Source organism: Microtus oregoni, unplaced genomic scaffold (genome assembly GCF_018167655.1).
Source record: "Microtus oregoni isolate MIOR12 unplaced genomic scaffold, Mior012 000025F_ref0000491, whole genome shotgun sequence".
Taxonomy (NCBI): domain Eukaryota; kingdom Metazoa; phylum Chordata; class Mammalia; order Rodentia; family Cricetidae; genus Microtus; species Microtus oregoni.
The window spans coordinates 20875388-21019566 of NW_024543084.1; the positions used below are offsets into that span (position 1 = coordinate 20875388).

At 38.8% G+C, this 144179-nt stretch overlaps 4 protein-coding genes and 1 pseudogene across 4 annotated transcripts in view; 4 read left to right on the top strand and 1 right to left on the bottom strand.

Moving 5' to 3' along the window:
* Nucleotides 1–2408: 2408 nt before the first annotated feature.
* Nucleotides 2409–3350, top strand: LOC121462755 (olfactory receptor 50-like). Its single transcript, XM_041674635.1, has one exon. The coding sequence runs from the start codon at nt 2409–2411 to the stop codon at nt 3348–3350; it is 942 nt and encodes a 313-aa protein (XP_041530569.1).
* Nucleotides 3351–31779: 28429 nt separating this feature from the next.
* On the top strand, nt 31780–75457 carry LOC121462746 (olfactory receptor 50-like). Its single transcript, XM_041674626.1, has 2 exons — nt 31780–32276; nt 74518–75457. The coding sequence occupies exons 1-2, from the start codon at nt 31780–31782 to the stop codon at nt 75455–75457; spliced, it is 1437 nt and encodes a 478-aa protein (XP_041530560.1).
* A 4444-nt stretch (nt 75458–79901) lies between these two features.
* LOC121462639 (olfactory receptor 1N1-like) lies at nt 79902–117339 on the top strand. Its single transcript, XM_041674369.1, has 3 exons — nt 79902–80394; nt 99081–99087; nt 116400–117339. The coding sequence occupies exons 1-3, from the start codon at nt 79902–79904 to the stop codon at nt 117337–117339; spliced, it is 1440 nt and encodes a 479-aa protein (XP_041530303.1).
* A 19628-nt stretch (nt 117340–136967) lies between these two features.
* On the bottom strand, nt 136968–141608 carry LOC121462972 (annotated as a pseudogene).
* Nucleotides 141609–143582: 1974 nt separating this feature from the next.
* Nucleotides 143583–144179, top strand: part of LOC121462640 (olfactory receptor 1N2) — a 954-nt gene continuing 357 nt past the window's right edge. Inside the window, exon 1 of the mRNA XM_041674370.1 lies at nt 143583–144179. This exon is cut by the window's right edge and continues 357 nt beyond it. Coding sequence (XP_041530304.1) covers nt 143583–144179 — 597 coding nt within the window.

Below are 144179 nucleotides of genomic sequence, written 5' to 3' on the forward strand. Positions count from 1 at the left end.
CTGTGTCCTTTTATAGGTGAATTGAGACCATTGATATTAAGCAATATTAATGATCAGTGGTTGTTAACTCTGGTTATGTTTTGGTAGTATTGTTTGTGTGTTTTCCTTTTTTGGGTTATGCTGGTGGGGGGTTATCAGATGTCTGTGTTATTGTGGGTGTTGTTGGCTTCTTGGATCAAGGTTTTCCTTGTACTTTCTGTAAGGCTGGGTTTGTGGATACATATTTTTAAAATCTGGTTTTGTCATGGAATATCTTGTTTCTCCATCTATGGTGAATGAAAGGTTTGCTTGCTATAGTAGTCTGGGCTTGTATTCATGGCCTATTAGTATCTGCACCACATCTATCCTAGACCTTCTGGCTTTCATGGTTTCCATTGAGAAGTCAGGTTTACCTTTATATGTTACTTAACCATTTTCCTTTGCAACTCTCAATATTCATTCTTTATTCTCTGTTTTGTGTTTTGATTATTATATGGCAAAGGGATTTTTTTGATCCAGTCTATTTGGTATTCTTTAAGTTTCTTGTTCCTTTATAGGGATATCCTTCTTTATGTTGGGAAAGTTTTCTTCTATAATTTTGTTGAATATATTTTCTGTGCATTTGAGCTGGAGTTTTTCTCCTTCTACCTATGTTTTAAGAATTTGTTGGATTTAATGTTTTATTTTACCAATGAGTCTATTTCCTCTATAGTATCACCAGCATCTGAAATTCTTTCTTCTATCTCTTGTATTCTGTTGGTTATACTTGTCTCTGTAGTTTATTTACCCAGATTTTTCCCTTTTCAAAATTCACTTGGTTTGTGTTTTCTTTATTTCTTCTATTTCAGTATTCAAGTCTTGAAATGTTTCCTTTACCTATTTGATTACTTTTTCTTGGTTTTCTTAGGTTTCTTTGAGGAATTTATTAATTTCTTCCAGCTATTTGTTTGTCTTCTCTTTCATTTCTTTAAGGGTTTTTTTTCACTTCTTCTTTAAAGGTGTCCATCATTTTCTTAAAGTTATGCTTAAAGTTATTTTCTTCTACTTCTTCTGGGATAGGATGATCAAGTCTGCCTGTTGTACATCCACTGGGTTCTGGTGTTACCATGCTGCTTTTTAGGATGTTGGAATTCTTGCATTGGTACCTACCACCTCTTCTTTCAACAGTGGTGAGCAGTGTCTTGGCGTCTTGGTCCAATCTTTGCTGTGGCTGTCTCTTAGGTCCCCTCAGTATTGGAGCATGCTATGTAGCAAGGTTCCTTGGAGCTCTCAGGGAACAAATGGGGTTGGGGGCATGGTGGGTTGAGGTATAGCAAGAAAACTCCCTGCTGGCTGGCTAGAATAGCTGAGGGAGTTGGGGAGGGGCCCCTAGTTTTTCTCCCACAGAGAGGTCCCAGAGAGTGGGGCATCCAGCTATCTGGCCTTTGGCTGCTGCTGACTCACATCTTAGGGTCCATTAAGTATTGGAGACTTTCTCAACCTTCACACACAAAGGTATTCAGATTGATTTTCTTTATGGAACAGGGATATGTGCTTTAATAAATAACTTAGTATGTATTGTTTACTATATTTTGATTGTTCACTTAAGTATTTCCAATTTCAACTGATAAAGAAGAGAACAATAATAAATGAAATGATAGAAATTCAATAAAAGAAAATGTCATTCAAGAGTTATTAGCAAAAGAAATCTGTATTAAGACCAATGACAATGGAGAATGATATTGAATTGCAATAGACAGGGATAAGTGCTTCCTTGACAGATTCCAGAGAAGTTAGATATTTCCTGTGACCATATTAAACATGAAAATGAAAAATTAGGTTTGATTGAACACACAAGAAAACTTGAAAGACAGAATTTTTATAGATATTCCATGAAAACTTCTTTAGAAAGAGAGACAGACAACTGGAGATGTTGGAATGGGGATGATGTTAAGGGCATATAGATGTTATCTGATATTTCATATTATTGACATAGATCTGTGCCCTTAAGTTTCACAGTCATATATTATAGCTGTTTAGCTGCTCCTGGGTTCTTCCAATTTCAATACAGCCCCAGATATAGAACATTAGCCAATATGCTACTAGAGCTGTAAAGAGAGTCAAGAACCTAGAAAACTATTATACATCATTGACTAGCTTTGTTATTAATTGATGAGTGATTAGATTTTTCTCTTCATTCCTTAACTCAGAATTCCATTATGGATTCCTAGACATCCCAATGCTTATCTTTTCTTTTATGACAATTGTTATGGTATTTCCAAGTTCTTCAAAATATGTTGAACTGGTTTCTAAGTGACAAACCTCCCACCAGTGTTCAAAAGTTTGAGATTCTCAGATAAAGCATATACACTAATTAAAAACATTGCTTTCATTATGCATTGATGACCATGTTCCCAGTTCTCACATCTGTGTCTTGTCTCCATCAGAAAATGAAGAGCACAAGGAATCAGAGCAGCACATCTCAGTTCATCCTCCTGGGGCTGCCCATCCAGTCAGAAGATCAGGGCATGTACTCTGCCCTGTTCCTGGCCATGTACCTGACCACAGTGCTGGGGAACCTGCTCATCATCCTGCTCATCAGGCTGGACTCTCACCTCCACACCCCCATGTACTTCTTCCTCAGCCACTTGGCCTTCACAGACATCTCTTTCTCGTCAGTCACAGTTCCAAAGATGCTCATGAATATGCTGACACACAGTCAGTCCATCTCATATGCTGGGTGCATTTCCCAGGCATATTTTTTCTTAATGTTTGGGGCTATTGACAACTTCCTTCTGACCTCCATGGCCTATGACAGGTATGTGGCCATCTGCCACCCCCTCTACTATAACAGAATCATGAGTCAGAGTGTCTGTATCTTACTGGTCATTGCATCCTGGTTCTTGTCCTTTTCTGGTGCCCTTGTTCACACCATCCTTCTAGTTCGTCTCTCTTTCTTTAGAGGTAACACTCTCCACCACTTCTTCTGTGATCTCTCTGCTTTGATTAAACTCTCTAGCTCAGACACCTCTATCAATGAGCTGGTCATCCTCATTGTGGGATCACTATTCATTACTGTGCCATTCATATGCATCCTGGTCTCTTATGGCCACATTGGAGCCACCATCCTGAGAAGACCCTCACTCAAGGGAATCTACAAAGCCTTGTCCACGTGTGGCTCTCACCTCTCTGTGGTTTCTCTCTATTATGGAGCCATTATTGGGCTATATTTTGTCCCCTCATCTAACAACACTAATAACAAGGATGTCATTGTAGCTGTGATGTACACTGTAGTCACACCCATGCTAAATCCCTTTATCTACAGTCTGAGGAATCAGGACATGAAAGGAGCACTGAGAAATATCCTAAGCAGGAGAGTCTGTTCACAGTGAAAAGCTTGGTCTTCCCTCTTTTTGGATCTGAGAACTTCTCAGTCCCACACATGACTTGGTGCTTTCTGGTGAGTCTTCAAGTTGCACCTTTTCAGCCTGTGTTTCACTTCAGCCACACCTTTTGTTTCTCTCTGTTTTGTTCATTTTGGGGGAAATTATTTTGTTTTTTTATTTTTGTTTTTGCAGACACTCCTGGGCTATTTTCCTTTTCACATTGTGTCCTAACTTTAGGAACACAAAATTTTTATATCATGCCAGTCATTCACCTTTTATCATTATCTAATTTAATGGCCCTCTTTATGAAATATTTTTCCTTTCTCAAGAAAACAGAAATATTTCTCCTGCCTATGCATTATTTCATTTTATTTTAAATATTTGTTTGTTTGTTTGGCTTTGTTTTTCTGAGACAGGGTTTCTATGTAGCTTTGGAGCCTGTCCTGGAACTAGCTCTTGTATACCAGGCTGGCCTCAAACTTACAGAGATCCGCCTGTCTCTGCCTGCCAAGTGCTGGGATTAAAGGCATGCACCAACACCACCAGTTCATTTTCTTTTAAAATTTAAAATACATTTTGAAAATATTTTTATGCATAACAATAATTAGAAATCTAGATTTTCTTAAGTATTTTATTTTTAGAAAGATGTAAGGATGGCATTTTGTAAATAGAGACTACTCATTCATTTCCTGGCCACCCTGACCCTAATAATCACACAGAAGCTATATTAATTATAACACTGCTTGGTCTATTAGCTCAGGCTTTTTATTAACTAGCTCTTACACTCTAAATTAAGCCATTTCTATTAATCTGTGTATCATCATGAGGCTGTGGCCTACCAGTAAGGTTCTGGTGTCTGTCTCCTTTAGCAGCTTCATGGCATCTACATGATTCTGCCTTCTCTCTCTATTTCTGTTCATATGTCACACTTGGCTTTCCTCTGCTAAACCATTGACCAAAACAACTTAATTCATCAACCAAAAAAAGCAACACATATACAGAAGGGCATCCTATATAAAAAAGATTGGTAGAAAAATTAATACATAATATTGTTTCTCTTGAAACAGTGTGTGAGTTTCTTAAAGACTAGAAATAGATCTTCCATATTTCCTATTATGCAATTCCTGGGAATATACACAAAGTATTTGAAATATTATTTCACAAACACTTGCACATCATGTTCACTGCTGCTATATTCACAGAACCAAGAAAATGGAATCAACTTAGAAGTCTATCAAGTGACCAGTGGAAATCAAAAAATGTGGTATATATGCACAATGAAATATTACTGAGTTGCAAAAAACCAAAACCATGATAATTATAGGTAAATTATGAAAATTAATATATGAAAAATTACATTGGTGAAGTTACCCAGGTCCCAAAAAACAAATGCCTCATGTTCTCTTTTACATGAGGGTCCATATCCTAGTTCCACATATTTTGTTTTGTGTATTTAACATAGAATATGCATGAAAACAAGAAACACAATTTGCCTATTAGCTGCAGATGCATTTGGGTAGAGATATTAGGGCATAAGTGAAATGGAAGTAAAGAGGTTGAGTTCTGGGGTAAGAAGTGTTCAGGCATGTAGTGGAGTGGTAGGTATGGGAAAATGGGGGCTGTGGGTAGATTTAACCAAAATGAAGTGTGCATAAGGAAGCTCCTTGGGAAACTATGATCTCAAAATCCAAGTTAAATCTAGTAAGAGGGGTTAGAAGAATATATGTGATATGAAAGAACAGGGGAGAATCCTGGGAGATAAAGGATTAAGGGAGGATGGGAAGGGTAGGGGGAAGGAGAGGTAGGAGTGTGTTAATTACAACTAAAGATGTATGATGAAGAAAGAATATAAGAACTGTAAATTGGGGAGGAAGGGCTGTAAAATGCTGTTCTCTATACACGATGTGGCTGTTGCACACATGAACTCACAGCAGGTATGGTTGTCCATACAAAGCCTTCACTAGACAGTTAAAAATTCCAGCATACAGGGGAGAGGCTCAAAATGCCCCCCCCCAGATTAAGAGCTATAGGCAGTTGATGGCTGGGTAAGGTAGTGACTTTTCTTCAGGAGTATGGCCACTTGTGGGTTCCCATTTTCAGGTAAACGACTCATGCCTACATACAAAAGGGAACACTAGTTGGTCTCACTGGGTTAAGAAATAAAAAAGTTAAAAACTAGAAAATAATGGCTTAAATTTGGGAAGAAGACATGATAAGGGATCCTAGAGAAAGTTGGAGGGGAAAGGTGAGGGTTAAATATTATCAAATACATTGCTTACATTTATGAAACTTTCAAAGAATAAATAAAAGGTAAAATTAAAACTTCTCTTTCATTATCCATCTTGCTCTGTAGTAAACACTAATAATACTTCTATCTTTTGCTCTTTTTGAAGTATGAAGCTCATAATTATTATGTCTTTTTAGTGTGTAGTTTTTTGCCAGCTTGACAGAAATTTATACACAGCAGGAAAGAGAAATTTAATTGAGAAAATTAACCATGAAACTGACCTGTAGGCAAGTTTGTAGAGTACTGCCTTGATTAGTGATCATTGTGGAAGAGCCTACCTCACTGTTGGTAGTGACATTGCTGGGCTGGTAGCTCTGGGTTCTATAAGAAAGCAAGTTGAGCAAGCCATGTAAGCAGCACCCTCAAAGTCTCTGCATTTCTTTCTGCCTCCAGGTTCCTGTTTCCCTGTTTGAGATCAGTGAGGGACTGTTACCTGGATGTGTACGATGAATTAAGCCCCTTTCTTTAGTTTTTCTCAGACATGGTTTTATCACAGCGATGGAAACCCTAACCAGAACAGTTGCCTACTGTCTAATAGACTTGATTGCTATTGAGCAACTTCTTTTCACCTTTCCTTCTCACAAGTTCTCCTAAATGTTTGCTGTTTCTTAGCATGCATTTTTACTTGTTTTTTAAAATTATTTTTACATGTATTTATTCAATGTATGTGCTCATATCTTGAGTTCAAACATTTTGGAATTGCTACTGTCTTTTCATTGTGTGGTTCCTGTGTTTCAAACTTGGTGGCAAGTGTCTTCAAGGAACCATCTCACTGCTCACAATTTTTAGATGCTCCCTGAGACATATTAACTAAACACATGACTTTTTTCTCCCCTAAAACCATTGACTTTGTCATAAATTGAAGTGGATTTTCTGTAAAGTATTGTACTGTAGTTGAGATAGAATGACCACAGTTCTAAAATGGGTCCTGAAACTTGATGGAAACCATGTAGGTGCTCATCAGGTCTATATATACATATATAGAGTAGTCTTGAAGGGGTGATTCTGTAAGGTCAGAAATGGTAGTGCTGTGACTATGATTATCCATTGACTCTAGTTTATTTCTCATAGTTTATTTTTACATGTATTAACCTAAGATACATAAATGTGTTCATGTACACACAATACTTATTTGCTTGAAGATGCTGTAACAATATGTCAGAGACTGAAACAGCAGAAATTCAATTATGTATTTTCCTGGATCTAGAAGTCTATGATGATATGATTTCTTTAAAACTTGCAGATGTTAATAACTACCTTCTTTCTATATGCTCATGTAACAGAAAGAAGGGTACAAAGGTGGAGAGAGAGAGCAAGCAAACCAATTATCTTTTTTATTAACATATTTTAGTGATTTTGGGGAATTTCACATCACAAGCCCCAATCCTGCTCATTTCCTCATTCTTCCATGTCTACCCTCCACCCTTGTAGTCTAACCACACACAAAAAAATAAAAAAATAGTAAAAAACCCAAACTTTGCTCCCCAGTCTTTCCCACTTCTCCATCACATACTCATTTGCTATAGTGGCAATGAGCCCCCAAATGCTCATTGCAATGAATTGTTGGTCTTGTTCAAGGCCTCTGTCTTCTGGCACACCATTATCACTGAATCCTCATGGAAACTTCTCTCAGATATCCTGTTGTTGCCCAAGTCACTGAGATCCCATGGTTATGATCCTGTCGTATCAGTCCCTTCACATGCTCTAGCAGGTTATAGATGGGTTAGATGTATAGGTGGATCAGCTCAAAGACCTGGATGTAGATAGCTGAGTTGGTCAGTCTGGGCCTTTACCAGGACTGTTCTCCTCAGGAAAGGGTCGAGGCCAGGTCTTCCACACCCATCTGGGCTATTTCTCTCTCAAGCTCTTCTGTATACAGGGCCAGTTTTCCCATTGCAGGCTGGTATGAGGTAGGGTGAGGTGGATGGTAGTTCTCTCTGGGCCATCAAGGTTTGGGGGCAGTATTCTCATTGCCACACCACTGGGACCACTCCTGCTGGCAGGGGACACCTAACCTGCTGAGGCAGTCAACGAGGTGTGGGACCAGCTCTCTGGTACCCAGGCCATCAGGACTAGCTCTGCCCTCATCCCCAGTGGTAACTAGGGCCACAGACACAGAATCTGGATGCAGTAGGGTCATGAACCAAACATGACCCTCAGTTGCAGCTGATGGATATCAGCTGGCCTTGGGTGGCAGCACAGGGCACTCATGTTAGTATGACTTGGTGTCAGCTTGACACTCAGACATCAAATGCTCCCAAGTGGTAGCATAAACCACCAGTATCATCCTGTTTCCCACCACTGTGATCATCTCTTCAGTTCTGCCTCTCTCCACAGCGCAAAAAAAAATGCTCTGCTTCTCCATCTTTCCCATTTCTGAACCACACACCTGTTCAATGTAGAAGTGCCCACAAGATGCCTGGGCCATGGGGGTGCATATGAGAGACGATGGAGAAGTGCAGACCATCTTTCTTTAAAGACCTCATTTTTTTGGATCAGTGTGCCATCATTATGGCATCATTAACATCTAGTGAATGACATATGACTTCACTGAACATTAATTCATTCTTTATTCTTTTTCTGAAAACATTCATATTAGACATGGATAGGTACAATATACAGCTTTGAGATTTCACACATATCATAGTCAGCAAGAGTTGCTGACTAGTTTTTCAATACCTTGACACAAATTGACAAGGTTTTATCTTCAATTTGAACCCACAAACACACCACACACACACACACACACACACACTATTATAAATAGTGAGACATTTCAATAGTGAAAGCCATAGGTAGAAAAGGCAAGCTTTCTACCAAATTAGACAGACTTTTTTTTTTTTAAAAGAGCTAACACTTACAAAGGAAAAATAAGTTGTCTCTAATGGAGTATCACTGGGTTTGTAGACTCCTCTTAAAGGTAGGTCCCTTGCACAGCAGGAGATGCCAACACAAAATGAACTCAATGGTGTTTTTGTAGAGTTTTTCTTGTTTTCTTTTTAAAAACTTATTGGCCTGTTTCTTACATAGTATGGTTTCAACTCTTGTAGTTTCATGGGTTTTGTTGTTGTGTGTGTTTCTTTGTTTTTTTTTTCATTTTGGTTTACTCTTTTTACTTACCTATTTTTTTCTTTAAAACTTGAGGAAGAAGGCATAGAGTTGGATGGGTGGTGAGTTGGATCTGGGAGGAGATGGAGGACACTGTGATCCAAATATATAGAAAAAAGAAACTGATTTAAAAAATGATCATAAAACTAATTATTTTTTTAGTTCTGTACAATGACTTATTAAGGGTTTCAGTTTGTCAACAATTTTTTATAGTAGTTCTTTTGTATTTTGGGGGACTTTCATATAGGTATACAATGTACTAAGAGTACATCTATCCAAATTCCCCTCTGCAGTACCACTGCAGACCTGACCCAACATGTGTTTCTGCAAGTGATACAGCTCTGGAGGGAAAGGTGTCCTGACTTGTCAGGAACTCAGGCTATTCCTGAAGCTGGGGTGCAGTGGGGGGCTACTGCTCCTCTCCTAGAGAGAGCTTTTACAGCTGAGCTCTACTCAGATCCCCTAAGGGAACATTCTAACAGAATTAATCTTTTCTTCTTCTGCTTTACTCAGGCATAAGATGTTGCTTTCTCTGCTTCACTCTGTTAAAAGGGAAGCCCCTACAGAAATGAAACAATCTCCTCCAGCTCTGGCAAAAAGTTACTTTTTCTGCTCAACTCCTAAGGGAGTTTCCCAGGGGATTTAACTGTTTCTTCTGATATTTTCTTTTTTTTATCAGCCCCCCTCAAGGGAATGTCTCAGTGAAGCTTCTTCTCCACACCAATGAAAGAAGACCTTCACCCAAAACTCTTTTTAAGAAAGATTTATTTGGGAAGGAAGAGTCCAGGAGAATGGCAACCTTTGCCAGGGTGGGAAAGAACAGTCCACAACTGTAGTAATTGGGGCGGTGGGGCTGCATCCCCAGCACCCAGGCAGCCTGGCTAGCTTATGCTCCGAAATAACAACACACAAACTGTATTCATTTAATCACTGCTTGGCCCATTTCTATCTAGCCTCTTCTAGGCTAATTCTCACATATTAATTTAGCCCATTTCTAATCATCTGTGTTGCACCCCTAGGTGCGCTTACCGGGAAGATTCTAGCCTATGTCCATCCTGGGTTGGAGCTTCATCGCGTGAGTCTGCCCAGGAGCCAGGATCATGGTGTCTCTCTGAGGTGTCTGCTCCCGAGAGGAGAGCTGTGGAGTCTGAGCTCACTTCCTCTTCCTCCCAGTGTTCTGTTCTGTTTACTCCTCCCACCTATCTTCTAACCAATAAAATGGGCCAAGGCAGTTCCTTTATTAGCCAATGACCTTCCTCCATCACACAACTGAACAGGCATAGGGGCTTATACAGAGCTTCTTAGGAGTGGAGTTTTCCCAGGGAGATTTCCTGCTGAGGGATTGGTTAGTTTTCTTGCTCAGGGATTGATTGGTTTAGTTGTTCAGGGGCAGAGTTGGCTCTGGCTTTAGGAGCTCACTGTGATTCTTTCACTGTCCCTTTTTAGCCTTTTGGCTCCATTTTCATGGTTAGGATGTATTTCTTTCACTGGATCTGGTTCTAGGACCAGGTAAGCTTCTTTGATTCTGGGTAAGGGCTAAACTGTTTCTTTCACTGGTTTGGGTTTCAGATCCGAGGTGTGTTTCTTTCACTGGCTCCTGGTTCAAGGTTAGGATGCTAAATTTTGTGCTCGGGGATTGGCTGGTCTTCTGTTCAGGGATTTGTTTCATATTGAGTTGATTAGCAGCAGAATTGGCTCTGGTTTCAGGGTCAAATTGTTTTTTCCACTGGTTTTTTTTTTTTTTTTTGGCTTTAGTTTAAGGGACAGGGTATATTTATTTGCTAGCTGATTCCAGGACCAAAGTGGTTTTTGGTTTTTTTTTTTTTGTTGTTGTTGTTGTTTTTTGCCTCTGCTTTCAGAGCCAGGGTGTGTTTCTTTCACTAGCTCTGGTTTCAGGGACAGTATGGGTTTCGTTGGCTGACCCTTTAACCCTTCATAACTCTATGTCTTCTTTTTAAAATTCTTGAAATAGAATGAGCTTCAGAAACAGGTTTTTTGTCATCATAGACAGCCTCCAGCTTGGTTCATTACTGACTTGTGAACCACGGTTCCTCCAGTGGAACTAGGAAAGTAAAGACCTTCATGAGTCCCCGTGTGGTAGCTGGAATGTAATTGGCCCCCATAATCTCAATAGGAGATGGCACTAGTGGGATGTGTGACTTTGTTGGAGAGGGTATGGCCTTGTTAGAGGAAGTGTGTCACTGTGGGGGTAGGCTTTGAGGTTCCCTATGCTCCTTTCTATTGCCTGAAAGATGTAGGACTCTCAGTTACTTCCCCAGCACCATGTCTGCCTGCACACCACCATACTACCTTCCATGATGATAATGGACTGTATCTCTGAAACTGTCAACAAACTCCAGTTAAATGTATTACTTTGGAAGAGTTGTTGTGGTCATGGTGTCTCTTCATAGCAATAGAAAGCCTAACTAATCACCTAATCACTGTTTTGTGGTTATGTAATTTGTCCAAGAATGAACTCTCCCATGTCTGTGCCAACACATGGGTCTTCTCCTGGGGAAGCCAGAGAAAACCTAACAATTATATCCAGGTTTCTCAAATTTGGAACAGTTTATTAGTAAATTATCCCCCTGGGTCCTCTCAAAGTTTTGAGAAACTTGAACTCACTCCATTTGGGAGTTGTTATCCAAAGTTTATTGATATATTGAGCTAGAGTGGCTTGGTTGTGAGCTTACAGGTCTTTTGCTTGTCACAATGCAGTATGGTGGTCTGTAGAGACACCATCTATTCTACCACATTCCATGCATCCTATACAGAAACAGAAGTCTTTTCATGGTGTGTTTTTCAAGGTGTCCCTCCTCATAGCAACCATGTGAATGAAGGTATAAAATGTACAGTCAAGGGTATGGTTGTATGTTTTTGTGTGTTTCTTTGTTTTCAGTGTTATGTATTCTCAACTTCTCTCCTTTTTACAATATGACAATGGCTGTGTAATTTATTTTCCCCCACTTTTTGTTGAAAATATATTCTTTTCACACACAATATAATCTGATTACTATTTCTTCTCTCTCTACTCCTCCCAGATCCCCCCCCCCACATCTACCCTCCATTCAGGATCCACTTCCTTTCTGTCTCTCATTGGAAAATAACAGACTTCTAAGAGATGACAACAAAATATAACAAAGTAAAATACATTAAGAAAATGAAAGCCATCCAATTAAAGTTGTACAAGGAAAATCAACAGAAAGAAAAAGAGCCTAATAGAAGGCACAAGAATCAGAGACCCACTCATTCTCATACTCAGAAGTTCCATAAAAACACTAAATTGGAAGCTGTAATGTATATCCACAGGAACTGGTGATGACCCGTGGAGCCCTGGGCGTGCAGTTTTAGTTTCTGCAAGTTCATATGATCTTTGTTCATGTTAATTTAGTGGGCCATGTTTTCTTTGTATCCTCTATTCTGCCTGACTCTTTTATTGTTTCCTATTCCTTTTCTGCTGACATTCCTCTGAGGGGAGGAATTTGATGTCAATATTCCATTTATAGTTATGTGTTACATACTTTCTCTGTCAGTATGATGTCTGGCTGTAGGCCTCTGTATTTGTTCTCATCTTCTATGGGAGGAAGATTCTCTGATGATGACTGAATAAGAAACTTATCTGAGTATTGTATAATATCATTAGGAGTCATTTTATCACTACTTATTTTTCTTAGAACAGTGGTATTTGGTTTTATACTAAGTTCCTTGGCTATCTATTCTTTAGTTCTTGGTCACCCAAACAGGGTTGACTACATCTCAATCTCACAGAATAGTCATTAAGTCAAATTAGTTATTCATTGTTTTCTCCACAGGGTTTGTGCCTCCACTGTGGTAGCATGTCTTGCAGGCAGCACACTACTGTAGATGGAAGGGTTTTGGCTGAGTTGGTGTTTATGTCTCTCTTTTGGTAGCATGCAAAGTGCTTTCTTGCATCAAACACATTAGAATGTAGGGTGTGGATTCTATGTAGGCATCAGTTCAACCTCTCTATGTTCACTTAGTTGTGTGGGTTATTTGGAGACTTCATTAGGATGCCACCTTTATATATTTTAGTAAGTTTCTACCACACTAGGTTTCCATACCACCCCTCAGAGATCCTCTCTCTAGCCAATCTCCCTTCCATATCCCCATTGATCCTCATGTTCCAGTCCCTCATATCCCCAGTTTATCCTTATAATATATTCTATTTTCCCCTTCCAGGGAAAATAGTGTCCTCCATGTATCCACCATAGTTCCTTCCTCTATACCTAACCTGTTTAGGTCTATGGATTATAGGTTGATTATCATTTACTTAATTGCTATTATCCACATGCAAGCAAATACATATCATATTTATATTTTTGGGTCTGGGACAACAGCATGACTTTTCTCATTCTATCAATTTATCTGTAAATTTTATGAGGTCTTTTTGTCTTAATGACAGTGTCCATTCCTTTACAGAAACTTCTGTTTAAGGAGGTCCCATTTATTCAATGTTGCCCTTATTGTCTGTGCTACAGGGGTTATACGTAGGAAGTGGTCTCCTGTGCCCATATGTTGTAGACTATTTCTCACTTTCTCTTCTATCAAATTCAGTGTGTTCAGATTGATATTAAGATCTTTAATCCATTTGGACTTGAGTTTTGTGCATGGTGATAGATAAGGATCTATTTTCATTCTTCTACAGGTTGACAACCAGTTCTTCCAGCACCATTACTCTGATGAATATCTTGCATATCACCATAGAACCTTCATCTGGCAATGGATGGAGATAGAGACAGAGACCCACATTGGAGCACTGGACTGAGCTCCCAAGGTCCAAATGAGGAGCAGAAGGAGAGAGAACATGAGCAAGGAAGTCAGTGCCGTGAGGGGTGTGCCCATCCACTGTGACGGTGGGGCCGATCTAATGGGAACTCACCAAGGCCAGCTGGACTGGGACTGATGGAGCATGTGATTAAACTGGACTCTTTGAATGTGGCTGACATGGAGGGCTGACTGAGAAGCCAAGGACAATGGCACTAGGTTTTCATTCTACTCCATGTACTGGCTTTGTGGGAACCTATTCTGTTCGGATCCTCACCTTCCTAGACCTGGATGGAGGCGGGAGGACACTGGACTTCTCACAGGGCAGGAAACCCTGACTGCTCTTTGGACTGGAGAAGAAGGGGGAGGGGGAGGAGGAAGGGGGAGGGAAATGGGAGGAGGGGAGGAGGTGAAAATTTGTAATAATAATAATAATAATAAAACAAAAAAATTTATGATGCCATTTTTAACAGATGCAAATGAACCACCTTTTCTTTATCTGTTCTTCCATTGAGGGACATCTAGGTTGTTTTCAGTTTCAGTTGTTATTGTTGTTGGTGTATGTGCATGTATTGTTTTCCTTCTTTTGAGCTTTCTTGTCTGAGATTATTTATTTCCTGTGTATTTATGGTTGTAGTTAACCTCTTTAGGTGAAGTTTTCCTTCTATTATTTAGAAATCAACAGAATTATAGCTGAAGTTCAGAAGTGTGTTAGAGTGACTATTAGGTGGGTGTGAGGGAATATGAAGGTGAACATGACTTATGACATACTTAAATAAAAATATCGTTATGAAATCCATCACTGCTAAAATGAATATTTGTCAACAAACATTTAAAAAATAAACCATGAATAAATTTGTTTCAAAACAAGCAAAAATTTCCCAAAATATAAATCTGAATGAGGTAACAAGCACCCATGATATGCTGTGTAGCATGCGAATGCTGGTATTATTATTATTATAGGCCAAATTAAGTGGCAATCAATATCAATTGGGTACTTCCTGAAGAAGTCACTTTTATTAATGAAAAATGAATGAATTAATTTCCCCAATCCCAACAGCAGTTTCCCTACCCTCCTCTTTTAGTTCCTGCCAGCAAATCTCATGATTTCATTGTTTTTAACAGATGAAATGCTCAACTGTGTAAATATACCACATTTTCCTTATTCGTTCTTTGGTTGATCGTAACCTAGGTTGTTTCCAGTTTCTGGCTATTACGAATAAAGCTGCTGTGAACATAGCTGAGGAAGAGTCCTTGTGGTATGATAAAACATACTTTGGGTATATGCCCAGGAATGGTATAGCAGGATCTTGAGATAGGTTGATTCCCAATTTTCTGAGAAACCACCATACTAATTTCCAGAGTGCTTGTACAAGTTCGCAGTCTTACCACCAATAGAGGAGTATTCCCCTTATTCCACATACTCTCCAGCATAAGCTAGCATTGATAGATATTTTTGACCTTAGCCATTTCTGACTGGTAGAAGATGGTATTTCAGAGTTGTTTTGATTTGCATTTCCCTGATGACTAAGGATGTTGAATATTTCCTTAAGTGTTTTTTGGCCATGTGAGATTCTTCTGTTGAGAATTCTCTGTTTAGTTCAGTATCCCATTTGTTAATTGGCTTATTTGGAATTTCAGATGAAGAAGGACACTATATACTCATAACAGGAATAATTTATCAAGATGAAGTCTCAATCCTGAACATCTGTGGCCCACATACATGAGCACCCACATATGTTAAAGAAACATTACTAAGCTTAAATCACACATAAAATCCCACACACAAGTAGGAGACTTCAACACACCACTCTTCCCATTGGACAAGTCAAGCAGACAGAAACCTAACAGAATCATAGGAGAACTAACAGATGTCATGACTCAAATGGACTTAACAGACACCTACAGAACATCCGCTCAAATATAAAAGAATATGTCTTCTTTTCAGCACCTCATGGAACATTTTACAAAATTGACCACATACTGGGTAACAAAGCAAACCTCAACAGATAAAAAAAAAATGGAGTAAGCCCCTGTATCTTATTGGATCACCATGGTCTAAAGTTAGAATTTAGCAACAACACTAATTGCAGAAAGCCTACTAACTCATGGAAATTGAACAGAGTTCTATTGAAGCACTCCTGGGTTAAAGAAGAAATAAAGACAGAAATTAAAGACTTTCTGGAATTCAATGAAAATGAAGGTACAACTTATCCAAACTTCAATAGGACACTATGAAAGCAGTGCTAAAAGGAAAGTTTATAGAAACTAAATGCCCACATAAAGAAAGTGGAGAAAGCTTACATCAGTGACTTAACAGCACACCTGAAAGCTCTAGAACAAAAGAGCAGACTCACCCAGGAGGAGCAGACAACAGGAAAGAATCAAATTGAAGTATAAAATCAATAAAATAAAAACAAAGAAAACAATACAAAAAATCAACGAAAAAAAGAGATTCTTTAAAACCTTTTTTGATAGCCAAAATCCTCTTGGTTAAGGGAAGTAGACAAAATTGCCGGGGAGAAAATTGGGATCTTGGGGTGGGGTGGGTTGGGGGTAAGGGGAGATGGGGAGAGAAAAGTTAGAAGGAAGGAGGTCGGGCCTTGGGAAAGCAGGAGGATTGGGATAAAGGAAGGTTGGACAGGAGAGCACGGAACCACAATTCTTAGTTAAGGGAACCACTTTAGGGTTGGCAAGAGACCTGACCCTAGAGGGGCTCCCAGGTGCCCAAGTCGAGGTCCCCAGTTAGTTCCTTGGGCAGTTGAGAATAGGGAACCTGAAATGACCCTATCCTTGAGCAATACTGACGAATATCATATTGCATATCATCATAGAACCTTCATCTGGTGATGGATGGAGATAGAGACAGAGACCCACACTGGAGCACTGGACTGAGCTCCCAAAGTCCCAATGAGGAGCAGAAGGAGGGAGAACATGAGCAAAGAAGTCGGGACCACGAGGGATGCACCCACCCACTGAGACAGTGGAGCTGATCTATTGAGAGCTCACCAAGACCAGCTGGACTGTGACTGAAAAAGCATGGGATAAAACTGGACTCTCTGAACATGGCGAACAATGAGGGCTGATGAGACGCAAAGGACAATGGCACGGGGGTTTGATCCTACGTAATGTGATGGCTTTGTGGAAGCCCAGCCAGTTTGGATGTTCACCTTCCTAGATATGGATGGAGGTGGGAGGTCCTAGGTCTTATCACAGGGCAGAAAACCCTGACTGCTCTTTGGACTGGAGAGGGAGGGGGAAAGGAATGGGGGGAGGGGGAGAAGGGGGGAGGAGGGGGAGAAGGGGGGAGGAGGGGGAGAAGGGGGGAGGAGGGGGAGGGAAATGGGAGGCTGGGAGGAGGTGGAAACTTGTTTTTTTTTCTCCTTTTCTCAATAAAAAAAGAAAAAAAAGTTAAAAAAAACAATCTTATACAATAAAGGAACTTCTAGAGGCATTACCATTCCTGACTTCAAACTCTATTACAGAGCTACAGTAATGAAAACAGCATGGTATTAAAATAAAAAGAGAGAAGTCGACTAATGGAATCATATAGAAGACCTGGATTTTAACCCTCAAACCTATGAACACCTCATTTTCAAAAAGGAGCTAAAAGTATATAATAGAAGAAAGAAAGCATCTTCAACAAATGGTCCTTGCACAACTATGTCAACCTGTAGAAGAATGAAAATAGACCCATATCTATCACCATGCACAAAACTCAAGTCCAAATGGATTAAAGACCTCAATATCAATCTGAACACACTGAACCTGATAGAAGAGAAAGTGGGAAGTACCCTATAACATATGGGCACAGGAGATCGCTTCCTATGTATAACCCCAGCAGCACAAACATTAAGGGCAACATTGAATAAATGGGACCTACTAAAACTGAGAAGTTTCTGTAAAGCAAAGGACACTGTCACCAAGACAAAAAGGCAACCTACTGACTGGGAGAAGATCTTCACCAACCCCGCAACAGACAAATGTCTGATCTCCAAAATATATAGAGAACTCAAGAAACTAGACTTTAAAATGCTAATTAACCCAATTTAAAAATGGAGCACTGAACTGAACAGAGAATTCTCAACAGAAGAAGTTCAAAGGGCCAAAATACACTTAAGGCCATGCTCAACCTCCTTAGCGATCAGGGATATGCAAATCAAAACAACTTTGAGATATCATCTTACACCTGTCAGAATGGCTAAAATCAAAAACACAATAATAGCCTTTGCTGGAGAGGTTGTGGAGGAAGGGGTACCCTCATCCATTGCTGATGGGAATGCAAACTTGTGCAACCACTTTGGAAAGAAGTGTGGTGGTTTCTCAGTAAATTCGGGATCAACCTACCCCTGGACCCAGCAATACCACTCTGGGGAATATACCCAAAAGATTCCCTATCATATGACAAAAGCATTTGTTCATCTATGTTCATAGCAGTATTATTTGTAATAGCCAGAGCCTGGAAACAACCTAGATGCCCTTCAATGGAAGAATGGATGAAGAAAGTGTGGAATATATACACATTAGAGTACTACTCAGCGGTAAAAAACAATGACATCATGAATTTTGCATGCAAATGGATGGAAATAGATAACACTATCCTGAGTGAGATAACCCAGACCCAAAAAGATGAACATGGGATGTACTCACTCATAACTGGTTTCTAACCATAAATAAAGGACATTGAGTCTATAATTTGTGATCCTAAAGAAGCTCAATAAGAAGGAGAACCCAAAGAAAAACATATAGTTATCCTCCTGGATATGGGAAGTAGACAAGATTGCCAGGCAAAAAATTGGGATCTTGGGGGTGGGGTGGGATGGGGGTAAGGGGAGATACGGAGAGAAAAGTGAGAAGGGGAGGATGGTGGGAACTTGGGGAAATGGGATGGTTGGGATAAAGGACGGGTGAATATGGGAGCAGGGAAGCATATATCTTAATGAAGGGAGCCATCTTAGGGTTGGCAAGAGACTTGAACCTAAAGGGGCTCCCTGGTGCCCAGGGCGATGTCCCCAGTTAGTTCCTCGGGCAGCTGAGGATAGGGAACCTGAAATGGCTCTATTCTATAGCCATAGTGATGAAAAAGCGTGGGATAAAACCAGACTCTCTGAACATGGCGGACAATGAGGGCTGCTGAGAAGCCAAGGACAATGGCACTGGGTTTTGATCCTACTTCAGGTTCTGGCTTTGTGTGAGCCTAGCCAGTTTGGATGCTCATTTTCCTAGATCTGGATGGAGGAGGGAGGACCTTGGACTTTCCACAGGACAGGGAACACTGACTGCTCTTCAGACTGGAGAGGGATGGGGAGAGGAGTGGGGGGAGGGGGAGAGGAGTGGGAGAAGGGGGAGAGAAATGGGAGGCTGGGAGGAGGCAGAATTTTTTTTCAATAAAAAATAAATAAAATCAGCGAAACAAAGAGATTCTTTAAAACATTTTATACCTCAATTTGATTCCATTAATGGTTAAAAAAATGTATATTAACACAAGGGATTTGGTCCAGCCCCAACTTAATATTCCAGGATTTGTTTACTCCCTATGGTAGTCCTTACCCATTAGGAGCAGTGGACGGGTGTGGGCTGGAGGGAAGCAAGGTAGGGAGGAGGAGTGGGAGGGAGAATGGTTGTTGGAATGTAAATAAAAAAAAGTAAAATCAAATATGTTATAACATCAAAAAGATTAAATTTCCAATTTCTTGATGTTCAATGGAAGAACACAAATATTTCCAAATATCTTTCCCTATTATTTTGACAGTTGGCTGTCACTGTATATAGTAATATGCCCATTTAGAACTATTGTCCCTAAAATTATGTTGGAGTTTGTTTTCACCTTTTTTTGTGTCTGTGTATGTGAGTGTATTTTTAAAAATTAAATGTCAAATAATCATAGGAGTCATGATTTTTTGATTTTTTTATTGATTTTATTTTTTTTACTTTTTTTTATTGAGAAAAGGAGAAAAAAAAACAAGTTTCCACCTCCCATTTCCCTCCCCCTACAATTGGTGATCCCAAAGAAGCTAAGTAAGAAGGTGAACCGAAGGAAAAACATATAGCTGTCCTCCTGTCTATGGGAAGTAGACAAAATTGCCAGGGAGAAAAATTGAGATCTTGGGGGTGGGGTGGGATGGGGGTAAGGGGAGATGGGGAGAGAAAAGGGAGAAGGGGAGAATGGGGGGAACTTGGGGAAAAAGGAGGATTGGGATAAAGGAAGGTTGGACAGGGGAGCACGGAAGCACAATTCTTAGTTAAGGGAGCCACCTTAGGGTTGGCAAGAGACTTGAACCTAGAGTGGCTCCCAGGTGCCCAAGTCGAGGTCCCCAGTTAGTTCCTTGGGCAGCTGAGGATAGGGAACCTGAAATGACCCTATCCTATAGCAATACTGACGAATATCTTGCATATCATCATAGAACCTTCATCTGGTGATGGATGGAGATAGAGACAGAGACCCACACTGGAGCACTGGACTGAGCTCCCAAGGTCCCAATGAGGAGCAGAAGGAGGGAGAAATTGAGCAAAGAAGTCGGGACCACAAGGGGTGCACCCGCCCACTGAGACAGTGGAGCTGATCTATTGGTAGCTCACCAAGGCCAGCTGGACTGTGACTGAAAAAGCATGGGATAAAACTGGACTCTCTGAGCATGGTGAACAATGAGGGCTGATGAGAAGCCAAGGACAATGGCACGGGGTTTTGAACCTACGTGATGTGCTGGCTTTGTGTGAGCCTATCCAGTTTGGATGTTCACCTTCCTAGACATGGACGGAGGAGGGAGGACCTAGGACTTACCACAGGGCAGGGAACCCTGACTGCTCTTTGGACTGGAAAGGGAGGGAGCGGAGTGGGGGGAGTGGGAGAAGGGTGGGAGGAGGGGGAGAAGCGTGGGAGGTGGGGGAGAAGCGTGGGAGGAGGGGGAGAAGGGTGGGAGGAGGGGGAGGGAAATGGGAGGTTGGGAGGAGGTGGAAACTTGTTTGTTTTTTTTTTCTCCTTTTGTCAATTAAAAAAAATGGGGAAAAATTTGAGTGAATTAGATTTCTTGTAATATCATTCCTGTCATTAAAATCGCTCATAGTTTGGAAAACAGGTTCTGAAGAACAGCAAGTAATTTTGAAAACATCAAAAGATTCCTAAAAGCCAGAGATTTTGTAGAACTTTAGATAAAATATGCCCAATATTCTGCAATGCTCTGTGGTCAAAATAGTTAAAACAACTGGACTATTAGAACATGAAACCTCCCCACAACTCCAACAGCCACTTTAAGAGACTTGGAGAGGTTCCCATAGCCTGCCCGCAGCGAGCGGGGTGGGCCCTTTGTTCGCGAGCTAACCAAGCAGCGCAGAGTTTCGATCTGGGCACCGAGTGAAACATCATTGTGGTGAGTGAGTGCTGCGGCAGCTGGGATCATATCTCAGCCCGCCCACACTTCCTGGCCATCCTACAGGGGCTATACTGCCCAAACCCCCTCTCTCTTCCTATCCCACTCAGCTTACATCCAGATCCCCACACCCCCTGTCTCCCTCCCTCCTTTGGGGCATAGCGCCTCCCTGCCCAGCCTGCTAGGGCGCTGGGACCGAATCTGAACCGGGAGGACATAGGGGTGGCCAGTAGCGCCTTTGTTCCCATAGCCTGCCCGCAGCGAGCAGGGTGGGCCCTTTGTTCGCGAGCTAACCAAGCAGCGTGGAGTTTCGATCTGGGCACCGAGTGAAACATCATTGTGGAGAAACATCTCTGGGGAGTGACATCACTGGGAAGGTACATCAGTGGGCAAGAAGACCTGATCCTATAAAAGAAGATCCAAAGGGGGAGTATTGGGAGGAAGAGATGGGCAGACGCCAATGCAGGAATTCTCCCAACAATCTGAAAAACAACACGAAACCACCAGAAGGCAGTGACCCCACAACAGGAGGACATGAACACCTTAATCAAGAAGAAGTAGAAAAAACTGACTTCATGAAAGTGATTGACACCCTTAAACAGCATATAAAAAACGCCCTTATAGAAATGGATGAGAAGTATAATAGAAAGTTCGAGGAATTGAGTAAATCAGTGAATGATACCCTAGGAAACCAAGGAAAAACAATCAAGCAGATAAAGGAAACAGTTCATGACTTGAAAACTGAAATGGAGGCAAAGAAGAGAACACAAACAGAGGGCCGGTTGGACATGGAAAATCTAGGTAAACGAATAGAGACTACAGAATCAAGTATAACCAGCAGAATACAAGAGATAGAAGAAAGAATCTCAGATTCTGAGGATAACATAGAGAAAATAAACACTCTGATCAAAGAAAACAGCAAGTCCAACAAACTCTCATCACAAAACATTCAGGAAATATGGGACACAATAAAAAGACCAAACCTAAGAATAATTGGAGTAGAAGAAGGAGAAGAAGTGCAGCTCAACGGTACAGAAAATATACTTAATAAAATTATAGAAGAAAACTTTCCCAACCTGAAGACAGATGTACCTATGAAGGTTCAAGAAGCATACAGAACACCAAATAGGCTGGATCAAAAGAAAACATCCCCTCACCATATAATAATCAAAACACAAAATATACAGAATAAAGAAAGAATATTAAGAGCCGCAAAGGAAAAAGGCCAAGTTACTTATAAAGGTAAACCTATCAGACTTACACCTGACTTCTCTATGGAAACCATGAAAGCCAGAAGGTCCTGGATAGATGTTCTCCAAAAACTAAGAGACCACGGATGCAAGCCCAGACTACTATATCCAGCCAAACTTTCATTCACTATAAATGGAGAAAACAAAATTTTCCAGGATAAAAACAAATTTAAACAATACGTAGCCACAAATCCAGCCTTACAGAAAATAATAGAAGGAAAATCACTAACCAAGGAGTCCAACAATGACCACAATAACTCAGACATCTAGAGACTCTTCACCAGCGCAAATCAAAGAAGGAAAACACACAAACCCTACTACTTAAAAAGTGACCGGAGTTAACAACCACTGGTCATTAATATCACTTAATATCAATGGGCTGAACTCACCTATAAAAAGGCACAGGCTAAGAGATTGGATAAGAAAACAGGATCCAACATTCTGCTGTCTACAAGAAACACACCTCAACCACAAAGACAGGCACCTACTCAGAGTAAAGGGCTGGGAAAAGGCTTATCAAGCAAATGGACCTAAGAAACAAGCAGGTGTGGCCATACTAATTTCTAACAAAGTTGACTTCAAACTTAAATCAATCAGAAGAGATGGAGAGGGACATTTTATACTAATAACAGGAACAGTTCATCAGGAAGAAGTCTCAATCCTGAATATCTATGCCCCTAATATAAAAGCACCCACGTACGTAAAAGAAACATTACTAAAACTCAAGGCAGCCATCAAACCGCACACCCTAATAGTAGGAGACTTCAACACTCCTCTCTCACCAATGGGCAGGTCAATCAGACAGAAACCTAACAGAGAAATTAGAGAATTAATGGAGGTAATGAAGCAAATGGACTTAACAGACATCTATAGATTATTCCACCCAAAGAGGAAAGAATATACCTTCTTCTCTGCAGCTCATGGAACCTTCTCGAAAATTGACCACATACTTGGTAACAAAGCGAACTTACACAGTTACAAAAAAATATTAGTAACCACCTGTGTCTTATCAGATCACCATGTATTAAAGTTAGAATTCAACAACAATGCTACCCCCAGAAAGCCTACAAACTCATGGAAACTGAACAGTCATCTACTGAACCATACCTGAATTAAGGAAGAAATAAGGAAAGAAATTAAAGTCTTCCTTGAATTCAATGAAAATAAAGAAACAACATACTCAAACTTATGGGACACTATGAAAGCAGTCCTGAGAGGAAAGTTCATAGCACTAAGTGCCCACCTAAAGAAAACAGAGAAAGCACATATTGGAGACTTAACAGCCCACTTGAAAGCTCTAGAAAAAAAAGAAGCAGACTCACCTAGGAGGAGTAGAAGACTGGAAATGATCAAATTGAGGGCTGAAATCAACAAAATAGAAACACAGAAAACAATCCAAAGAATCAATGAAACAAAAAGCTGGTTCCTGGAGAAAATCAACAAGATAGATAAACCCCTATCCAAACTAATCAAACGAAAGAGAGAGAACACGCAAATTAATAAGATCAGAAATGAAAAGGGGGACATAACCACAGACACAGAGGAAACTCAGAGAGTCATTAGATCTTACTACAAAAGCCTATATGCCACAAAACTGGAAAATGTAAAAGAAATGGACGCTTTTTTAGATAAATACCATTTACCAAAACTAAACCAGGACCAGGTGAACAATCTAAACAGACCTGTTGGTCGCGAAGAATTAGAAGCTGTTATCAAAAACCTCCCTACCAAAAAAAGCCCAGGACCAGATGGTTTCAATGCAGAATTCTACCAGAACTTCCAAGAAGACCTAATACCTATACTCCTTAATGTATTCCACAATATAGAATCAGAAGGGTCATTACCTAATTCCTTTTATGAAGCCACAATTACTCTGATACCAAAACCACTCAAAGACTCAACCAGGAAAGAGAACTACAGGCCAATCTCACTCATGAATATCGACACAAAAATCCTCAACAAAATACTGGCAAATCGAATCCAAGAACACATCCGAAAAATTATCCATTATGATCAAGTAGGCTTCATTCCTCAGATGCAGGGCTGGTTCAACATACGAAAATCTATCAATGTAATCCAGCATATAAATAAACTGAAAGAAAAAAACCATATGATCATTTCATTAGATGCTGAAAAAGCATTTGACAAAATTCAACATCCATTTATGTTAAAAGTCTTGGAGAGATTAGGGATACAAGGGTCATACCTAAATATAATAAAAGCTATATACAGCAAGCCGACAGCTAACATCAAATTAAACGGAGAGAAACTCAAAGCCATCCCGCTTAACTCAGGAACACGGCAAGGCTGTCCACTCTCACCATACCTCTTCAATATAGTGCTTGAAGTTCTAGCAATAGCAATAAGACAACATAAGGGGATCAAGGGGATTCGAATTGGAAAGGAAGAAGTTAAACTTTCGTTATTTGCAGATGATATGATAGTGTACATAAGCGACCCCCAAAACTCCACCAAAGAAGTTATACAGCTGATAAACAGCTTTATTAATGTGGCAGGATACAAGATCAACTCCAAAAAATCAGTTGCCCTCTTATACACAAAGGATAGGGAAGCAGAGAGGGAAATCAGAGAAGCTTCACCATTCACGATAGCCACAAACAGCATAAAATATCTGGGGGTATATCTAACCAAGGAAGTGAAAGATCTATTTGACAAGAACTTTAAGGCATTGAAGAAAGAAATTGAAGAGGATACCAAAAAATGGATGGACCTCCCTTGCTCTTGGATTGGGAGGATCAACATAGTAAAAATGGCAATTCTACCAAAAGCAATTTATAGATTCAATGCAATCCCCATCAAGATCCCATCAAAATTCTTCACAGATCTGGAGAAGACAATAATCAACTTTATATGGAAAAACAAAAAACCCAGGATAGCCAAAACAATCCTATACAATAAAGGATCTTCTGGAGTCATTACCATCCCTGACTTCAAACTCTATTACAGAGCTACAGTAATGAAAACAGTGTGGTACTGGCATAAAAACAGAGAAGTCGACCAATGCAATCGTATAGAAGACCCGGATTTTATCCCACAAACCTATGAACACCTCATTTTTGATAAAGGAGCTAAAAGTATGCAATGGAAGAAAGAAAGCATCTTCAACAAATGGTGCTGGCACAACTGGATGTCAACCTGTAGAAGAATGAAAATGGACCCATATCTCTCACCGTGCACAAAACTCAAGTCCAAATGGATTAAAGACCTCAATATCAGTCCGAACACACTGAACCTGATAGAAGAGAAAGTGGGAAATACCCTACAACAGATGGGCACAGGAGATCGCTTCCTATGTATAACCCCAGAAGCACAGACATTAAGGGCAACATTGAATAAATGGGACCTACTTAAACTGAGAAGCTTCTGTAAAGCAAAGGACACTGTCACTAAGACACAAAGGCAACCTACTGACTGGGAGAAGATCTTCATCAACCCCACAACAGACAAAGGTCTGATCTCCAAAATATATAGAGAACTCAAGAAACTAGACTTTAAAATGCTAATTAACCCAATTAAAAAATGGGGCACTGAACTGAACAGAGAATTCTCAACAGAAGAAGTTCAAATGGCCAAAAGACACTTAAGGTCGTGCTCAACTTCCTTAGCAATCAGGGAAATGCAAATCAAAACAACTTTGAGATATCATCTTACACCTGTCAGAATGGCTAAACTCAAAAGCACCAAGGATAACCTTTGCTGGAGAGGCTGTGGAAGAACGGGTACCCTCATCCATTGCTGGTGGGAATGCAATCTTGTGCAACCACTGTGGAAGTCAGTGTTTCGGTTTCTCAGGAAATTCGGGATCAATTTACCCCTGGACCCAGCAATACCACTCTTGGGAATATACCCAAGAGATGCTCTATCAAATGACAAAAGCATTTGTTCAACTATGTTCATAGCAGTATTATTTGTAATAGCCAGAACCTGGAAACAACCTAGATGCCCTTCAATGGAAGAATGGATGAAGAAAGTATGGAATATATACACGCTAGAGTACTATGCTGCGGTAAAAAACAATGACTTCTCGAATTTTGCATGCAAATGGATGGAAATAGAAAACACTATCCTGAGTGAGGTGTCCCAGACCCAAAAAGATGAATATGGGATGTACTCACTCATAATTGGTTTCTAGCCATAAATAAGGACCACGGAGTCTACAATAGGTGAACCTAAAGAAGCTAAGGAAGAAGGTGAACCGAAGGAAAAACATAGTTGTCCTCTTTGCTAAGGGAAGTAGACCAAATTTCTGGGGAGAAAATGGGATCTTGGGGGGGGGTGGGATGGGGGTAAGGGGAGATGGGGAGAGAAAAGGTGGAAGGGAAGGAGGGGGGACCTGGGAAACGGGAGAATTGGGATAAAGGAAAGGTGGATAGGGGAGCACGGAAGCACAATTCTTAGTTAAGGGAGCCACTTTAGGGTGGGCAAGCTACTTGACCCTAGAGGGGCTCCCTAGTGCCCAAGATGAGGTTCCCAGTTAGTTCCTTGGGCAGCTGAGGATTGGGAACCTGAAATGACCCTATCCTAGAGCAATACTGACGAATATCTTGCATATCATCATAGAATCTTCATCTGGTGATGGATAGAGATCGAGACAGTGACCCACACAGGAGCACTGGACTGAGCTCCCAAGGTCCCAAGGAGGAGCAGAAGGAGGGAGAACATGAGCAAAGAATTCGGGACCACGAGGCGTGCATCCACCCACTGAGACAGAGGAGCTGATCTACGGGGAGCTCATCAAGGCCAGCTGGACTGTGACCGAAAAAGCATGGGATAAAACCGGACTCTCTGAACATGGCGAACAATGAGGGCTGATGAGACACCAAGGACAATGGCACGGGGTTTTGATCCTACTTAATGTGCTGGCTTTGTGGGAGCCTAGCCAGTTTGGATGTTCACCTTCCTAGATATGGACGGAGAGGACCTAGGACTTAACACAGGGCAGGGAACCCGGACTGCTCTGTGGACTGGAGAGGGAGGGGGAGAGGAGTGGGGGGAGGGGGAGAAGGGTGGGAGGAGGGGGAGAAGGGTGGGAGGAGGGGGAGAAGGGTGGGAGGAGGGGAAGGGAAATGGGAGGCTGGGAGGAGGTGGAAACTTGTTTTTTGTTTATGTTTTTTTTTCTTCTTTTCGCAATAAAAAAAAATAAAAAAAAAAGAGACTTGGAGACATTTCCTTCCCATGTAGTTCAGAGAATTCATCCCCTGAGATGTAATATATCCTTTCTTTAGGTGACAGCTCTTAACATTATTATTCTAAGTAGACTTCCATAAAGCTGGAGCTGAAGTGTAAGAATTAGTTCACATAATCTGGAGGAAGAAGATAGGACATCTGAGAACACCAGTCCATCCTAAGGATCAAAGTGGGTATTAGCATACCTTTTCAGCAGAGTCTGGAAGGGAGAGCCTTTCAATGGACTTGAAATTCTCCTTTTCTTTCTCCTTGGCACTAAATACCACAGATAGCTACAGCAGCTGGCAGACCAGCTACTGAAGTCTGAAGAGTCTGCAGTAGTCAAGGTGACTGACCACTGTGATGTCACAGTTCTGAGGCTCATGACGTAACTGACAAATGGCATGTGCCTAGCCCTCATCTGCTTTTATCGAGATATAATTTTAGGTTGAAAATTATTTTTAGGAAAGAACAGAAATTTTATGACTGCTTATACTTGTGCAATAGAATTATTACTGCATCCCCAAACCCCAGTTTGCTATGATAACTGCTTATGCTAGATTATTTTCTGTTGCTCACCATTTTGAAGTTTGGAAGGATAAAAGTAGTCTATCAATTTGGTCTCTGATCGTTTTAACCTTGATTATATTGCATCACATAAAATGGTGTCATGTCGGGGACATGGATGAGACTGTGTGGGGTGAAACAAGAGCCAGACAATGAAGACAGGCCTAACCTTGTTCTCAGTCAATTATGTTCATGTATCCATAGAATGGTCCCACTAAAACAGCTTTAATCCCTTTTGAGGTCAGCACCTGCAATCAGAGGGTGGCCTTCTAGGGGTGTCTATCTCTTAAAAAAATACCATCGTCTCTCATCCTTGCCACACTAGGGAGTAAGCTTAAACATATAAACCCATGGAATGAAATGACTCCAATCATAGAACCAGAAAATCTATACTTATACGGTTCATATTGGGACATCCCCACTACAGCAATGATTCTTTATTCTTTTTCTTGTTTATGAAAGTTTATTATATTTTAATTGAAATAGAATTACATCTCTTTCTCTCCTTTTCCTACATAGATTCCTTCCCAACTGCCCTCCTTTAAAATCCTCCAATCCCTGTCTGCTCTGAAGTTGAGCCTCCTTTTTATTTTATTATTTCTCTGTCTGTCTGTCTATCTGTCTGTCTGTCTGTCTCTCTGTCTGTCTCTCTGTCTCTCTCTCTCTTTCTCTCTCTCTCTCTCTCTCTCTAACACATACACACAAATACATATTTTTTTGCTGACCCTAATTTTGGTATTAGTGTGTTTATCATTTTAAGTCTGACCACACTGCATTGGGAAGCCAATAAATGATTAGTTCCTGGGAGATGCTATTTGTCCTTTTGCCAACAGTCATTAGTTTTCTGTAGTTCTTTTTCTAGACATAGGGCCCTGTGAAATTTTTTCCCTTTATTGGTAATATGTCTATTGGTATTGCCAGTTTTCTGGTCTTGTTTATGAAGCTATTTCTAGGAGAGACTGTTTTACAGCAGACTTCCTGGTGTTTGGCTCCTCCATTCTTTCCAATCCCTTTTCTTTGATGTTCCCTGAGTCAAAGATGTGGGGGCTGCATATAGATCTATTCAGTGGGATGGTCACCCCTCCTTTGGTGATACCTCTAGTGTATATATTTGTGATGGTCTCTGTTTGCTGTAACAAGTAGCTTCTTGGGATGGGGGTGGTAACCACACTTACATGTGGGTATGTAGGTTGTCCATCTTTGGATGTGGTAATGTGTCCATTTAGAAATATTATCCCTAAAATTATATTAGATTCTGTTTTACCCTTTACTGTGTCTGTCTATGTGTGTGTATTTGTTATTAAATGGGAAGTAAACACAGGAGTGATATTTTAAACAGGACAAAATGATGGGAAATCTTCCTTTGGTTACTGTTTTTATTTCTCAGGTGTAAAGAGATTCTCATGTCTGTTTCAAACAGTTCTTTTCCTAAGGGAGTCAATGACAATGAAGCAATCTTATCCTATGTTCCTCTAATTGGGATCTGGGGAAAGAGATTGCATTCCATGTCCCCTACATGCTTTCTAAAATGTGAGCTCACATGCATTTCTCAGGAGATATGGACAATTTATATAATTATGTATCTATCATGTCTCATTCTGGAATGATTACTCTTCTGTTTGTTGCAATGGATAAGTGAATGCTTCAGATGATTCCACTTTTTCCCTGTATAGTGTACTTTCTAGAAGAAATGGAAAAGCCTCCTCATAACTTTTAGCGAAAGGTATCTGTTCATCATCTAAGTGGGCCTGTCAGATCGGTACGTTCATCTGCTTCACTGCATAGATTTTGTTCTCTCTCACACTCTTTCTCTCTGTGTCTGTCTCTCTGACTAGTATGTATTCCAAATCTCATTGATCACACCATCAAATCACAAACACCACCCTAGAGAGTAATTTACTCTGTAGTGAGAACCTACCCAAACATTGAGAAAAAAGGACAAAACAAAACTCTACAGTGAATATTTTTTCTTAATCTTATCTTGACTTCTGAAAAGAAAGCAAGAAAAACATCTTATATGCTCACATTTACCTTCAACACACAGTTTATAATGTGTTTTTTTTCAGATTTCTCCCCAAATCTCTGCGATTTTGCTGCGATAGTTGATGTTCCCACACCAGTTAGTATTCTTGGTTTGTTCCAATCTGCATTTTACCTGGCAGGCGGCAAGCCATTTCAGATTTTCTACCCCTTCACTTTCTCAGATGTTACTGTTCTTGGACAGGTGGAAACTTTCTATCATAGCATATTAGACATCCTATCTTCCTGCTCCTTAAATGTCCTCTAAACAATATATTTCTGTAATTGGCATTACTTAGAGTTTTCCTTCTTTCTCAGAGTCCCTAGCATTGTTCTTCTATTAAACGATCTTCAGAGAATGTATATAAGCTTCTTCATCACCTTGTCCTCCTGTGACTTGACATATTCTCAAAACCATGGATGCATTTCTCTAAACCCACTTATAATACAACATATATAGTATATAAAATGGCATAAGAATACTATTGCTTATTGCAATATTGCACAAAAGAGCAAATAATTAGAAACAATCTACATAGGTACAGATAGATAACTAACATTTTTGTTATGATAATGTAATTGTTACTAACACAGAAATGAGTAAGAAATAAATTATAATCAACTTAAGACAATAATGCATCAACTGCATATTTTAACAGAGTGAGAAGGACAATATAGGCATTTCAAAGACTGTTTTGACCAAGTTGGGAGAACTGAAATATTGACTGTATTTAAAGCCTGGAAAGAGTGAAGAGGCAAATGGTTAGAACCCAACCCCTCACAGAGAAAAACTTGGTCATTGATCATGTCTTCCCTTAGAATACAACCAACAGCTCTCTCAGCCACTAAGAGATTGACTCTAATTCTATTGTTTTCATTTTCCTATTGTTTAGTGATTGCTCCCATGGATAGAAAATAACTATAAAGGGGGGCAGAAAAATTCCAGCTTAGCAATGGAGAAAACATACAGGAAATGCATAAAAAGTGTTTTTTTTTTACTTCAAACCCAGCTTAAGAATAAAGCAGGTAACATGTCTTTTGCTAGAAAAACAGGAGGAATTTACTTTGCTCAGCTGAGAAGTGGTGCTCCCAGGTGTTCAGTGGACTTGCTTGAGATGCTTTGGTTTGAGTTGAAGATGTTAATATGAAGTCAGGGTCATTTTATGCAGTCTAGGAAGAGTGAAGGCAAAGTGAGCTCGTGGATGGAGAAACAGCTCTGCTATGGGAAGAATGCATAGCTGCTTGTGAGCTGTTCTTGGTGCTTATACTACTGGCACAGACTCATGCACCTCAGGTTTTGACCCTCCGTATATGCCACTTCCACTAAAATCCCCAGAAACCTCCCTGGGTTCCTCTATCTGGATTTAATTCAAGGAAATAAAGCATTAGGCTTGTGCATTCAAGAGACATTGAAAAATTAAGAGAGATCAAAAGCCATCAAAATCATGTTGATTTTTCTATTTGCTGGTCCCAATTTTTACATTATTTCTTTCATTGAAATCATGTTGTTTTTTTGATTTGCTGGTACCAATTTACACTGCGACTAATTCCTTATCTAAAAATGTCCTAATGAAAAGCATAACCTTGAACTGGATGTGGAACTGATTTGATAATTTTTTGATGTTTCACTGTTCCCTCTAAAAGGCATTCAGTTGTTTTCTAGTTGGGGAAATAATATATCTTTCCAAACCATAACTAGCTCATTACCGTGACAAAAATCTATGTATTAAGATTAAAACAGGCAGACTAAGTGGCTCAAACTATGTTATTTTTCTGACAAGGTCATTAATATAATGCTTTTATAGTGTACAAGTCAAATAATTCTTTCCTATTTCATCTTCCATTTACATCAGAAGATGAAGATCATGAGGAGAGATAATGAGAGCACAGTGTTTGAGTTCATCCTCCTGGGACTCTCCATCCAGCCAGAGGACCAAGACATGTACTCTGCCCTGTTCCTAGTCATCTACCTGACCACAGTGCTGGGGAACCTGCTCATCATCCTGCTCATCAGGCTGGACTCTCACCTCCACACCCCCATGTACTTCTTCCTCAGCCACTTGGCCTTCACAGACATCTCTTTCTCATCAGTCACAGCTCCAAAGATGCTCATGAATATGCTGACACACAGTCAGTCCATCTCATATGCTGGGTGCATTTCCCAGATGTATTTTTTCCTATCCCTTGCAAATGTTGACAGCTTCCTTCTGACCTCCATGGCCTACGACAGGTATGTGGCCATCTGCCACCCTCTGCACTACACCACCATCATGAATCAGAGCCTCTGTGTCCTGCTAGTAGTTTTGTCCTGGGCTTTGTCCTTTGCCAATTCCCTTGTTCACACCCTCCTCTTGGCTCATTTATCTCATTTCAGAGACAATATCATCCCCCACTACTTCTGTGATCTCTCTGCCTTACTTAAACTGTCCAGCTCAGACACCACCGTCAATGAGCTGGTCATCCTTCTTTTAGGTACACTGGCCATTACTCTACCATTCATATGCATCCTGGTCTCTTATGGCCGCATTGGAGCCACCATCCTGAGAAGTCCCTCCATCAAGGGAATCTGCAAAGCCTTGTCCACATGTGGTTCTCACCTCTCTGTGGTTTGTCTGTACTATGGAGCCATTATTGGGCTATACCTGGTCCCTTCATCTAATAAAACTAATGACAAGGATGTCATTGTGGCTGTGATGTACAATGTAGTCACACCCATGTTGAATCCCTTTATCTACAGTCTGAGGAATCGTGACATGAAAGGAGCCATGAGAAATATCCTTATCAGTAGAGTGTGTCCACAGTGATGTGGTCTTCTCTGGTAGAAACCCTACTCCCTTCTCTTCTCTTATCCATCCTCTGTTCTCTGTCTTAGTGAAACTTCATGTGACCACCTTTTCTTCACTCATTTCTCCTTGTACAGTTTCCTCTCTATTTAATTACCTTGCTGACATTGATTATCTTGGGAAGGTCTCAAAAATCTCCCTATATTTTTCCTTGCTTTGCAAACATTTTATTTTTTATATAGTCATTACCAAGTCTTTTAAAGCTAGGTTTGTAGCTTTCATTGCAAAGATCTTTTTCTTTCTGAAGATGACAGAAATATTTCTTCTGTTAAATTAATGATTGTATTTTTATATTTTATTTTATAATATACTCTGATGTTTTGGTCAGTAACTCTAATTAGAGACCTCACTTAATGTTCATTTATTTATTTTTATTATCGTGTATAGGTGTTTTGCCTGCATGTATGTTTGTGCATCATGCTTGTGTCTAGTGTCTGAGGCCAGAAGAGGGTGTCAGACTGTCTGGGACTGACCTTATGGAAGGTTGTGAGCTACGACATGGGTAATTGAAAACAAACCTGGGTCCTCTGGAAGAACAGTCAGTACTCTTAATCACTGAGCCATATGTTCTGCCCCTTATATTTAGTTTTTAGCTTTTGTAGTTAATACTCAAATATGGCAGATATTTATGGGGTTTATGTGATATTTCCCTGCATGTAATTAATGTATAGTATTCAAATTAAGGGAAGTATAGTAATTTGCTCAATTATTTACCATGTTAGTATGAAATTATCCCAGGTTCTCTATTCTAGCCTTGTGCTAATACATAGTATTTATTTTTATATATTTTAATTAATTTATTGTCATGTTTTCTGTATCTATTTTAGTATATGTGCTGCCGAAGCGAGCACTGTTTTCTGTATCTATGTTTTGCCTGCAAGCATTTCAATGCAGCACATACATGCAGTATATACAGATGCCTGAGGAGGACATTGAATACCCTGGAACTGAAGTTAGAGACACTTTTATTAACTGTGTGGGATCTGGGACCTGAACCAGTGTCAACTGGTAGAGCAGGTCGTGCTTGCTTTTAGTTTTTAAAAATAATCTTTTTATTTTACATACCAGTTATAGTTCCCCCTCCTTCCCCTCATGTTCCCCCTCTTTACTCCCTTTCTATCCTCCCTGTCCACTTCCTCCATGATAAGTATAAATCTTTTGGTCAGTAACTCTAATTAGGAATCTCATTTAACATTTATTTATTTATCCATTTTATTCCTTGTGTATTGGTGTTGCATGATTAATAAAAATCCAGAGACAGATATTATGGTTCAAGCTGAAGGTGAGAAAAGCAAAACAGTCAGCCACTGGCTGTTTTGACTCTATCTCAGTCCAAAATGGTTATCTTGCCTCCAGGAATCCTCAGAATGAGACTGTGTCTGAAACCTGGATCTTCCCATTTTATATTCCTCCCTAGATCTGGGATTAAAGGCATGTACCACTATTGCCTGGTTTCTATGGCAAACTAGTATGACTACTTGGATTAAAGGTGTATGTCACCAGTGTCTGTTATAATGAATATAATAAAAATATATACAATAAGCACAATGACTATGTAAAATATATACAGATAATAAATACATCAGCAATGTCTAGCCCATTTGCATTTGACAAATTCAGAGAAAATACTCCATATCTGCCCTATCTTGACAAGTACAAAGGCTTGTACCTAATTTACTTTCTATAATAACTTGCTTTCTGTGTCAGTTAAACAAGGAAACTATAACTATAACTATTCAGGGTTCAACTCCCTTAGAGACAAAAGAAGGAAATAATACTAACTTAGTAAACAGGAAGTACAAGCAAGCAGCTTTCAGAAAAAAAATGGGAGAAATGACTGAAACAGATGAATGCTTGGATAGTCACCCAAAGTTCCTCTGCAATGTTGGGGAATTTATCTTTGGCCTACAGGCCTAGCATTTCTGACAGACTTCCTGTGATGTAGGATATTCTGAAGAGCTGTACCTCCTTGTCTTGACAATGTTTGGCAGTCACCTTCTTTTCTGTCCTGCTTGTCTCATTAGGACAGCATACTGTCAGTAGTCGAGGCAATGGCATTTTCTTGCTCAGTGGCTCACTTTTGCCACAAAGAAAGTAAACCTTTTTTTTTTATTTCCATTATCTTCTCTGAAGTAGAATGGTGCTGCCAGGAGCAGACATTTCTCATTGTCATAAAAAAGAGTTTATGCTATTGAAACATCTTAAATGCCATATTCTACAGATCTCTGAAGTGTTTGAAGATTACATGTCAATCTAAAATATATTTTTGTTTGTCCTTGAAAACATACCTAATGTGACTACAAGTTCAACTGTAATTGGTGACTAATTACTAACATGAATTTCCTTATTCTCCTAAGTAGTAATAATAATAGTAACTTTCAAAGGCTAGAAACTTGCATTATATTGTTAAATGATCTGTATAGGAACAATATCTTGAATAAGATTAGAAATGTATGTCACCTAAGTTTTAATAAAATTAATCTCAAATTTGAATCAACATACGAAATTTATATATAGTTTACGAAAGTCCAATCTAATGTAAAACATTTAAAATAGTAGTTGCTTTCTAAAAGTAAATTCAATAATACACTTTTTGATCTTTATTCTCTTTTTCTTTTTTCAGAGTAGATTTTATCCTATCATATCTATATCCCCCCTTTTTCTTTTCAAAACTAGATCCTTGAATCTAATTTCCTTTGTTTAGCTTTTTCCTGACCATTACCAATAATAACTTCTAACCAACCCCCCTAAACAATGACAAATATTCATAATTCTCTGAATGACCAAAAACTACCCACCTACCTCCAGGGAAAATGGGCATCATATTCTTAAATTTACTTCTTGCTGCCTGGGGCAATTGTATCTTCAGATAATCCTGAAAATAAAAATTTGGGTTAATTATGAAATACTGGGAGAGGTATCTATATCTTTTTTTTTGTCTAGTCTATTTGTAATGGGAAAGTGCCTGGCTTGTCTCAAGTCCCAGTTAGAGTAATCTGTTAGACTGGATCATCTCAGATAGTCAATTTGAATAATTCTCAGCAGTTTTTAGCTGAAAACTAATCTTTAACAGGTGCTATCAGATGAATAGCATCAGATGGATCAGGTGGATTCATTGTTGTGGGGTTCCATCTTCTTCCTGGAGACTTCAGAGATTACTGTAGGAAAATTTATTGTTCACTGTGGAAAACAAACATTATTCATATCTAAATGGAAAGTTTTAATTTTGATAGACATATATTCAAAGAAAGGTGCCATAGAGAAGTAGAATTTTTGAAAACAGAGTTTTGATAACCTAAGTCCCTATATTTTTATTTTCCTTTTGTCCTACACCAGGTAAATCTCAGGATGTGAGATAGAAACTCTGAGTTTTTCTTTTAACAACATGATTGTATTTAGAAAAGGAGAGAGCCACAGTCCAACTCCAAAGCAAAATTTGATTTTTCGGTGGGTTGTGACTACCATTATATTGAGAATAAGGGGATATGTATGTTTAGGTGCCCTAAAGAGGATATTGCTATCATAAGTCAGATTTTTCTTTGCTCTGTGATTCTTTCTGGATAGCTATCTTTTCTTCTTTAGGTATCTAGATGTCCAAAGTCTCTTGACTTCTCAAAGATTGGTGTTTTAAATTTTTCTGCAAAGACAAAAACAGAACCCTGCCCCAAACCGTGTGAGGTTTCCTTACTACTTGTAGGATTATCACCTCTGTGGATGAGCTGTCATTTCTCTTTATCAAGAAGTTTTGCCTTTTCAAATTGAATCTTGATTAATTTTGATGGTATTCATAGATTTCTTCTCCTTTAGAAACAAGATCAAAACCCCTTCCACAACATAGCACATCTCCTGGTTTCCTTTATGAGGTGAACACATGCTTGAAGTACACTTGTTTATTTAATTCAGAAGTTTTTCCTATTGTTCAATGTCTCTCAGAAATTGTTATTCCTTTTATATTAGCATTAAGAAAATTCAAAGTTAAGAAAGCAATATGCAGTCTGTTTTGGGGGTATTTATCATTTCTTTCTGTTTAGTTAACAAATCCTTTATAGTTATATTTGATCTTTCTATAACTGCTTGACATGCAGGATTGTTTGATATACCTGTTATATGCTTTATATTATAATAAGCAAAAACCTTCTATTTTCTTTTTTTTTCCACTCTTTTTTTTATTGAGAAAAGGAGAAAAAAAACAAGTTTCCACCTCCTCCCAGCCTCCCATTTCCCTCCCCCTCCTTCCCCCCTACACCCCCTCCTCCCACCCTTCTCCCTCTCCCCCCACTCCTTTCCCCCTCCCTCTCCAGTCCAAAGAGCAGTCAGGGTTTTCTCCCCTGTGGTAAGACCTAGGACCTCCCACCTCCGTCCATATCTAGGAAGGTGAACATCCAAACTGGCTGGGCTCCCACAAAGCCAGCACATTACGTAGGATCAAACCCCCGTGCCATTGTCCTTTGCATCTCATCAGCCCTCATAGTTCGCCATGTTCAGAGAGTCCAGTTTTATCCCATGCTTTTTCAGTCACAGTCCAGCTGGTCTTGGTGAGCTCCCAATAGATCAGCCCTGCTGTCTCAGTGGGCGGGTGCACCCCTTCTGGTCCCGACTTCTTTGCTCATGTTCTCCCTCCTTCTGCTCCTCATTGGGACTTTGGGAGCTCAGTCCAGTGCTCCAGTGTGGGTCTCTGTCTCTATCTCCATCCATCACCAGATGAAGGTTCTATGATGATATGCAAGATATTCGTCAGTATTGCTCAAGGATAGGGTCATTTCAGGTTCCCTATTCTCAACTGCCCAAGGAACTAACTGGGGACCTCAGCTTGGGCACCTGGGAGCCCTTCTAGGGTCAGGTCTCTTGCCAACCCTAAACTGGTTCCCTTAACTAAGAATTGTGGTTCCGTGCTCCCCTGTGCAACCTTCCTTTATGCCAATCCTCCTGCTTTCCCAAGGCCCGACCTCCATCCCTTCTAACTTTTCTCTCCCCATCTCCCCTTACCCCCAACCCACCCCACCCCAAGATCCTAATTTTCTCCCCGGCATTTTGTCTACTTCCCTTAGCTAAGAGGATAACTATATGTTTTTCCTTGGGTTCACCTTCTTACTTAGCTTCTTTAGATTCACCTATTGTAGACTCCGTGACCCTTATTTATGGCTAGAAACCAATTATGAGTGAGTACATCTCATGTTCATCTCTTTGGGGCTGGGATACCTCACTCAGGATAGTGTTTTCTATTTCCATCCATTTGCATGCAAAATTCGAGAAGTCGTTGTTTTTTACCGCTGAGTAGTACTCTAATGTGTAGATATTCCATACTTTCTTCATCCATTCTTCCATTGAAGGGCATCTAGGTTGTTTCCAGGTTCTGGCTATTACAAATAATACTGCTATGAACATAGTTGAACAAATGCTTTTGTCATATGATAGGGCATTTCTTGGGTATATTCCCAAGAGTGGTATTGCTGGGTCCAGGGGTAGGTTGATCCCGAATTTCCTAAGAAACCGAAACACTGACTTCCATAGTGGTTGCACAAGATTGCATCCCCACCAGCAATGGATGAGGGTACCCCTTCCTCCACAGCATCTCCAGCAAAGGTTATCGTTGGTGTTTTTGACTTTAGCCATTCTCACAGGTGTAAGATGATATCTCAAAGTTGTTTTGATTTGCATTTCCCTGATTGCTAAGGAAGTTGAGCATGGCCTTAAGTGTCTTTTGGAAATTTGAATTTCTTCTGTTGAGAATTCTCTTTTCAGATCAGTGCCCCATTTTTTAATTGGGTTAATTAGCATTTTAAAGTCTAGTTTCTTGATTTCTCTATATATTTTGGAGGTCAGACCTTTGTCAGTTGCGGGGTTGGTGAATATCTTCTCCCAGTCAGTAGGTTGCCTTTGTGTCTTAGTGACAGTGTCCTTTGCTTTGCAGAAGCTTCTCAGTTTTAGTAGGTACCATTTATTCAATGTTGCCCTTAATGTCAGTGCTTCTGGGGTTATACATAGGAAGCGATCTCCTGTGCCCATCTGTTGTAGGGTATTTCCCACTTTCTCTTCTATCCTTTTCAGTGTGTTCGGGCTGATATTGAGGTCTTTAATCCATTTGGACTTGAGTTTTGTGCACGGTGAAAGATGTGGGTCTATTTTCATTCTTTTACAGGTTGACATCCAGTTGTGCCAGCACCATTTGTTGAAGATGCTTTCTTTCTTCCATTGTATACTTTTAGCTCCTTTATCAAAAATGAGGTGTTCATAGGTTTGTGGGTTAAAATCCGGGTCTTCTATATGATTCCATTGGTCGACTTCTCTGTTTTTATGCCAGTACCACACTGTTTTCATTACTGTAGCTCTGCAAAAGAGTTTGAAGTCAGGGATGGTAATGCCTCCAGAAGATCCTTTATTGTATAGGATTATTTTGGCTATCCTGGGTTTTTTGTTTTTCCATATAAAGTTGATTATGGTCCTCTCCAGATCTGTGAAGAATTTTGATGGGATCTTGATGGGGATTGCATTGAATCTATAAATTGCCTTAGGTAGAATTGCCATTTTTACTATGTTGATCCTCCCAATCCAAGAGCAAGGTAGATCCATCCATTTTTTGGTATCCTCTTCAATTTCTTTCTTCAATGCCTTAAAGTTCTTGTCAAATAGATCTTTCACTTCCTTGGTTAGAGTTACCCCAAGATATTTAATGCTGTTTGTGGCTATCGTGAATGGTGAAGCTACTCTGATTTCCCTCTCTGCTTCCCTATCCTTTGTGTATAAGAGGGCGACTGATTTTTTGGAGTTGATCTTGTATCCTGCCACATTACTAAAGCTGTTTGTCAGCTGTAAAAGTTCTTTGGTGGAGTTTTGGGGGTCGCTTAAGTACACTATCATATCATCTGCGAATAACGAAAGTTTAACTTCTTCCTTTCCAATTCGAATCCCCTTGATCCCATTATGTTGTCTTATTGCTATTGCTAGAACTTCAAGTACTATATTGAAGAGGTATGGAGAGAGTGGACATCCTTGTCGTGTTCCTGAGTTAAGCGGGATGGCTTTGAGTTTCTCTCCATTTAATTTGATGTTAGCTGTCGGCTTGCTGTATATAGCTTTTATTATATTTAGGTATGACCCTTGTATCCCTAATCTCTCCAAGACTTTTAACATAAGTGGATGTTGAATTTTGTCGAATGCTTTTTCAGCATCTAATCAGATGATCATATGGTTATTTTCCTTCAGTTTATTTATATGCTGGATTACATTGATAGATTTTCGTATGTTGAACCAGCCCTGCATCTGAGGAATGAAGCCTACTTGATCATAATGGATAATTTTCCTAATGTGTTCTTGGATTCGGTTTGCCAGTATTTTGTTGAGGATTTTTGCGTCGATGTTCATGAGTGAGATTGGCCTGTAATTCTCTTTCCTGGTTGAGTCTTTGTGTGGTTTTGGTATCAGAGTAACTGTAGCTTCATAAAAGGAATTAGGTAATGACCCTTCTGTTTCTATATTGTGGAATACATTAAGGAGTATGGGTATTAGCTCTTCTTGGAAGTTCTGGTAGAATTCCGCATTGAAACCATCTGGTCCTGGGCTTTTTTTGGTAGGGAGGTTTTTGATAACAGCTTCTAATTCTTCGCGACCAACAGGTCTGTTTAGATTGTTCACCTGGTCCTGGTGTAACTTTGGTATATGGTATTTATCTAAAAAAGTGTCCATTTCTTTTACATTTTCCAGTTTTGTGGCATTCAGGCTTTTGTAATATGATCTGATGATTCTCTGAATTTCCTCTGTGTCTGTGGTTATGTCCCCCTTTTCATTTCTGATCTTATTAATTTGCGTATTCTCTCTCTGCCGTTTGATTAGTTTGGATAGGCGTTTATCAATCTTGTTGATTTTCTCCAGGAACCAGCTTTTTGTTTCATTGATTCTCTGGATTGTTTTCTGTGTTTCTATTTTGTTGATTTCAGCCCTCAGTTTGATTATTTCCAATCTTCTACTCCTCCTAGGTGAGTCTGCTTCTTTTTTTTCTAGAGCTTTCAGGTGGGCTGTTAAGTCTTCAATATGTGCTTTCTCTGTTTTCTTTAAGTGGGCACTTAGTGCTATGAACTTTCCTCTTAGGACTGCTTTCATAGTGTCCCATAAGTTCGAGTATGTTGTTTCTTTATTTTCATTGAATTCAAGGAAGACTTTAATTTCTTTCTTTATTTCTTCCTTAATCCAGGTATGGTTCAGAAGTTGACTGTTCAGTTTCCATGAGTTTGTAGGCTTTCTGGGGGTAGCATTGTTGTTGAATTCTAACATTAATCCATGGTGATCTGATAAGACACAGGTGGTTACTAATATTTTTTTGTAACTGTGTAAGTTCGCTTTGTTACCGAGTATGTGGTCAATTTTCGAGAAGGTTCCATGAGCTGCAGAGAAGAAGGTATATTCTTTCCTCTTTGGGTGGAATAATCTATAGATGTCTGTTAAGTCCATTTGATTCATTACCTCCATTAATTCTCTGATTTCTCTGTTAGGTTTCTGTTTGATTGACCTGTCCATTGGTGAGAGAGGAGTTGAAGTCTCCTACTATTAGTGTGTGTGGTTTGATGGCTGCCTTGAGTTTTAGTAATGTTTCTTTTACATACGTGGGCGCCTTTATATTCAGGGCATAGATATTCAGGATTGAGACTTCATCCTGATGAATTGTTCCTGTTATGAGTATAAAGTGTCCCTCTCCATCTCTTCTGATTGATTTAAGTTTGAAGTCAACTTTGTTAGAAATTAGTATGGCCACACCTGCTTGTTTCTTAGGACCATTTGCTTGATAAGCCTTTTCCCAGCCCTTTACTCTGAGTAGATGCCTGTCTTTGTGGTTGAGGTGTGTTTCTTGTAGACAGCAGAACGTTGGATCCTGTTTTCGTATCCAATCCCTTAGCCTGTGCCTTTTTATAGGTGAGTTGAGCCCATTGACATTAAGTGATATTAATGACCAGTGGTTGTTAACTCCGGTCACTTTTTTAGTAGTAGGGTTTGTGTGTTTCCCTTCTTTGAGTTGCGCTGGTGAAAGGTCTCTAGATGACTGAGTTATTGTGGGCATTGTTGGACTCCTTAGTGATTTTCCTTCTATAATTTTCTGTAAGGCTGGATTTGTGGCTACGTATTGTTTGAATTTGTTTTTATCCTGGAAAATTTTGTTTTCTCCATTTATAGTGAACGAAAGCCTGGCTGGATATAGTAGTCCTGGCTTGCATCCATAATCTCTTAGTTTTTGCAGTACATCTATCCAGGACCTTCTGGCTTTCATGGTTTCCATAGAGAAGTCAGGTGTAAGTCTGATAGGTTTACCTTTATAAGTAACTTGGCCTTTTTCCTTTGCGGCTCTAATATTCTTTCTTTATTCTGTGTATTTTGCGTTTTGATTATTATATGGCGAGGGGATGTTTTTTTTTTTTTTGATCCAGCCTATTTGGTGTTCTGTATGCTTCTTGAACCTTCATAGGTACCTCTTTCTTCAGGTTGGGAAAGTTTTCTTCTATAATTTTATTAAGTATATTTTCTGGACCGTTGAGCTGCACTTCTTCTCCTTCTTCTACTCCAATTATTCTTAGGTTTGGTCTTTTTATTGTGTCCCAAATTTCCTGAATGTTTTGTGATGAGAATTTGTTGGTTTTGCTGTTTTCTTTGATCAGTGTGTTTATTTTCTCTATGGTATCTTCAGTGTCTGATATTCTCTCTTCTATCTCTTGTAATCTGTTGTTAGTACTTGTTTCTGTCATTCCTTTCGTTTACCCAGATTTTCCATCTCCATTCTTCCCTCGGTTTGTGCTTTCTTCATTGCTTCCATTTCATTCTTCATGTCTTGAACCGCTTCCCTAACCTGTTTGATTGCTTTTTCTTGTTTCTCTTGGTTTTCTTGCGTGTCTTTGAGCGATTTATTCATTTCCTCTACCTTTTTGTTTGTAATCTCTAATTGTTTATGGCAGTTTTTCACCTCCTGTTTAAGGTCCTCTATTATTTTCATATAGTTCACTTTTGAGTCGATTTCTTCTATTTCTTCAGGAGTAGGGTGTACAATTCTTCTTATTTCGGGATCCCTGGTTTCTGGTGGTGTCATGTTGCCTTTCAGATTGTTGGAGGAATTCTTGTATTGGCGCCTTCCCATCTCTTCCTTCAAATGGAGCCAGGAGAGGCCTGGTCTCTTGGTCCAGACTTTGCTGTGATTGACTCTCAGGGTATATCTCTTCAGTGTAGAAGCAGGAACCGTTCCTGTCCAGATGGGATTCCTCCGGAACCGTCCTGTCCTGATGGGATTCCTCAGCAACTAAACAGAGCCGCAGGTAGCCCAATGATCCAGGGCCAACAGGATGAATGGAGCAGGGGGGGGGAGGGGTGGTATCCAGGAGCGCGCAGGAAGCCTGGTGCTGGAGCTGAAGGTGCAAGGCCCCCTTGCAGGGGACCCTGAGGCCTGCCCGGCTGGCAGGCACTCACCCCTCTGGGTGGGTCGCCTTAGTTTAGGAGCTTAAGACTGTAGTTGAGCACTTGTCCTAGCATACAGCAGGGCAGGGTTGGGGAGGGGTGCTCTCTTCTATTTTCTTAGAGCCGTGTGCTGAAGCATTGTCTGTCTTTATTTGTGAAAGTATAACCATGATGACTATATCTTCTAGTAAATGTGTGATTACTGAATCAGCATTTTACAAACTCAAAACAGTTGCCCATTGAAAACTGAATAAGTATCAATGACGTGGTGTACATATTTTAATTTTCCATATTCTACAAAAAGGAACACAGCTATCTGACAGAGTTAATTCCCAAGAGTACCCTCTGGGTTACGTCCTGCATGTAGTCATGTTTGGTTGTATAAAGAACAAGTAGGACATCTCTTTACAGTTTCCTTGGCCCATTGCCATGTGATCAAAAAGTTCTATTTTAAACTTTTGCTATTGACATAATTTTTTATGAAATTCCGAGGCCTTCAGCACATTTCCTATCAATAATTGATCAATTTCTGCATTACCTTTTGCTAGAGGACCTGGAAGACTTATAGGGACAAGACATGTGCTATGTATATAGGATGATGCCTATTTCTAACTATATCTTGGACCTGAATAAATAATAAAGTCAATTGTGTATCATCTGATATAAATTCAGAGGATTCAAAATACAAACCAACCCTTTCTACATATTGCAAATTAGTAACTATGTTGAGAAATTCCTTAATAATATTATATTTAGCATATAATTCTGACATTTGGACAGAATCTTAAGTGCTTTGTTCTACTTTACTTAAATCTTCTGACTTATAACCAGCCTTTCTGATTTTTTTGTACCAGTATAGAATGTAGGGGCTCCGGTTATTGGTGTGTCACACACTATGAAAAGAAGGATCCAATTAGTTCTCTTTATAAGTCAAATTCTCTCACTTGTGGGACAGTTGTCAATCTCTCGAAAAATTACTACAAGCTCTTTCCTGGTGTTCAGTTTCTTCCCATAATTTGTCAATTCCATCAGTACTAAAAGAAGCTGTAATTTCTACTGGATTTATTCTGGCTAATTGGTAAAGTCTCAATTTTCCTTTTAGAATTAGCTCAGACCTTTTTCACATAAGTTTTTAATTTTTGCTCATTTTATGTAGAAAAAAAGATCCATTTAAGATATTATTTTCCCTCTGCATTAAAATTCCTGTAGGAGGATTTTTGGATGGTAATATGATCAAAATGCTGTTAAGATTTGGATCCACACAATTCTCATGTGCTTCTTGTAGTTTCTCTTCAATCAAAATCAATTATCTTTCAGTTTAAGATGTTAATTCCCTAGAAATATTTAAGTCCTTGTCATCATCTAAGGTTTTGTTTAAATTAATCAATTCATCCTGATTTATCCCAATAGTGGGCTGTAGCTGGGAAATTTCTTCTAGTCAGTAAGATTCTGCAATTTCTTCTAACTTGCACCTTTTGATGTCTAATTTCTTGTAAACCTATCTTATAACCTAAATAATAAATAGAATCTCCTCTTTGCATTTTTTCAGGAGTAATTTGCAATCTCCAACAAGGCAAAACTTTCTAAAGTATCTACATTTGAATCAGATAGTAAAATGTCATTCATGTAATGGCAAACCATAGATTTATGGAACTGCTTATCTATCATTTCAGATGACTGACATACAATATTGCCACCAGGTGGGGCTATTCAACACTTTCTGTGGGAAAATCTTCTATTGATACCTTTTAGCACGCTAAGAATTATTATAAGTAGGCACTGTGAAGGCAAATTTTTCTTTGTCTTTTTCTTGTAAAAGAATAGTGAATAATTAATATTTTAAATCAATAATTCTAAGAGACCATCCTTTAGGCAATAGAGAAGGCAAAGGAATGCCAGACTGTAGAAAGCCCATTGGCTGATTCACCTTATTAACAGCTTTTAGCATACTGAAGAAAAAAATCAGCCCTTGGAATTCTCCTGTATTTGTTGTTTAAAGGAAATCTGAAAAATGGAAAATGGTAACTGATCTAAATGGACAGAAAAGCAAAGAAAAACTGCCATGGAATACAGGATTAAACTTTAATCAAGTTTTAGTGATTATAAATCTATATTAGTTGAAATAGAACAGATGTACTACACCAGTACAAGCTGTAAAAAGTGATGTGTTAGCACTGTTGTGTTGATTTGAAGAGACACCATGACCAAGGCAACTCTTATAAAAGAAAGCATTAAACTGGGCCTTGTGTACAGTTTTAGAGAGTTAGTTCATGTTCATAATGGTGGGAAGCAAAGAGACATAGCATTGGAATAGTAGCTGAGAGCTTTACATCCTGATCCACAGGCAGAAAGACAGACACTAGGCCTGGCATGGACTCTAGAAATCTCAAAACCCAACCATAATGATATACTGTTCTCCAATAAGGCCAAGCCTTCTAATCCTTCCTAAATTGTTCCACTAAATGGTGATTAAGCATTCAAATATATAAGCTTGTGGGTACCATTTATATCAAATCCCACAATGGAGAATGACATTTTGGTCAAAGGGTTTTAAGAACATTATATAATTTTTCAGAAATCTGAAACTTTTCTAAAGTAATTATTATTTTTTGAGAGTTGTGCCATGAAGGCGTAAATCACAAACAATGCCACACCAGTTTGGAATTATGATTAATAGGGTGGTATTTATTTAAAGGGGAAAAAACTTACAGATCACCATCCCAGACAACAGCCCTCTGCGCAACCAGGAAGGGAGTCTAGTCGCCTGCGGAGCAGGAAGTGAAGAGAGAGAGGAGAGGGAAGTGGCCGCTTTTTTAAAGGGAGAGAGACCACGCCCCAATGGGCTGGTATCTCAGTGGCTATAGGCTGGAGGAGCGGGAGGATCTCCCGCAACAGTGCCACTCAAAAAAAATTTCTGTCTCCACATTCCTATTATGTTATGTCTTGGGCAATACCTGGTAAATGACAAGTTTCTTTTTCTTTTTTTTAAACAAAAATAATGAATGGAAAATTAGTGCTTGCTTTTCCTTAATATATAATATATTATGTTCTTGTTCATTAATAAGGTAAGGCACCTATTGACTCTTTGTAGGAGAGGCAGCTGTCTCTCCATCCATTTTTCTTGTACTACTAATACAGATGTGGGCAGGGGTCAAGTTGTTTCAGATAAAAAGACAGAAGAAAGTATATTTCCTACTGCTGTCATAGAGAACTAAGTATGGTTCCTGTACACAGCAAAATACTATCTTCTCACAAGGATGTCTTGGGCTTTTACAACACCCATAATTATCATCGATATTTTATAGAGTCTGTGTGTGCATGAAATCCATATCATATCTTTACCTCACTTTTTTTTGATGTTTGTCTGTTACACATTGCTTTGTAGACCATCTTCATGCAGTGTGGGAATCCTTCCTTTTTCATCATTTATATTGAAAATGTCTTCCATGATTGAAAAAAAAGTTAAGGGTCAGAGGATTGGGATGAACACTGTGAAATAATGTCTTCTCTACATGATATAGTTGTTAAATTCACAAATGCACAACAGCTGTTTATATCTGAATAAGACCTGCACAAGATCAGAATTCTAGCATTGGGGAGGGGCTACTGAGGTCATACCTGAGATGAGGTGCTAATCGAAGATTGTGGCAACCATGAGAATGAGACTCCTTCTTTTGGACACTGTTAAATTGCTTAAGATCCAGTGAATAGCCCCACACCCATACACATATGTACAGCACTAATTGGATTCACTATGTTATTAAAAATAATAGGACAAAAAGTTGAAGGAAATGTGTTTTGGAGGATCTGGAAAGAGTATGAGAGGAAGGAGATATATATGACTCATTTTATTTCACTATATACATGTATGAAATTCTCAAAAAATAAATTTAAAAACTTAAAAAATAAAAACCATTTATTGATATCTTAAATAATAATTTTATTTTTATGTATATTACTGTCTTGTATTTTGTACATGTGATGCCTGTGAAGGCCAGAAGTGAGGATTGGGTCCCTGTAACTGTAGTTACAAGTGGTTTTGAGCCACAAATATATAAAACTAGCCTACCAAGTGCATAAGTCATGACATTGAAATTCAAAAATAGAGACTCTTCCAAATATTTATGTCTACAAGGAAAAATTTGAAGATTACATAAATGTTTAATTGCCAGATAAAGAATTAAAAACTCTGTAATGGCTTGAACAAAATTAACCCTAACAAAGGTCAATTATAGGCCAAGGAGAGGCTTATCTAGGGCCTCTACTACTTGTTGAACTATTGGGTACTGGTGGACCCTGGGGAGGGCCAGTCATTCTTAGTGTGACTTATCAAGGAACTTACCAGGTTCCAGGAAATAGTGACACATTGACACAATTGATCTCTATGACACTCCATGGGTCTTATCAAAAACAAAACAAAAAGACTAAAGGCTACAAAAATAATTATACAAATGGAGTATAAGATTTACTGATGTGGAATGTCCTCCATGCTGTAAATATACATTGCTTTTATTGGTTGATAAATAAAGTTGTTTCAGCCAATGCTCAGGCAAAATATAGCTAGATGGGAAATCTAAACAAAGATGCAGAGAAGAAAGGGCAGAGTCAGAGAGATGCCACATAGCAGCTGAAGGAGTAACATGCCTGAGAATTACCAGAAAGCCACAGCCTTGAAGCATAGATTAATATAAATGGGTTAATTCAATTGTGAGAGCTAGTTAGTAATATGTCTGAGTCATTAGCCTAACAATTGTAATTGATATTGAACTTCTGAGTGGTTATTTTATAAGCTGCTCCAGAGACTCATGAGCTGGATAGAAATCAGCCCAGGAGTACTAGTAAGACAGAGAAAAACAGTTATCTAGATTTGGCACCCAAATGTTCGGCAAGAATTTTCACAGAAAACCTGTGGCTGTTTATTGATGATATGATAGTTTAAATAAGCGATCCCAAAAATTCTACCAAGGAACTTCTACAACTCATAAACACTTTTAGTAATATAGCAGGATACAAGATTAACTTAAAAAAATCAGTAGCCCTTCAATACTCCAATATTGAATGGGCTGGGGAAGAAATCAGAGAAACAACACCGTTCACAATAGCCACAAATAGCATAAAATATCTCAGAGTAACTTTATCCAAACAAGTGGAAGACTTCTATGACATGAACTTTAAATCTTTGAAGGAAGAAATTGAAGAGGACACCAGAAAGTGTCTCCCATGCTCTTGGGTAGGCAGAATTAATATAGTAAAAGTGGCAATCTTACCAAAAGCAATCTACAGATTCAGTGCAATGCCCATCAAAATTCCAATAAAATTCTTCACAGACTTCAAAAGAACGATACTCAACTTCATATGGAAAGCAAAAAACCCAGGATAGACAAAACAATCCTGTACCATAAAAGAACTTCTAGAGGCATCACAATCCAGACTTCAAACTCTATTACAGAGCTACAGCACTGAAAACAGCCTGGTATTGGCATAAGAATGGACAAGTGAACCAATAGAACCAATAGAAGACCTAAATATTAATCCACTTCCTAAATATAACCCCAGCAGCACAGACACTGAGAGAAACAATTAATAAATGGGACCTACTAAAACTGAAAAGCTTCTGTAAAACATAGGACACAGTCAACAAGACAAAATGACAATCTATAGAATGGGAAAATGATGGAGGAAGGTCATTGGTTAAATAAAAAGAAACTGCTTGGCCCTCATTGGTTAGAAGATAGGTGGGAGGAGTAAACAGAACAGAACGCTGGGAGGAAGAGGAAGTGAGCTCAGACTCCACAGCTCTCCTCTCGGGAGCAGACGCCTCAGAGAGATGCCATGCTCCCCACTCCCGGGAAGATGCACACGATGAAGCTCCAACCCAGGATGGACATAGGCTAGAATCTTCCTGGTAAGCGCACCTAGCTGTGCTACATAGAATATTAGAAATGGGCTAGTCCAGGTGCAAGAGTTAGCCTAGAAGAGGCTAGATAGAAATGGGCCAAGCAGTGATTTAAAGAATACAGTGTCCGTGTAATTATTTCGGGGTATAAGCTAGCCGAGCAGGCGGCCGGGGTGCTGGGAACGCAGCTCTGCCGCCCTTATTACTACAAATGGTGCCCAACATGATGGACTAAACCCACTTAAAAAACCTGAGAAGGCTTAAGAAAAAGGGAGAGAGATTTTAACACAGATTTTTGCTGTTTGTTGGTGGCGTGCTGTAGAGAGATTTCCTGATTCGGCAACAGTAGCAGAAAAAACGCTGTGTCATTTTAAAGCGTGACTTCCTGGGGCTGTGCCGCCATTGTGATCTCTGTCTGGCTCCTGCGGGAGACAGAGCTTTTGAATAGAGCATTTGGAGTAAAGTGCTATGATTAGTTTGATGGCAACTAGACTCGCTGTGTTCTCGGGTCTGCTCTGCTTGCCAGAGGCAAGCAAGCGACCCATCTAAGAGAGGCTTCCTGACTCAGCTTCAGCTGCAAAATCCTGCAGCTCATTAAGAGGTCCTGCCACGAAACACTTAAATGGTGTTGATGAAAAGCTGAACGCATGCTTTTCGGTTTTCAGCCATAGCAGGAAAAAAGCTGCGACGTTTAAAAATGCTGGCTTTCTGGGCTGTCCTGCCAGGGCAAACTCTGACTCTTTTACACAGGCAGTTCGTGCGGTTTGCAAGCACAGGCTGCTGAAGCTCGCTTGCTGGCAGGGACCTTGAAATGCCATAGAGTTGTGGCAGTAAACATGGCTACAGCCAGTACCTCAGCCATGAGGCTGGAAAGCTAAGGAATGGGCTGGATCCAGCCGTCAAAGCCATGGCTTTAGTCCTACTGAGATTGCTTGTTAAATTAAAGACTCATGTGGTCAGAAAAATAGAGAGAGATACAGTAAAGAGAGCATCAAAGACAAAGAAAATTTTTAAATGATTTACAGCGTGTTAAAAATATATGCAGACTAAAAGTTAAAATTCTTAAAGTAAAAAACAAAAAAAAAGGAAGAGAGTTGTTGTGTGTGGTACACACCTGTAATCCCAACATTTGAAAGGCAGAGGGAGATTGACCTCTGTGAAGTCAAGGTATGGTAGCACACGCCTTTAATCCCAGTGCCTAGAAGGCAGAGACAAACAGTTCTCTGTGAGTTCAAGGTATCATAGTGTACACCTTTAATCCCGAATGCCTGGGAGGCAGAGACAGGCGGATCTCTGAGAGTTCAAGGACAGCTTGGTCTACAGAGTTACTTCAGGTCAAAGATACAGAGAACCTATCTCAAAAAGCAAAGAAGTAAAAGTAAAAATAAACAAAATAGAGGTTAAAACAAAGCTGCACAAAGATGGAAAATACCCAGAGAATTTTGATACTGTATGCTATTATGCTTTCTTTAAATTATTTAAATGCTGAGGAAGGAGCAACAGATGCTAAAAGATATTTATTTATAAATGCTGCTGAACTAATCCAACATAGATATTTTGATGCCTTGACTTTGAAATTTGGATCTAAGGACATGATGCTTTGGAAAGGAGTTTCTTATTTTGTTTTCACAGAGGATGAGACCCTGTTTATTTCTTCTATTCCGATTTGGTATGATGGACCATGCCCTCCTGAAGGGTTGGTGTGAACACCGTCAGAAAATTGCTTCACTCAACTGCCAACTGAGATGAAACTAGCACACAGGTTATACCATGAAAGACCTAATTAACAACGCCCCCATTCAGCAGGAAGCAGTTTGGAGAGAAATAACTACGCCCATATTCCCAAAAAATGTTTATAAATGTTCTTTTACATTTAAAGAGGGATATGATATAGGTATGAATAATTTGCATTAGTATAGATTTTGCTTTATTGATAGGGATTTATGGTCAATTTTGTTATATGTATATGTATTTCTGATATTGATTAAGGTATTGTGATTGTGTAGTTCATTATTAAAATGTAATGTATAATTAGGAAATATAGGTTTTTGATGGATAATCAAATAATAGTCTGTAGTGAGCCGGACAGGATCGCCATTACAAGATGGCGCCAACATCCTGTCTTGTTGGAAATAAACAACTCCATATTTGGCTATGGCTTTAAGAGCTGTGCGTCCCTGCTTCCCGCATGCGCGGTGGATGAGGATCCTTGAGCCTATCCCGATGTGGTCTGGTGTCAGCTGTTGGTGGCAGCCAATCACAGGGCGACCCGTGTGCCAATTCCCTATTTAAGCGGCTGCCTAAGTGCCCCCGGCCCCTTCGCTTCCTGCTGCCTCTCCCCTTCACTCCCTGCCCCTCCGATCCCAGTCCCTCGTTTTCCCGCCCTCTCGTTCCCTGCTCCCCATCAATCAAGGGCACTCCAGTAAAAGCGTGATCTGAGTGGAATCCTGGTGTGGTGGTCATTCTTCGTCGCCGGTCGAGAAGTCCGCCACAATAGTCAAGTTTGTAGTCATGTTAGTTAATATTTTCTAGATGTGCGTAGATATATTTTAGATGAGCATTCTTCATGTTTTCCAAAGATTATAGAATATGGCATTTTAAATGTTTTAATAACTTAGAATTTTTCATGACAATGAGACATTCTGCTCCTGGCAGCACCAATCTACTTCAAGAGGAAGATGGGCATCAAAGAGGCTCCTTATGGAGTTTGATATCCATTTGGGCAAGAAACTGCTCTTGCCTGGACTATTGCATAAACTGGACACAGAGGACCCACAGAGAGAGGACTACTGAACTTGCCTAAGGTGAGATGATCTTTTGGGGTTCCTGATTCATGAAAGAGTCTGCGAGACATTCTGCAGGACACAACAGATAGTGACTGAACTGACTTTGAATTTTCCTGCTTTATGGAAATGTCTGCTGGATACCACGGGCCTGAAGGCTGAAGATGAATGCCCCAATGGTACAGAGGAACTTTGGGTGACTATCCAGGCAGTGAGATGTCTCTGTCATTTCTAGAGTTTTAAAAGTTGCTTTTTTCTTGTTTGCTTAGGTAGTATTGTATCTTTCTGGAGTCTTTGATGGAGTTAAGAATAGTTAGTTATAGTTATAGTTTTCCTTAGTTATGATAAAGATTATTGTAACTTTTACTTGATAACTGTTTTTTGTTATATGTAATTTTGCTATGTTAAAGTTAAAGCCTTTTTTTTTGTTTAAACCAAAAAAGGGGAAATGATGGAGGAAGGTCATTGGTTAAATAAAAAGAAACTGCTTGGCCCTCATTGGTTAGAAGATAGGTGGGAGGAGTAAACAGAACAGAACGCTGGGAGGAAGAGGAAGTGAGCTCAGACTCCACAGCTCTCCTCTCGGGAGCAGACACCTCAGAGAGACGCCATGCTCCCCGCTCCCGGGAAGATGCACACGATGAAGCTCCGACCCAGGATGGACATAGGCTAGAATCTTCCTGGTAAGCGCACCTAGCTGTGCTACATAGAATATTAGAAATGGGCTAGTCCAGGTGCGAGAGTTAGCCTAGAAGAGGCTAGATAGAAATGGGCCAAGCAGTGATTAAAAGAATACAGTGTCCGTGTAACTATTTCGGGGTATAAGCTAGCCGAGCAGGCGGCTGGGGTGCTGGGAACGCAGCCCTGCCGCCCTTATTACTACAGGAAAAGATTTTCACTAACCCTACATCAAACAGAGGTCTTATCTCCAAAATATACAAAGAACTCAAGAAAGTGGTCATCAAAAGGACATATAATCTAATAAAAAAAATGGAGTGCAGACCTAAACAGAGGAATCTAAAATGGCTGAAAGACACTTAAGGAAATGTTCAACATCCTTAGTCATCAGAGAAATGCAAATCAAAACAACTCTGAGATTCCATTTTACACCTGTAAGAATGGCCAAGATCAAAAACACTGATGACAATTTATGCTGGAGAGATTGTGGGGAAAGGGGAACACTTCTGCATTGCTGGTGGGAATGCAAGCTGGTACAGCCCCTTTGGATGTCAGTGTGGTGATTCCTCAGAAAATTAGGAAACAACCTTCCTTAAGACCCAGTAATATCACTTTTGGGTATATATCCAAAAGATGCTCAGTTGTGCCACAAGGACATGTGCTCAACTATGTTCATAGCAGCTTTGTTTGTCATAGCCAGAACCTAGAAATAGCCTAAATTCCCCTCAACCATAGAATGGATAAGGAAAATGTGGTACATTTACACAATGAGTACTACACAGCAGAAAAAATTAATGACATCTTAAATTTTGCAGGAAAATGGATGGAGCTAGAAAACATTATTTTGAGTGAGGTAACCCAGTCACGGATTGACAATTATCACATTTACTTACTCATATGTGGTTTTTAAACATAAAGCAAAGAAAACCAGCCTACACATCACAACCCCAAAGAACTTAGACATCATTTTGGACACTAAGAGAGACTTAAATAGATCTAATCTACATGGGAAGTAGAAAAAGACATGATCTCCTGAGTAAATTGGGACCATGTGGATCTTGGGGGAGGATTGAAGGAGGTAGGAGAGAGGCAGGGAGGGGGAAAGAGAAAAATGTAGAGCTCAATAAAAATCAATTTTAAAAGGTTCTAAAATAGAGCCAAGAACAGTTTCCTAGTTCATGTCTCTCATTGAACATCATAAAAGAAAAAAGTGTCTCAGCTGAACATGGTGGACTCCTGCATTGTCTCATGAGTTGGGGTACAAAGAGGCTTCTCCTAGCTGCTGTGTGCAGGCTTGGGAGCACAGCCTCAATCGGCATGGCGGTATCCCTCAGCCTCTCATGTGGGTCACTGTTAAGAGACTGCAGATTTCAGCCACAGTACACAGAGATGTTTCCAGGCCATGCAACACTACAGACTTAGCTTTTACTCATACAAAAATAAATGTTATAGGCAATGTATTGCATGCTGCTTCCTAGAGTTGATGACCACAACTCCCACCTGGTGGTTTTAGAGCTAGCAATGAAGGTACCTCTGCCATGTTGGAAGACTGAGCCAGGCAAAATCACCATTCGGGGATGCTACTCTCATCCTAGCCATTCCCACCTACGATAAAAAAAATACAGATACACAGTAAGGACAGATTCAGACAAAAAAAAAACCTAGATGCGTCACTTTGTATTTTAAAAAGTTTATGTGGGCCAGGGTGTGTTGGTGCACACCTTTAATCCTAGTATTCGGGAAGCAGAGGCAAGCAGATCCTTATAAGTTTGAGGCCAGCCTGGTCTACAGAGTGAGTTCCAGGACAGACTCTAAAGGTACACAGAGAAACCTCGTTTTGAAAAATACAAAACAAATGTATATCAGCTTAGAAGAAAGAGTACAGACAGCCACAGATTAAAGAAGTAAAAATAAATATTAAAATGTAGTGGAATAAAAAAGTTATTTAAATTGTAGGCATTGCTAAGCTAAACCATTATATATATTATCTTGACTTTAAAATTTAAGTCTGAGGACATGTTACTTTGGAAAAGAGAGCAAATTTTCAAAATATTGTTTATAAATGTTTGTTTTCATTTAAAAGGAGTTGGTTATAAATATTGGTGGTCATAGTTAACCTCTTTATAAAGGAAAAAGGGAGATGTGATATAGAAATTAATATTTTACAATGGCATAGATTTTGGTATAATGATACAACTTTAAAGTTAGTTTTTTTACACTGTGTATATGTTTCTATTTTTGTATATTGATACGAATTTAAGATTAATTTTGTTATACTATATGTATGCTTCTACTCTTGTTTATGGCATTATGTTTATGTAGCTCATTTATAAATGCAATAGTCACCTATAGATTTTTAAATTTTTTTAAATTTTTTTTTTTTTTTTTGGTTTTTGGTTTTTTGAGACAGGGTTTCTCTGTGGTTTTGGAGCCTGTCCTGGAACTAGCTCTTGTAGACCAGGCTGGTCTGGAACTCACAGAGATCCGCCTGCCTCTGCCTCCCAAGTGCTGGGATTAAAGGCGTGCGCCACCACCGCCCGGCTAATAGTCACCTATAATAGTCAAACTTATATACATGTTAGTTAGATTTTCTGGATATACAAAGATATATTTCAGTTGGATAGGTAATCTTCAAAAACTTGAAAGACCTACAAAATATGGCATTTAAATGTTTTAAGAACTTAAAATTCTTTGGACATAAAATGTCTGCTCCTGGCAGCACCTATTCCTTTAAGGAGGATGTTGGATATTGAAGATGCTCCTTATGGAGTTTGCCTTCGATGTGGCAAGGCTAGCCTTTTGGGCAAGAAACTGCTCTTGCTTGGACTGTTTGATTGTATGCGATATAAACTATACATGCAGGTCCCACAGGAAAGTGATTGCTTAACTAAAGTTGGGACAGTCCTTCATGATTCCTGCTTCATGGAAGACTCTGCTAGACCTTCTGAAAGACACCGAGGAAAGTGACTGACAAACTTCCAATATAGGTGGGACAGTTTCAAATTTCCTGAGATGTATGCCAGACACTCTAGGCCTATTGGCTGAAGACAGAAGCCCCAAGGTTAAGGAGGCACCTTGGGTAACAGGCAGCCAGATATCTCTGTCATTTCTAGAATTTTGCAAGTTGTTTGTGATGCACTTACTGTTTACTTAGCTAATATTATATTATTCTGTGGTCTTTGATGGATTTAAAGACAGATACTTATAAGTATAGTTCTTGTTAGTTATGATAAAAGATAAATTTGATATAAAATTTTAGACTCACAAAGATAGGATAGATAATACCATATTTTCTTTAATTTGTCAAATACAAATTGACTAAATAGTGTAACTAAAGTTCTTGTTTGATGATTGTTTGTTGTAAGTAATTCTACTATGTTGTAGCATGAATAATAAAAACCCAGAGACAGAAGTTGGGGTTCAACCTGAAAACGAGAAATTGTGAGAGAATTGTTAACTCTGTCAAGGCTGGGAAACCACAAACCAAGCAAGTAGGTAACTAACTACTAATCTGTATTTCCTTAATATCTTAAACAGTTGATAATAATATTTTTTTGTAGTACTGGGAATGAGCCCCACAGGCCTGGCTAGTGATAATGATAATTTTTAAAATTTAGAAATTTTCATTACTTTGTTAAATGAGTTATATAGGTACAATACCTTGAACAAGAATATACATATATGCACAGTATGTTCTAACAAAATTAATCTCAAATTTGTATCTATATACTAAATTTGCATACAATATACCATAGTACAATCCAACATTTATAGCTAATAGTTTCTTTTTAAAAGTAGATTCAATAACCTGCCATTTTATCTTATCATATCTATATCCTTCCTTTTTCCTTTTCAAAGTAGATTCAATAATCTACCGTTTTATCCTATTATATATATTCCCCTTTTTTCTTTTTAAAACTATAAGCTTGAATCTATTTTCCTTTGTTTTGCTTTTTCTCCGACCATTACCAATAATAACTTGTAACTAACCCTCTAAACAATGACAAACATCCATAATCCAATGAATGACAAAGCATCACTCATCCCACTTCTTGGGATGTGGGCATGGTATTCTTAAATTTATTTCCTACTGTGTGTAGGTGATCGTGTCTTTAGGAGATCGTGAAAAGAAAATTTTTTGGTTAATTGTCAACTGATTAGAGAGGTAGCTTTATCATTTGTTGTCCAGTCTCTGCATAATGGGAAAGCGCAGGACTTGTTTCAAGTACTGGCTAGAGTAGTCTGTTAGGCTATATCATCTCAGCTAACCACTTCAAAATTATTCTGAGCAGTTTGTTGTGCAAAACAGATCCTCAGGTGGTTTTTTGTTTTTCAACTTAGTGGTGTTATCTTAGTATTGGAGAAGTAGCTGTTGTGGGGCCCCAGCCTCATTATAGAGACTTCAAAGATCGCTGTTAGGTTGTGCTCATGGTTCACTGCAGAAAACTGATAGAGATTCAAACCTGAAATCATATACAGGAAGGTAGATGAAACCTTCTTCTAGAATTAGTTAGTATTTTATATGACAATATCATGTCAAAAGTTTAAAAATATTTATATATCAATCTTATAAAATTTATACCTTGCCCCAACCCCCTTCACTCCCCGGTCATTTGGCAGGGGCTGTTCCCCTCTGCTGGGGCCTCTCCATAACCCATCCCAGTTTGCACCCAGGAACCTCCTCCCTTCTTCCTTCCTTCTGCAGAGTCATAGGATCTGTCAGCTCAGCCTGTTTTGGGTGCTGGGAAGGGGTGCTGAGTGCAACAGGGCCGACGGGAACTGCTTTGCTTCAATAGCCTGCCTGCAACAAGGTAGGCCCTTTGTTAGCGAGGTCCCTGACCAGCAAGGAAATCTGATCCTGTTCCATAAGATCCAAGATGGGCAGACTCTAAAGCAAGAATTCCTCCACCAATCTGAAAAACAACATGAAAACACCAGAATCCAGTGATCTGACAACAGAAGGTCTTGAACACCGTAATCCAGAAGAAGGGGAAAAATGACATTATGAAAGCGATAGAGTCCCTTAAACAGCATGTAAAAAAATGCCCTTGTAGAAATGGATGAGAAGTATAACAAAAAGTTTGAAGAAATGAATAAATATGTAAATGATACCCTGGGAAACCAAGAAAAAACAATCAAACAGGTAATGGAAACAGTTCAAGGATTGAAAACTGAAATGGAAGCAAGGAAGAAAACACAAACTGAGGACCAGCTGGATATGGAAAATCTAGGGTAACGAACAGAGACTACAGAAACAGGCATAACTAATAGAATACAAGAGATAGAAAGAACATCAGATGCTGAAGACACCATTGAGAAAATAAATGCACTGATCAAAGAAAACAGCAAATCCGACAAATTCTCATCACAAAACATTCAGGAAATATGGGACACAATAAAAAGACCAAACCTAAGAATAATAGGAATAGAAGAAGGAGAAAAAATTACAGCTCAAAGGCACAGAAAATTTATTTAACAAAATTATGGAAGAAAACTTTCGAAACATAAAGAAAGATATTCCTATGAATATTCAAGAAGCATACAGAACACCAAATAGACTGGATCAAAAAAAATCCCCTCGCCATATAATAATAAAACACAAAATATACAGAATAAAGAAAGAATATTAAGAGCTGCAAAGGAAAAATTCAAGTAACTTATAAAGGTAAACCTATCAGAATTACACCGGACTTCTCTATGGAAACCATGAAAGCCCAAAGGTCCTGGATAGGTGGATAGAGGTACTTCAGAAACTAAGAGACCATGGATGCAAGCCCAGACTACTATACCCAGCCAAGCTATCATTCACTATCAATGGAGAAAAAAAATATTTCAGGATAAGAACAAATTTAAACAATACATAGCCACAAACCCAGCCATACAGAAAGTAATAGAAGGAAAATCACAACCCAAGGAATCCAACATTGCCAACACTGCCTATAATAACTCAGACAACTAGCGACCCTTCACCAGCACAACTCAACCAAGGGAAATACACAAACTCTACTACCAAAAAATAAAAACAACCAGAGTCAACAACAACTGGTCATTAATATCACTTAATATCAATTGACTCAATTCACCTATAAAAAGGCAAAGGCTAAGAGATTTGATACGAAAACAGGATCCAACATTCTGCTGTTTACAAGACACACACCTCAAGCACAAAGATAGACATCTACTCAGAGTAAAGGGTTGGGAAAAGGTTTTTCAAGCAAATGGACCTAAGAAACAAGTGGGTGTGACCATACTAATTTCTAACAAATCTGACTTCAAAATTTAATCAATCAGAAGAGATGGAGATGGTCATTTTATAATCATTACAGGAATGATTCATCAAGATGAAGTCTCAATCCTGAATATCTATGCCCCTAATATAAAAGCCACACTTATGTAAAAGAAACATTACTAGAACTCAAGGTAGACATCAAACCACACACACTAATATTAGGAGACTTCAAAACACCTCTCTCACCAATGGACAGGTCAATCAGACAGAAACTTAATAGAGAAATAAGAGAATTAATGGAGGTAATGAAGCAAATGGACTTAACAGACATCTATAGGACATTCCACCCAAATAGGAAAGAATATACCTTCTTCTCTGCAGCTCATGGAACCTTCTCGAAAATTGACCACATACTTGGTAACAAAGCAAACCTAAACAGATACAAAAAAATTTTAGTGACCACCTGTGTTTTATTGGATCACCATGGACTAAAGTTAGAATTCAACAATGAAATTACCCCCAGAAAGTTGACAAACTCATGGAAACTGAACAGCCAACTACTGAACCACACCTGGATCAAGGAAGAAATAAAGAAAGAAATTAAAGTCTTCCTTGAATTTAATGAAAATAGAGACAACATACTCAAACCTATGGGACACTATGAAAGCAATGCTAAGAGGAAAGTTCATAGCACTAAGTGCCCACATTAAAAAAAAAAAAAGGAGAAAGCACACATTGGAGAATTATCAGCACACCTGAAAGCTCTAGGGGAAAAAAAGAAGCTGACTCACACAGAAGGAATAGAAGACTGAAAATAATCAAACGGAGAGCTGAAATCAACAAAATAGAAACATAGAAAACAATCCAAAGAATCAATGAAAAAAAAAGTTGGTTCTTGAAGAAAATCAACAAGATCGACAAACCCCTCTCCAAACTAATCAAACTGCAGAGACAGAACACACAAATTAATAAGATCAGAAATGAAAAGCAGGACATAACCACAGACACAGAGGAAATTCAGAGAATCATTAGATCTTATTACAAAAGCCTGTATGCCACAAAACTGGAAAATGCGAAAGAAATGGACATTTTTTTAGATAAGTACCATATATGAAAGTTAAACCAAGACAAGGTGAACAATCTAAATAGACCTGTTAGTTGTGAAGAATTAGAAACTGTTATCAAAAACCTCCCTTCCAAAAAAAGCCCAGGACAGATGGTTTCAATGCAGAATTCTACCAGAACTTCCAAGAAGAGCTAATACCTATACTCCTTAATGTATTTCACAATATAGAAACAGAAGAGTCATTGCCAAATTCCTTTTATGAAGCTACAGTTACTCTGATACCAAAACCACACAAAGACCCAACCAAGAAAGAGAATTACAAGCCTATCTCACTCATGAACATCGACACAAAAATTCTCGATAAAATACTGGCAACCGAATCCAAAAACGCATTAGAAAAATTATCCATTATGATCAAGTAGGCTTCATCCCAGAGATGCAGGGCTGGTTCAACATACACAAATCTATCGATGTAATCCATCATATAAATAAACTAAAAGAAAAAAACCATATGATCATTTCATTAGATGCTGAAAAAGCATTTGACAAAATTCAACATCCCTTTATGATAAAGGTCTTGGAGAGATTAGGGATACAAGGGTCATATCTAAATATAATAAAAGCTATTTACAGCAAGCCGACAGCTAACATCAATATATTAGGGTAACTTTGACCAAGGAAATGAAAGATCTATTTGACAAGAACTACACCCAAATTCCCAAATATTATTTATAAATATTTGTCTACATTTAAAGAGGGATATGCTATAGAGATTTACATTGGTATGGATCTTGGTTTATTGATATGAATTTAAGATCAATTTTGTTATATGTATATTTCTGCTCTTAAGGTATTGTGTTCGTGAAGCTCATTTAAAAGTCTAATGTATCATTAAGAAATATAGGTTAATAGATAATCATATTACCCAAAGAAGCACACTGAAATCCCAAGGAATTTGCTCATCTGTGTTCATAGCAACATTATGTGTAATAGCCAGAACCTAGAAACAACCTAGGTGCCCCTCAACTGAAGAATGAATAAAGAAAAATATGATACATTTATGTAACGAAGTACTACTCAATAGTAAAAAAATATATCTTGAAATTTGCAACAAAATGGTGGAACTATAAAAAACATCCTGAGTGAGAAAACTCAGAACCAGATAGACAAGCATGGTATGTACTCACTTGTAAGTGGATATTAGATGTAAAGCAAAGGATAACCAGTATATAGTCCATGATCCCAGAAAAGCTAGGTTACAAGGAGAACCTTAAGAGAAGCATATATGAGTTTACCTAGGAAGCAGAAAGAGATAAGACCTCCTGGGAAAATTAGTAGTGGGGAAGGGAAGGTTTTAGGGGAGGGGAAAGGGAGAATGGGAGGAAGAGAATATGAGTGAATGAGATGCCCAAGAAGGGGGAAGAACAATGAGGGAGAAAAAGGAAAGAGATATCTTGATTGAGGGAGCACATTACAGAGCTAGTGAGAAACATGGCACTAGGGAAATTCCCATGAATCCACAAGGATGACCCCAGCTAAGACGCTAAGCAACAGTGGAGAGGACACCTAAACTGGCCTTCCCCTGTAATCAGATTGATTACTTCCTTCATTGTCATCATAGAACCTTCAACCAGCTACTGATGGAAGCAGATACAGAGATCCATTGTAAAGTAGTGGGTCGAGCTACCAGAACCAGCCCAAGGGAGAAAGGAGAGATAATATGAGCAAAGGGGTCAAGACGGTGATGGTGATACCCACAGAAACAACTGACCTGAGCTAATAAGAATTCATTAACTCTTAACTGATAGTGGGGGAACCTGCTTAGGACAAAACTAGGCCCACTGAATGTGAGGGACAGTTATGAGGCTTGGGATGTTTGTGGTGCCATGGGCAGTGGGATCAGGATTTATCCTGAGTGCTTGAACAGGCATCGAGTAGCACATTCTCCTTGAAAGGATATCTTGTTCAGCCTAGATATGGGGGGGGGGGCTTTGTCCTGCCTCGAAGTGAAGTGTTAGACTCCTTCCTTTCTGAGGGGTTGGTGGTGGAACAGGGATAGCTAAGTAAAATTAGCAAAGGTTATATTTTAAAAGTTCTTATTAAAAAGGAACAGATTAGAAGAAATTAAACAGAAATGTTTAAAATACCAGATAAAGAATTAAAAACTCTGTAGTGGCCTAAACAAGATTGGCCCTAGTAATAGCCAGTTGTGGACCAGAATAAGGCTTATTATATCGTAACCCTACTTCTTACTGAAATATTGACTGCTGGTAGACTCTAGAGATGGGCTGTCATTGTCCTCAGTGAAACCTACCAAGGCAGATAGTTAAAATTACCAGGCAGATAGTTAAAAACCCATGGACACAGATGATCCCTGTGTACCCCAGTGTGTCTCATCAAAAAGAGAAATTAAAAAAGGCCTAAGGCTACAAAGAGAATTAAAATAATCAAACAAAGGAAGTACAAGAGTTAAGTCTACACTGAGAGGAGGAACTAACTCAACAAAAAGAAGATTCTGAAAGAAATACAAGTATGAATTTCATAAATTGTTCAATAAATCTAATTGAACACCCAATGGAAATTACTAGTAGACTAGACTAGATAAAAGAATGAAAAACAAAACAATAACAGAAATTAATGACACTTTGAGGAACTGTTCCATTTACTTAACAATAAGAAAAAGATTGATGACTGTAACATGTGATCCCTCTGGGACAGGAATAAATGTGAGTTTGTGGTTTAGAAATATGAGCCAAAAGCTAGTCAATGGTGGAGCATGCCTTTAATTTTAGCACTTGGGAGGCAGAGGCAGGTGAATTTCTGTGAGTTTGACGCCAGCCTGGTTTACAAGAGCTAGTTCCATGACAAGCTCCAAAGCTACAGAGAAACCATGTAAGAAATTTTTAAAAAGACCAGAAGATCCATCAGAGAGGTGAGTGTGTACCTGACTGGCCAGCGGATACCGCAGAAAGGAAGCACAGGCACCCTTCAACCCCCTAAACTTTCTGGTCATTCAGCAGAGGCTTCTCTCCCCAGCTACTGCCTTTCTCTTCTTATCCTGTCCCAGCTTGCTCCCAGGGACCCCTTCCCTTATACAGGGTCATAGGATCCCCCAACTCAGCCTGCTTTGGGGATGAGGGTCTGGGGAAAAAGTGGTGAGTGCAACTGCACATGAGTTCCTTTGATTCACTGGGCTTGCACATAGCAAGCCCACCCTTATGTCTGCGAGGTCCCTGGCCAGCAAGTGGCCCTGATCCTGTAGCAGAAGATCGATCAGAGAGCATTTGAAGGAAGAGATGGGCAGAATTCCAATGCAAGAATTCCTCTAACAATCTGAAAAACAACATGACAACACCAGAATCCAGCAAACATAAAAAAGGAAGACTTGAACACACTAATCCAGAAGAAGAAGAAGAAATAGACTTTAAACATAACATTATGAAAGTGATAGAGTCCCTTAAACAGGATGTGAAAAACTCGCTTAAAGAAATGGATGAAAAGAATAACAAAAAGTTTGAAGAAATGAATAAATCCATAAAAGATAACTTAGGAAACCAGGAAAAAACAATCAAACAGGTGAAGGAAATAGTTCAAGACTTGAAAACAGAAATGGAGGCAATGAAGAAAACACAAAATGAGGGATGGCTGGATATGGAAAATCTGGGTAAACAAACAGGAACTACAGAGACAAGTATAACCAACAGAATACAAGAGTTAGAAGAAAGAATCTCAGATGCTGAAGACACTATAGAGAAAATAAATGCACTGATCAAAGAAAACAGCAAATCCAACAAATACTCATCACAAAGCATTCAGGAAATCTGGGACACCATAAAAAGACCAAACCTAAGAATAATAGGGGTAGAAGAAGGAGAAGAAGTACAGCTCAAAGGCACAGAAAACTATATTCAACCAAATTATAAAAGAAAACTTTCCCAACCTAGTGATGGATATTCCTATGAAGGTACAAGAAACATACAAAACACTGAATAGACAATATCAAAAAAAATCCCCCTGCCATATAATAATATATACACAAAATATAGAGAATATAGAAAGAATATTAAGAGCTGCAAAGGAAAAAGGTCAAGTAACTTATAAAGGTAAACCTATAAGAATTACACTTGACTTCTCTATGGAAACCATGAAAGGTCTTGGATAATTGTGCTGCAGAAACTAAGAGACTATGGATGCAAGCCCAGACTAACTATACCCAGCCAAGCTTTCATTCACCATCAATGGAGGAAAAAAAAGATATTCCAGGATAAAAACAAATTTAAGCAATACATAGCCACAAATCCAGCCTTACAGAAAGTAATAGAAGGAAAATCACAACCCAAGGAACATAACAATGCCCACAATAACTAAGATATCTAGCAACCCTTCAACAGCACAACTCAAAGAAGGGAAATACACAAACTCTACCACAAAAAAAAATAACCAGAGTTAACAACCATTGGTCATTAATAACATTTAATATCATTGGACTCAATTCACCAATAAGAAGGCACAGGCTAAGAGATTGGATGCAAAAACAGAATCCAACATTCTGTTGTTTACAAGAAACACACCTCAATCACAAAGACAGACATTTAGTCAGTGTAAGGGTTGGGAAAAGGTTTTTCAAGCAAATGGACTTAAGAAACAAGCAGGTGTGGCTGTACTAATTTCTAACAAAATTGACATCAAACTAAAATCAATCAGAAGAGATGGGGATGGACACATAACAGGAAGTATCAATCCTGAATAGCTATGCCCCTAATATAAAAGCACCCACTTAAGTAAAAGAAACATTACTAAAACTCAAGGCACACATCAAACCCCACACACTAACAGTAGGAGACTTCAACACTCCTCTGTCACCAATGGACAGGTTATTCAGACAGAAACCTAACAGAGAAATAAGAGAATTAATGGAGGTAATGAATCAAATGGTAACAGACATCTATAAACACTCCACCCAAATAGGAAAGAATATACCTTCTTCTCTGCAGCTCATGGAACCTTCTCGAAAATTGCCCACATACTTGGTAACAAAGCACTCTTCCACAGTTACAAAAAAAATATGCGTAACCTCCTGTGTCTTATCAGATCACCATGGATTAAAGTTAGAATTCAACAACAATGCTACCACCGGAAAGCCTACAAACTCATGGAAACTGAACAGTCAACTACTGAACCACACCTGGATCAAGGAAGAAATAAAGAAAGAAATTAAAGTCTTCCTTGAATTCAATGAAAATAAAGAAACAACCTACTCAAAATTATGGGACACTATGAAGCAGTCCTAAGAGGAAAGCTCATAGCACTAAGTGCCCACTTGAAGAAAACAGAAAAAGCACACATTGGACACTTAACAGCCTACCTGAAAGCTCTAGAAAAAAAAGAAGCAGACTCACCTAGGAGGAGTAGAAGACTGGAAATAACCAAACTGAGGGCAGAAATCAACAAAATAGAAACACAGAAAACAATCCAAAGAATCAATGAAACAAAAACCTGGTTCCTGGAGAAAATCAACAAGATTGATAAACCCCTATCCAAACTAATCAAACAGCAGAGAGAGGATATGCAAATCAATAGGATCAGAAATGAAGAGGGGGACATAACCACAGACACAGAGGAAATTCAGAGAATCGTTAGATTTACTACAAAAGCCTATATGCAACAAAACTGGAAAATGTAAAAGAAATGGACACTTTTTTAGATAAATACCATATACCAAAGTTAAACCAGGACCAGGTGAATAATCTAAATAGACCGGTTAGTCGTAAAGAATTAGAAGTGGTTATCAAAAACCTCCCTACCAAAAAAAAAGGCCAGGACCAGATGGTTTCAATGCGAAATTCTACCAGAACTTCCAAGAAGAGCTAAAACCTATATTCCTTAATGTATTTCACAATATAGAAACAGAAGAGTCATTGCCAAATTCCTTTTATGAAGCTACAGTTACTCTGATACCAAAACCGCAAAAAGACTAAACCAAGAAAGAAAATTATAGAACAATCTCACTCATGAACATTGATGCAAAAATCCTCAACAAAATACTGGCAAACTGAATCCAAGAACACATTAGAAAAATTATCCATTATGATCAAGTAGGCTTCATCCCAGAGATGCAGGGCTGGTTCAAAACATGAAAATCTATCAATGTAATCCATCATATAAATAAACTAGAAGAAAAAAAACATATAATTATTTCATTAGACGTTGAAAAAGCATTTGACAAAATTCAACACCCCTTTATGATAAAAGTCTTGGAGAGATTAGGGATGCAAGGATCATACCTAAATATAATAAAAGCCATATACAGCAAGCCGACAGCTAACATCAAATTAAACGGAGAGAAACTCAAAGCCATCCCACTAAACTCAGGAACACGGCAATGCTGTCCACTTTCGCCATATCTCTTCAATATAGTGCTTGAAGTTCTAGCAATAGCAATAAGACAACGTAATGGGATCAAGGGGATTCGAATTGGCAAGGAAGAAGTCTAACTTTCGTTATTTGCCGATGATATGATAGTGTACATAGGCGACCCCCAAAACTCCACCAAAGAACTTTTACAGCTGATAAACACCTTTAGTAATGTGGCAGGATACAAGATCAACTCCAAAAAATCAGTCACCCTCTTATACACAGAAAATATAGAAGAAGAGAGGGAAATCAGAGAAGCTTCACCTTTCACGATAGCCACAAACAGCATAAAATATCTTGGGGTAACTCTAACCAAGGAAGTGAAAGATCTTTTTGACAAGAACTTTAAGGCATTGAGGAAAGAAATTGAAGAGGATACCAGAAAATGGAAGGACCTCCCTTGCTCTTGGATTGGGAGGATCAATATAGTAAAAATGACAATTCTACCAAAGGCGATTTATAGATTCAATGCAATCCCCATCAATGTCCCATCAAAATTCTTCACAGATCTTGAGAGGACAATAATCAACTTTATATGGAAAAACAAAAAACCCATGATAGCTAAAACAATCCTATACAATAAAGGATCTGCTGGAGGCATTGCCATCCCTGACTTCAAACTCTATTACAGAGCCACAGTGATGAAAACAGTGTGGTACTGGCATCAAAACAGAGAAGTCGACCAATGGAATTGCATAAAAAACCAGGATTTTAACCCACAAACCTATGAACACCTCATTTTCGATAAAGGAGCTAAAAGTATACAATGGAAGAAAGAAAGCATCTTCAACAAATGGTGCTGGCACAACTGGATGTCAACCTGTAGAAGAATGAAAATAGACCCACCATGCACAAAACTCAAGTCCAAATGGATTAAAGACCTCAATATTAGTCCGAACACACTGAACCTGATAGAAGAGAAAGTGAGAAGTACCCTACAACAGATGGGCACAGGAGATTGCTTCCTAGGTATAACCCCAGCAGCACAGACATTAAGGGCAACATTGAATAAATGGGACCTACTAAAACTGAGAAGCTTCTGTAAAGCAAAGGACTCTGTCACTAAGACAAAAAGACAACCTACTGACTGGAAGAAGATCTTCACCAACCCCGCAAAAGACAAAGGTCTGATCTCCAAAATACATAGAGAACTCAAGAAACTAGACTTTAAAATGCTAATTAACCCAATTAAAAAATGGGGCACTGAACTGAACAGAGAATTCTCAACAGAAGAAGTTCAAATGACCAAAAAACACTTAAGGTCATGCTCAACCTCCTTAGCGATCAGAGAAATGCAAATCAAAACAACTTTGAGATATCATCTTACACCTGTGAAAATGGCTAAAATCAAAAACACCAATGATAGCCTTTGCTGGAGAGGTTGTGGAGGAAGGGGTACCCTCATCCATTGCTGGTGGGAATGCAATCTTGTGCAACCACCTTGGAAGTCAATGTTTCGGTTTCTCAGGAAATTTGGGATCAACCTACCCCTGGACCCAGCAATACCACTCCTGGGAATATACCCAAGAGATGCCCTATCATACGACAAAAGCATTTGTTCAACTATGTTCATAGCAGCATTTTTTGTAATAGCCAGAACCTGGAAACAACCGAGATGTCCTTCAATGGAAGAATGGATGAAGAAAGTGTGGAATATATACACAGTAGAGTACTACGCTGCGGTAAAAAAACAATGACTTCTCGAATTTTGCATGCAAATGGATGGAAATAGAAAACACTATCCTAAGTGAGGTAATCCTGACCCAAAAAGATGAACATGGGATGTACTCACTCATAATTGGTTTCTAGCCATAAATAAAGGTCACAGAGTGTACAATTGGTGAACCTAAAGAAGCTAAATAAAAAGGTGAACCCACGAAAAAAACAAATAATTATCCTCTTGGCTCTGGGAAGTAGACAAAATTGCCAGGGAGAAAAGTGGGATCTTGGGGTGGGGAGCGATGGGGGTATGGGGAGATGGGGAGAAAAAAGTGAGAAGCGGAGGATAGGGGAACTTGGGGAAACAGGATGAGTGGGATAAAGGAAGTTTGGATAGGGGAGCACTGAAGCACAATTCTTAGTTAAGGGTGCCACCTTAGGGTTGGCAAGAGACTTGAACCCAGAGTGGCTCCCAGGAGCCCAATACGATGTCCCCAGTTAGTTCCTTGGGCAGCTGAGGATAGGGAACCTGAAATGACCCTATCCTATAGCAATACTGACGAATATCTTGCATATCGCCATAGAACCTTCATCTGGTGATGGATGGAGATAGAGTCAGAGACCCACACTGGAGCACTGGACTGAGCTCCCAAGGTCCCAATGAGGAGCGGAAGGAGGGAGAAATTGAGCAAAGAAGTTGGGACCACAAGGGGTGCACCCGCCCACTGAGACAGCAGGGCTGATCTATTGGGAGCTCCCCAAGGCCAGCTGTACTATGAATGAAAATGCATGGGATAAAACTGGACTCTCTAAACATGGCGAACAATGAGGACTGATGAGAAGTCAAGGACAATGGCATGGGGTTCTGATCCTACCTCATGTTCTGGCTTTGTGGGAACCTAGCCAGTTTAGATGTTCACCTTCGTAGACATGGTCGGAGGGGGGAGGACCTTGGACTTTCCACAGGGCAGGGAACCCTGACTGCTCTTCAGACTGGAGAGGGAGGGGGAAAGGAGTGGGGGGAGAGGGAGGAGGTTCGGAGGAGAGGGAGGGAAATGGGAGGCTGGGAGGAGGCTGAAACTTTTTTTTCCTTTTCTCAATAAAAATAAAAAAAAATAAGACCCAATCAACTGAGATACTTTGGAAAAGGTACAGTCTGATAATAATTTATTTAAAAAGAGATTCAACACACTGGATAAAGAAAAAGCTGATTTGGCACATAATATTAATTTATTTAAAGAGAGATTTAGCACTCTGAAGAAGGAAACAGCTGATTTGGCACATAATTATTTAGAGAGAGATTCAGCACTCTGGAGAAAGAAAAAGCTGATTTGGCACATAATAGCAATTCATTTAAAGAGAAAATCAATACTCTAGAGAAGAAAACAGTTCATTTGACACATAAAACCCAGTCCATGACTGTGGGTACTGAAACATTATTTGAAAGAATTTGTACTGTTGAGTGTAGTAATCGAACTCTGTCAAAGGTTTATGACGGATTGACTGATAGAATGTTTCTCCAAGAAGGTAATATGCATGCCAAGAAGATTATGTCCAAGGATGAGATATTATCTCTACTGGACAGACTTTATACGTTGGAATTCTCAATGAGGGCATTAGAGCAGAATACTGGACAGGAGGTCCAGACATTACAAAAGGCAGTGGTAAACATATTTGAAAAGATTGTACCATAATACAAAAGCATTTGTTCAACTATGTTCATAGCAGCATTATTTGTAATAGCCAGAACCTGGAAACAACCTAGATGCCCTTCAATGGAAGAATGGATGAAGAAAGTGTGGAATATATACACATTAGAGTACTACTCAGTGCTAAAAAAAAATGACATCTTGAATTTTGCATAGAAATGGATGGAAATAGAAAACACTATCCTGAGTGAGGTAACCCAGACTCAAAAAGTTGAACATGGGATGTACTCACTCATAATTGGTTTCTAGCCATAAATAAAAGACATTGAGCCTATAATTTTGATTCTAGAGAAGCTAAATAAGAAGGTGAACCCAAAGAAAAACATATAGTTATCCTCCTGGATATTGGAAGTAGACAAGATTGCCAGGCAAAAATTGGGAACTTGAGGGTGGGTTGGGATGGGGGTAAGGGGAAATGGGGAGAGAAAAGTGAGAAGGGTCAGACAGGGAAAGCCTGGGAGAATGGGATGGTTGGGATAAAGGAAGGGTAGATATGGGAGTAAGGAAGTATATATCTTAATTAAGGGAGCCATTTTAGGTTTGGCAAAAGACTTGACTCTAGAGAGGCTCCCAGATGTCCAGGGAGATGTCCCCAGCTAGTTCCTTGGGCAGCTGAGGAGAGGGAACCTGAAATGGCCCTATCCTATAACCATACTGATGAATATCTTGCATATCATCATAGAACCTTCATCTGGCGATGGATGGAGATAGAGGCCATGGTCTAGCCACAAACTTGGGCAGACATCGAAGCTCATGTATGGACCACATCAGCCAGAAGAAGAGGTAGACGGGTCATTACCACATGAAATTTCCCATTCCTTCAGTTTCCACAAATGCAATACCCCACCAACTCTCCAGCCATCTCCCCTATAGCCATGTTCCCACCCCCAATATATTCTCTCTGAAGATGATACCTGTCAGGGTGTTGTCAGAAAGCCTTTAATCAAAGAAGGTAAGAAGCCTAGGACTAAAAATGCTATATTTCCCTGAAAAAAACCACTCACTAAGAAAAGTGAAGAGGAAGCTGAGACCTTCCATTCTGTGGAAGGATAAGTTAGGAAAGAGGTTCTCACCATGACAGCCAGGATGTAAACAGAGGGAGGATGGAAGGGAGAGAGAGAATGTGAATCCAGGGAATGAGATATATCCTTCAAAGACATTCCTCCAATGTCTTATTCTTCCAATTTTGTCCCACCTATACTTTTCTCCACTTCCTATAGTTTATTTGAGTTATGATTTCTTTTTCTAATTGTCTCAGAGTCATTATGTTGCAATTATCTCTTAATCATTGGATCAACAAGCTAAACTTAACCTTAAATATGAGTCTTTCGGAGGACATTTCATATCCAAACAAATACAAGAACAATGAAGTTTATGACTACAACATACACATTTCAGTACCAGACACAATTCCATTAAAAAAGTTATACATGAATTTTTTACTTTTTGGTTTATTGTTGCAGCTTGTTTTTTATAGCCTGTAATTGCTTCCCCAAATTTGTTATGTCATGAGTCACATGAGGAGCTATAGACAATTGATGTCTTCTGAGGCAGGGTGAGAAACTTTTCTTTAAGGATGTGGCTTCTGCTGTTTCACTAAACTCCAGTGAATGGTGCCACACCCTGGCGTATGTGGGCAACACAATCTCACCTGGATTACAAAAACAAAAGCAGATGGTACCAATCTGGGGGATTAGGGCAGAGGAGCCAAAGTGGGGAGAAGGAGACACTAATATAACCAAAATATAGTATGAATTATTACATTCTCAAAAAAGATTGAAATAGTGTGTTTTAACAAAAATACCATACCTTCTGAACTTAGATTTCTATGCTTCTTCTCTTATTATCTGGGTATTTAAGAATTGATTTGGAATTAATTTTCTATGGAGCTAAGTGGATAGTTACACTGATGGCTATCTTCTGGGTATATGAGAACTGTATCCATGCAACACCAACTCCACTGATTTTGAAGACAAGAAGACAAGACTGAGCTCTATAGAAACCATGCTTTGTTCCCCGTGTTCTGAGTGGTGGTGAGATATGTACAGCTCACCCTTCTATTCAGAGTGACTGTATCAGTGTACTTCTGTCATTTTGCAGTGTTATGGGGTTCTGAACTTTGGCTGTCACACTCAGTCACTAGCTTAGTTCATTTATCCCAAGATAAGTAATATTCCAATAAGTTTTAGGGCCAAAAAGTTGCTACAGGTTTCCTTGTAGCTGTTGTTATTTCTTTCTCCAAGGATGAGTAAACTCTTCCAGAAGTAGTTGTGTTCCCTAAGGAGGCAGTGGCAATGTAGCAATTATATCCTGGCTTTAATTTAGAATCAAGATGGCAGTGTTTTCCTTTGGGATCTTTTCTGTTTTTCTTTTTGTAAATTAATGTTCATACTGAATTCTCAAGAGCCGCAGGCAAATATTTATTGATATGTCTACTTTTGTTTTGTTCTGAGCTGATGAGGCTACTCTCCACCACTATCAAACTTTCTGTCCATTAAGGACCCTATTTATTGCAGTGTCTCCCATGACTTCTAGAGAGAATTGGAGGAACTTTCTCAAGTCTGAAAGATGAAGGTATCTGTGTTTATCATCTAGGGGTGAATCTAAGGCGGGGAAGAATTTGCCCTCAGTAATACAAGTGTGTATACACAATGCACAATGAATGTGTGCATTGTATATTTTTGTCTTTAGGCTTTTCTCCACACCACAGTGCTATTACAGTTATTTCTCAAAATTGAGTATCTGTCTAAAGTTTGAGGAGAGTATAAATAGAGCAGCTCCATAGAGCAATTTATCTCACATTTATACAGTACCTAATCCAGGAGAAGAAAATGCAGGGTTTTTTTTTTGTCGGTAACCTCCCTCAAGTCTTGCTAGGTTTCTTTCAAATTTTATGCCAAAACTCTCTAATTGTATCCATCTCCACTGACACACTCAGATGTATGCAGTGAGTATATTTAAATCTGAACTATAACAATAGCCCCCGTTCAGCTCCCTCTGATACCTGGTTTTGCTATAACCCTACTTTACTCACTACACAGTAAATGTTTAAAGCTTTCAGCCATGTCTTTCCTCACATCTTTCCTTGTAGGTACTAATGTTCTGAGTTTGAGAACTGAGACTTTCTCCTGTAATATAAATGACCTTATATACCCCTGTTTGTCAGTGATATTCCAACTTCATACATTTTTATCAGACTGACCCATAGTCTTGACCTTTCCCTATTCCCCCAATGCCTAAGACCCTCTCTCTTCAAACACTCAACTATCATGACTCCACAGAACATGTAAGAATAGCCTTCCTCACCAGCTGCAAACCCTTATGCTTGGCTGTCAAAATCGTGGATATATACATACTCTTAATTCTACTTCTGGGAATTTATCATACATACTTAAGTAAAAGTGTATTGAATAATAATGCTTGTTGTAATACTGGAAATGGCAAAAATAATGAGACTCAATGTTCAAAAATTGCTAATTATTATTATATTATGGAAAAGTGATTATTATAAACAGTGATGAGTGATATGACTAATGAATAGTTTCTGGTAGGAAAATTATATTAGAATATTTATAGAGTAGATGTATAGTGTAGAGATTTTAACAGCAATCTCAACAAAGATAGGAAAATCAGAGTAGTAACAAAAATTTTAGCTGCCCCTCTTCCCATGAGTGATTAACTTGTTTCTCAGCTTTCAAACATGAAGACATTCAGATTGTTTTTATTTATAAAACAGGGATCTGTGTTTTAATAGACAGATAACCATGTTTTATTTACTATTGTTTTCTGATTGTTCTCATGAATAATTCCATTTTCAACAGATAAAGAAGGGGACAATGATAAATGGAATTTTAGAAATAAAATAAAACAAAAGATCATTTAAGAGTCATTAGTAAAGGATATCTGGATTAAGATCAATGACAGTGGAGAGCATTATTTGATCGCATTAAACAGAAGCCAACTGCTTCCTTGGTAGAGTCCAGATGTGGCTAGAGATGTTAAATATTTCACGTCATCCTACAAACCTAAAAAATCAAAATTCGGTTTTGGTTGAGAAAACACAAAATAGAACTTATTCTGGGTGGTGGTGGTGCACGCCTTTAATCCCAGCACTCAGGAGGCAGAGACAGGCAGATCACTGTGAGTTTATAGCCAGACTGGTCTACAAGAGCTAGTTCCAGGACAGGCCCCAAAACTACAGAGAGAGAGAGAGAGAGAGAGAGAGAGAGAGAGAGAGAGAGAGAGAGAGAGAACTTGTAAGAGTCACAGGAAAGAGTCACAGACATATATATATATATATATATATATATATATATATATATATATATATATATTCCTTGAAAACTGCTTTAGAAAGAGAGACAATTGGAGATGTCAAGGTGGGAAAGATGTGAAGAGGTGAGTAGAAGACATGTCATCTGATATTTCATGTTATTGGCATAGTTCTGTCCTCTTAAGCCTCTAAATCAAAATTACAGCTTCATAGCTGCCTCCTGGATTCTATCTGTCAATACACCTCCAGATATAAAACATTAGCCAATATGTTTCAGACTCTGAAGAGGATCAAGAGGCTAGTAAACTATCAAACATCAATGACTACCTTTAATATTAGTTGATAGCTGGTATAACCTTTTACTTCATTCCCCATCTCAGAATTCCCTTAGGGATTTCTACATGTCTCAAAGCTGATCTTTATTTATATGTTAATTGTTTGGGAATTTGTAAGTTCCACAAAAATATGCTAAGCTGGTTTCTAAGTCACCAACCTCCCATTAGTGTTCAGAAGCTTGAGAAGTTCAAAAAAGTAAATACACTAATTAATAATATTTCTTTCATTGTGCCCTGGTCATCACATTTCCCATTCTTACACTTTCATGTCTTTCTGATCTTTAGCAGACAAGGAACACAAGAAATCAGAGCAGTGCATCTGAGTTCATCCTCCTGGGACTCCCCATAAATTCAGAGGACCAAGACTTGTATTCTGCACTGTTCCTAGTCATCTACCTGACCACAGTAGTGGGGAACCTGCTCATCATCCTGCTCATCAGGCTGGACTCTCACCTCCACACCCCCATGTACTTCTTCCTCAGCCACTTGGCATTCACAGACATCTCTTTCTCATCAGTCACAGCTCCAAAGATGCTCATGAATATGCTGACACAAAGTCAGTCCATCTCATATGCTGAGTGCATTTCCCAGGTGTACTTTTTCCTATTTTTTGCAGATCTTGACAGCTTCCTTCTGACCTCCATGGCCTATGACAGGTATGTGGCCATCTGCCACCCCCTCCACTATACAAGTATCATGAGTCAGAGTGTCTGTATCTTACTGGTCATTGCATCTTGGTTGTTATCCTTTGCTGGTGCCCTTGTTCACACCATCCTTCTAGTTCGTCTCTCTTTCTTTAGAGGTAACACTCTCCACCACTTCTTCTGTGATCTCTCTGCTTTGATTAAACTCTCTAGCTCAGACACCTCTATCAATGAGCTGGTCATCCTCATTGTGGGATCACTGGTCATTACTGTGCCATTCATATGCATCCTGGTCTCTTATGGCCACATTGGAGCCACCATCCTGAGAAGACCCTCACTCAAGGGAATCTACAAAGCCTTGTCCACGTGTGGCTCTCATCTCTCTGTGGTTTCTCTCTATTATGGAGCCATTATTGGGCTATATTTTGTTCCCTCATCTAACAACACTAATGACAAGGATGTCATTGTAGCTGTGCTGTACACTATGGTCACACCCATGCTAAATCCTTTTATCTACAGTCTTCGGAATCGAGATATGAAAGGAGTTTTGAGGAATATGCTTGCAAGAGCAACATTTTCTATGTGATCAACTTCCTCTGCTACACAAAGGGGAGCTGAGATTTCCCCAGGCTTTATAAGCATCCTTTACTTTGAGAAATGTTATTTCTTAGTTATTTGGTGCACTGTCTTTTCAGGCACACTTTACAGTGTATGTCATTTTAAAACTCCATTTTCCTTCCTCTCTCTCTCTCTCTCTCTCTCTCTCTCTCTCTCTCTCTCTTTCTGTCTGTCTTCTTGATCCTGACAGTCTTAAACAAGTTTTATTCACAAACATATCCATACATCTTTTTTTCTGCAATTGTTATTTTGTTTCCTCACTGTTTTCAGTATTTTTGATATGTAAAAGCCTTTAATTGGTAAAGTTTTTTCTCATTTTCTAATGATGCTACTATTTCTTGAGGCTGACCAATTCAAGATTCTATTTGTGCTTAAGTTTATAATATAGCTAGTGTATATTTTTGGATAACTTTAGTTCAGAATGTAGCTATGCTTTTGTTCTAATTAATTTTCTCTAATTATTTTTAATTTTAATTGACATCAAATTGTACATAGTCACTGGATATCATGTATTGTTTTTATGCATGTATATAGTTCAGATGTTCAAATAATGATGATCATGTTTAATTTTTGATTTTTACCTGTTTATGATGGAAATACTCATAATTTTTTGTATCCATTTGAAACTCACAGTATTTTTTATTACCAGATTAATCACCCTATCTTGTAACCAGAAGCAAGTTTTCCATTTCGTTGTCATCTACCCATTAGCCAACTTCCTTCTGACTCTTCCAAATGTAGCCTCTGTTACATTCACACTACATTTTAACTGTCTCAGTGTGAAGGTCGCTAAATAGTTAACTTTTCCCCTCCGAGTATATGAGTCTGTTCACATATTGAAACAAAATTACTTTTCTGTTAAAGGCTGTGACAGACAAATACTGATTCAACTGATGAATAAAACCCCTATGGGACATCTCTGGTCCTAGGAAGGTGAAGTCCTGTGAAACACTGGCTAGAGACTTTCCAAAGCATTCCAGGGAGTTTGTGGTCATGCGTATGGTGTGTATCCTGATGTGAGCTGAGGAGTAGCTGCCAGCATCTGAGGAAGTCTAGCCAATCTGAGTTGATTCACACATGTGGGATGTACAACATCTCAACTTTCATGTGTTTTTAAAATTAAAAATGATACTTACCTGCCCATCACTCAAATGTATTACTTTCTATGCCCATTTAAAAGAATATATTTTAAAATGTAGTTCTTGGGAGGCTGCATCTATTCAAGACAAAGACTTTAACTTCACTTCTATAAGCAGAATGCTGTAATGCTTATTTTTATTAAAAATATTGAGTTACATCAGTGTACAAAGTAACGAGTTTCATTGTGTACACACACATAGCACTTTGATCAAGTGAACTTTGTTTCCCTCTTTCATTTTTTCCATGTCTGCCTCTTTTTCAACCTGCTCTCTTCCATATAAGACTGTCTTTGATTTTCAGGACGTCTTTTCTTTATGTTTTCCCTTGTGGTGGAAAGCATGATACTAGTCTTTCTGTTTATATTTTTTCATAGCACAAGAAACTCAAATCTCGTAGGTTTATCCTGCAAACGGCAAGCGATAACCTTTGTTCATCACCTATTGGTTGCCTTGCACTTGTTATTACAATTCCTCCAAGGATGAACTGCCTTGTGTCTTCTTCAGCAAAAATTTCTATCCCTGGAGAAGTCCAAGGCGATGATGAAACCATACGCAGCTTGTCCCTAATCAGGAGCCAGGCATACAGGATCACCCCAGGCCCTCATCATAGAGTATAAAATTAAAACCCACACTGATTTCTCGGGACATGAACAATCATGTGTCTATCATAACAGGCTGCATGCAGAAAGCCTTTTGTTGCTCACAGTGGAACATTGAGCCCCTTGCAGACTCTGCCAGCTTCACTATATTCTGCATATTCCATAAATAAATGGAAGAAGTTTCCACACCTTGGAGATAAGGTATCTGTGATTATCATCAAATGCTCAATGTCAGAGTGGAAATAAAATTTACAAGAAGCAGGATGACTGCAACCTTGGGTGTCCTTATCTGTATATGTGTGCAGTGTGTGTTACTTTTCGCTAAGGTCTAACCCTCTTCATGACACACTAGGACAGAAAGATTCTTGTAGATGACTTATTTGGATCATCTATCTAAAATTTGAAAGAGTGGGATGACAACAAATTTACATACAAAAAGGCTGTCTCTGATTCTATATCTAATTTTGAGATGAAAAGGCAAGGCATACATCCATTTGCTTTTCTATGACACCCATCATCTTCTTGGGTAGTTTCTCAAATTTTGTACTAAATCAATATAATTTGATTCTTCTGTGCTGCAACAATTCACATAGGGGAATTATTTTGTACCTTAGATAGTGCAATGGCTATTCAGATTCCTGCTTATTCTGTTATTCTGTTTCAGTCACTACAAGAAGATAGCTTGTAGTTACCCTAAAAGTCTTTTCTTAGACTTTTACTTGGTCCCGTTTCTGAGAACAAATCGAAGGTTTCTAATGTGACAGGAAAGGTCTTATATACACATGCTCCCTAAGAGTTCCCTGATCCATATCTTTTCCATCTGACCAAAGTTCTAAATTTTTGTTCCTCAAATGTCCTTGTTCTGTATGCTCCAACATGCTTTTTATGAAATAGTTTTCATGATAAAGATTCTTAAGTGAAGGTTGCTTTAAAGAACACATAGGAATAGAATTTCTTGTCACTTATCATTTTATAATTGAACAATATGTTAAAGTCATAAATATAAATGTTATCTAATTGCATTTTTAGAAATTCATTCTACACCCATGTACATGTTACATATATCAGTGCACAAAAATTCTTAAAAACTTGCAAATGTTATTTATTAAAATGTAACAAATGAATAAAAGCAACCCACATCTCCATCAGACAGCTAATTAGTATTTTCATTGAGATGCAAAAGTTTTTATTATTAAAAAATAAGTAACATAAAAAGGGTAGTTCATCTCCATAATAGCATCACTTAAAGGACTTTTAATGTAGTAGGATAAATATAATATAAATTTTAAACATACCTCAATCAAGTTGAAATGATTTATGCTTTATATTTATATTTTACTGTAATCTTTAATTAACTTCAAATAAATGGTAGATGAAATGATTATGCAATTCTCAAAAATCAGTACATTCAGAGTGGATAATTTTTTCAGAGAATATGGAGTTTGCATTTTAATATCCGTTTCACATGTTTTCTTTCTTGAATATTAAATGATTATGACAACAAATTTGAAGGAGAACGAGGGAAAATTAGTGTATTACAAATTATAAGAAATGTTAGAATACAACAAAAATTTTTTAAGAATCATTAGTGAGAACCAAGCCTGAGAATCACTGTTAAGGAGAGCTTATTGCTTGTTTATGTCAGACAGACATTCAGAAAGAACCTTCTCTGTGCTAGAGTCTGGATCTGACAGGGAAAGTCAAGGATTTCTGGATATTCTACAGGCTTGAATGGGAATGGTTCAGCTTGAGCTAAGATACTGTATACAGAGGCCTCTGTGGGTGTTTATTAGAAGAGATGTACACTCCCTTTCCCCTGCATCTAGTGATGAAAGTGTTGGATAGGAAGAAAGAATTGATGGAATATCCCAGGTATGTCACTAGTTAATGAAACCCCAAAGATTGACCTGATATATGTACCATTCACATAAAATGTGGAGATTCTGATATTTTGGAGCTTCATAACCTAATATTTACTTTTGTGGTAAGTGGAATTAAAGCATATCTGAAAAGTATTCCTGGTATCTCATAGACAGGGGTGGGAATTAATCCAATCCAATTAGCCATTGGAAGTCACCTACTGGATTTCTATCTGTTCCTTATTGACTCTGCCTTGCTCTCCAATTTGAAATCTCAAATGTTTTTTTCACAGACTAAAGTCTCCTCTGGTTGAGCCCGAATAAATCTGATACTCACTGTGGTACTTTCCATCTTTTCTTCTAAAATGCTGTGAAGTTGGCTTTTAGGCAGGCAAATAGCAAATTTAGTCACATAAAAACTAACCCAACAGTGTGGCAAAAAACTCAAGATATTCATTAGATTGTACATACAATCTGACTAGTTAAAAACTTGCTATTCCCCCTCCTCCCAGGGGGAGGGAAATGGGAGGCTGGGAGGAGGTGGAAACTTGTTTTTTGTTTATGTTTTTTTTCCTCTTTTCTTAATAAAAAAAAGAAAGAAAATATTTATAACAAAAACAACTAATTTTAAGACTGCATGAGTTGAACAGAAGTATAGGGGAGACATTAAAATTGAAAAAGCATAATAAAGATGTCTGTATTTGAATAATGGATAAAATAAACCTTAAAAAAAACTTGCTATTATTCTGTAGCAGATACAATGACCTCTGCTTCCTCTATATCATCATTTTTCATCTCTAGGAAAAGAAAAGAGCATGATGAAGAATAACCAGAGTAGCACATCTGAGTTCATCCTCCTGGGACTCCCCATCCAGCCAGAAGATCAAGACATGTACTCTGCCCTGTTCCTGGCCATGTACCTGACCACAGTGCTGGGGAACCTGCTCATCATCCTGCTCATCAGGCTGGACTCTCACCTCCACACCCCCATGTACTTCTTCCTCAGCCACTTGGCCTTCACAGACATCTCTTTCTCGTCAGTCACAGTTCCAAAGATGCTCATGAATATGCTGACACACAGTCAGTCCATCTCATATGCTGGGTGTGTTTCCCAGGTATATTTTTTCTTATTGTTTGGGTGTGTTGACAACTTCCTTCTGACCTCCATGGCCTACGACAGGTATGTGGCCATCTGTCACCCTCTGCACTACACCACCATCATGAGGCAGAGCCTCTGTGTTCTGCTAGTGATAGTGTCCTGGGTATTTTCCTCCACCAATGGCCTTGTGCACACTCTTTTCTTTGCTCGTCTTTCTCTCTTTAGAGACAACACTGTTCACCATTTTTTCTGTGATCTCTCTGCTTTACTTAAGCTGTCCAGCTCAGACACCACCATCAATGAGCTGGTCATTCTCACGTTAGCAGTGATAGTTATTACTGTGCCATTCATATGCATCCTGGTCTCTTATGGTCGCATTGGAGCCACCATCCTGAGGACTCCCTCCATCAAGGGAATCTACAAAGCCTTGTCCACATGTGGTTCTCATCTCTGTGTAGTTTCTTTGTACTATGGAGCCATTATTGGGTTATATTTTGTCCCCTCCTCCAATAATACTAATGATAAGGATGTCATTGTAGCTGTGATGTACACTGTAGTCACACCCATGCTGAATCCCTTTATCTACAGCCTGAGGAATCGGGACATGAAAGGAGCACTGAGAAATATCCTCAGCAGGAGAGTCTGTTCACAGTGAAGGGCTTGGTCTTCCCTCTTTCTATATTTGGGAGCTTCTCAGTCCCACACAGAGGACTCTATGTGCTTTCCAGTGAGTCTTCAGATAGTACTTTTTCCTTCTGCATTTCACCTCAACCACAGGTTTTGTTTCTCTTTAATTGTTTTGTTCATCTTGGGGAATATTTTTGTTTGTTTTTAAACACTTCCACACTATTTTCCTTTTCACAGTGTATCCTAACTTTAGGAACAAAAATTTTTTATAAAATGCCAGCCATTTGCCTTTCATTATTATCTAATTTTATGGCCTTCTTTATAAAAGATTTTTTTCCTCTCTCAAGAAAGCAGAAATATTTCTCCTGTATATGCATTGTTTATTTTTATTTTTTATTTTCTAATATACTTTGAATTTATTTTTAAGATTAACACCAATTAAAATTCTAGTTTACTTTTGTTTTTTGTTGGTTTTTTTTTGTTTGTCTCTTGGTCCTTCAAGAGAGGGTTTCTCTGTGTAGCCCTAACTGTCCTAGAACTCACTATGTAGACCATTCTGGCCTTGAACTCAGAGATCCACCTGCCTCTGTTCTCAAGTGCTAGGATTAAAGGCATAAGCCAACAGCACGTTTTCTATTTTAAAATTGGTGCATAAATAAATACATAATATTGTCACTCTGGAAATCAATGTGTGCATTTCTCAAAGACTATACATAGATCTTTCATTTGACTCAGCGATACCACTTCTGGGAATATAAACAAAAACTTTATATCTACTATACAGATACTTTTATATCGTGTTCACTGCTGCTTTGTCCACAATAGCTAGGAAATGAAATCAACTTAGAAGTTTATCAAGTGACCAATGGAAAGAGAAAAATGTGGTATATATGCACAGTGCAGTATTACTGAGCTACAGGAGAAAACAAAGCCATTTTAAATGTGTAAAAATAAATGTATGGGAAAATTGAGTGTGGTTATTGTCAAAGACAAATGATTCATGTTCTCTTTCCCATGAAGTTCCATATGCTAGGTTCACATGTTTTGTTTTGCTCATTTAACATAGTGCACATAAGGAAACTAAGAAACTACAAATGGTCATTGGCTGAAGATGCACTCAGGGACAAGGCTATTCGAATTTAGGTGAAATGAAAATAAAGAGGTGGAAGCCTAGGATCAGAAGTATTGAGGCATGTAGTAGGATGATGGGGATGTGGGTGTCAGGAGTAGATGTAACCAAAATTAAATGTGCATTAAGAAGCTGCTTCAAAAACTATGATCTTCAAATCCAGGATAAATCTAATAATAGGGGATAGTAGAACATATATTTATATAATATGAAAGACTGGGGAGACTACTGAAATATAAATGTTTAAGGGATGGTTGAGAGGGTGGCAAGAAAGAGAGGTAGGAATGTGCTAATTAAATATTTGATAAATGAAAGAGTGTAAGGGCTGGAAATTGGGGAGGAATAGCTGTGAAATTCTGTCTTCTATACACGAAGTGGCTGTTGCACACATGAGCTCGAGCAAAGAGGGGAGTGACTCAAATGTCCTAACAGAAGAATTATGGGCAGTTGTTATCTGGAGGAAGAAGAGTCATTTTTTTCAGAAATATGGCCACTTGTTGGTTTCCCATTTCCCAATAGATGATTCATGCCGACAGACAAAAGGGAAACACTAGTTTGTCTCAGTGGGTTAATAAATAAAAAAATAAAAAATATAAAAGAAGGGCATGATAGTGGGAGGAAGACATGATAGGGGATCCTAGGGAAAGTTAGAGGGGAAGAGTAAGTGGTAGATATGACCAAATATATTGCTTAAATTTATGAAATTTTTAAGGATAAAGAAGAGTTAAAATTTAAATATTACAATGAAAAATTGACACATATTTTCAAGTTTCAAGCATGTGTAAGTTAGGCAATGTTCAAATAAAGATAATTATAAATATTTTCATCGTTTATCTTCCTTTGTAGTAAACACTTTATACTTTGGGATTTGAAGCATTAAGCATATAATTATTACACTGTGCTATTTGATTTTTGTCAACTTGACACAACCTAGACATATCTGGAAAGACTGAATCATAATTGAGAAAATATTTCTATAAGACTGACCTGATGGCAAGTTTGTTGAGTACTTTTTTGCTTAGTGATTGCTGAGTAAGAGCCTAGCCCAGTGTTGGTGTTGCTATCTCTGGGATAGTGGCCCTGGGTTCTGTAAGAATGTAGGCTGAACAAGCCATATACGCAGTACCCCTCCATGGCCTCTGTATCAGTTTCTTCTCTAGTTTTCTGCCTGCCCTGATTGCATCCCTGCCATCACTTGCCTCAGTGATAGATTGTTACATGAATGTTTAAGATGTTTAAGATCTCAAGTTCCTTTTGGTCATGGTTTTATCACAGCAATAGAAACCCTGATCAGGACACTAAGCTTACTGTGTAATAGACTTAACAGCTGCTGAGAAAATTTTCTCCAGGTCTTTCCATATGTTCTCCTAAATGGTTACTGTTTTTCAGCTGTTTTAATGATTTTACATGTTTTATTTATTTAGTGTATGTGTTTACATCTGGAGGTCAGGCAGGTTGAAATTGTTGGTGTCCTTCTATGTGTGGGTCCTAGTGCTCAACCTTATGTTGTCAGGCTCGGTGGCAAGTGTTTTTTCTCTTAAGAATCATATCACTGATCATATTTTTAGGTGTTTTTTTGAGACATAGTAACCAAGCACATGACTTTTTCTCCCCTTAAAAAAATCAATTTCGTGCCAAGTGGTGGTGTTTCATACCTTTAATTCCAGCACTCAGGAGGCAGAGGTAGGTGGACCTCTGTGAGTTCAAAGCCAGTCTGGTCTACAGAGTAAGTTCCAAGATATTAGAGATACACAGAAAGACCAGGTCTCAAAAACATTTAACTTTTTCTAAAATATGTATGAAACTTGACTGTAATAGCCCTATAGGCAGGTGTTCAGCAGGTCCAGTAGGTAGGATGTGTAAAGTAGGGGGGATGGAGTGACTTTGTAAAGCAAAAATGGTGTGAGGGAGCCATGATTACATGACTATCCACTAAATCTAATTTATTTCTATGTGTATTCATCTCTAAATTTCATAGATTTATTCTTGCACACACATGACTTATCTGCATGAGGAGGTTATAGCAATATACCAGTGACCGGGTATCACAAAAAGCAGAAAATCAATTGCATATAACACTGGATCTAGAAGTGTAGGATTATATAGTTTCTTTATAGCTTGTAGATGTTAATAACTTTGTCCTATCTGTATGGTCATATAACAGAAACAGGAGATTCAGAAAGGCAGCCAGAGACAGAGAAGAAGGAGAAGGAGAAAGAGGAGAATAATAGCAAAACCAAGAAAATCGTTTTTCCGAAAAGGACCTCTAGCCTTTTAGAACAGTGTACAACCATTATGACATCATTAACATCTAATGAGGGACCTATGACTTCATTTAACACTAGTTCGTTCTTTATTCTATTTCTGAAACATTCATATTAGATGTAGATAGTTTCAATACATGAATTTGAGGTTTGGCACAGTCATCCATAAAATAGTGTTTTGCGTTTATGTGCTTTGTTATGACACTGGAGTTGAATTTTTTATCTTTTTATGTATTCCCATGTTTTCAACCTTTATGAAATGTTGCTATGGCCCTTATAATTTATGTTACTTAAACACACAGAACATACTTAGGGATCAATCTGACATCAGAATTGTATGGTCCATATCAATTCACATTTTTAGTGGTTAAATCATAATATCATATTGCTTCTCTATTATGGGTCCACTAAAATTTCCAGTCACACACATCGTGGTCAACAAAACATTTCAATTATGAAAGCATAGAAAAATGAATCATCACAACAAGTGGGACTTCTCTTTAGAAACCTACCACTTGCAAAGGAAAAATCAGGTTTTTTTCCAAAGGAGTCTCACTGGGTTTGTCAACAACACTTAATGGTGAGTCTCCTGCCCAGCAAGAGATGCTAACACAAAATTAAATCAATGGTGTTTTTAAAGTTAATTTTTGTCTCATATTGCTTTGTTTGATTGATTTGTTTTTTTTTAACTTACTGACCTTTTGCTTATATATTATGGTTTCCAACCTTCTGTTTTAAATATTTTGTGTGTGTATGTTTCTTTTCCATTCTGGTTTGCTTTTTTATTTGCCTATTTGTTTTCTTTTAAGGGAGAATGTGGGGAATGCTGTGATAAAAATACACTGTAAAATTTCAGAGATGACTGAGTGGTTAAGAGCATTGTCTGCTCTTCCAAAGGTCCTGAGTTCAATTCCCAGCAACCACATGGTGGCTCACAACCTTCTATCTGTAATGAGGTCTGGTGCCCTCTTCTGGTCTGCAGACATACATACAGACAGAATATTGTATACATAAATAATAAATAAATATTTTAAAATTTTTTCAATAGAGAAAAGTAAATGGAAACTAGCCACTGAACTAAAAAGTGATCACAAAACTAAACATTTTTAAAATTCTGTACAGTGATTTATTAAAAGGTTTCTTTCTGTCAACACTTTATAATAGTTCATTTTTATTATTTGGGTGTTTCATATACATATATAATGTACTGTTAGCATATGTATCCAAACTTTCCTCTCCAGTACCCCATGGAGACATGTGCTCACCCAACACCTAATTTTATGTCTTCTTTTTAAAATTCTTAAAATAGCATGGAATTTAGAAACAGGATTTTTTGGTCGTTACAGTCAGTATCCAGCTTGGTTCATTATCGATTTATAAACCATGGTTCCCCTGGTGTAACTAGAAAAGCAAATATCTTCTTAAGCCACTATGTCTTGAATCATAGTCTTGTGGTTATATTATGATTTCTCCAAGGATGAACTCTCTTGTGTCTGTGACAACACATGGTTCTATTCCTGGGAGAGACAGAGATAACATAACAATTATATCAAGTTTTCTCTAATTGGGGACATTTTATTGGTAAATTGACCCCCTGGGTCCTCTCAAAGTTTTGAGAAGTTAGAACTCATACCAGTTTCTCAGAGCTGTTAATCAAACTATATTGATATATTCACCTAGAATTGATTGTTTGTGAGGTTACAGCTCTTCCACTTGTCACAATGCAATATGGAGGTCCTTACAGACTCCATCTGTTCTACTGTATTCCATGCATCCTAGAAAGAAACAGAAGAGTCTTCCCAAAGTGTGTTGCTCAAGGTGTTCAGCTTCTTAGAAGCAATATGAACACAGGTGGAAAATGTACACTTGATGCAATGGTTGCATGTGTTTGCATGTTTCTTTGTCTTCAGTATTATGTATTCCCAGCTTCTTTCCTTCCTACAATATGACAATGACTCTGTAGAGTATTTTATCTTTTTCATCCATTTATTGAAAATATATTCTTTTCATCCAAATTATAGTTTCTCTCTCTACTCCTCCTAGTTCCTCCTCATCTCTCCACATCAGGATCCACTTACTTTCTGTCTCTTATGAGAAAAAAACAAGCCTCTCAGAGATAACAACAAAGAATAACAAAATAAAATATAAGATACAATAAAAAAATCCCAACCATCCTTTTCCCCCAAGTTCCCCCCATCCTCCCCTTCTCACTTTTCTCTCCCCATTTCCCCTTACCCACATCCCACCCCACCCCCAAGATCCCAATTTTCTCCCCGGCAATTTTGTCTACTTCCCATAGCCAAGAGGATAACTATATGTTTTTCCTTGGGTTCACCTTCTTATTTAGCTTCTTTAGGTTCACCAATTGTACACTCTGTGACCCTTATTTATGGCTAGAAACCAATTATGAGTGAGTACATCCCATGTTCATCTCTTTGGGTCTGGGTTACCTCACTCAGGATAGTGTTTTCTATTTCCATCCATTTGCATGCAAAATTCGAGAAGTCATTGTTTTTTACCACAGCGTAGTACTCTAATGTGTATATATAGCAAACTTTCTTCATCCATTCTTCCATTGAAGGGCATCTAGGTTGTTTCCAGGTTCTGGCTATTACAAATAATACTGCTATGAACATAGTTGAACAAATGCTCTTGTCATATGATAGGGCATCTCTTGGGTATATTCCCAGGAGTGGTATTGCTGGGTCCAGGGGTAGGTTGATCCCAAGTTTCCTGAGAAACCAAAACACCGATTTCCAAAGTGGTTGCACAAGATTGCATTCCCACCAGCAATGGATGAGGGTACCCCTTCCTCCACAGCCTCTCCAGCAAAGGCTATCATTGGAGTGTTTTATTTTAGCCATTCTGACAGGTGTAAGATGATATCTCAAAGTTGTTTTGATTTGCATTTCCCTGATCGCTAAGGAGGCTGAGCATGACCTTAAGTGTCTTTTGGCCATTTGAACTTCTTCTGTTGAGAATTCTCTGTTCTGTTCAGTGCCCCATTTTTTAATTGGGTTAATTAGCATTTTAAAGTCTAGTTTCCTGAGTTCTCTATATATTTTGGAGATCAGACCTTTGTCTTTTGCGGGGTTGGTGAAGATCTTCTCCCAGTCAGTAGGTTGCCTTTCAGTTAGTTCCTTGGGCAGCTGAGGATAGGGAACCTGAAATGACCCTATCCTATAGCAATACTGACGAATATCTTGCATATCGCCATAGAACCTTCATCTGGTGATGGATGGAGATAGAGACAGAGACCCACACTGGAGCACTGGACTGAGCTCCCAAGGTCCCAATGAGGAGCAGAAGGAGGGAGAACAGGAGCAAAGAAGTCGGGACCACGAGGGGTGCACCCACCCACTGAGACAGTGGGGCTGATCTATTGGGAGCTCACCAAGGCCAGCTGGACTGTGACTGAAAAAGCATGGGATAAAACCGGACTCTCTGAACATGGCGAACAATGAGGGCTGATGAGAAGCCAAGGACAATGGCACGGGGTCTTGATCCTACTTAATGTGCTGGCTTTGTGGGAGCCTAGCCAGTTTGGATGTTCACCTTCCTAGATATGGGCGGAGGGGGGAGGACCTTGGACTTTCCACAGGGCAGGGAACCCTGACTGCTCTTTGGACTGGAGAGGGAAGGGGAGAGGAGTAGGGGGAGGGGGAGAAGGATGGGAGGAGGAGGAGAAGGGTGGGAGGAGGGGGAGGGAAATGGGAGGCTGGGAGGAGGCAGAAACTTGTTTTTTTCCTTTTCTCAATAAAAAAAAATCCCACCAAGAGAAGGCACAAGAATCAGAGACCCACTAGCTCACACACTCAGGAGTCCCACAAAGCACTAAACTGGAAGCTATAATATATAAGAAGAGAACCTGGTGCAGACTCATGCAGCCCTGTGCCGACTGTTTCACTCTCTGTGAGTTCATACAATATTTGCTCAGTTGACTTAGAGGGCCTTGTTTTATTCATATCCCATATCTTGCCTGCCTCTTATAATCCCATGCCTACCCTTCCCCAGGCTTCCCTGAATCTGACATGAGGGATTTGATTGAGACATCTATTTAGACCTGAGCATTCCAAGGCCTTTCTATGATGTCTCATTGAGGGTCTCTATATGTGTTCCCATTTGCTTCAAGAGGAAGTTTTTCTGATGGTGGTTGACCGAGTCATTTATCTATAGGTATAGCAGAATATCATTTGGAGTCATATCACTATTTTTTTTAGACCAGTAGTATTTTGTTTCACCCTATTGGCTTTTAGTTATCCAAGTAGGATTGTGTACAGGTTCCATCTTGTGGAGTGGGCCTTTTGTCAAATTAATTATTAGTTGGTTGCTTCCAACAAGTTTTGTGCCACCAAGCAGTACACTATTGTAGATATAAGACCTTTCTCCAAGACTTTTATCATGAAGGGGTGTTAGATTTTGTCAAAGGCTTTTTCAGCATCAAGCTCATGTGAACTCATGTACTCTAGACTGAGAGTTGGGGAGCCTGCATGTGACTAAACTAGGCCCTCTGCATGTGAGTATTAGTTGTGTATCTTGATCTGTGTGAGGGGCCCCTGGCAGTGGGACCAGGATCCATGCCTGATGCATGAGCTGGCTTTTTGGACCACACTCCCTATGGTTGGAAGCCTTATTCAGCCTTGATGCAAGGGGAGGGGCTTGGTTCTGCCTCAACTTAATATGCCAGGTTTTGTTGACTCCCCACATGAGTAGTTAGTCTTTTGAAGGAGTGAATGAGGTATGGGTTGGGGGGAGGTAAAGGTGATTCGGAGGAGAAGAGTGAGAGAGAACTGTGATTGGTATGTAAAATGAATTAAAAAGTTTTAAAAGGTGTGTATCACCACTGCCTGGCTCAACATTTAAGGAATTTCACATGCCCATTAGATTGAGACAGTCAAGAGTCAGAAAATGGATACCCTGGCACTTACCATAAATATCTTAAATTTTAATCTTACCATCTTGAGTTATGTTAACATATGCATTTTAATCATAACTTATGATACACCCATCTGATCAGCACTGTAAGATGGAAATTAGCTTGTCTAGATGATTCCTATTTTTAAGCCAAGTAAAATGCACATCTTGAGAAAGCTATTGTATCTTTTTTCTCAAGGTTATATTATTACTCCTTAGATTTGTGTAGAATTCCTTATAACTTTTATGGGTCTTGCCTCAAAGAATTGCTTTGGAATACTGGGATTCTAGTTTTCTTTCTACTAACTTTGTTGTCACAGGGTGTTGATCACCTCTCTGAAACTGAGCTTTCCCAAACAACCACTAAGAGTTGTTACCCAGTTCAAATTTGATGACTTCATTGCATGTTTAACTATTAGACACAACCTGAGGTAGCTGGGGTTACAGTTGCCAATGCATATGTACACCTGCTGGTGAGAAAACAAGAGTTGATTGTGTTCCAGAGGAACAAGAAATTGGTGCCTTCATTATTATGTAATTGAAGATAAAATTTGTATGTTTTCTTGTAAAGTTGTAGAAAATTTCTTGGATATCTGGTGCTAATGTAAAAAAAAAAGGAGCCATGCTTCATAAAATTGGTAAATTTTCAAGTAATAGTAGAAAACCTAGGCACATTTTATACTAAACTTAAAATTGGAGGAAGAGTTCATTTCAATGACTCCCTTTTAATGATACAAGCCCCACTATCTAATAAAATAAAATTAACAAAATCATAGAATATTCTGTTTTAATATTCCTTCACATGGATATAGAAGTAATGTAAGCAAAACATTTTGAGGGAAGGCAGTAGAAGATAAATTAGTGAGATATAGTTTTAATAATTTGCTTTTATATTATCAAGGAGGTAAGATCATATTGATGAAAAAATAAAATTATCAGTTGGAAAAACCTGTCTTTCTGCTCCAAAGTTTTCTGAAAGCCCCTTTCATGTCTTTATTTCTCAGGCTATAAATAAAAGGGTTCAGCATGGGAGTGATCACTGTGTATATCACTGAAGCAATTATATTATTGTCATTGGTACTATTGGATGGGGGCAGAAAATAGAGACCAATAATTGCCCCATAGTAGAGAGCCACCACTGAGAGGTGGGAACCACAAGTGGACAAAGCTTTGCAGATGCCCTTGGTTGAGGGAACCTGAAGAATAGTGAACCCAATACAGCCATAGGAAATGAGGACGCATAGAAATGGAAGCATAATGGCTGCCAAACCTGCTGTGAAGATTGCCAATTGGTTGATGGATGTGTCAGAGCAGGACAACTTGAGGAGAGCACCCAGATCACAGAAGAAGTGGGGGACAGTATAGTCAGCACAGAAGGAAAGCTGGGCTAGGAGGAGAGTGTGCAAAAGAGCACAAGTAGAAGCTATGACCCAGGACACAGCTACTAGCATGGCACAAAGGCTCTGACTCATGATGGTGGTATAATGAAGAGGATGACAGATGGCCACATACCTGTCATATGCCATCAAAGTAATAAGGAAACTGTCCAGGTCAGCAAAGAATATAAAAAAGTATGTCTGTGCTACACACCCCTCATAGGTGATGGCTATATACTGAATCTGCCCTTTGGTTAACATCTTTGGGACAGTGACAGATGAAAAGGAAATGTCTGTGAAGGCCAAGTGGCTGAGGAAGAAGTACATGGGGGTGTGGAGGTGAGAGTCCAGCCTGATGAGCAGGATGATGAGCAGGTTCCCCAACACTGTGGTCAGGTACATGGCCAGGAATAGGGTGAAGAAGATGCCCCACTGCTCTGGTCTGATGGGGAGCCCCAGGAGAAGAAATTCAGACACAGTACTCTGGTTCTTGAGTCTCATGCTGTGTATCAGCTGGGGACAGCAATTTCTGGGGAAGATGGAGTAATAAGAAATGGTTGTGGCCGGGCGGTGGTGGCGCACGCCTTTAATCCCAGCACTCGGGAGGCAGAGGCGGGCGGATCTCTGTGAGTTCGAGGCCAGCCTGGTCTACAAGAGCTAGTTCCAGGACAGGAACCAAAAGCTACGGAGAAACCCTGTCTCGAAAAATCAAAAAAAAAAAAGAAAGAAAGAAATGGTTGTGGCATATGATGATAGAGATGTTTGTTAAAGTCTTAGAGAATGTCTTCCATTGCATGTCTTTCTTTTACATCTCTCATGCTTTTCTGAAAATGTTGTGGAGGAAAAAATGTAGATTCAGGCATGCAGCCACTTTCTTTCTCAGTCTAATCCCAGAGTCTGTAAACAATAATATTTATAGTCAATATTTACTAAGTGTTTTCCTTATGTAGGATTGTAACCATGTGTGCACACTAATTATTTAATAGCTGTAAATCTATGGTCTAGGTACATGCTGTTATCATTTCTATTCAACAGATGGAATGGTTGAAGAAAATAGTCTTACAACCACAGAAGTAATACAGATAAAAGAGGGGTCATGAATCCAAGTGTCTTGACCCCATGTTTGTTTTTCTGAAGCAAAATAGTTTTCTAGTATCTGAAATCTAATGACCCTTCGTAATTAAAGTTGGGATGATTTCTTCCTTCTTTAAATCCTGTTTGCCTATAATTAGTATTTCTATGTTGGTCCCTAGCTGTGGTCCAAAAATCAAGAAATCCAAAGAGAAAAATTAAAACAAATTCTTAGTATCTTTAATTCAACCTAGAACATATTTATTTTCTAGCATATATCAATATAAATATCTATATTTTTAAAGAATAAAGGTATTTACTACAGTGTATAAAGGCATATTACAGCACATTGGTTACTATAAGAAACAAACAGAGGTAGTTACAAAGGTAAACCTGTAAGACAGTGGAAGAAAAGACAGAACATAAGCACAGACAAGCTTACAATAAATAGTTTACAATGGATAAAAGCAGTGGTGTAGGTCCATGTGTAAATAAAGAATGGACTCCTTGATGAGTCACTCTGAGGCAGTTGTTGATCTACACAGCATACAGTGTATTTTTACCTCACACCACACAAAAAAAAAATCCTAGAATTGTTTTCTCTTTGGATTTCTTGATCGTAGTTCTTTGCAATTTGTGGGGTCCACTGTTATCAAGGTCAAGTCTTGCTGCTGAGCTATGCATGATGTAGTGTTTTTCTGAGCCTACCATAGTGTTTTTAACTGGGTGTGACAGCTGTTTTATCAACCAATTGATATTACATTAAACATTAAAGAGAGAAGCAAAATTTCAGAGCATCAGAGGCCCTGCCACTACTTGGTCAATGGGACTCAAAAGCAGCCTGGGTCCCTGGGATGTGACTCTATGAAAGGAAGGGTGAAACTATGAGACTAAAAAAGGCAGAGTCAGAATACGTGTCAACACTCCCATTTAGTCTCCTGGATATTTGTGAATGGTATACTCTGTTGCTTTGTCCTAACGCGTGAGAACTTTATACATAGATTGTCACATGTATAATCCAAATCTGATTCCAGAATTTTAACTGAGTATAGGAAATGTATAATGGAACATTTTTATGCTTCTTTTAATTGTTCATATTTTCAAAGTCATTTTATCCCTCAAGTAAACAAGTAAAAAAATCTCACCTATGTAGTGTAATTTTCATTGCAGCCTTGAGTTTTCCACATCCCTGCCCCAAATACCATCTTCAGTAGGATGCTATAATGCAAAATTCTTTCAACAAAAGAAAAGAGATTTTTAAGTTCCAAGTAAATGTTAAGTTTAAAGGAAATATCCCTTGGAAAGAGACAGGATTATGATACACATTGCTCCTGAGATGGAATAGATGAGAATGGAGCATTTATGGGGTGAGATTTAGATGAAAGAACAATGGAAATGCTTTCCTTAAAGTAAGAAGGATGGAGAGAGATATAGGGCTTAGAAAGCAGAGGCCACGGATAGTGAGGGAAAATTTACCATTTTATCGGTTTGGTTCAGGTGAGCTTTACAGAACTGAATAGTAGAAACAGCTGCACTCATGATAAAATATGACAAAAACTTAATTTACACCAGGTTCTATTAAAGTTCTACTCACTTGTTACTCAAATCTCTCAATAGGCATTATGAATCTCATTTCAGAAAGAACACTGGGACTTTTTTCTTGCACAATATTACAGCACTAGCTTGTTTTGAACCTATGGTTCGATTTCAGAACTGTCTTCCCATCAAAAGCCTTCAGCAACTGCGTGATCTAGTAAGATCATAATTGCTGCCTGATAACACTCAAGGTTTCCAAGAAGTGTTCGAAGAATTTAAGGTTCAGTAAAATCTTTGAACCCAAGATTTGTGTCTTGATGATGATATTAATACTACAAATAAATTAGGTTAGCAACCATTTATTAGCCATATACTCTGTTGTATAATATAATAAACTAGACATATAGTTTCCATCGTAGCTTAACATGATTACAGAAAGAGACATGAGAGTAGGAGCACTAATTGCTATTCTGGGGAAACTGAGTTGGGTTCCAGAATCTACATGGATCCTCACAATTGTCTGTAGCTCTGGTTTCATGGAATACAACACCACTTTTTAGCTTTCTTGGCACCAGGCATGAAAGTAGTGCATGGACATACATGAAAGCAAAAGACTCATACACATAAAATAAATTTAAAAAATTTAAACACATTATTCTAGCTTAACCAATTGAAAACTAAAGCTGAAAGAGTTTAAATAATTTGCCTAAGCCCATATATCATGATAACGATGAGAGGACATTTAATCCCTGACTAGTCTAAATACAAATCCATGCTACCAACCAGTATGCTTGATCCCTTCTAGAAGAGTATGCAGGGATGGAATAGACACTCCTCGTTATTAAGGCCATTGGCTTGATGCCTTTCCCAAATCTTCAATAAGCCCTCTGAGATAAACAGAGAGTTGAAGATGTTCACTACCTAACCTATAATGATAGCTGACTGAGAACTGAAATTTCCTGGTCAATCGATAAAACAGGTCTGTTTGTTTTTATTTGTGTATGTGCATATGTTTGTATATATGTCATATAAGTACAGTGCCCGTGGGAGTCAGAAAAAGGTGTTGGATCATCTGGAGCTAGAGTTACTTGAAACCAAACTCTAGTCCTTTGGAAAATCATCAAATGCTCTTAAATGCTGAACAACCTCATGGCTAATTTTCTTAATGAGCTTTCTAGTTTCCACAAAGAAGGGAAAGTTTAAACAATGTAAATCTACCAAAAATAATATGTAACCAGTAAGATAAATATTTGAAAAGTTGTAACAAAAGTGTGTTGTGGAAAATTGTATATAGGCCACGTATAATTATCAATCTATCAAATCTTTTAAAATAAAAGAAGCATGGAAATGAATGCTACTTACAAGAGTGGGTGTTGGAGAGCTGTTTTCAGAAGAATGGTGGGATGCAGTTATAGCTAAAATAATCACATAGAAGATAGTAAATGGTAGGAGATTATTTGGCTTTTTTGTAGAGATCAATGTTTTTGTATCATAACAATTTTACATATCTTTGGGGAAATTTGTCCCACAAAGTTTTGTATATCATATGCTTGTTTTTCCTGTGTTGTTTTCTCTGAATGTCTTTGTATTTAGACATATAATTTAGACAGATATCATTTATTTCAAGTATCAATATTAAATTATTTAATTTTCAACTTACTTTTGACTTACTTGATGAAAATTCCATTTCTGACTTGTATTAGTGAAATCGTGAAGTATGTTAAAATGTTTGAGTTCCCTGGTGCTGACTGGTTTTATTTACTTGACATAAACTTACATGTATCTTTTAAGCTGGAATCTTTTTTTTTTATTGAGAAAAAAAAATTTCCGTGGTTTAGAAAAGCAAGAGGGTTTAAGAATTAGCAGTACATCAAAGAACTAATTTTGCTAGTTGCTGGATCACTGATATTCATGAATTCAAAGAATGCATGCATTCATGAACACAGCAAACATTTGAATACCTCACCTTTAAATGAAACCCATATATAAGTAATTATTTTGTGCCCCTGTAATATTGAAAGTGTCATAGTGACTTTCATATAAAATATTTCAAAGATGAAGTTCTGTTTGCTTAACATTGATAATAAAATGCTTGGGATGCGACATCCTGTCCACTGGGGAAAAAAAAGAAAATTGTATATAGGTATGTTTTAACTACTCACAAAAATAGATTATTAATTTTTGATATTCGTACAGAAGGGATGTACATCAAATATTCAATAACAAGTTGAAAAAGGTATAACATTTTACTAATCAGAAAGATACAAACTTTAAATTATTATTATTATGTTTCCTGGGGTTCCTTGAGAGTCACAACATTTTCCTTATAATTATATTAATCATCTAAAAGATTTTATAACTGATTATTAACATGTCCACATGCATTTTAAAATAAAATTTAAATGTAATTGGAGTTAAAGATGGTTATGATCTGAACAACTGATATAACTCTTTACCCTCAACTTCTTTCCCAGGCCATTAGGACCAGCTATAGAGATCTCTCTCTCTCTCTCTCTCTCTCTCTCTCTCTCTCTCTCTCTCTCACACACACACACACACACACACACACACTCTCTCTCTCTCTCACACACACATACACACAGAGTCAGAGACATAGACAGAGAAACAGAGACAGAGAGAGAGAGAGAGAGAGAGAGAGAGAGAGAGAGAAATGTTTATGTTTTGGGTATAGCCCTACAAATACTGCCCTTACCAAACTCAGGGTGAGCTTGGCAACTCAAACATTGCCAGTTCCATGACTTTGTTATTCATGTTTCTCAAAAGACTGAGAGCCAGATGGAGAAAGAAGTCATAATACCACACCTAATGTGAGGAAGCGCCACACTTTCTGTTTCACCAGCTCCAAGGTAGCAACAGAAGGACTCCTCTTTATCAGTCACGTTGTAAACCCAGGAGACTACTGACAATTGTCTGTTGACAGACAATTAGGGAACCTTCATTGCATGCTTCTTAATATTCCCTGTGGACATGGACATTTGCTACATACAAAGACAGCAATCCTCTTTGGGAAAACTAATAAGTATTCAATCGTTTTCATATTAATTCACTTATTAAAATTTTTATAACCATGTGTTATTTACCCCTCAGAAGAAGTCTTGAGGGGGATAATATTGTCCATCTTTTCTGAGCTTAAGAATGGCTGAAAAAATTCTCAAGTGGGTTTTCAAATCCAGATACATCAACTTCAAACTGAAAGTTTATGTGCCTTTATGTCACAATATCTCCTTTATAAGCTCTATTGCTTAGGGGATACTTCATTCCCACTTTCAGTTTGGAACTGAGAGGAAAGCTGCTACCAATCATTGGGGACACAAACACTTGCCAAGGAATGGAACTTTTTCTTACTGCAGGAATGCCTGAATACATGTAAAGACTTTCCCCCCTTTTTAACTTTTTATCTCTAACATATTTTGATTATGTATATAATATTATATTTTAGAAAATGATACATAAATGTGCATTTTGAAAGCTATATGCTTAATTTTAAAAATAAACTAAATTATTTAAATTTTGAAAGTTTTATATTTGGGTATTGCATTTACATTATTTCCACTCCACTTTCCTCCAATTCCTGCCATGGCCATTCCTGATTCCTTCTCAAATTCATGACCCTTTCTTTAATTATTGTTATATTATATATCATATATACATATAAAACTGACTGAGTTAGTATGTGGCCAAAGATGATAACTTGGGATTTAAAGACTGAGTCTCCTTTCCTCAGCAGTGATTAACTGTCTGCAGATCTTTATCTAGGGGTATGGCCACAGAAGTTCCCCTACCTTGTTGGCATATGTGGTAGTTTCAATAAGAATGGTCTCTATAGCATCATATGTTTGAAAGCTTTGTCATTAGGGAGTGACACTACTTGACAGGGATAGGAAGATGTGATCTTGTTGGAGTAGGTGTTGCCTTGTTGGAGAAAATGTGTCACTGGGGCTGGGTTTTAGGGTTTTAAATGCTCAAGACAGATCCAGTGTCTCACTCTTCCTGCTTCCTGTAAATTTGGATGTAGAGCTTTCAGTACCTCTCTAGAGCCATGCCTACCTGTGTGCTACCACACTTCCTGCCATAATGACAATGGCGTAACCTCTGAACTTAAGCAAGCACCAATTAAATGAATTCTGTTATAAGAGTTTTTGTAGTCATGGTGTCAGCATTTCAACTGGCATTGTCATCTTTGACCCACTATTATACTTAGTGTCTATGCAGAGATCATAAAACTCAGTGTGAAAAAAATCTTTAAAACCAATTCCCTACAGTCTATCAAAATGAATGAAATACGACAAAGTGGAGTGGAAGCAATAGTATTTATTCTTTCACTCATTCATTAATTTACTCATCAGTAAAATGTGTAACTACTGTATGACAACTGTTGTTGAGCAATTTAAGGGGTTAAAGCGACATAGGTTTGCAAAGTTGTAAGTAAGCAGACACTGTGAGAGTGGAAAAAGAGTGTGACACACCCAGTGTGGAAGTAGAATAGCTATTTCTTAGAACCGCAGAGTCAAATGGAAAAGCATCAAGAAGAAATCAGTGACACACTTAAAAAACAATTACAAGAATGTTGAAGAGATCAAAAAAGATGTATATGGCCTAGGAAATATGTTCAAACAAAAATTTGAGGTATCGGTAAGAGTCCATGCTGAGTTATTGACACTTTGATCAAAAGAAAGTAAAGACCTATGAAAATATTTTATCACAAGATTGAAAAAGTCATTTTAAAAGCCAATGAATACTTCAAAATATGTATGATGTACAGAGAAAATGGAATGGATGGGGAAGGAAAATAAAGACAACAGTAAGGAGACTGTGTAGAATGTGGTAAGAGTCTAGTCTTTAGATTATGGAAATCTAAAGGAGAGTGATGTTAGAACTATATTCATTTAAACATTCTTCAAATTATTGTTATTATTATTATTATTATTATTACTATTAATCATTGCATATGTCCAAGAATCTTTAAAAAATGGACAAGGTTTAGGGAGTCCAGAGGTTACAAGGTTCATAAGGCTTCTCACCATGTTTATATTCAGTAAGCAGTTGCTGGGAATTGGAGTCTTTTTGGTGAAACTATATACAAGTTTATCAGGGTACTCCAAGGATACAGAATTTTTTCATGCGGGTGTGAGCATTTGGGGGATAGTGTTGCCCTTAAATCACTTATGAAATAAGTAGCCCTAATGAAATCCCTGATTTATTAAGCTACATGCATGGAATAATTTTGTCATTTAGTCCTCAGTGTCCTATCTGGGGTGAATAGACATTTATTCACATCTTCTCCTGGAAAGTCAAACAACATGGAAATAAGTCCAAGAAGTTTTAATACCTTTACATAGATACACATGGATCAAACATAAGAAGAAATTGGTAGACAGATTGATATATTATGGAAAGAGACAAAAGTTAGGGCTAGAGAGATAGACCAGTGATTTAGAGCACTTAGTACTCTTGCAGAGGACCTGGGTTCTGTTCTTAGCACCCGTATGATACACCCATATGACAGATTGTATTTATCTGTTACTCCAGTTCCAGGGGATACAACACATTTTTCTGACCTCCGTGGACCAAATGTAAATGATAAATATATGAAAAACTTGGGTGCACACACACACTAATAAATATTTTAAATGGTATCTTAAAGTTGTCTTGATTTGCATTTCCCTGATTGCTAAGGAAGTTGAGCATGACCTTTAGTGTCTTTTGGCCATTTGAAAAATGAAAAAGACATAAAAAGTCATTATCCACCAACATGAAAAAAAGAAGAGATTGCCTAAAATGAAATGAGATAAATAGGGAGTGTTTTAGATATTGTATAACTGGAGGTTCTCTTCCATCCACCAGTTACCAAATAAGGACTCAGAGTGTTAATATTAATTATATATGTTTGGCCAATGGCTCAGGCTTATTAATAACTAGTTCTTATGTTTAAATTTATCAATTTCTGTTAATCAAAGGATTGCTGTATGGTTGTAGCATTACTGGTCTGCTGACATGTTATTCCCTGGATTGCTGGATGGTGTCTCTCTTGACTCTGCCCTGCTTTATCCCTGTATTCATTTTGGCTTTTCTGCCTTGCTGTATTCTGTCTGGGTATATTCCACCTTAGCTTTATTTATCCATCAATGAGAGCCACACATATTCATAGAGTAAAGAATGGCATCCCACATCATTTCCCCTTATCTGTCTAATCAAAAAAGTTTTAACTTTAACACAGTAAAATTAATATTAAAAAACAGTTATTCAATCTGAATGCCTTTTGAGATTGAATAACTAAGATCTCATGTTTGAGATCTAAGATGGCTTTTATTATGGCTCACCATTCATTTTTTGGAGTTAAAATTTATATTGTTGTTCAAATTTTCCTACCTTGAATGAATAAATTCAGCTTTAGAATTTCTACTGTTTCAACCTAATACGTTAAATATTTTGTAATGTAATACCCTTACCTGGGTTGTACAATCAGTTATGCTACTCATTACTATATTAACAATGTGTTTACTATTATAATGAAAATACTAATTAGTTCTATTTTGAACATTTATGTATGTTTTATGAATCCCCGGAAATTGACACAGAATGAATATAGAATCATGATTGATAGATGGTCAGTTACAGAGGTTTAAGTGTCAAGTACATTGCACTCCATATGTTCTTTAGAAAGGATTCCCAACACATAAGCCTGCCTTTTGAACAACATGCATCTGGACTCTCTAGCAGTGTCTGGTGGCAGTAAGGCACATGGAGAACAGACATTTTTCTCTTAAATTCAGCCTGGATAGGTATCAGGTTGCAGAATTAACAAGAAACTAAAGTCCTTTTTAGCTTTGCTTTTGAAGTCCTTTCCAGTCCAGTAGAACATTCTAGTTCCGGTCTCAGAGCAGTAGCAACTAACCGTGCATCCAAGAAAGTGCTTAACAAAAGAAGTAACCACATTTCTAAATAACCTACTGTCTGCTGATGTGGTGAACAAATTACAAAGCATTGTTGTCCACAGGAATCTGCATCTGCCTCAATAGTTTAGATGTAACACCTGCTTATGCTTGTATTGTGGCAGCAAGAATGAATGAATTGTAGGGCTGTGAAGTAAATTTGGAAAAAAAAACACTACATCTACTGAGAGAAGTGTCTTCTCAAGAAGACACTCATTTTGAATGAAATTATTATATGTAGATTCTATTTTATGTTATTATTTCAAAATTTCAATAGTCAGTTCAAAAAAATTTCAACCTTGAGATATTGGCATACTATATTAGACTTAGAGTTCAATGTGAAAATACACAAACATGTCACTTCAATCATCACTCAACATATTATCTTTATACCTGTTTTTATATGATCTCTTATTTGATGAGAACAAATACCTTTAAATAAAAAATACTGTAAAATTCCTCCATTTGTTTCAATGTGACATAGTGGGTGCTAAGACCAATGGTATCTCTAAGGACCTCCATATTTCAGTTCAGAATTTAAAATATATATATATATATATATGTATATATATACACATATATATACACACACACACACACACATATATATATATATATATATATATATATATATATATATATACATAAGCTCACAGCCAAATGAGATAGATATTATCAATTTACCTTGTAGAAGTTAGCTCCATTTGGTAAATTGCCAATCTAGATAAAAGAAAGCTTATATTTTTATTTATTATAAAGGAAAAATTCATGAAATAGGAACAAGGTCAGCTGTGCTGTGTGGAAACCACAGAGAGGGAGCATCTGGGCCACCACCCATTTTTCTCCGGGTCCCAGAAAGCCACACCCTAACTTGGTTCCACATCTTGAAAATAACTAGTTAACAAAGCTTCCCCCTCATACTTTGAGTCAGAAACCCTGAAAAAATAGGCATGAGTTATAATTTTTTAAACCTTCAAGAAGACCCAACTGGTATGATATGTCCATACCAGCTCAAATATGAGAAAACAAGAAACAATTGCTTTATTGTCTGGGGCTGATCTGGGAGTGGAAGAGCTTGTTCAGAAGGCATAAGGGTTTGCCCATGGAGAGCTCATGCTGTTGATGACAAAATAACCAGCAGGGACTTCATGGCTAACGACGACTTTTCCTTTCTGGTTCCCTCTAAAAAAATGTAATTCAGAGTCCAGAATGAACCAAACTGAAGGTAAGAGTGATAACCAAAGTCTCTTGCTTCTGAACTCTAAGACATTTTGTGGTGGTGGTGGGATACATATGTGGTAGGTGTCAGTGGGTACACATGATGCACACACATGTGTATAGAGGCCAGAGTTCAATGTAGGGGTGTCTTCCTCAGATAATTTCCCAGCATTTTTTAAGACAGGGTTTCTCATTGTAATTGGCGCTCACTGATTGGCTAACCCAAGAGACACTGTCTCTCCACTTCCCAGTGCTGGTACTAAAAGCAAACACTATTAAGTTCAGTAGCTTTCTTTTGATTATTAATTCTTTGAGAGTTTCATTTGATGTACCTTAAATTCTCTTCAATTTCACCCCAAATCTACCCCCCATTTCACACCAACACAAATATGTGTACTCAATTTTTTTAAACCTCATCACGTCTCACTAGTGCTGCCTGTATACTCTTAGGTGTGTGACCATCCACTGCAGTGTTGAATCTACCGGGGCACAGCCTAAAGGAAACCAAATCTTCTTTTGGAAGATACACCATCCACTGCAGTGTTGAACCTATTAGGGCCACACCGCTAAGGAAAGCCAAATATTCTGGAAGATATCAATTTCTAAGATCTCCAAGTAAGACTTCATGCCCACACCTACCCCAATGCTGGGATTTTGTCTGGCTTCAACTTTTTAAGTCTTGTGCATGATGTTTCAAACACTGTCAATTTTTTTTGTAATTGCCTTATTGTGTCCATAAGAATCAAAGACTGGATTAAAGTTAGAATTCAACAACAATGCTACCCCCAGAAAGCCTACAAATTCATGGAAACTGAACAGTCAACTACTGAACCATACCTGGATTAAGGAAGAAATCAAGAAAGAAATTAAAGTCTTCCTTGAATTCAATGAAAATAAAGAAACAACATACTCGAACTTATGGGACACTATGAAAACAGTCCTAAGAGGAAAGTTCATAGCACTTAGTGCCCACTTAAAGAAAACAGAGAAAGCTCACATTGGAGACTTAACAGCCCACCTGAAAGCTCTAGAAAAAAAGAAGCAGACTCACCTAGGAGGAGTAGAAGACTGGAAATAATCAAACTGAGGGCTGAAATCAACAAAATAGAAACACAGAAAACAATCCAAAGAATCAATGAAACAAAAAGCTGGTTCCTGGAGAAAATCAACAAGATTGACAAACCCCTATCCAAACTAATCAAACGGCAGAGAGAGAATTTGCAAATTAATAAGATCAGAAATGAAAAGGGGGACATAACCACAGACACAGAGGAAATTCAGAGAATCATTAGATCTTACTACAAAAGCCTGTATGCGACAAAACTAGAAAATGTAAAGGAAATTGACACTTTTTTAGATAAATACCATATAACAAAGTTAAACCAAGACCAGGTGAACAATCTAAATAGACCTGTTAGTCCCGAAGAATTAGAAGCAGTTATCAAAAACCTCCCTACCAAAAAAAGCCCAGGACCAGATGGTTTCAATGCAGAATTCTACCAGAACTTCCAAGAAGAGCTAATACCTATACTCCTTAATGTATTTCACAATATAAAAACAGAAGAGGCATTGCCAAATTCCTTTATGAAGCTACAGTTACTCTGATACCAAAACCGCACAAAGACTCAACCAAGAAAGAGAATTACAGGCCAATCTCACTCATGAACATCGATGCAAAAATCCTCAACAAAATACTGGCAAACCGAATCCAAGAACACATTAGAAAAATTATCCATTATGATCAAGTAGGCTTCATCCCAGAGATGCAAGGCTGGTTCAACATACGTAAATCTATCAATGTAATCCATCATATAAATAAACTGAAAGAAAAAAAACATATGATTATTTCATTAGATGCTGAAAAAGCATTTGACAAAATTCAACATCCATTTATGATAAAAGTCTTGGAGAGATTAGGGATACAAGGGTCATACCTAAATATAATAAAAGCTATTTACAGCAAGCCAACAGCTAACATCAAATTAAACAGAGAGAAACTCAAAGCCATCCCACTAAACTCAGGAACACGACAAGGCTGTCCACTCTCTCCATACCTCCTCAATATAGTGCTTGAATTTCTAGCAATAGCAATAAGACAACATAATGGGATCAAGGGGATTCAAATTGGAAAGGAAGAAGTTAAACTTTCGTTATTTGCAGATGATATGATAGTGTACATAAGCGACCCCCAAAACTCCACCAAAGAACTTTTATAGCTGATAAACAGCTTTAGTAATGTGGCAGGATACAAGATCAACTCCAAAAAATCAGTCGCCCTCTTATACACAAAAAATATAGAAGCATAGAAGGAAATCAGAGAAGCTTCACCTTTCACGATAGCCACAAACAGCATAAAATATCTTGGGGTAACTCTAACCAAGGAAGTGAAATATCTATTTGACAAGAACTTTAAGGCATTGAAGAAAGAAATTGAGGAGGATACCAGAAAATGGAAGGACCTCCCTTGCTCTTGGATTGGGAGGATCAACATAGTATAAGGCGTAAGTCATAAACAATGCCACACAGGTTTGGAATTATGATTAATAGGGTGGTATTTATTTAAAGCGGAAAAAAACATACAGATCACTGTCCCAGGCAACAGCCCTCTGCGCAACCAGGAAGGGAGTCTAGTCGCCTGCGGAGCAGGAAGTGAAGAGAGAGAGGAGAGGAAGTGGCCACTTTTTTAAAGAGAGAGAGAACCACGCCCCAATGGGCTGGTATCTCAGCAGCTATAGGCTGGAGGAGTGGGAGGACCTCCCCCAACACCTCCCCCTTTTGTTTAAATAAGAGAGTTCTAAACCTACTATGAAATTATATACAATAAGTACAAATATCCCATTCTAACTAGCTTAGGTCTTGTATAATAAATAACTTGGCCAAGTCATGAGAGAAAGTAACTACATTTATATAGTCTTCAACCCCATCAAAGATCTGAGAAGGGAAATAATGTTACCTGGGTAATTAGGAAGATCAGTAAAACAACTTCCAAAACATGCAACAAATCACAGAGACAACTTGCTATCTGGGCAATCACCCAAAGTCACGTTAGCAGCATTGAAGCAACCAACTTTGGCTAAGGCCTAACATAACTGACATGCCATTTTCAAAGGCAAGCAACTTTTCAAAACTATCTTACCCTGTCTTGTCAGGATATGACAGTCCTGTTTTATCCATTGATGCACGCTCTGTATCTTTGTCAGTAGTTGAGGTATGGGCATTTCTTTGCCCCAAGGCCAGTTCTGCCAAAAAGAAAGGCTCCGGGTGGAGTGTCTTTGGTGCTCAACATTCTCTCGGAAATAGAGTGGTGTTGCCAGGAGCAACTGTGTCTCACTACCACAAAACTCTGAGTTAGATTAAAGGCCATTTTCTACAGCTCTTTGAAGAAGTTGAAGATTATCTATCTATACTGAGCATAATCTCTATATATCTAAAGAACCTGATTAGTCTAATTATAAATGACAAACTTAGATGACTATTAGTCTATATAATTCTCAATATCTATCTAACTTAAAGACTAAGACAATAAACGACTGTGAAACAAATGAGGACAATGACCTCCAAATATAAACAATGTACAAATATACATTGCAGTAGGTAAATATATATCAATACACAAATATTATGTAAGTATCTTAATCAGAGGTAGAAATGTACACTGCAATATGATAAATATATACAATATATATATATCAATACAATATATGTCAATACATAAAAAATGTTTTAAACAGAGGTAGAACCATGCATGCATACAATAGTCAACATAATTTAACTTTGTATCAATATACAAGAATCTATACCAATATATTTGTCTAAAAACAGTAACTCACAATTACAAATCTATTATCCCATCATCCCTCTTTTTTTTTCTTTTTTTCAAAATGATCCCTGAGCTTACAAAATTCCTCCCCCAACCCTCAATCATATACTAATTATAATCAACCCCTAAATGGTGTCCCTAAACCCAAGGGCAAACTTTACTGGGAGAGGGGACGTCGTTCTCTAGAATTACTTCCACCTGTCATGGGGGCGACGTTCTTTCTGGGGGATCCTGTGAAAGTAAAATGATGGTTAAATTTCAAGATCAATGTCTTTTAAAATTGCAAATAGTCTCTGAGTATTTTGTGCAGGTCTGGCCAAAATGTTGTATAAAATGTGCACCATTTCAGCTAACCAAGTTGGAACTGTCTTGTGCAGCTGGTACCCAAAGCAGGTCTTGTAGTAGCACTATCAGTATCATAACGTCATATCAACCAGGTGGAGTTGTTGTTATGGGGCCCCATCTTCTTCCTGGAAACTTCAAATGTCACTTCAGGAAAAACTCATTGTTCATTGTGAAAAACTTAAACATTAATCATATAGACACACACACATATATATATATAAATATATATATTCACTGAAAGGCATGATAGATATATTCAATGAAAAGTATGATAGATATGAAGAAAAGCAAAGATGTTTTCTAAACTCGTATTTCTTTCTGTCCCATATCATGGCTCTTGACATGAGACAGAAACTCCAGAAACTCTGGGTTTTTCTCTTACTGACAGGCTTGGAATTGGAGAGGGACTGAGCCAGAGTCCAACTTCAAAACCAGCTTTATAAATTTAGAAATATGGTTTAATATTACTTACACAACCCATTCAGTTTTCTGATATTTCCTATTGGACAGGTATTTTTCCATCTGTCAGTATCCAAACATCCAGGGTCCCTTGAATTTTTCAAAGATGAGTGTTTTCCTGTGGAGATAGGAACAGAACCCTGCCCCCATTCTATATGTTTTTCTTACCACCTGTATGAATATCATCATTGTGGATGAGTTGTCATTTCTCCTTTCCAAGAGGTTTCTCCTCTTCAAATCGAAACTTTATTAATTTTGATGGTATCCACAATTTTTCTTCTCCTGTGGAAACAAGAGCAAAACCCCTTCCCCAACGTAGCACATCTGGCTTCCATTGAGAGGTCAGCACATCTTTGAAATATTAACTATATTAAGAGGTTCTTTAAAATCCCTTAGCACCATAAGAATGGCATATAATTCTGCCTTCTGGACAGAATTATAAGGGCTTTGTTCCACCTTACTCAATTCATCTGACTTGTAACCTGCTTTCCCTGATTTATTTGCATCAGTATAGAATGTACGGGCTCCAGTTATTGGAGCATCACGTACAATTCTAGGAAGAATCCAAGAAGTTCTTTTTATGAGGTTAAGTCTACCAGTTTTGGCATAGTTGCTATTAATTTCTCCCAAAAAATTAGCACAAGCTCTTTGCCACGGTTCATTGTCTTCCCATAACTTTTTTATTTCTTCAGTAGTAAAAGGCACTATAATTTCTGCTGGGTCTATACCTGCTAGTTGACGAAGTCTCAGCTTACCTTTTATAATTAATTCAGAGACTTTTTCCACATAAGTTTTTAATTTTTTACTTGGTTTATTAGGTATAAATATCCACTCTAAAATAATATCTTCCCTCTGCATTAGAATCCCTGTAGGAGAAATTCTGGAAGGCAATATGATTAGGATGCAGCTAAGATTCGGGTTCACCCTATCCACATGTGCCTCCTGTAATTTTTCCTCAATCATTGTCAGTTCCTTTTCTGCTTCAGCTGTCAGTTTTCTTGGACTATTCAAATCTTTATCACCATCTAAGGTTTTGTTTAAATGAACTATTAGATCAGGTGTTATCCCAACAGCTGGTCATAGACTGGAAATGTCTCCTAACAATCTTTGGAAGTCATTAAGAGTCTTTAACCGGTCTCTCCTAATTTGTGCCTTTTGCGTTTTAATTTTCTCTAACCCTATTCTGTAACCTATGTAATTAATAGAATTTCCTCTTTGAATCTTTTCAGGGGCAATTTGTAATCCCCACCTAGGCAAGACTTTCTTTACTTCTTCAAACATCCTTTCTAAAGTATCTTTATTTGAATCAGATAACAAGATGTCATCCATGTAATGATAAAATATGGACTTGGGGAATTGTTTACGAATTATTTCCAATGGCTTACTTACAAAATATTGGCACAATGTAGGACTATTGAGCACACCCTGTGGGAGGACAGTCCATTGATATCTCCTATTAGGCTGAGAATTATTATAAGTAGGCACTGTGAAGGCAAATTTTTCTCTATCCTTTTCTTGTAATGGTATAGTGAAAGAAACAATCTTTCAAATCAATAACTATAAGAGGCCATCCTTTTGGTAACAGAGAAGGCAAAGGAATTCCAGATTGTAGTGGGCCCATAGGTTGAATTACTTTGTTGACAGCTCTTAGATCTGTCACCATTCTCCATTTACCAGATTTCTTTTTTACAACAAACACAGGAGAATTCCAAGGGCTGGTTGATTCTTCAATATGGTGAGCATCTAGTTGCTCTTGCACCAGCTGTTCCAATGCCTGTAGTTTATCTTCAGCTAGAGGCCACTGTTTGATCCATATTGGCTTCTCAGTTAGCCATTTTATAGCTAGGGCTGTTGGTACCTCTGAAGGTTTGGTATTTGCTGTATGTTCTTGTACAGCCTGAATGGCTAGTGACCTTTTTCCATAATACCTCATCATATCCTTCCCAGAATTATGAGTTCCTGGGACTACAGGAATGTTAATCTGGGTATTCCATTGCTGTAGCAGATCACGGCCCCATAAATTTATGGCAATATTGGCTATATATTGCCATAAATTTATGGGGCCTTAGTATTCCTATTTGTCCTTTGAGCCCTATGCATTCAACCCATCTTGGGCTTTGTTTTACACGAGATAGGGTTCCAATTCCCAGGAACTAAACATCTACCTCTTGAAGAGGCCAATTTGGATGCCAAGATTCTGGGGTAATGATACTTACATTCGCACCTGTGTCTAATAAGCCTTCAATAAAAGTGCCATTTATACAGACTCTTAGCTTTGGTCTTTAATCGTTAATAGAAGTCTGCCAAAATATATGTTTACTCTGTCCTACTGGGTTTTTTGACTCATCCTCCACACGTAATTCATCATTTAGACCAGTATTACTTTTTACAGCAGAAATTGGAGCTTTTAATTTTCTTGGTGAGGCACGTTCTCCACTGTGACTGGGAATAACTGGGCCACTGTTGGCTTGGGCATCTGCGAGAGGCCCCCCAAGGAGTTTCCCGATGATATCGGATTGCCCCATCTGTCTGTTGTTGACCTGCATTTGTTGGACCAATGCCGGACTTTACCGCATCTCCTACATATACCTGAAGGCCGAGGTCTCCTATTTTTGTCATTCCCAGAAGAGATATTATTCCTAGAAATTCTTTGCCTGCAATCCCTTTGCAAATGTCCTAATTTACCACAATTAAAACACCTGGCAGTTTGATGTCTCCTCATTGCTTTGGAAATCGCTTCTCCTACCCAAGATTCATCATTATGGCTAAACACCTCAACATTCATCGTATGCTGAATCCATTCATCCATAGGTGCTGATCTAGACTTTAAAGGCCCAATTATCTTTTTGCATTCTATGTTTGCATTCTCAAAAGCTAGGGATTCAAGAAGTATTTGTCTAGCTTCTGGGTCTGTTACCCCTATGTCCAGAGCCTTAATTAATCTTTGCAAAAAGTCAATAAAGGGTTCTCTCTGTCCCTGCCTAATTCTGGTATATGATTCAACCCTTTTTTCTGGATCTTGTATCCTATTCCAAGCATTTAAAGCTGCTTGGTGACATAGACACAGTACTTCATCGTCATAAAGAGCTTGGACCTGTGGATCAGCATATTCTCCTGCACCAAGAATTTGATCTTGGGAAACCTCAACACCTTTTGCTCTTCCTTGCTGTTCCATATGTTTGGATTCTTCTCTGAAATAAATTCCAAACATCAAGGAAGGTCCATTATCTAAAACTGCAGACACTAACTGATGGAAATCATGGGGGGTAGCTCTAGCATTAGAAGCCCAAGTCCTTATCATTTCCTTTACATATGCATTGTGCAAGTCAAAATTAACAACAGCTTGCTTAATTTCTTTTAGATCATTCATTGCTATTGGCATCCATCTAGCTTCTCTGACTCCCTTTGAGCCTTTAGAAGTTGACGCTTTGTCAGAATTAAGTATAGGGTATGTTGCTAGAACCCTGGGTAAGCCAGTTCTAATAGCTGGTGGAGGCATTGTATCTTGTCCTTGTGCTTCCTTACTCTGTTCACCAGCTGCAATAATTTCTCCAGTCTTTTCAAATCTTTTTATCATTGTCTCTCTTAAATCCTGAATCTCCTGACCTGCATATATTTCCAGTGATTTCACTGAGGCATCAATTTTTTGGTCCCCATTCTGCACCTGTGATTCCAAATCTTTAATTTTTTCCTTCAAAGATAACATGTCCTCCTTAAACTTTTCTTGTATAGCATGTAGATTCCCATCTTGGAGGTACATTCTGTCTGTTACCTTATCAAAACTTTGTGATAAAGTCTGAACGTCAAATTCAGCAGCCTGAACCCTTTCAGGTAACTTTCTAATACCCTTGGATATGGAGTCAATTTTGTCTCTCATAGTATCCACTTGTTCGGATAACCTCTGATTTTCAATAATTTTAATCCTGTCAATTAGTTGTTCATTATTAGTTCGTAAAGATTCTATCGTTCTTAGGAGTGCCATATTCTTCCTTAATGATAGAATATGGAAAAGAAAACTGAAACCTAATAACAAGCAAATCAAGGTATCCCCATAATCATATAAACCTTGTATGACGTAATCCATTGTATTAGTAAATATAAATTTACTAATCCATTGTATTAGTGAAAACAAAGCAGTAAAATTTGCTTTAGAAACGAAAAGTGCCATATTACCTATTATCCAGCAGGTGGCGCTGTTGCCAAGTCGCGATGAAAACGGGGTCCTGTTTCAGTGCCTTACCAGATGTTAAAAACTGGAAATGCAAGTTTCTCAACAAAGTAAATGTAATTAAATCAATTCCAGAGATGGAACCAGAAACCCAGAATCCAGGAGTAGAGAAGAGCAACCCGGAAGCCGCTTATGCCTCCACGTGACAGAGACACCCTGAGGGGTTGCAGCTTCCAGCAACCGCATGCTCTGGTTCACGCCACTTAAGAGCTGTGCTTGCAAGGGAGATTTAAAAACGACTCAGAAAAGAGCAAACCACGCGGGCAGAGACTACGCGGGCCTGTGGAGTTTAAATCCACATGGGGAGGCCAAGGCCGCTGCTGCAAGGCACAGGCAGCTGCTGAGGAAGGGAGGGCTCCCGCCAAGCCAAACTCGAAGCTGGCAGCCTAGCGGGGAAAGGAGAGGTTCTAAAACCAAACTTTGGACGCCAAGATGAAGGCGTAAGTCACAAACAATGCCACACCAGTTTGGAATTATGATTAATAGGGTGGTATTTATTTAAAGGGGAAAAAAACATACAGATCACTGTCCCAGGCAACAGCCCTCTACGCAACCAGGAAGGGAGTCTAGTCGCCAGTGGAGCAGGAAGTGAAGAGAGAGAGGAGAGGGAAGTGGCCGCTTTTTTGAAGGGAGAGAAACCACGCCCCAATGGGCTGGTATCTCAGCAGCTATAGGCTGGAGGAGTGGGAGGACCTCCCGCAACAATAGTAAAAATGGCATTTCTACCAAAGGCAATTTATAGATTCAATGCAATCCCCATCAAGATCCCATCAAAATTCTTCACAGATCTGGAGAGGACAATAATCAACTTTATATGGAAAAACAAAAAACCCAGGATAGCCAAAACAATATTATACAATAAAGGATCTTCTGGAGGCATTGCCATCCCTGACTTCAAACTCTATTACAGAGCTACAGTAATGAAAACAGTGTGGTACTGGCATAAAAACAGAGAAGTCGACCAATGGAATTGTATAGAAGACCCGAATTTTAATCCACAAACCTATGACCACCTCATTTTCGATAAAGGAGCCAAAAGTATACAATGGAAGAAAGAAAGTATCTTCAACAATTGGTGCTGGCATAACTGGATGTCAGCCTGTAGAAGAATGAAAATAGACCCATATCTATCACCATGCACAAAACTCAAGTCCAAATGGATTAAAGACCTCAATATCAGTCCAAACACATCGAACATGAAAGAAGAGAAAGTGGGAAGTACCCTACAACAGATGGGCACAGGAGATCGCTTCCTATGTATAACCCCAGCAGCACAAATATTAAGGGCAACATTGAATAAATGGTATCTACTAAAACTGAGAAGCTTCTGTAAAGCAAAGGATACTGTCACTAAGACACAAAGGCAACCTACTGACTGGGAGAAGATCTTCACCAACCCCGCAACAGACAAAGGTCTGATCTCCAAAATATATAGAGAACTCAGGAAACTAGACTTTAAAATGCTAATTAACCCAATTAAAAAATGGGGCACTGAACAGAACAGAGAATTCTCAACAGAAGAAGTTCAAATGGCCAAAAGACACTTAAGGTCATGCTCAACCTCCTTAGCGATCAGGGAAATGCAAATCAAATCAACTTTGAGATAACATCTTACACCTGTCAGAATGGCTAAAATAAAAAACTCCAATGATAGCCTTTGCGGGAGAGGCTGAGGAGGAAGGGGTACCCTCATCCATTGCTGGTGGGAATGCAATCTGTGCAACCACTTTGGAAATCAGTGTTTCGGTTTCTCAGGAAATTCGGAATCAACCTACCCCTAGACCCAGCAATACCATTCCTGGGAATATACCCAAGAGATGTCCTATCATATGACAAGAGCATTTGTTCAACTATGTCCATAGCAGTATTATTTGTAATAGCCAGAACCTGGAAACAACCTAGATGCCCTTCAATGGAAGAATGGATGAAGAAAGTGTGCTATATATACACATTAGAGTACTATGCTGCGGTAAAACACAATGACTTCTCGAATTTTGCATGCAAATGGATGGAAATAGAAAACACTATCCTGAGTGAGGTAACCCAGACCCAAAAAGATGAACATGGGATGTACTCACTCATAATTGGTTTCTAGCCATAAATAAGGGTCACAGAGTGTACAATTGGTGAACCTAAAGAAGCTAAGTAAGAAGGTGAACCCGAGGAAAAACATATAGTTATCCTCTTGTCTATGTGAAGTAGACAAAATTGCCGGGGAGAAAATTGGGATCTTGGGGGTGGGGTGGGATGGAGGTAAGGGGAAATGGGGAGAGAAAAGTGAGAAGGGGAGGATGGGGGGAACTTGGGGAAAAAGGATGATTGGGATAAAGGAAGGTTGGTTAGGGGAGCAGGGAAGCACAATTCTTAGTTAAGGGAGCCACCTTAGGGTTGGCAAGAGACTTGAACCTAGAGTGACTCCCAGGAGCCCAAGGCGATGTCCCCAGTTAGTTCCTTGGGCAGCTGAGGATAGGGAACCTGAAACGACCCTATCCTATATTAATACTGACGAATATCTTGAATATCACCATAGAACCTTCATCTGGTGATGGATGGAGATAGAGACAGAGACCCACACTGGAGCACTGGACTGAGCTCCCAAGGTCCCAATGAGGAGCAGAAGGAGGGAGAACAGGAGCAAAGAAGTCGGGACCACGAGGGGTGCACCCACCCACTGAGACAGTGGAGGTGATCTACTGGGAGCTCACCAAGGCCAGCGGGACTGTGACTGAAAAAGCATGGGATAAAACCAGACTCTCTGAACATGGCGAACAATGAGGGCTGATGACAAGCCAAGGACAATGGCACGGGGTCTTGATCCTACTTAATGTGCTGGCTCTGTGGGAGCCTATCCAGTTTGGATGTTCACCTTCCTAGATATGGACAGAGGGGGGAGGACCTTGGACTTACCACAGGGCAGGGAACCCTGACTGCTCTTTGGACTGGAGAGGGATGGGGAGAGGAGTAGGGGGAGGGGGAGAAGGATGGGAGGAGGGGGAGAAGGGTGGGAGGAGTAGTAGGGAAATGGGAGACTGGGAGGAGGCAGAAACTTATTTTTTTTTTCCTTTTCTCAATAAAAGAAAAAGAACCAAAGACTGTGGGAGACCACAAGCATGTATGTTCACGGTGTATGTGCAAGAACACACAGAGGTCAGAAGAGCGCAGTGGATCTACTAGCTCCAGAGTTACAGAATGCTGTGAGACACCATATGGGCTCTGGAAACTGAGTCTGGGTCCTCTGTAAGAGAAGTTATGCTCTTCATTACTGAGTCATTCCTCTAGTCCCAAATTAAATTTCTGATGTTTAACATTTTTCAAGTTAAAGTAAACAGAGAGGAGTTCGGAGGTCTGCAGCTGGGGAAAGTATGTAAAATTTAGTTCCAATTATGGGGATATTCAGGATCACTAGTCCATTTGCTTCCCAACTTCCAAATTTTTGTTACTATTATTACTCTATTCTTCATGGGTTTTGTCTCTTAAAATCACTTATAGAATATAATCAGGTGAGTGAAATTGGACCAGTGCTTTTTATTCATAATCAGAATCATAAGAAACTTTTAAGAAAGTATTAGACACTTTTACACTTCTTTAGTGAAGGAGCTTTGAGCAGAGGGACCTTGTTACATGGAGGCAGATGCATCTCCCTAGAAAGCATATTTTACTGCAGACCCATGGCTCCAATCCTTCTCAACGCTTTGATCCTTAACACAGTTCCTCATGTTTTAGTGGCCTCTAACCATAAAGTTATTTTGTTGTTAGTTCATAATTGCATGTTTGCTATTGTTGTGAATCATAATGTAAATATCTGACATACAAGCTATATGATATACAATCCCAAAAGCATTCTGACCCACAGGTTGAAAACTGCCGACATAGATTGTCATTATCGATTAGTTACAAGAGTGTTTAAGGTATAAAGAAAACGATAAAACATCCTATATTTTATGGAGCCTAGTGCTGCACTAATTTTGTCTGTTCTAATAAAGACAGAGGGGAATTGAGTATCGTATGTGTTCACTAACAAGGCTCTGGGGAACTCTGTTTCCTGACTTCTTGGATCTTTAGACATTTAAAGTGAATTTGTTCACCCTCTTCTAGGGATTCAGGAAGAGGGGCCTCTGACTCTATCAAGCCAGGCTTCAAAATGAAAATATAAAATACCCCAGAATTCCTCAAAATTTTGTCCAGGCAGAATCAGAATTTGTCTCATATCATTGTAAGTTTTCAACAAAGAAGCTCATCTTTCCGTATTTTCTCTTCAAGCAGATGAAGGTAGTTATGAGTGATCCTGCCTTCCATTCAGATATTACATAGACTTGTCATTGAATCTTTTGTTTACTTTTGGACTTCTCATCTAGAACTTTGATAAACTTTTCTTGAAGCTTCTATTCCTTCTATAGTTTTTAATCTCCATTGAATAATTTGACTTTTGTCTTGGTCTATTTGCTGTTTATATTTTAAATTTTTTATTCAGAACCCCAATTCCAGACAATCCCATTAAATCTTTCTTTTCAGGAAGATTATGATTATCCTTTTTCATAAATACTTTTGCATGGCTTTCTTCTCAGCGAACAAAATGGCAGTGAGCACAGGAATTTGACTAAAATTGTTGTGGCTGTCAGGTCTTTCTTGTGGCACTCTTACCATAAGGCTCACACCATCTCACACTTGTTGACTGACATATTAGAGCAAGAGGTAGTGGTGGTAAGTAAAGGGACTTGCTTGATTTGGATGAGAAGAAGTGAACAAATTATGGAAATTGCTCATTGATGTTTCAAAGGTATATTGAGATTTCTGAGGCCAAGTTTCTAAGAACAATAATAAAATTTTGTAAGAAAATGTAGCATAAGGTGCTAACACAGAATACTGAGGAGACTAACAAAGACAGAAAGTAAACATGTGGCTCTGCAAGGCCACAGATTTCTCAGTGGGCAAGAACAGCCACAAGTCTGTTGATTTAAGTTCGTTACTTAGAAGCTACACGGTGGAAGGAGAGAACTGACTTTTCTAAGTTGTTCTTGTGCTTCTACACAGGTACATACACATATGTATGCCTGAATGTACACAGAGAGACACACGCACACGGAGAGAGAAAGAGATGCATGCATGTACACACACAATAAATAAATATTTTTAAATGACTTTAAGGAAGATATTTGGGTTTATTTAAAGGAGTGTGGGAGTTTACCCAGGTGAACTTTTTGTTGCCATAGCAATTGACTGATTGATGCATTTTATACTCTCATTGGTAGTAAAAGACTTGTTTTTCTCTCATATAACTTGCAGGTGCTTGGCATGGTTCATTGGAAATAAAGACAGGACCTGGAAGCTAGGGAATCATGGAACTATCTGCCACCTTGTATCCCTCTTTGTCTTGAAGAAATTATAATCCATTGGGTCTTAGTAGAGTATTTCCCTTTCAGAACATGTTATTTGAATGTGCTCAGTAACTGGAGTCTAATCTTTGTAAAGATCCACATTACCCATCATGATATTATGTCACAGACAAAATTTTTGTGACTCCTAATTTCTCATAAAATTTTTGATATCCTGAGATGTGTCAGTTAATTTAGTTAGTGTACTTCAGAGGTTGATATATATAATCATTCTCAGATTCTCCTTTTAGAAAAGTTTGAAATTTTCACTTTGAAATCTAATGACTATTTTAGGAAATATCCTTTGGTCTGCAGATAGGTTTCTGTTTAGGTGTGAACTCTGATTAAAGAAAATCATCTACAGAAAGATGGCTGTGCTGTTGACAGACAATCCAAGGATTGATATTTTCCATCTGGAGAAGTTGTCAAAAGTAGAGAGAATGAATCACTCCACAGCCCTTGACTATGAAGTGGGTAATCATGAATGTTTGGTAAAGGCAACATTTTTGCACATTTTTGGATAATACTCCAAAAGAATGTACAATTTGGATCATGTTCATATAGCCATAAAAATATCCTAGTGTAATAATAGAGCTGATAGGACTTTATAAACCTAGTCTAAGCTGGGTAGTAAGAGAATTGACTATGCCTAGACCCTTACTGGAAGAGATCTCCTGGTATCACAGACTGACCTGGGGGAAAAAGAGAGGAGAGATGGAAAATATAGAATTCCTCAGAAAGAACGAATAAAAGGAAGTAAGAACTGGTGGCAAGAACCATCAGGACTGGGGAGTAGATCATTTAAATATAGACATGGGTATGTGAAGGTTGAAACCCAGTGCCTGAAGCTTAAGTATCAACCCTACATTCTGACTATCTTTTCTGACCACCAGGATCTGTAGGCTCATGGACAACCAATCCAGCATCTCAGAGTTTTACCTGCGAGGAATATCAGGGTTTCCAGAGCAACGGTGGCTACTCTATGGGATGTTCCTGTGTATGTATCTTGTCACCTTGACTGGGAATGTGCTCATCATCCTGGCCATTGGCTCTGACCCACACCTCCACACTCCTATGTACTTCTTTTTGGCCAACCTGTCCTTTGCTGACATGGGTTTAATATCATCTACAGTGACCAAGATGTTGTTTAATGCTCAGACTCAGCGCCATACCATCTCATATACTGGTTGTCTCATCCAGATGTATTTCTTCCTGATGTTTGGTGATCTAGACAGTTTCTTCCTGGCTGTGATGGCCTATGACCGCTATGTGGCCATCTGTCGCCCTCTCCATTATTCCACAACCATGGATACCCAGTTCTGTGCCCTGATGCTTGCCCTGTGCTGGGTCCTCACCAACGTAGTTGCTCTGACTCACACTCTCCTCATGGCTCGACTGTCCTTCTGTGTTGTTGGGGAAATAGCTCACTTTTTCTGTGACCTTATTCCTGTTCTGAAGCTATCATGCTCTGACACATATGTCAATGAGCTAATGATTTCTGTCTTAGGAGGCACAGTACTCATGGTCCCCTTTCTATGCATTGTCATCTCCTATGTCCATATTGTATTTGCCATCCTGAGGGTTAGAACCCCTGGTGGGGGTACAAAGGCCTTTTCTACCTGTAGTTCCCACCTCTGTGTGGTCTGTTTTTTCTATGGGACGTTGTTCAGTGCCTACTTGTGCCCACCTTCTATAGTCTCAGTAGAAAAGGACATTGTAGCTGCTGCAATGTATACAGTAGTGACTCCCATGTTGAACCCTTTCATCTATAGCCTAAGAAACAAGGACATGAAAGAGGCTCTAAGGAAGCTCCTCTGTCAGAGGCAAATTTTCTCTTCCTAAATATAATGAGAGTAATGTTTAATGAAGGGACACGTCTATGTTAAACAAGTTTCTTTTAATTTGGTGTTGTGTACATACTTGCCACCAGGTTGATTTCTAATTACTTAACCTCACTAGACTTTAGCCTTCCCTAATATAAAGTAAAGATTATAGAAAATAAGTTGTTTCTTTGCTTTTATGCTTATTTATTTATTCTTTTCTCCATTCTGTCTTCTTATTTGACATAGTGCTTTTTTGAGATAAGGTTTTTCAGTGTAGCCTTTCCAGTCCTGGAACCCACTCAGTAGACCAGGCTGGCCATGAACTCACAGAGATTCTCCTGCCTCTGCCTCCTGAGTGCTGGGATTTAAGGTGTGTGCCGCCGCCACCTGGCTGAGAGAGCACTGATGTACAACTCAGGCTAACTTTACATTCACTCTGTTGCCTGAATTGGCCTTTAGCTCACAACTTCCCTGTCTCAGTCTCCTGTGCAAAGTTTGTAGTCATGAATATCAACACCCAGTTTAGTAGTTTCTATTTAATAAGATGAGTTGGACGATTGAGTAAGATAAGCAAGGAAGTGCATCTGATGCAACAGCAAATGTGGTAGACACCAACAACTGAGAGCTATTGGTACTATGAATGTCATTCTTCATATGTACCTCCATCCAGAAGTAAAAAACTATTTTCTGAGATCCATTTGCTCAACAAGTAGAATATTTTTTCTATGCCTAAAGCTAAGTAAAAGTTCCTACACTAATATTTCACTCTAAATTATTAGCTTATCACTTGTTGTATTCGTCCTGTTCATAGGAATATGTAGAATTTAAGAGAAAATAAAGAATGGGTGTTACATTCCAGGAAATCCAGAATAGGTAAAGAATTTTCCATCACTATGAACTCAGTATTTAGATTTCTCTGCTGGCTAAATGTCATTCTATAGTTTGGAAAGATTTTTCCAGGAATGTTGTTACACTGTGTTACAATGCTTCTGCTCATTGCTGTTCAGAAATGTTTATTTCAGAGGCTGAAGAGATGGTTCATTAGACAGAGCACTGTTCTTTTAGCAAACCCAGGTTCAGTATCCAGTACTTAAGTCAAGCAGCTTGCAACCACCTGTGATTCCAGTTCCAGATCCAGCACCCTCTTTTGGCCTCCATGGACATATACGTAAACATGTGCATGCTCACTCATAGACAGCACATACATGTAAATAAAAATTTAACAAGATATTTTAAAAGAAAAACACTCCTAAAAAACAAAAGGGTGCTCAAAACTACCAACCTTCCTAAGACCACTAGATGGGAATATTAAGACCTCTTTTCGTATTTGGTTGCAAATTTGTCTTCAGGTATAAACTGGGCATCAGAATCTTAGCTTTAGAGAGAGAAAATGAGATGTGTAAAGCTTTAGCTTTCTCCCCTTCAAGAATCACACAAGTGTAAAAATTTTAGTGTAAGTACCATAAAATTGTGATCCTTCTATTTGACTTGACCATTGTCTAATGTCTGTGTAAACAACTAAGCCATTAAGGCTTGGGAACAGAGTGTGTGTTCACTTTGGCTTGACCATTTTCTACCATCTACCTGAACAACAAAGCCGACTAGGAAAGCAGAGTGTAAGTTCACTTTGGTTTCCCCAATATTACTGCAGCAATAAGGGTTTAGGTCAACTCAGCATATAAAGGACCACAAAGGGACATGATTGCTTGTTCCTGGTCAACTCTCTACGATCTTAGATTCCACCCAGTCAAGCTAGTATTAAAAATTCTAAGTGTGTTTCTTTCTTGATACATAATCTTTACCCTTGGCCTCAAAGTTCAAACTTCTACCCCTGTAATGCCACCGATTTCTAATATGTTGTTGGTACTTCAATGACTTATACTGAATTAAGGATTACTGTTAAGTCTTTGTGCTTCAGCTGCAATCAGAGGTACATGATAAGCATGTACGTGAGTGATAATTTCCACTGCTATCCGAGGTACGTGATAAGCAGTCTGCACATGCATCTTGCCTACTTAAAGTACCCACTTTTTATTTGTTTAGAATCAATACAGGAAAAGCATGCCATCATTAACGTACTACTACAATTCCTTAAGAGTGTTAAACATAGTCAAACTTATTCTAGCTATCTAGGTTTGTATTCTTCCTTAAATATCTGTTTATAAAGTCAAAAAATTAAGAACATTCCTGAGAAGTACTGGCATTTCTCCCCTTCATTACTACCACCTGTCTAGTATACTTCCATATTATGCTTTCCCTATCCTTATGCCATGATACTCATCCAGGCACTTTTTGTCTGTTACTCAGAGTACAATTACTAATCCATTGCCAAATTATCTCCATTGGCTACCCAGTGCTAATACACAAGCTCCTTAATATGGCATCTTGTGTCCTGTGCAATAAAATACTTATCTGCTTGCCTAGATTCATGTATGGTGTTCTCTTGACTCTCACATAGCTGTGCTTTAGCAACACAAACCCTTTTTATTTTTTTTGAACTTAGCTGCTACTGTACCACTCCTGGTTTATTCTATCCCTTCTGTCTAGATTGTCATTTGTCCCATTGCAAATTAATCTTGAACAGTCTTCAAAACTCAATTGAAAACATTCTTCCCCATAATGTTTTTTTCTGGAACTTAGGCAGTATTTCCTATTGAATTATGAAAAAAACATGGCATTTTATTATTTTTATAGTAAGACATTTTTGGTATTCTTGCATATTTCACTATGTCTCTACATAGCTAGGATAGAAGCTAGAGCTGAATGATGGTGGCACACAACTTTAATCCCAGCATTCAGGGGGAAGAGGCAGACAGATCTCTGTGAGTTCTAGGCCAGCCAGGTCTACAAGATCTAGTTCCAGGACAGGCACCAAAGCTATACAGAGAAACCCTGTCTCAAAAAAAAAAAAAGAAAGAAAACAAAGCAAAAAAGGAGCTAGAGGTATGTCCTTTTCCTTTTGAGCAGAGCTAGACTCACTGTCTGCCATAGGACAGGTTATGTCCTAAACAACTGCTAACTAACAGAATCTATAAAATAAGGTAAGCAACAATCTAACTTTTCAGACTTTACATAAATACATTAACTTTATGAACATTTATGATAATTATGTGATATTTGTGATAGTTATTTTGATATTTGCAGCGTCTTTATTTAAAATTACATATATGCATATATAACATATATGCATATGAAACCAGTTGGGATTGAGTTTGCAGGCAACATGACCCCATTCTTGTGGTTTAATCATGGGAATTATGAGGAGGTTTTCTTTGTCACTGTTCTCAAAGTCAAGAAGCTTCAAGTCTTGAAATGGAGTAGTTGAACTCACAACAGAGTTTTCTGGTGTTAGAGAAAGCAAAATATATTTTCTTCTCTTGGTCCACCTTCATTAGAAGTAATTTTTTAAAATAAGAAGAGTACTGGATTGGAAGTGAAGGAAGGAAATGATACTACACTAATGTCAGCATCCTCTAACAATTCTTATAAACAAACATATTTCCAGGAAATAAGAAGAGTGATTTAAATTAGTATAATAATTGTAATTTCCTAATCTAGCAGCAAAATAAATTGGCAACAATAACAGAGTTCAACTTTTTACACTAAAGAGATGCAAGGGAAATAGAAATAAATATACCAGAATGACATTTAAGGAGTCTAATATTTACTGACTGTGTGCTTCATAATGAGATTACAATTGAGGGTGTAGAATTTGGAGATATGTGAATACATAGGTTTATTATGATGTCATTAAGTTCAGGTTACTGCCCTGCTGAAGAGCTTCTTCATAGCCTCTTTCATGTCTCAGTTCATAAAGGGTTTCAACAATGGAGTGGCCTCTGAGTACATCACAGAAGTGACTATTTCCTTGTCACTTGAAGTGCTAGGTGAAGGTATAAGATAAAGTCCAATAATTGCACCATGATACAGAGACACCACAGAGGGGTGAGAGCCACATGTGGGCAAAGCTTTGCAGATTCCTTTTTTTTTTTTAAATTTTTTTTTTATTGCGAAAAGAAGAAAAAAAAACATAAACAAAAAACAAGTTTCCACCTCCTCCCAGCCTCCCATTTCCCTTCCCCTCCTCCCACCCTTCTCCCCCTCCTCCCACCCTTCTCCCCCTCACCCCACTCCTCTCCCCCTCCCTCTCCAGTCCACAGAGCAGTCCGGGTTCCCTGCCCTGTGGTAAGTCCTAGGTCCTCCCCACTCCGTCCATATCTAGGAAGGTGAACATCCAAACTGGCTAGGCTCCCACAAAGCCAGCACATTAAGTAGGATCAAAACCCCCTGCCATTGTCCTTGGTGTCTCATCAGCCCTCATTGTTCGCCATGTTCAGAGAGTCCGGTTTTATCCCATGCTTTTTCGGTCACAGTCCAGCTGGCCTTGGTGAGCTCCCCGTAGATCAGCTCCACTGTCTCAGTGGGTGGATGCACGCCTCGTGGTCCTGAATTCTTTGCTCATGTTCTCCCTCCTTCTGCTCCTCCTTGGGACCTTGGGAGCTCAGTCCAGTGCTGTTGTGTGGGTCTCTGTCTCTATCTCTATCCATCACCAGATGAAGATTCTATGATGATATGCAAGATATTCGTCAGTATTGCTCTAGGATAGGGTCATTTCAGGTTCCCAATCCTCAGCTGCCCAAGGAACTAACTGGGAAACTCATCTTGGGCACTAGGGAGCCCCTCTAGGGTCAAGTCTCTTGCCCACCCTAAACTGGCTCCCTTAACTAAGAATTGTGCTTCCGTGCTCCCCTATCCACCTTTCCTTTATCCCAATTCTCCTGTTTCCCAGGTCCCCTCTCCTTCCCTTCTACCTTTTCTCTCCCCATCTCCCTTTACCCCCATCCCACCCCATCCCCAAGATCCCATTTTCTCCCCGGAAATTTGGTCTACTTCCCTTAGCAAAGAGGACAACTATATGTTTTTCCTTGGGTTCACCTTCTTACTTAGCTTCTTTAGGTTCACCTCTTGTAGACTCCGTGGTCCTTATTTATGGCTAGAAACCAATTATGAGTGAGTACATCCCATATTCATCTTTTTGGGTCTGGGACACCTCACTCAGGATAGTGTTTTCTATTTCCATCCATTTGCATGCAAAATTCGAGAAGTCATTGTTTTTGACCGCAGCGTAGTACTCTAGCGTGTAAATATTCCATACTTGCTTCATCCATTCTTCCATTGAAGGGCATCTAGGTTGTTTCCAGGTTCTGGCTATTACAAATAATACTGTTATGAACATAGTTGAACAAATGCTTTTGTCATTTGATAGAGCATCTCTTGGGTATATTCCCAAGAGTGGTATTGCTGGGTCCAGGGGTAAGTTGATCCCGAATTTCCTGAGAAACCGAAACACTAACTTTCACAGTGGTTGCACAAGATTGCATTCCCACCAGCAATGGATGAGGGTACCCGTTCCTCCACAGCCTCTCCAGCAAAGGTTATCCTTGGTGTTTTTGACTTTAGCCATTCTGACAGGTGTAAGATGATATCTCAAAGTTGTTTTGATTTGCATTTCCCTGATTGCTAAGGAAGTTGAACACGACCTTAAGTGTCTTTTGGCCATTTGAACTTCTTCTGTTGAGAATTCTCTGTTCAGTTCAGTGCCCCATTTTTTAATTGGGTTAATTAGCATTTTAAAGTCTAGTTTCTTGAGTTCTCTATATATTTTGGAGATCAGACCTTTGTCTTTTGCGGGGTTGGTGAAAATCTTCGCCCAATCAGTAGGTTGCCTTTGTGTCTTAGTGACCATGTCCTTTGCTTTACAAAAGCTTCCAGGTTAAGTAGGTCCCATTTATTCAATGTTGCCCTTAATGTCTGTGCTTCTGGGGTTATACATAGGAAGCGATCTCCTGTGCCCATCTGTTGTAGGGTATTTCCCACTTTCTCTTCTATCAGATTCAGTGTGTTCGGGCTGATATTGAGGTCTTTAATCCATTTGGACTTGAGTTTTGTGCACGGTGAGAGATATGGGTCTATTTTCATTCTTCTACAGGTTGACATCCAGTTGTGCCAGCACCATTTGTTGAAGATGCTTTCTTTCTTCCATTGTATACTTTTAGCTCCTTTATCAAAAATGAGGTGTTCATAGGTTTGTGGGATAAAATCCGGGTCTTCTATACGATTCCATTGGTCGACTTCTCTGTTTTTATGCCAGTACCACACTGTTTTCATTACTGTAGCTCTGTAATAGAGTTTGAAGTCAGGAATGGTAATGCCTCCAAAAGATCCTTTATTGTATAGGATTGTTTTGGCTATCCTGGGTTTTTTGTTTTTCCATATAAAGTTGATTATTGTCTTCTCCAGATCTGTGAAGAATTTTGATGGGATCTTGATGGGGATTGCATTGAATCTATAAATTGCCTTAGGTAGAATTGCCATTTTTACTATGTTGATCCTCCCAATCCAAGAGCAAGGGAGGTCCATCCATTTTTTGGTATCCTCTTCAATTTCTTTCTTCAATGCCTTAAAGTTCTTGTCAAATAGATCTTTCACTTCCTTGGTTAGATTTACCCCAAGATATTTTATGTTGTTTGTGGCTATCGTGAATGGTGAAGCTTCTCTGATTTCCCTCTCTGCTTCCATATCCTTTGTGTATAAGAGGGCGACTGATTTTTTGGAGTTGATCTTGTAACCTGCCACATTACTAAAGCTGTTTATCAGCTGTATAAGTTCTTTGGTGGAGTTTTGGGGGTCGCTTATGTACACTATCATATCATCTGCAAATAACGAAAGTTTAACTTCTTCCTTTCCAATTCGAATCCCCTTGATCCCATTATGTTGTCTTATTGCTATTGCTAGAACTTCAAGCACTATATTGAAGAGGTATGGCAAGAGTGGACAGCCTTGCCGTGTTCCTGAGTTAAGTGGGATGGCTTTGAGATTCTCTCCGTTTAATTTGATGTTAGCTGTCGGCTTGCTGTATATAGCTTTTATTATATTTAGGTATGACCCTTGTATCCCTAATCTCTCCAAGACTTTTAACATAAATGGATGTTGAATTTTGTCAAATGCTTTTTCAGCATCTAATGAAATGATCATATGGTTTTTTTCTTTCAGTTTATTTATATGCTGGATTACATTGATAGATTTTCGTATGTTGAACCAGCCCTGCATCTGAGGAATGAAGCCTACTTGATCATAATGGATAATTTTTCGGATGTGTTCTTGGATTCGATTTGCCAGTATATTGTTGAGGATTTTTGCGTCGATATTCATGAGTGAGATTGGCCTGTAGTTCTCTTTCCTGGTTGAATCTTTGAGTGGTTTTGGTATCAGAGTAATTGGGGCTTCATAAAAGGAATTTGGTAATGACACTTCTGTTTCTATATTGTGGAATACATTAAGGAGTATAGGTATTAGGTCTTCTTGGAAGTTCTGGTAGAATTCTGCATTGAAACCATCTGGTCCTGGGCTTTTTTTGGTAGGGAGGTTTTTGATAACAGCTTCTAATTCTTCGCGACTTACAGGTCTGTTTAGATTGTTCACCTGGTCCTGATTTAGTTTTGGTAAATGGTATTTATCTAAAAAAGCGTCCATTTCTTTTATATTTTCCAGTTTTGTGGCATACAGGCTTTTGTAGTAAGATCTAAAGAGTCTCTGAATTTCCTCTGTGTCTGTGGTTATGTCCCCCTTTTCATTTCTGATCTTATTAATTTGCGTGTTCTCTCTCTGTCATTTGAATAGTTTGGATAGGGGTTTATCAATCTTGTTGATTTTCTCCAGGAACCAGCTTTTTGTTTCATTGATTCTTTGGATTGTTTTCTGTGTTTCTATTTTGTTGATTTCAGCCCTCAATTTGATTATTTCCAGTCTTCTACTCCTCCTAGGTGAGTCTGCTTCTTTTTTTTCTAGAGCTTTCAAGTGGGTTGTTAAGTCTCCAGTATGTGCTTTCTCTGTTTTCTTTAGGTGGGCACTTAGTGCTATGAACTTTCCTCTCAGGACTGCTTTCATAGTGTCCCATAAGTTCGAGTATGTTGTTTCTTTATTTTCATTGAATTCAAGGAAGACTTTAATTTCTTTCTTTATTTCTTCCTTAATCCAGCTATGGTTCAGTAGTTGACTGTTCAGTTTCCATGAGTTTGTAGGCTTTCTGGGGGTAGCATTGTTGTTGAATTCTAACTTTAATCCATGGTGATCTGATAAGACACAGGTGGTTACCAATATTTTTTGTAACTGTGTAAGTTTGCTTTGTTACCAAGTATATGGTCAATTTTCGAGAAGGTTCCATGAGCTGCAGAGAAGAAGGTATATTCTTTCCTCTTTGGGTGGAATAATCTATAGATGTCTGTTAAGTCCATTTGCTTCATTACCTCCATTAATTCTCTAATTTCTCTGTTAGGTTTCTGTCTGATTGACCTGTCCATTGGTGGGAGAGGAGTGTTGAAGTCTCCTACTATTAGTGTGTGTGGTTTGATGTCTGCCTTGAGTTTTAGTAATGTTTCTTTTACGTACGTGGGTGCTTTTATATTAGGGGCATAGATATTCAGGATTGAGACTTCTTCCTGATGAATTGTTCCTGTTATGAGTATAAAATATCCCTCTCCATCTCTTCTGATTGATTTAAGTTTGAAGTCAACTTTGTTAGAAATTAGTATGGCCACACCTGCTTGTTTCTTAGGTCCATTTGCTTGATAAGCCTTTTCCCAGCCCTTTACTCTGAGTAGGTGCCTGTCTTTGTGGTTGAGGTGTGTTTCTTGTAGACAGCAGAATGTTGGATCCTGTTTTCTTATCCAATCTCTTAGCCTGTGCCTTTTTATAGGTGAGTTGAGCCCATTGATATTAAGTGATATTAATGACCAGTGGTTGTTAACTCCGGTCACTTTTTTAGTAGTAGGGTTTGTGTGTTTTCCTTCTTTGATTTGCGCTGGTGAAGAGTCTCTAGATGTCTGAGTTATTGTGGTCATTGTTGGACTCCTCGGTTAGTGATTTTCCTTCTATTATTTTCTGTAAGGCTGGATTTGTGGCTACGTATTGTTTAAATTTGTTTTTATCCTGGAAAATTTTGTTTTCTCCATTTATAGTGAATGAAAGTTTGGCTGGATATAGTAGTCTGGGCTTGCATCCGTGGTCTCTTAGTTTTTGGAGAACATCTATCCAGGACCTTCTGGCTTTCATGGTTTCCATAGAGAAGTCAGGTATAAGTCTGATAGGTTTACCTTTATAAGTAACTTGGCCTTTTTCCTTTGCGGCTCTTTATATTCTTTCTTTATTCTGTATATTTTGTGTTTTGATTATTATATGGCGAGGGGATGTTTTCTTTTGATCCAGCCTATTTGGTGTTCTGTATGCTTCTTGAACCTTCATAGGTACATCTTTCTTCTGGTTGGGAAAGTTTTCTTCTGTAATTTTATTAAGTATATTTTCTGTACCGTTGAGCTGCACTTCTTCTCCTTCTTCTACTCCAATTATTCTTAGGTTTGGTCTTTTTATTGTGTCCCATATTTCCTGAATGTTTTGTGATGAGAGTTTGTTGGACTTGCTGTTTTCTTTGATCAGAGTGTTTATTTTCTCTATGTTATCCTCAGAATCTGAGATTCTTTCTTCTTCTTCTATCTCTTGTATCCTGCTGGTTATACTTGATTCTGTAGTCTCTATTCGTTTACCTATATTTTCCATGTCCAGCCGGCCCTCTGTTTGTGTTTTCTTCTTTGCTTCCATTTCAGTTTTCAAGTCATGAACTGTTTCCTTTATCTGCTTGATTGTTTTTCCTTGGTTTCCTAGGGTATCATTCACTGATTTACTCAATTCCTCGAACTTTCTATTATACTTCTCATCCATTTCCATAAGGGCGTTTTTTATATGCTGTTTAAGGGTGTCAATCACTTTCATGAAGTCAGTTTTTTCTTCTTCTTCTTGATTAAGGTGTTCATGTCCTCCTGTTGTGGGGTCACTGGCTTCTGGTGGTTTCATGTTGTTTTTCAGATTGTTGGGAGAATTCCTGCATTGGCGTCTGCCCATCTCTTCCTCCCAATACTCCCCTTTGGATCTTCTTTTACAGGATCAGGTCTTCTTGCCCACTGATGTACCTTCCCAGTGATGTCACTCCCCAGAGATGTTTCTCCACAATGATGTTTCACTCGGTGCCCAGATCGAAACTCCGAGCTGCCTGGTTAGCTCGCAAACAAAGGGCCCACCCTGCTCGCTGCGGGCAGGCTATGGGAACAAAGGAGCTACTGGCCACCCCTTTGTCCTCCCGGTTCGGATTCAGTCCCAGTGTCCTAGCAGGCTGGGCAGGGAGGTGCTATGCCCCAAAGGAGGGAGAGAGGGAGGGAGACAGGGGGTGTGGGGATCTGGATGTAAGCTGAATGGGATAGAAATAGAGAGGCGGTTTGGGCAGTATAGCCCCTGAAGGATGGCCTGGAAGTGTGGGCGGGCTGAGGTATGTTCCCAGCTGCCTCAGCACTCACTCACCACAATGATGTTTCACTAGGTGCCCAGATCGAAACTCCAAGCTGCCTGGTTAGCTCGCGAACAAAGGGCCCACCCTGCTCGCTGCCGGCAGGCTATGGGAACAAAGGAGCTACTGGCCACCCCTTTGTCCTCCTGGTTCGGATTCGGTCCCAGCGTCCTAGCAGGCTGGGCAGGGAGGTGCTATGCCCCAAAGGAGGGAGAGAGGGAGGGAGACAGGGGGTGTGGGGATCTGGATGTAAGCTGTATGGGATAGAAATAGAGAGGCGGTTTGGGCAGTATAGCCCCTGAAGGATGGCCTGGAAGTGTGGGCGGGCTGAGGTATGTTCCCAGCTGCCTCAGCACTCACTCACCACATGATGTTTCACTCAGTGCCCAGATCGAAACTCCGAGCTGCCTGGTTAGCTCGCGAACAAAGGGCCCACCCCGCTCGCTGCGGGCAGGCTATGGGAACAAAGGAGCTACCGGCCACCCCTTTGTCCTCCCGGTTCGGATTCGGTCCCAGCGTCCTAGCCTGCAGATTCCTTTGGTAGATGAAATTTCTGAGATGGTGATCTCAATAAAGCCATAAGAGATGAAGATGAATTTTAGTGGCAGAGTAATGACTGCTGTGCCTACGTGAAAATGACCAACTCTTTTGGGGAGATATCTGTAAATTATCTTATATGAAATATGGGCCCACAATCCATTCTTTCTTATTAAATTTTAATAACCCCTGTGCTTCTGCAACAAGACAGATAGATTGCACCTGGCTTGGGCAAAGTCTTCTTCCTTTACCCAAATTTTCCCATCTTTGGAAACAGGCATTTGTCATATGTGAGTTCCTGTCTTAGGCATCTGGGGAGGAGAAGCTTTAAACCGATCATTGACTGCTGACCTCTGTAAAGAAAAGAGATTAGTGGAGAGAAATATACTTTCAGGCCCTGTGTCTCAATAGCCATACCTTTTGTCAGGATGCTTTATGAATAATTATGCTCCCAAAGGTTATAGTCTCCTATTTTAAAGGAGGGTAGAATCGCCCAAGTTGAAAATGTTTCTTCCGCTGGTTCAGAGTGTCACTTAGATCTAACATTCTCAGCATATGCATCAACTCTCAACATTAACCATGTCACAAGCTCTTTTCAATAATTGCCAATAGCAACAAGCCACAAACATAATTTTTCCACATCATTGGTCAATACCAACTCTCCAATTATCTTTTTCTTTTCTTTTCTTTTTTTTTGGGGGGGGGGGGTGGGGGGTTTCTAGGCAGAGTTTCTCTGTAGCTTTTGGTGCCGGTCCTGGAACTAGCTCTTGTATACCAGGCTGGCCTCGAACTCATAGAGATCCGCCTGCCTCTGCCTCCTGAGTGCTGGGATTAAAGGCGTGCACCAGCACCGCCCGGCTTCCAATTATCTTTTTCTTTACTATAATTTTATATTTTGTCGGTCAGTACCAACTCTCCAATTATCTTTTCCTTTATCATAATTCATATTCTTTTTGGTCAGTACCGAAATATTTAGCACCATTGGTCAATGCCAGATCTTTTCTCTCATGATCTTATACGCAGTTGTAAATATCAGGTCATTATCGGTAAGATTATAGTACTGTCAGAAGAATCTGTGACAGACTTTTCTATATCTATCACTTTATCTAGTTCTAGAAGCTTATGTAATAAAAGATGTTAGAACTGAGAGGCTCCTTTTTTAATACATCTTTTCTCATTTTGCAAAGCTATCTCCATTCCCACTCCCTCCCCTCATCCTACTTCCTCCACCTTCTCCCTACCCCATCTCTCCATCCATTCCTCAGAAAGGGTAATGCTTCCCATGGGGAGACAACAAAGTCTGACACTCCACTTTGAGGCAAGACCAAAGCCCTCCCTGCCTCTATCTAGGCTGAGCAAGGTATCCCTCCAAAAGAATGTGTTCCTAAACTTCAGTTTGAACACTAGGAATAAATCCTTGTCCCATTGTCAGTTGCTGTGAAAACTTCTTCAGCCAATGGCCTTTGAGATTGTGGACCTCTTTGGCATGGTTTTGGGTACTATAAAAACAGATGTAGAAACATGTGCACCCTCTCTCAGCTGCTGAATTCGGTTCCTGGTTCCTGCTCATGCAGAGGACTGTTGATCTATGAGTCTACCCCAAAATAAAGAACTCTTTATTATACTCTATTCTGAGCTAGTGTGGAGCTACTTTAGTGAAATCTTTTACATGTTAATTTGGAAAAGAGGTTCTGTGTTTGTTTCCACGGAAGATGAGAACCTGTGGATTCCTTCTAGATTAATGTGGTTTGATGGAACAAGACTCCTGAAATATCTCTGTAAACCCCTAAAAATACTTTACTCAACAAACTGCAGGGAACACTTTGGAGAAAACTATTCCCAAATTCCCAAAATGACTGTTTATAAATGTTTGTTTTCATTTTAAAAGTGTTGATTATATATAGTTAATGGTCACAGTTAAGGTGTTTCTTAAGATAAAAGGGGGGAATAGATGGGATGGGGTAATATACACTAATAATAGTAATAGTGAGATTACTTGTGAGATATTATTTATAGATAATTTACATTAGTATAGATTCTTGTATATTGACACAAACTCAAATAATTGTTATATTAAATATGCTCCTATTTCTCTTTCCAATATTTGTGAACCCATGCAAAGTTACTTTTTTCATATTACACACATGCATATTTATAACTCTGCTTAAATATTTGTAAATTGATGCAATCTTAGAATATATTTATCATATTGCACTATACATTTCTACCTCTGATTAAGATACCTACACATTGTTTATATTTGCAGGTCATTGTCCTCATTTGCTGCACATTTGTTTAAGGATTGTTTAATGTTTTTAATATGAAACCTTTAAGCTATATAATCTTTAAGCTATATAGGTATTAAGAATCCTTTACAGTCAGTGGCCTCACAGACTGTCCAAGCCTCACAACTCTTCACTACATTCAATGGACCTAATTTGGTTCTACGGAGGTTTGCCTGATAAAAGTCTAGAGTCAGTGAACTTCCACTAGCTCAATCGGCTGTTTCTGGGGGTATCACCATCAAGGTCTGGATTCCCTTGCTCCTATTATCTCTTCTCCCTCTCTTGGGCTAGTCTCAGGTAGCTTGGCCCAGTGCTTTGCTGTAGATCTCTGTATCTGTTTCCAACAGTTGCTGTTTGAAGATTCTATGATGACAATTAAGGTGGTCATCAGTCTGATTACAGGGAAGGCCAATTTAGGCATCCTCTCCAGTGTTGATTAGGTTCTTAGCTGGGGTCATCCTTGAGGATTTGGGGATTGTTTTCCAAGTGCTATGATTCTTGATAGCCCTTTAACTACTCCTTCAATCAAGATATTTCTTTCCTTTCTCTCCCTCACTGTCCTACCCCCTTCTTTAGCATCCCATTCACTCATGTTCTCCTTCTTTCTCCCCTTCTCCTCTCCCTCTCCCATGATACCCTACCTTCTCCCCCCTAAATTTGCAGGAGGTCTTATCTGTTTCCTATCCCAGGTGGATTCATGTATGTCTCTCTTAAGGTTCTCCTTGTTACATAGCTTCTCTGAGATCATGGACTATAGACTGGTAATTTTTGCTTTACATCTGATATCGACTTATAAGTAAGTGCATACCATGTTTGTCTATCTAGATTTAAGTTACCTACCTAAGCATGTTTTTTTTCTAGTTCCATCCATTTGCAGGCAAATTTCAAGATGTTGTTGCTTTTACTGCTGAGTAGTATTCCATTGTGTAAATTTACTGCTGAGTAGTATTTCATTGTGTAAATTTACTGCTGAGTAGTATTCCATTGTGTAAATTTACTGCTGAGTAGTATTCCATTGTGTAAATTTACTGCTGAGTAGTACTCCATTGTGTAAATTTACTGCTGAGTAGTATTTCATTGTGTAAATTTACTGCTGAGTAGTATTCCACTGTGTAAATTTACTGCTGAGTAGTATTCCATTGTGTAAATTTACTGCTGAGTAGTATTCCATTGTGTAAATTTACTGCTGAGTAGTACTCCATTGTGTAAATTTACTGCTGAGTAGTATTCCATTGTGTAAATTTACTGCTGAGTAGTATTCCATTGTGTAAATTTACTGCTGAGTAGTACTCCATTGTGTAAATTTACTGCTGAGTAGTATTTCATTGTGTAAATTTACTGCTGAGTAGTGTTCCATTGTGTAAATTTACTGCTGAGTAGTATTCCATTGTGTAAATTTACTGCATTTTCTTTATCTATTCTTCAGTTGAGGGAAATCTAGGTTATTTCCAGGTTCTGATTATTATGAATAATGCTGATATGAACACAGTTGAGCACATGTCCTTGCTGTATGAGTGTGATTCCTTTGGTATATGCCCAAGAGTGGTATTGCTGTGTTGTAAGGTAGATTGATTCCCAATTTTCTGAGAAACTGTTACATAGATTTCCAAAGTGGCTGTACAAGTTTGTACTCCCACCAGAAATGGAGAAGTGTTCCCCTTACTCCACATCCTCTCCAGTGATGTTTATGATCTTAGCCATTCTGACAGGAGTAAGATGGTATCTTAGAGTCATTTTAATTTGCAATTTTATGGTGGCTGAGGATGTTGAGCAATTCCTTAAGTGTTTTTTTGGACTTTTGCAATTACTGTTTTGAGAATTCTCTGTTTAGATGTGTGCCCCATTTTTGACTGAGTTATTTGGTAATTTGATGTATAGTTTCTTGAGTTCTTTATATATTTTGGAGATCAGACCTCTGTCTGATGTGCGGTGAGTGAAGATCTTTTCCCATTCAGTAGGCTATTTTTTTGTTTCAGTAACTGTGTCCTTTGCCTCACAGAAGGGTCTCAATTTCAGGAAGTCCCATTTATTAATTGTTGCTCTCAATGTCTGTGCTACCAGTATTATATTCAATAAGTGGTCTCCTGTGCCCATGCATTCAAGCCACCCATCCTATAAATAATCTGAAAGAAAAACATATGATCACCTCATTAGACACTGAAAAAGCATTTAATAAAATCCAACACCCCTTTATGATAAAGGTCTTGGAGAGATGAGGGATAGAAGGAACACACCTAAACAAAATAGAAGCAATATAAAACAAACTGACAGCCAACATCAGATTAAATGGAGAGAAACTCAATATTATTCCACTAAAATCAAGAACAAAATAAGGCTGTCCACTCGTTCCATACCTATTCAACATAGTACTCAAATTTCTAGCTAGAGCAATAAGACAACAAAAGAAGACCAAAGGGGTACAAATTGGAAAGGAAGAAGTCAAATTTTCACTATGTTCAGATGATCAGATAATGTACATAAGTGATCCCAAATATTTGATGTGAGAATTCCTACAGCTGATAAGCAGTTTCAGTAATGTTGCAGGATACAAGATCAAACTCAAAAAAATCATTAGCCCTCCTATATACAAATTATAAAGGTGCTGAGAAAGAAATCTGAGAAACATAACCATTTACAATAGCCACAAATAACATAGAATATTTTGGGGTAACACTAACCAAGGAAGTGAAAGACCTGTACAACAAGAACTTTAAGTCTTTGAAGCACAAAATTGTGGAAGATATCAGAAAATGGAAAAAATCCCCCATGCTCTTAGATAGGTAAGATCATATTTAAAATGGCAGTCCAACAAAAGCAATCTACAGATTTAATGCAATCCCTATCAAAGTCCCAGGAAAATTTTTCACAGACCTTAAAAGAACAATACCCAACTTCATATGGAAAAACAAAAACCCAGAATTGCCAAAACAGTCCTCTACAATAAAGAAACTTTCAGAAGCATTACCATCCCTGACATCAAGCTCTATTACAGAGCTACAGTAATGAAAACAGCTTGGTACTGGAATAAAAACAGACAGATGGACCAAAGTAATCAAATCAAAGACCCCGATAGTAATCCACACACCTATGAAAACCTGATTTTTGACAGAGAAGCTAAGAGCATACAATGGAATAAAGAAAGTATCTTCAAAAGATGGTGCTGACATTACTAGATGTCAACATGTAAAAGAATGCAAATCGATCCATACCTATCCCATGCAGAAAATATAAGTCCAGATAGAACTGAGACATTCTTCAGGGCCCTGAGCCACTTTGGGAAACACAGAGTATTGGTACTCCATACCAGAAACACTGATCCAGAATTTGTGCCTGTAGATCTCAGGACTGGACTCAGTATAAACAAGCTCTCTAAGAATGATATATACACTAATGTTTGAGGTGTTTTTTTAATTTCTCATTTAGGAAGCCAGTATGTAAATGGAGGTTGGTCAGTGTTGAGCAAATTAATGATACTTTCAGAGCATTTTCATTATGATTTGGTAATATTTCAAAAAGGGTATCCTCATATCTTCTTTGTTAAAGGAAGCAATAGGAAATTAAACCAAAATCAACTGTATGTGCTGGAAAATCATTGGGGTGCCTTGAACTACCACAAGACACCTAAATCTTCAGAGTTGCTCTAACATTTAAAACCCTGGCCAGAGAGTTAAATAAGTAAATAAATAAATAAATCCCCTTATTAAAGTAGCAAGTGTTTTTATTCCTTGAGTGCAGTGAACTCTTAAAGATGAAAGAAAATGCACCTAAGTCTTCAAAGAAAGACATTTGCTAAATATAGTTAAATTTTTCTATTCTGAGTTATGTTAAATCCCAGGAAAATGATGATTCTTCTAACATGCAGTAAATATGGAAAACCAAGCTGTGTATAACTGCAAAGATTTTGGATGCCCCATGGATCAGAAAAAAATAACTAAAGCAATTTCACATTTGCTGATTCAATCCTCTTTATTTAGAAAAAACAGTTTGAAAGAAGAGACAGCAATAAAAAGAGACATACAATTAGTGGACAGTGGCCACACCAAATTTAATAGTCAAAATTTTATGATTCATATTTTTAAAAATTAGTATTGCTAAGATCCTAGGAGACAGAAATATCTGCATTTTATGTTGTTAAATTTTTTCTATTTCTCAAATTATTTTACACTTCTGGAATATATTTTAGATACAAAGACAAATTTACAAACAAATACAGGAATTTCTTCCATGATTTTCACCTGATGATCCCAGGAAGTTGTAGTTTTGACCAGCAGTGGAGAATTTCCAACACTGATCTCCATGAGCCCTTGGTAGATGATGGGAAGCGGAGCAATCATCATAGAAACCTAAACAATGAATTTCTTTTGTTGAGCAATCTGTCCTCTAGTCTGTCTCGCCTAAAATGTAACTAATATTCTTTACTTCTTCGCTCCTAACCTGTACTTACTCCTACAAACACAATACGTACTTCTTATTTTTGACTCATCTATGAACCGATAGCCTAGAACAATGGTTTGCAAGTCATGGGTTGCAACCCCTTTGGGGATGACATATAAGATTTTTATATTATGGTTCATAACAGTCACAAATTACAGTTATAAAATAGCAAAAAAAAATAATTTTGTGGTTGTGGGTCACCACAATTTGAGCAACTGTATTAAAGGGTCAGAGCATTAGGAAGGTTTAAAACAACTGATGTAGAATAAAATGTCAGGAAAGCAAAGATTTTACCTATTCAGGGCTATGTAAAAGCTAGATCTTGGCTATGTAAAAGCTAGATAGTAATACTCTGAATACCTGCTGAATAAATGAATTTAAGACAAAGGTGTTACTTCTGATTTGAAAGAGTCATGAGGAAGGAAAATAGCAGCAGCCATCTTTTCTAAAACCTACTATTTACTAATTGTGACTGTATTACTAATAAATACATTTTATGTTATGTTTTATTTAATCCTCTAACTCATTAAATAGAAACAATTAATAAATGGGACCTCCTAAAACTGAAAAGCTTCTGTAAAGCAAATGACATGGTCAACAAGACAATACGACAGCATACAGAATGGAAAAAGGTCTTCACTAACCCCACATCAGACAGAGGTCTGATCTCCAAAATATACAAAGAACTCAAGAAATTGGACACCAAAAGATCACATAATCCAATAAAAAATTGGAGTACAGACCCAGACAGAGAACTCTCAACAGAGGAATCTAAAATGGCTGAAAGACACTGAAGGAAATGTTCAACATCATTAGTCATCTGAGAAATGCAAATCAAAACAACTCTGAGATTCCATCTTACACCTGTAAGAATGGCCAAGATCCAAAACACTGATGACAACTTATGCTGGAGAAGTTGTGGGGTAAAGGGAACACTTCTGCATTGCTCGTAAGAATGCAAACTGGTACAACCCCTTTGGATGTCAGTGTTGTGATTTCTCAGAAAATTAGGAAACAACCTTCCTCAAGACCCAGTAATACCACTTTTTGGGTATACATCCAAAGGATGCTCAATTGTGCCACAAGGACATGTGCTCAGCTATGTTCATAGCAGCTTTGTTTGTAAAAGCTAGAACCTGGAAACAAGCTAAATGCCTCTCAACCAAAGAATAGATAAGTAAAATGTGGTACATTTACACAATGGAGTACTACACAGCAGAAAAAATGACATCTTGAATTTTGCAGGCAAATGGACATCATTTTGTGTGAGGTAACTCAAACCCAGAAAGACAATTATCACATTTACTCACTCATAAGTGGTTTTTAAACATAAAGCAAAGAAAACTTGCCTACAAACCACAATCCCAGAGAACTTAGACAACAATGAGGACACTAAGAGAGATTTACTTAGATCTAATCTACATGGGAAGTAGAAAAACACAAGATCTCCTAAGTAAATTGGGAGCATAGGGACCTTGGGGGAGGGGAGAGGCAGGGAGAGGAGCAGTGAAAAATGTAGAACTCAATAAAAATCAATAGAAAAATGTTCTCCTTCATATGCAAAAAAGAGAAAATCTTGCTGGAGACGTGCACACTTGTGATCTAAAACTCAGAAGACTGAGGCAGGAGGTTGTGAGTTTCAAGCTATTAAACTGTGAGGTACATAGTGTACAGAACCTCCTAGGATGTATAGGAAAGACTATCTCACATAAACAAAAGAAACAAATGAATAAAAACAGAAAAAAAATTTGAATGAATTTTACATTATTCATAGTCTTAATACTATGTATAATAAGATTAAAGTTCAGTGAAGCTTAATAAAGTGGACAATAACCTTCCTGGCTAGCAGGTGACTATTTCCAAACTAAAAGCCACTTCACAGATTTCAGCCCTGTCTTTCATTAAGCATTGCTCTTGCTATATATTAAAAGAAGAACATTCTCCTATGACAGAGAAGCCTCTTCAGTGCTTCCTTCATGTCACTAATATTATTATATATCAATATAATATTGTATTATATATTAAGAGGTTTAACATAGAAATCACCTTTGTATAAATTGCAGCAGATGCAACATCCTTTTCTTTGGACTCTACAGAGGAGGGAAACAGGTAAAGCATCTCATAAAAAAACAGACCACACAGAGGTGGGAACTACAGGTAGAAATGGCATTTGAACCCCCACAAGAAGTCTTAACTCTAAGGTCAGCAATTAAAATGTTGACTTGAGAGATAAGAATACTTAGAAAGGGAGACTTTGGAGACTACTGTATCTACAAAGCCAAAAAGCACTAACTCATTGACATGTGTGTCAGAGAATGATAGCTTCAGAACAGAGGTAATGTCACAGAAAAAAATGAGCTATTTCCCCAACAACAGAGAAAGACAGTCTAGCCATGAGGAGAGTGTAAGTCAGAGCAACTATGTTGGTGAGGACCAAGCACAGGGCAAGCATCAGGGCATAGAATCGGGTATTCATGATTGTGGAATAATAGAGAGGGCAACAGATGGCCATATAGCAGTCATAGGCCATCACAGCCAGGAAGAAGCTGTCCAGATCACCGTATATCATGAATAAGTGCATTTGTGTTAGACAACCAGTATAGGAGATGGTATAGCATTGAGTCTGAACATAAACAGCATCGTGGTCACTGTAGATTGTACTAAACCCATGTCAAGCAAAAGACAGGTTGGCCAAAAAGAAGTACATAAGAGTGTGGAGGTGTGGGTCAGAGCCAATGGCCAGGATAATGAGGCCATCCTTTGGGTAACAGAGAAGGCAAAGGAGTTCCAGACTGTAGAGGGCCCATAGGTTGAATTACCTTGTTGACAGCCCTTAGATCTGTCACTATTCTCCATTTGCCAGATTTCTTTTTTACAACAAACACAGGAGAATTCCAAAGGCTAGTTGACTCCTCAATATGTCGAGCATCTAATTGCTCCTGTACCAATTGTTCTAAAGCCTGCCATTTATCTTCAGCTAGAGGCCATTGCTTAACCCTTACACATTTGTATCCTACTATATCCTATACTAACTGAAATGTATAACATTTCAGAATTATACAGCCTTCCAGGGAGATCAGAAAGATGTTAAAGCTGCTTCTTTCTATTTTCAATCCATGTAATATAAAGGTTATTTGGCATTCAACACATAAATCAAGTGATATAATAAGAAAATACCCAATGGATTGAAACCCTGTGAAGATTACAGGTATATAAGCTAGCATCATATACCTTATATATATATATTACATAGAACAACTTTCTTCATCAGGGAACTCCATTCATTTCCAATAAATATTTTTAAATGAATTATAAATCATTTTAGGAACAAACAATACATTGATTGTTTAACCTGCTACTATATGGAGGTGATTCAGTATTATGTGATGAAATGTCAATGTAGGAATCACCTCCCGAATTCTTTGAATACACCTAAAGTTAAGCATTTGCCTTCTCCTTTGTTATTCAGTCCAAGCATCTGGTACTGGTAGATGTGGTTCACTCTTTCTCTGAAAAAGTTTATACTTATTTCAATATTTGTGCCCTCAGAAAACAATACAGATTTTTGAAACAATGAGGTGCTTCCAGAGATTTGGGGAGGTCTCTCTCTCTCTCTCTCTCTCTCTCTCTCTCTCTGACATTTAAGGTAAAAAATTTTACTTACTATCACAGTTTCTTCTGTGCTTATGTCAATCAAAACAGGTTGGAGTTGGCTCAAGGATGGTACACAAAGTTTTGCCAGCCTGAGCTATTCCACTGTTCACTTCAACCTGGTTTAGAACAGAAAGCAATACCAATGCTCTCATAACCCTAAGGAAAGCACAATCTTTAAGACAGACTTTGTGAATTGGAATTAAGGGTCATAATTATAATTGTTAAAACCAAACAGCAAGTGACCAGAAGTAACATATCTAAACTTAGACACTGGCAAGTGTGAAAGGAGATGAAGGCTCTAGGTAAGGATAAAATGGGTTAGCAAAGGATTGCAAATGCAAGTCAGGGTGTGTCCAAATGGGAGACCGCCACAGTCACAGCTGTGTTCACTATCTAGAAGAAAAAGATCACAAGGAGAGAGGGCCTGAGATGACCCTGCGGATGACCTTGGACACACGGTACTCAGATCCCACCTGAACCAGGTCTTCAGGAACGTTAAAGCCTTGTATATTTTTAGTTTGAAACCTGAACTTGAAGAAAAGAGAAGATGCTAGTTCATCAATCTAATTCCTAGAAAAGGCTTGATTCAATCATAATCTTAGTTGCCCAATGGGAATGCTGGGATGATGTGCAGTGGTTAAGGGGTTGGTCTCTAGACGTGAGCAGACATCGGGAAGATTTCTACTCAAATCGTTATCTGCTGTGGACTGACTCTCTTGGAAATCGAAGACCCAGGGAGAACAGGGGTGAAGGCTTAGAAGAACCCAGGATTTGGCGAATGACAGACAGACACAACTCTAATGAGATTTGAATCTGCTGCAACTTTACTAAAATTCAAGCATCACTTTTAAGAGATTACAGAAGGAAGTTGGCAGACATAAAAGTTTCCATAGAAAAATGATTACAGACAATTGATTATTCTCAGCAAGTCTTGTGGTCAGGGCCAGGTGGGCAGAGCTTTTCTCTGAAATTCGTCTCACATCATTAACTAACTGTGCTTTCTCATGGCCCTAAATCATATTTACCCTCAAGGTAACCAAGGTAACCCAAACACCATTCTTCAGGATTCCACCCCCAGGGTTTGTTCCAATATTGAATATCTTGCCTTTCTTTCCTATCTAAAATGTACCAGGGGTTTCTCATTCTGGCTAGCCTCTCCATAAATGGTAATTCATGCCATTCCATACATTTTCCTTCATAATTTGCCCATCTTCTACCAAATTTCCTATCATGAGCTCTTTCTGTTCTAGGGTATCTGTAAATTCCCCCAGAGAGCGAGCCAGAGTCTTAATCATAACATTAATGGCCTGTTGCGGGGTTGGTGAAAATCTTCTCCCAGTAAGTGGGTTGCCTTTTTGTCTTAGTGACAGTGTCCTTTGCTTTACAGAAGCTTCTCAGTCTCAGGAGGTCCCATTTATTCAATGATGCCCTTAGTGTCTGTGCTGCTGGGGTTATACGTAGGAAGTGGTCTCCTGTGCCCATGTGCTGTAGAGTACTTCCCACTTTCTCTTCTATCAGGTTCAGTGTGTTCGGACTGATATTGAGGTCTTTAATCCATTTGGACTTGAGTTTTGTGCATGGTGATAGATATGGATCTATTTTCATTCTTCTACAGATTGACATCCAGTTTTGCCAGCACAATTTGTTGAAGATGCTCTCTTTTTTCCATTGTATACTTTTAGCATGCCCTTCAATGGAAGAATGGATGAAGAAAGTATGGAATATATACATATTAGAGTATTACTCAGCAGTAAAAAACAAGGACTTCTTGAATTTTGCATACAAATGGATGGAAATAGAAAACACTATCCTGAGTGAGGTAAGCCAGACCCAAAAAGAGGAACATGGGATGTACTCACTCATATTTGGTTTCTAGCCATAAATAAAGGACATTGAGCTTATAATTCGCTATCCTAGAGAAGCTAAATAAGAAGGTGAATCCAAAGACAAACATATAGGCATCCTCCTGAATATTAACCTTCATCAGGCGATGAAAGGAGACAGAGACAGAGACCCACATTGGAGCATCGGACTGAAATCTCAAGGTCCAAATCAAGAGCAGAAGGAGAGAGAGCACGAGCAAGGAACTCAGGACCACGAGGGGTGCACCCACACACTGAGACAATGGGGATGTTCTATTGGGAACTCACCAAGGCCAGCTGGCCTGGGGCTGAAAAAGCCTGGGATAAAACCGGACTCTCTGAATATAGCGGACAATGAGGACTACTGAGAACTCAAGAACAATGGCAATGGGTTTCTGATCCTACTGCACGTACTGGCTTTGTGGGAGCCTAGGCAGTTTGGATGCTCAACTTACTAGACCTGGATGGAGGTGGGGGTTCCTTGGACTTCCCACAGGGCAGGGAACCCTGATTGCTCTTCGGGCTGATGGGGGGGGGGGCTAACTGGGGGAGGGGGGGAAATGGGAGGCGGTGGCGGGGAAGAGACAGAAATCTTAAATAAATAAATAAATTTAAAAAAAAACCATTAATGGCCTGAATCAAGGGAGGGAACTGACGCATCAGTTCCTCCGTATTCAAGGAGCCATTGGAAATGTTTTTTGGTTCCTTGAACAGATTAAGTTTTTGTCAAGAGAAAAATAGAACAGAAGAAAGGATAGCAGAGTCAATGCAAGAAACCATCGCTAGAAACAAAGTGAACGAGGTCACTGAGGCTAATCAGGCACCTCAACTCAAGCAGACTGCCAGGGAACCGCCTGGGGCCAAGCTCCAGGAAGCACGAGCCCCTCATTTTGAGACCTGAGAGACATTTTGTCACACAGGTGAGACAGCCGTGGCTGTGGCAGTTATCCTGACAGGACACCCATCTACAAGGGGGAATACTGTAGTTCCAACACCCAAAACTTGCTTTCTTACTTGTGATCATGTACTGAACTGTTCTAACAGGAACATGGAAGATAGGCATAGCTTTCCTCTTGGCTACTGTGTAGGCAGGTACGGCTGGAGTGCGGTATGTTTGCTGCATCGCTTATGCGGCTGGAGTGTACCTATGCTGCATCACTATGTCCACTGTATTTATGTACTGGGCCTCATTCAAAGCTTTTGGATGCTTGAGGGAGTGCCTCACATTAATATTTTTCTGTTTAGGGAAGTCAAAAATGGCCATATTAGCCACAAAGCTGTGACATAGACATTTGTGTTGCATTTATGTAGCTTGTTCTTCTTGTGGGATTCCTAACAGTGAGAGCAACGCCTGTCCCTGACTCTTTTGCCTGCTTTTGGGACCCTTTCCTCTTACTGTGCTGCCTCATCCAGCCTTAATACAAGGGGTGGTCTTATTGCAACTTGATATCCCAGGCTTGCTTGATATCTCTGAGAGAGCTGTCCTTTCCTGAAGGGAAAAGAGGAAAAGTGAAACGGAGGGAAATGGAGAGAAGAACTTGGAGGAGAAAAGGGAAGGGAAAGAGTGGTTGGGATGTAATATATGAGAAAATAATTTTTAAAAAGAAAATATATAAACCAATAAAATGGCTATGTCTTCACTTACACGCTCAATTTCTTTTTCCATTTCATTTTAATGAGGGCAAAGTGAGTTGTCCAAAGCATAGATGGGAGTCCCAGTGGACTAGCTAGTCAAGCTAAAGAGCATGCCAGCAAGAGACTCAGAATCACACTCTGGAGACCTGCACCTGGTAGCATACCCCCTGAGGAAAGAAATGACCCAGTTCCCTAGGACCCAGATAGAACTGGCTGGAGAGCACGCTCTACAAAGACACTGGGGTTGGTTTTAATAAGTCAGTTGGAAAATGATGTGTCAGGAGCCTTTATAGCCCTAAGAATCACTGTCCTGCTTGGTCTAAGGAAGCAGAAGTGGAGTCTTATACACTCAGTGTTCTCAAGGAGCGCTAGACTTGGTGGATGCGAGTTTTACTAACCAAGTCAAAAAAGTCTTTGTCAGATCTTTACTGAGAATATTCCAGAGAGAGGAGAAAACTTGGGAATCTGAAGATGCTTGAAACACACTGCGACAGGTGAGGACTTGGAAGGGATATGCTTTATCTTCACAAATGCTCAAATGCACATACACACACACACACACACACACACCTTGTCACACAAATAGGTGAACATTTTAGGGGTGTGCAACCCAAGTCTCTTCTTAAGTTTAGAAGCTTCTTATGAATGATGGGGTAAACAGAAAACTGAAAGATTATGAATGTTCTAAGATCACGACTTTACAAAGGCTGTGCAGCACCAGCTTACTCTACATCCAAGAATAGCAGACAAAACTGTTTGAAGAAAGGAAAACAAAGACCCCAAAACATTTATTTTCATTCTATCTGGTGAAAACCAAGTAACAGAGATATATAGTAAAATTGTAGAAGTAGAGAAAGAGGGTCTTAAATACTAATCCCCAGATTGCCACTGGGAGATACAAAAAAAAAGGGGGGGAGAAGAACCATATAATGAGGAGTTCTGGGGGGAACATCCTCCTAATAGTTACTTCACTGCCCACAATCCAAGTGTCCAATGCTCTCATATAGAGGAAAGTTCAAAGTCATTTTTCAGTGTTCATACAAAAGTCTGTAGCATAATTATTTGCATGTAAAAATTTATGTGTGAATGTATGTATACATTAGGAGAACAGGAGAGAGATGAAAATTTATACCTCCTCTCTAATGCACCAACTTAAAATACTTTTCAAATGTTTCCAACACGGCCATGGTTAATTCCCACCTTCTTCTAATAGACTGTGTTGACTTCTCTAATCAAAATGATTTCTTTTCTATAGACCCTACTGCAGCATAGAAAACAAAATTTGCATTTGGGTGCTTATTATATTACTTATTCTATGAGAAGTCTTGTATTGTATCCAGTAATACTCAGAGATGCTCATGGACAAGGATACAGTTCTGGTGATACAAATCTGTATCTATGAAATGATCTAATGATTAAATTTGGCACATGCAGACTTTTTTGCACACAAGAACTACACAAGATGGGAAAACCAAGCAAAGTGAATCAATCTGGTTCTTCAGACTTCTTCCTTCTGGGACTCTCTGAGCAGCCAGGGGAGCAGCCCCTTTTATTTGGCATCTTCCTTGGCATGTATCTGGTCACTATGGTGGGGAACCTGCTCATCATCCTTGTCATCAGTTCTGATGCACACCTTCACACTCCTATGTACTTCTTCTTGGCCAATCTATCCTTAACTGATGCTTGTTTCACTTCTGCCTCAGTTCCCAAAATGCTTGCCAACATTCATACCCACAGTCAGGCAATCTCCTATTCTGGGTGCCTTACCCAGCTGTATTTCCTCCTGATGTTTGGTGGCCTCGACAACTGCCTTCTGGCTGTGATGGCATATGACCGCTATGTTGCTATCTGCCAGCCACTCCATTACAGCACAGCTATGAGTCCCCAGCAGTGTGCATTAATGCTGTGTGTGTGCTGGGTGCTAACCAACTGTCCTGCCCTGATACACACACTGCTGCTGACACGTGTGGCTTTCTGTGCCCACACAGTCATCCCCCACTTCTACTGTGACCCCAGTGCTCTGCTGAAACTTGCCTGCTCTGACACCCACATTAATGAG

Coding starts and splice junctions, on each gene's coding strand:
- LOC121462755 (XM_041674635.1), top strand. CDS start 2,409: ATGAAGAGCACAAGGAATCAGAGCAGCACATCTCAGTTCATCCTCCTG.
- LOC121462639 (XM_041674369.1), top strand. CDS start 79,902: ATGATGAAGAATAACCAGAGTAGCACATCTGAGTTCATCCTCCTGGGA.
- LOC121462746 (XM_041674626.1), top strand. CDS start 31,780: ATGAGGAGAGATAATGAGAGCACAGTGTTTGAGTTCATCCTCCTGGGA. Junction 32,277..74,517: donor ACCCTCCTCTTGGCTCATTT/ATCTCATTTCAG, acceptor TCTTTAGCAGAC/AAGGAACACAAGAAATCAGA.